General features: G+C 35.2%; 10 protein-coding genes and 1 pseudogene across 12 annotated transcripts; 2 read left to right on the forward strand and 9 right to left on the reverse strand.

Moving 5' to 3' along the window:
* The first annotated feature begins 4,058 nt into the window (after positions 1–4,058).
* On the forward strand, positions 4,059–4,832 carry LOC132612675 (F-box protein At5g07610-like; annotated as a pseudogene).
* A 15,630-nt stretch (positions 4,833–20,462) lies between these two features.
* LOC132615477 (large ribosomal subunit protein eL38-like) lies at positions 20,463–22,721 on the reverse strand. The gene is made up of 3 exons (XM_060330086.1): positions 22,568–22,721; positions 20,811–20,994; positions 20,463–20,699 (listed from the first exon to the last, which is right to left on the reverse strand). The coding sequence occupies exons 1-3, from the start codon at positions 22,568–22,570 to the stop codon at positions 20,677–20,679; spliced, it is 210 nt and encodes a 69-aa protein (XP_060186069.1). The 5' UTR covers positions 22,571–22,721; the 3' UTR covers positions 20,463–20,676.
* Positions 22,722–26,244: 3,523 nt separating this feature from the next.
* On the reverse strand, positions 26,245–34,286 carry LOC132614842 (actin-related protein 7). The gene is made up of 7 exons (XM_060329396.1): positions 34,110–34,286; positions 32,117–32,329; positions 31,140–31,281; positions 29,824–30,068; positions 28,991–29,174; positions 27,818–27,885; positions 26,245–26,575 (listed from the first exon to the last, which is right to left on the reverse strand). The coding sequence occupies exons 1-7, from the start codon at positions 34,185–34,187 to the stop codon at positions 26,423–26,425; spliced, it is 1,083 nt and encodes a 360-aa protein (XP_060185379.1). The 5' UTR covers positions 34,188–34,286; the 3' UTR covers positions 26,245–26,422.
* Positions 34,287–42,286: 8,000 nt separating this feature from the next.
* On the reverse strand, positions 42,287–46,139 carry LOC132612676 (calcium-binding protein CBP-like). Its single transcript, XM_060326789.1, has 4 exons — positions 46,089–46,139; positions 45,575–45,647; positions 45,329–45,434; positions 42,287–42,734 (listed from the first exon to the last, which is right to left on the reverse strand). The coding sequence occupies exons 1-4, from the start codon at positions 46,137–46,139 to the stop codon at positions 42,287–42,289; spliced, it is 678 nt and encodes a 225-aa protein (XP_060182772.1).
* Positions 46,140–46,457: 318 nt separating this feature from the next.
* LOC132614391 (pumilio homolog 4-like) lies at positions 46,458–53,446 on the reverse strand. The gene is made up of 11 exons (XM_060328840.1): positions 53,317–53,446; positions 52,120–52,803; positions 51,001–51,532; positions 50,442–50,910; positions 50,047–50,188; positions 49,815–49,922; positions 49,110–49,322; positions 48,910–49,020; positions 47,860–48,054; positions 47,081–47,255; positions 46,458–46,973 (listed from the first exon to the last, which is right to left on the reverse strand). The coding sequence occupies exons 2-11, from the start codon at positions 52,801–52,803 to the stop codon at positions 46,915–46,917; spliced, it is 2,688 nt and encodes an 895-aa protein (XP_060184823.1). The 5' UTR covers positions 53,317–53,446; the 3' UTR covers positions 46,458–46,914.
* Positions 53,447–55,710: 2,264 nt separating this feature from the next.
* Positions 55,711–59,019, reverse strand: LOC132614305 (psbP domain-containing protein 7, chloroplastic). 2 transcript variants are annotated; one of them, XM_060328715.1, is made up of 3 exons: positions 57,834–59,019; positions 56,759–56,969; positions 55,711–56,425 (listed from the first exon to the last, which is right to left on the reverse strand). In XM_060328715.1, exons 1-3 carry the CDS (start codon positions 58,183–58,185, stop codon positions 56,119–56,121), a joined length of 870 nt encoding a protein of 289 aa, XP_060184698.1. In that variant the 5' UTR covers positions 58,186–59,019; the 3' UTR covers positions 55,711–56,118. The 2 variants fall into 2 exon arrangements, with proteins under 2 accessions (XP_060184698.1, XP_060184699.1); XM_060328716.1 differs by having other exon boundaries at positions 57,830–57,966.
* A 143-nt stretch (positions 59,020–59,162) lies between these two features.
* LOC132614304 (SART-1 family protein DOT2) lies at positions 59,163–70,503 on the reverse strand. 2 transcript variants are annotated; one of them, XM_060328714.1, is made up of 13 exons: positions 70,349–70,503; positions 68,240–69,148; positions 65,131–65,272; positions 64,984–65,038; positions 64,393–64,506; positions 64,184–64,280; positions 64,037–64,103; positions 63,832–63,891; positions 63,128–63,743; positions 61,824–62,185; positions 61,062–61,282; positions 60,582–60,666; positions 59,163–59,553 (listed from the first exon to the last, which is right to left on the reverse strand). In XM_060328714.1, exons 2-13 carry the CDS (start codon positions 69,103–69,105, stop codon positions 59,479–59,481), a joined length of 2,760 nt encoding a protein of 919 aa, XP_060184697.1. In that variant the 5' UTR covers positions 69,106–69,148; positions 70,349–70,503; the 3' UTR covers positions 59,163–59,478. The 2 variants fall into 2 exon arrangements, with proteins under 2 accessions (XP_060184697.1, XP_060184696.1); XM_060328713.1 differs by having other exon boundaries at positions 70,344–70,500.
* Positions 70,504–72,369: 1,866 nt separating this feature from the next.
* On the reverse strand, positions 72,370–72,702 carry LOC132612677 (uncharacterized). Its single transcript, XM_060326790.1, has one exon. The coding sequence runs from the start codon at positions 72,700–72,702 to the stop codon at positions 72,370–72,372; it is 333 nt and encodes a 110-aa protein (XP_060182773.1).
* Positions 72,703–80,737: 8,035 nt separating this feature from the next.
* Positions 80,738–86,664, reverse strand: LOC132613917 (thioredoxin-like 3-2, chloroplastic). The gene is made up of 5 exons (XM_060328212.1): positions 86,337–86,664; positions 82,867–82,941; positions 82,696–82,762; positions 81,312–81,329; positions 80,738–81,194 (listed from the first exon to the last, which is right to left on the reverse strand). The coding sequence occupies exons 1-5, from the start codon at positions 86,633–86,635 to the stop codon at positions 81,090–81,092; spliced, it is 564 nt and encodes a 187-aa protein (XP_060184195.1). The 5' UTR covers positions 86,636–86,664; the 3' UTR covers positions 80,738–81,089.
* A 6,592-nt stretch (positions 86,665–93,256) lies between these two features.
* Positions 93,257–97,313, forward strand: LOC132616107 (putative UPF0481 protein At3g02645). Its single transcript, XM_060330706.1, has one exon. It carries the CDS (start codon positions 95,385–95,387, stop codon positions 96,936–96,938), a length of 1,554 nt encoding a protein of 517 aa, XP_060186689.1. The 5' UTR covers positions 93,257–95,384; the 3' UTR covers positions 96,939–97,313.
* An 860-nt stretch (positions 97,314–98,173) lies between these two features.
* Positions 98,174–105,820, reverse strand: LOC132615676 (amino acid transporter AVT1C-like). The gene is made up of 12 exons (XM_060330288.1): positions 105,612–105,820; positions 104,491–104,742; positions 102,728–103,044; positions 101,758–101,972; positions 101,042–101,065; positions 100,752–100,932; positions 100,029–100,248; positions 99,624–99,759; positions 99,373–99,538; positions 99,187–99,230; positions 99,025–99,087; positions 98,174–98,511 (listed from the first exon to the last, which is right to left on the reverse strand). The coding sequence occupies exons 2-12, from the start codon at positions 104,706–104,708 to the stop codon at positions 98,419–98,421; spliced, it is 1,677 nt and encodes a 558-aa protein (XP_060186271.1). The 5' UTR covers positions 104,709–104,742; positions 105,612–105,820; the 3' UTR covers positions 98,174–98,418.
* Positions 105,821–144,179: the final 38,359 nt, after the last annotated feature.

Here is a 144,179-nt window from a genome sequence, read left to right on the forward strand (position 1 = left end):
GACAAACAAAGAAGACATTCAAGTTAAGACAAAAAAGTACTCCCTCTTCATTTTTATTTGTCACGTTTTGACTTTTCACGCTATTTAAGAAACAATGATTAAGATAGATATTTTACCACAATATCCCTATTAAATGGTGTATAATTGCATTGGAGTTGGGAAAATGATATGAAATGAGTAATAAATGCTAAGGGTAAAACAGAAAAAAAAAATTGTCTTACCTTGATATCTGAAAATTGACAAGTAAAAATAAAAATTTATAAAGAGAATAGTGGACAAGTAAAAGTGAACGGAGGGAGTATCATGCATCACAAATTGAATACTCCCTCTGTTTACTTTTACTTATCCACTATTCCTAAAATAGATTTTCATTTTTACTTGTCATTTTTCACATATCAAGATAAGACAATTATTTTTTCTGTTTTATCCTTAGCATTAATTACTCATTTCAATCATTCTTCAAATTCAATACAATTACTCTAACAATTAATATGGGCATTATGGTAAAATATACACTTTATTTATTATTTCTTAAATAACGTGAAAAGTCAAAAGTGTACAAGTAAAAGCGAACGGAGGGAGTATTTAAAATTAAAGTAAAATTATACTCCCTCCGGATCAAAAAAAGAGTTCACTTAACCATTTACACATCCTTTAAGAAACTACTCACTCCAAGAAAAAAATATGTAAATTGACTAAACTAACCCTAATTAAATTGGTATTGAAATTTTAGGGGCAAATCTGAAAAGATAAGATTAATTGTTTTTTGATTTAATAAGTGAACACTTTTTTTTACACAAGAAAAAAAGGTTAAGTGGACACTTTTTTTATCCGGAGGGAGTAGTTATTTTAGGCCCTTTTCTGCAAATGAAATGGATCCGTTAAAAATAAGGGTATTTTAGGCCCTAAAGGTTAAAGTCAATGATATTTAGGTCCCAAAGATTAACGTCAAAGATATTTTAGGTCCTAAAAGTGAATGAAGGATATTTTTATACCAAATCTAATAATTGAGGATATTTTATGCCCTTTTCCAAAAAGAGAAAAAACGCAAACTGAAACATCTTTTATGTTTAGAACTTTTGACTCTTCTGCCTTTTCACACTTTTTGCTTACCCCTTGCAGTGCCCGCCGAATGATAAGGCAAATGAATCAATGGCTTGAGGCCCAAAATTTTGGGGCTCCCTTTTCACTAATTAGTAAGTTTGTGAATTGGTTTTTAATTGTACAATAAATTGAGTTTTTAAAGCAAAAAGTACAATTTTAAAATAAAAAGGAAAAAAACTCTTTTTTTTTTCTTTTAACAATTCTAAGCATATGAAAATATTTTTGATTTAGTGGTAAGAAATAATGATCACTAAATATTAAACAAATGGGTCACTCTAATTTTGATAGTTTAGACTTATTGTTTTAATTAAAATATTCGGGGAAATTGCACAATTAGCAAAAATTACTTTAGCACCCAATGAAATAAAAAAAAACTAGATTCTTTTTCAAAAAGAAGATATTACTTATAAAGTAATGTTAACAGTTCCTGTAACACTTGTATTCAAGGATGAAAGTTTTTCAAATTAGAACTGATAAAATCTTACCTAAGGTTTATCTAATTGGACAAATGTTTCTTTTCTTGTGCTTTCCTTGAATAAAATTCAAGCATGACTTAATTTCATTTCCTCCATGCCTCGTCTTATGCCACATGATCAATCAAAAATATCTTGTTGCTTCTATCCTATTTACACCATATATGAAAAATAAGAAATCACATGGTCCACTTAATAGCCAAATAGAGTATTTCAAAGATTTGTGCATTGCTGGAAACATCCGCAGCTTTGAATTTTTCCTAACCTCCGTCAAAAGAACTTTTCCTCCTATTACAGAAAGAGAATTAAGATATTAAACATTTATTAAACAATGAGTCATGACCGAATTCGTTCAACTCTAATCATATTTTATTTTATCTTAATTTGCTTAACTACTAAATAAAAGTAACAAAAAAATTTCTTTATTATGGCTATATCGAATAAAACTTTTAAAAGAATATATTTTGACAAAGTTTTCAATATATAAATATAGTTAAACTGAAAATGGCTGTAGAGAAGATGGTTGTATTTATGTTTGAGCTATGAGTTGGATAATAAAAGATAGCTTGGTAAATATAAATTTTTGTTTTGAAAAAACTAATTTTCTGCTTCTTGGCCGAAGCGAGAACTTGTAACTTCTTCCTAACAACAGAAAAGTTGCTTCTGCTACTCAAAAGCTATTTAATTTGATTTTTGGACAAACACCTCAAATTTTCAAAAAGTGTTTTTTAAGAACTCTTAAGCCAAGGGTCTATCAGAAACAATCTTTCTATTTCTCAAGGTAGGGGTAAGGTCTGCGTACATTCTACTCTCTCTAGACCCCATTTGTGGGATTACACTAAGTATGGTGTTGTTGTTGTTGTGTTTTTTCAAGAGCAAAAAAGACTTTTAACTTCAGAAAAGTTTGACCAAATAGACTATTAATTGACACATATGGTAAATGAAAGGAATGGAAGCGAACAAACAAATTATCTTTTTGATGAGTATCTTTTCGTGTATATGCTTGATCTGATGTAGAAACTGAAGTTGATTATTTACATGCGATAAATATTACTATGCTATATATAAGCATGAATGAGGAGTTTTTGTAGTCATCACAAGGTCATTTTTGTAAATTTTCTAAAGTTAGCTTCCTTTAAGAAATTGACATGTGTTATTAACTTGTTGTCCCTCTTTTATGTTGCCCTTAGTTTAGTCCAATATTACTTAGTTGCCATCACATAATTTGTAAATTAAGAAAAAAACACTTTTGAGATATTTTGCATGACCCTAATTAGGTCAAAAGTACTTAATTTTCCCCCAAAAATGCTTATTTTAAAAGAGTCTCCAACCCCTCCCCCACTCCCTCTTTTGCGTTGCATGATGTTTTGTCACTAATTTTTCACGTGGTTAACAAATATGTGTCGCTTATATTTATTTTATTTATAAGATTTTGGCCACAAAAATAATCTAAGAACATATGATGATTCACGTAGGAATGCAGTTATTCAAGAAATAATATAGCTAATAATTCATGTACTTTGGGTAATTTTTAAATATGTAAATTTTATGTTAATGATTCAAACGCACTACAAGTTGACATAGTTAATAATTCAAAATATTTAAAATAAATTGAATAACTATGGTAAATAAAAAAATGATTTGATTACCCAGATAATAATACATTCACATAAAATGAGGTGGAAGGAATACTTTTTATCCTTGACAAACGAATACTTTCAAGCGACATATTGCACTATGCCACAATAAATCTACTAAAGCACACTAGACATTGTATGATCTATCTTCTGAAAAGGATATCACTAACACAAATACTTACAAGTCTATTTATCGATATTATTCTTCTATCTTAAGCTAAAAATATAGATTCTATTGTCATTGTTTGTGGCGCTTCTCCAGATATTTTAGAGTATAACATTACCATGAATAATTTGTGGAGTTCTAATATTACGAGCTTGCTATTAAAAGTAATGACTTTAGGATAACTAATAAAATCAATGAATATAGTTTTGTTGTTTATTAATTGGAGCTTAAAATCGGCCTTTTTTGTGTGCTCTTTTTTTTATGTACTAGTTAAATAAATAAAAATATTATTTGCATTCCATCAAGTAATCCCATTTTGAGATCATAAAGTTAACATCAGAATTAAAAAGTGTACTCTCATCCAAATAATTACAACAATGTAACTCTACTAACAAGAAATGTCTCGATCTATTAATGCCACTGCACTTACCTTATAATCAAGGAGTATTAAAACAAAATTTAAAATGAACTAGCTAAATCAACTTCAGAGGATCGTGTATTAAACTATTGCATTGACTTTTTCATTGCATAATAAATTGCATTTGAGGAAGTAAATTAAAATCCAACAACCAAACAAAAGAAACAATGTCATAGGAAACGTTCTCTGCAAGCTCAATTTTTGCAGAAAAACAGCTATAAAATGGCCATTTCAATTCCAAATTTCTACACAGAATTAAAATGCCAAAGAGCAAAAAGAAGATAGTAGCAGCCAGTTCTTCAAAATTTTCTGCCAATGTAGTGTTCTCTAATGAAGGACTACTGACAGAAATCCTCCTTCGTCTGCCTGTAAACTCATTCGTCCGATGCAAATGTGTATCGAAAAAATGGCATTCTTTAATCTCTAGTCCTCAATTCACATGCCTCAAAATTCCCCGTTTCGGCCCTGCAAGTGGCATATTCTTGTCATTGTTCATTTTTAACCAATCCTTTTCACAAATTTGTGCCTTTTAGCCTGAAATATTCAATTCCAGCACCATTCCAAAAGTTCCCTTTTCTACATCATGACTCTCCTAAAATCCTCATCACGCAGTCTTGCAACGGTATTTTGCTGCGAAAACTACATATTCAACCCGACTACTCAACAATTCATAACACTTCCTAAGCAATCAGGGAATGTTATTGGGATGATTTTAGCCTTTGATCCCTGTAAATCGCCTCATTACAAAGTTATCTACCTCCAAATTTCTGAACAAGAACCTGCGAACCACCAGATTGAGATTTACTCATCAGAAACTAAGATATGGAGAGCCTCTGGTCCATCTTTTCCTAGACGTTCTAGTTTACTGGAATGGAGCCATTTATGTGTCATGTAAAGAACGTTTCAACGTGGAACAAGAGAAGTTTGAAGAAGTTCCCATGCTTGATTTTTCATCTCGTAAATGTTGTACTAAGATTTACGAGGCAGATCGAGCGGCCGAGGCAGGCTATCCCGCTCTGACTCGGCCGCAGTAAGTGCTGACCTGAGTTCTTTAACTTGCTCCACTGCCACCCGAAGCTGCTCTTTAAGAGCATCCCGCTCAGCAACAGCACTAATTGTCATTTCTTAGAGGGTTTTGAGCTCAGGTTTGATCCCATCAATCTCCCCCCAAGTTGATCAATCTAGCTAACATAAGCCCGGGCCTAAGGGGGAGTGGCATTATCATGGGCTATTAAAGGGTTATTATAAACTTCGAAAGCCCTTACCTTCTCTGCCAGTTAGTTATGTTCCCGCTTGGCCTCGATAGCCTCAGTTTGAGCTGCTGCCAAATTGATTTAAAGGTGGAGAGATCCGGGAGAGTCGAGATATATTCCAATTTCTGCCCGTAAAGATCCCTCAGCTCATCCGCCTCCTAATTTTTCTTCCTAAGCTCCTCCTTGAGACGATCCACTTTCGACCTAAGTCGATGGAAGCTTGCATGATGAAGCACGAAGGCCTATAAGAAAATGAGAAGCAGTTGTTAGGATAAGGCAGGAAAATAGAGCTAAGTGTAAAAACGACGGAACAAGACATACTCTATTCAAAGCCTGTTGAGCCTCATTGAAAAGGCAGGATTCACTGACTTTAGCCATCTTCTTTCGATCCTCTTGGGATACCAGAGGGTACAGATAGCTGGCCACCCTGAACGGCCCCGACAACATGTTCATATCGGTCGTCACCTCAAAAGAGATCAACCTCTTTCGATTCGGGTCGACACTGGAGGCAGGAAAAATTTTCTCCAATCTGAGACCGGAGTTAACCCCGAAGCGGGTGGCCATGGGGGTGGATAAGTGTTCGAATCCCAACATGACAGATGCAGGTATTTCGTAATTCCCAAAATTGGTTGTCTTTTCTGGCCCTGTTGGCCCCTCGATCATTTTGCCTTTAGCCTTAATATCGTTGGTGGGAGTATCCACTAATTGAGAGGGCGAGTCTTGCATGCAAATGATGGTCTCAGCTGAAGCCACAACTCGTATTGGGAGGACGGAACCAATAACATATAAAGGCGAAATGTAAAGTACCATTGAACCCGATACAGAGGGAGCTGCCTTCGATCCAGCGGCTAGGGTCGGGAATTGCCCCGAGCCTCGAGTGGGCGCAGGCTAGATAGTAGCATCTTTGGACACTCCGATTTTCAACCTGACGCTTCTCATATTCGTCGGTCTCAGGATATCCCTCGATCCCACCGGCATCGGATTTGAGCTTTCCACCAATGGTGAAGTAATCTCTATAGAGCCGGTCAACTCTTGATTGATGCTCTCGTCGGTAAGCGGGCGCCTAGCCAACACCTGGTCTTCATCATCGTAATGATTCGTTAGTTAACTAACAACATCGACGTCCAGGGCCCGGGCCGAGACATCTTCAGAAAAGGGCTCTCTGGTTGTGAGCCTCGATATTTTCCTGGTCCCGGAAGGAGCTCGATAAGCCTCAGAGGACCGACTTTTCCTCTTCTCGATTTTATCTCCTTGGTCAGGAGCTTCGATGTTTTGTTCATCGGCTGAGGCCTCTACAACCTCTTGCCCTCGGATTTTAGTGGCCTTTGAAAGACCTGTAAAGGAAAGAAAAATAGGTTAAACTTATCAAGCGCAGTATAGCACATAAAGAGGACGGAACAACGCTCTGGTGGAAGGACTTACCGTGATTATCGACCTCCCACCGGGACTGAGACAAATGCCGCCAGTTGCGGTCATCGTAGGTAAGTTGGGAACAAATCTTCTCGATCCATTCATGAATGTTTGGAACCGCACTGAGAGTTCAAACAAGTGCTATGAACATACAGTAAAATCAAAGAGTCAGTATAGGTTCAGACATATTACCATACCGTACCAAAGTAAGGCTACTTATGGGTTGGGTTCCATTTCTCGGGGAATGGCAACTTTTCAGCAGGAATTAGATCCTTTGTTTTGACTCAGACAAATCTGCCCTGCCAACCTCGGTCTCTATCTTCATCAAGACTGGAAAAGGGAGTTTTTTTGGCTCATTTGGTGAGTTTAATCATACCCCCTCGAAAAACTCAGGGACTGTACAATCGGAGGAGATGGCTAATCGTAAAGGGAATATTCATGTTTGTAGTAAAGTAACGGAGGAGTACAACGATTCTCCAAAATAACGGATGAATCTGACCAAGGCAAATATCACACCGTTTGTAAAAATCCACTATTGCAGTATCAAGTGTACTAAATGTAAAGGTTAGGTATAAAAGCTCAAATACCCTTTCACATGGGTCGCTACAGCTAATCGGGAATAACACCCTCCTTACCCTTCCACCCACAGTCTTCCTTGACCTGTTCAAGTTTACTCGGGGGTATTGTGCACAAATAATTCGATATATCGGCACCTTGATCCCCTTGTTGAAAAGGCTTCTAAACCTTGAAATCCCTGATGGTTGTGTAATCTTATGGGATAAAATCTATCAATATCAGCTCCGGTTTTGGGGCCGAGGAGGTCTCGCCAGTCTTATCTTTTGAAGATTTGCTCATTGTTACGGAAATAGCAAGGTATGAAGACTTGTATGAAAGTTTGAAGATGAGATAAAGAATAGATGTGAAGGTATGAAGATATGAAGGTTTTCGTATCCAAGTACACGAAGGTTAAAAAAAACGTTTTTGGTAAAAATCAGAAAAGTGAAAAAATGAAAGGGGAAGGCTTGCTTTTATAGAGTGGGGCCGAGACGATTTGCACTCCTAACTGTCTTCGCGTCCAATCGGGTCTCGACACATGCCGATGTCAGAACGATGTGACAGATTTGACCTTCATCTTATCTATCAGTGGCAAGCGTATAGGAGAAGGAACCGAATCGACCTTCTAGATCGTCAAGGAATACAAATCCGGTCATTTCCGATCTTGTTTACGAAATAAGTTCCTGAAGCCCCCCTTTTTTCTATATCAAAAACCTTGTAGCGGAAGCCCTTTCGAGGCCTAGGTCGAGCCTTGGCGCCGATATTACTATGATCAGGTAAAGCTGTCATTCGACCACAAAGTTTGCGGTTTCGAATCGATTACGGTCGAATACAAAGAGTAAAATATGCAAATGTGGCGGTCGGTATCGAGGCTTGTCAATTTTGGGTGTACTACATAACGAAATGACAATTGATCAAATATTGCAAAGACATGTACAAGAGCGCAAGTTCAAACAACGCAAATAGAGTACTCAATGAAATCCGATAAAAAATCGATCCGCAAAATTCTATTAATATTGTTCCATTTCACAATTTTTGCCCCCTATGTGGAACAGCTCTTTCTCTCTCCTCTGCACTTTCTCTCTCCTCTGCTCTCTCCCAGATCTGCCCACCCACCACTCCGTCCGGCGACCATAGGTCACCACTGTTCAGGTGACGCCGGCGACCAGGTAACGCCGGCGACCAGGTAACGCCGGCCACTTTTCCGGCTAGATTTACTTTTCTTCTCTCTTTCCTTTTCTTCTTCTTCTCTTCTCCTTTTTTTTTTTTCCTTTTTTAATCTGCTCCTGGCGCTGCCAGTACGCCGCTGCGCCATCGCCGACGAGTTTTTCCGACGACTTTTTCCGGCCAGCCCCTTCTTTCTCTCTCCTTTTCCCTTTTTCTTTTATTTTTCTTTTCTTCTTTTTCCCTCCTATTCTCTTCTCCCTTTCAGGTATTTGTGAACATTTTTCCGGCAGTGAACAGTACTCGACCGTGAACAGTGTTTTCCGGCGACAACCAGGCTTAGTTCAACTGGAGTTGGTACCTCCGGTTGCCATATTCACTATTTGTCTATACACTTGTAGTTATATTTTGCTGACTTTAGACCTTTGAATAATTTATTAGTTCATACTTATTTTCGTGGCTTTGGTTAGTGATGGTAGACTAGGGCCATGTTCTCGTTCGGGGACGGGGGCGAGGGTTAGGAGGGGTAAGTGGGTTAAAGGAGCCTCTAGGTTGAGAGTAGGGTCTTGGAACATTGGGACGTTAACGGGAAAGTCCATAGAGCTAGTTAAGATTCTTAAGAAGAGGAAGATTAATATAGCTTGTGTCCAAGAGACTAAATGGGTAGGTCCTAAAGCTAAAGAGGTAGACGGGTATAAGCTGTGGTTCTCTGGTAGGTCGAAGTATAGAAATGGGGTGGGCATTTTAGTAGATAGTGATTTAAGAGACCAGGTGGTAGAGGTTAGGAGAGCCACTGATAGGATGATGTCGATTAAAGTGGTCGTTGAAGGACTCACTTTGAACATTATTAGTGCTTATGCGCCGCAAGCGGGCTTAGGCGAGGAGGAGAAGAGGCGCTTTTGGGAGGATTTGGACGAATTAGTGGGAGGCATACCGCCTACTGAGAAGTTATTCGTGGGAGGTGATTTCAATGGGCACATCGGGCCTATTTCGAGAGGTTATGATGATGTGCATGGAGGCTTTGGCTTCGGGGACAGGAATGGAGGATGAGTCTCACTTTTGGATTTTGCAAGAGCTTTCGGGTTGGTGATAGCCAATTCGAGCTTCCCAAAGAAGGAGGAGCACTTGGTAACCTTCCGTAGTTCAGTGGCTAAGACCCAAATTGACTTTTTACTCCTTAGGAAGGACGATAAAGGTCTGTGCAAAGACTGTAAGGTCATTCCGAGCGACTATCTTACAACCCGACATAAGCTCTTGGTGATGGATCTAGGGATCAAGATGCCGAGGAAGAAGAGGGTCGTGGATGACCGACCTAGGATCAGATGGGGGAGTTTGACCACGACTAGTGCCGTGGAGATGGGAGAGAAATTGAAGGTTATGGGCGCCTGGGATAGCAGTGGGGATGCGACAAGTATGTGGGATAGGACGGCTAGTTGCATTAGGGCGGTAGCAAGGGAAGTGTTGGGGGTCTCGACAGGTAGTCGTGGCCAGCATCGAGGGGACTGGTGGTGGAATGGAGAAGTTCAAGGGAAGGTGGAAGCAAAGAAGGTGGCGTATGCGAAGTTGATAGAAAGCAAGGATGAGGTGGAGCAGTGGACGAATAGGGAACTTTATAAGATGGCGAGGAAGGAGGCGAAGTTGGCGGTTTCGACGGCAAAAACGGCAGCTTTTGAACGCCTTTATGCTGAACTAGAAGAGAAAGGAGGGGATCAAAAATTGTTCAAGCTAGCCAAGGCGAGGGAGAGAAAGGCACGTGATGTGGTTCAAGTGAAGTGCATCAAGGACGAGCATGGCAAAGTATTGGTAGAGGAGACTCTCATTAGACGGAGATGACAGTCATACTTCTCCAAACTCTTAAATGAAGAAGGGGACAGAGACATTGTGTTGGGAGATCTAGAACATACTGGAAGGCGTCAAGATTTTGGGTATTGCAGGAGTATTAAGGTTGAGGAGGTTAAGGGTGCTGTTCGTAGGATGCGCAGGGGAAGAGCGACCGGACCTGACGAGATTCCTGGGGAATTTTGGAAGAGTGCGGGCCCGACAGGTTTGGAGTGGCTGACTAGGTTGTTTAATGTCATCTTTAAGACGGCAATGATGCCTGAAGAATGGAGGTCGAGTGTAATGGTCCCTCTATACAAGAACAAGGGAGATATCCAGAGTTGCAACAACTATAGAGGTATCAAGCTACTAAGCCATACTATGAAAGTGTGGGAAAGGGTGGTGGAGATGAGGGTGAGGAAAGGCGTGTCTATTTCAGAGAATCAGTTCGGATTCATGCCGGGACGCTCAAATACAGAAGCCATCCATCTTGTGAGGAGACTGGTGGAGCAGTATAGGGAGAGGAAAAGGGACTTACACATGGTATTCATTGACCTAGAAAAGGCTTACGACAAAGTCCCAAGAGAAATCCTATGGAGATGCTTGGAGGCTAAAGGTGTACCTGTGGCGTACATTAGGGTGATCAAGGACATGTATGAGGGAGCCAAAACCAGGGTAAGGACAGTAGGAGGAGACTCAGAGCACTTTCCAGTTGTGATGGGGTTGCATCAAGGATCAGCTCTTAGTCCGTTCTTATTTGCCTTGGTGATGGATGGATTGACGCGGCAAATTCAAGGTGAGGTGCCATGGTGTATGCTTTTCGCGGATGACATAGTCCTGATCGATGAGACTCGTAGCGGAGTTAACGCTAAGCTGGAGGATTGGAGACAAACTCTGGAGTCTAAAGGGTTTAAGCTGAGTAGGACCAAGACAGAGTACTTAGAGTGTAAGTTTAGTGAAGCACCTCAGGAGGCCGGCTTGGAAGTGAGGCTTGGTACCCAAGTCATCCAGAAGAAAAGTAGTTTCAAGTATCTTGGGTCTATTATGCAAGGCAGCGGGGAGATTGACGATGATGTCACACATCGTATTGGGGCAGGGTGGATGAAATGGAGGCTTGCTTCCGGAGTGCTATGTGACAAGAAGGTGCCACCACAACTTAAGGGAAAGTTCTACAAAGCGGTGGTTAGACTGACTATGTTGTATGGGGCGGAGTGTTGGCCAGTTAAGGTTTCTCACGTTCAAAAGATGAAAGTTGCTGAGATGAGAATGTTGAGATGGATGTGTGGCCACACCAGGAGTGACAGGATTAGGAATGAGGATATTCGGGACAAGGTGGGAGTGGCCTCGGTGGAAGACAAGATGCGAGAAGCGAGATTGAGATGGTTTGGGCATGTGAAGAGGAGAGACACGGATGCCCCAGTGCGGAGGTGTGAGAGGTTGGCCATGGATGGTTTCAGACGAGGTAGGGGTAGGCCAAAGAAGTATTGGGGAGAGGTAATTAGACACGACATGGCGCAGTTACAGCTTACCGAGGACATGACCTTAGATAGGAGGGTTTGGAGGACCCATATTAGGGTAGAAGGCTAGTAGATAGTCTCATTACCCTGCCTTATTAATAGTCGCATTATCGTAGTATAATTTCTTGTGCTCTAATTTATGCTATTATGCTATTATCTGTTATTTCCTGTGCTTTGATTATTCTATGTTATCTGTGTCGCTTGCGTTACTTCATTTCCATATCGCTTTGAATCTCTTAGCCGTATCTGACCTCTTTTTATGTTTTTATTGAGTCGAGGGTCTCTCGGAAACAGCCATCCTACCTTGGTAGGAGTAAGGTCTGCGTACACTCTACCCTCCCCAGACCCCACGTTGTGGGATTTCACTGGGTTGTTGTTGTTGTTGTTGTATTGTTCCATTTCACAAAATCCCGACTTTCTCGAATACATTGGTCCATCAAAAAGCGTAAAAGGCCCTACTCTAAGACCATAAGTTGAAAAAGAAATGAAAGAAAAATAGTAACACCCCTAGCCGACGTATTAAGCCGAAGGTTGAGAACTCCGGCCTATCCTGTGGGATGCTGCGCTGGAACGTGACACCATCTAGATATCCAAGAACCTTCGCCAGAAGCAAATGAACCGAGGATACTCGGCTCTGGCAGATCCTCTTCATCAAGTACTATTGTCAATAAGGTTTCACCAATAAGCATCTCCCAACGATTCTCCATGATATGACGAGTTGGACCCGAGAGCCAACCCCCGAATGTCTAACCGGGAAGCTTCCAGTTTCTTGGTACCTAGGTACCCTCGAAGGCGCTGATATTTATCTGCCCCGGGCGACATCCTCAGCTACGGCTTTTCCTTTAGAAGATTTTCTCGTCGAAAGTCTTGAAAATCAAATACATTGGGTTGAAATACGATACCGAGAGATGGAAGTCCAGCGATCAAATTAAGAAATTACCATGGATTTTGCCTTTCCACCCTTCAGGTGCCATTTCCCTTCAGGAACGGCCTGAGTTACGGGAAGCTCGTAGAAGGGTAACCACTCATTCAAAGATAGTTGTATCGATCTCAGGTTCAATAGAATTTGGTGATAGGTTACATATCTCAGGAAAATCGGTGGACGATGGACCATGAAGTTGAGCTGTATGTATCATCACAAACCGATGAAGCCATCTCCCAGTCATTATCATCCTCGGGGTCAATCAAGCTTCAATTTTACCGAGGAAGTAGGTGAACAATCCCCTTTCGGATCGACCGAGGTATGTATATATGAAGTAAATGGTCAAGGGTGAAGGCAATCCCGACCATATTAGCCAACATCTCGATGCAGTACACAAGTTTCCAAATCTGTGGAGAGATCTGGCCGATACACACCCGATACCAATGACAAAAGTCCTCGATCATTCGAAGAACAGGGAGAGTAAACCCGATAGCGAAAGGATGAGTGTATGACAATGAGTAACATGGTAATTTATTTTTACCCCATTCCCGACAGGGCGAACATCGACATTTGCGCCTAAGTTGCAGTTTTCCCTCACTACGGTAATGGTGGCATCATCGATATAAGATTCAAAATTCTCCACTGATTCGATATGGGGAGAGATTTTGCAGTCGTTCGCGTATTTAAATCCCGGTGAAAGGATATCAGCAGCGAGAGATTCTAACTCCTTATCAGAACCGGCGGCCCCCATCGACGACAAAGACGAAGACTGATCTTCACCTTGGGTTAACAATGGAACATAAGCCATAACCGTGATAGGTATAACCTAACAATGGACGATCACACCTTGATGGAAGAAGGTTCAAAGCTCGAGGTAGCCTTTGAGCTTGGTATGGAAATCGCAGCAAGGTTTTGGGGAGTAGCAAAGTTTAGGTTTAAAGAACGCAGGTGCATGAAAAAAAATACATGGGCTTTATATAGAAGAGAAATCAAAGGGTCCTATAGCGTATCAAGGACTCTGACAAAGGACGGTTTCCCAAAAAAGATTTAGTAGCTGGAATAATGATGAGCCGACATCGGGCAGAGTGCAAAACCTTTGAGAGGACGTCTTGTTCTAGGCTAATAGGGACTGTTTATCTAGCTTCATCTGGATCCATTTCCCATAGTCAATACCTGACCTCGGCAAATGGGGGGACTATCTATATATGGGTGAAACGAAGGTAATTGATATCCCTAGCTTCTCGACTTGAAAACTATGCTCGGTCGCCATGAGATCGATCTTATCAGGGACCGAATTCCGAGATCGAGCATAATCAGGACATTGAGGCAGGTTGAAGAAGCGGTTAGTCACCATGATAAGAAAACCGAAATATCCGCCATCAGCCGAATATTTCGACACTGATCACGTTAATAGTTGTCAACAGATTTTATTAGATTTTATTCCTTATTTAGTATTGTACTAAGGTTGAGACTCCTCTACTATATAAAGAAGAGGACACCCCCCCCCCCCTCCTTTTATTTTGGCCATGTTTTTTCCCCACAAAGAGAGCAGCACATTCATATTTCAAGCAAGCAATAACATCATTAGCACTGTTCATCTTCTTTATTTCATTGTTCAGAGTTCGTCGTTCAGCCCCGTACATTAACCTCGACCCCTGGTATTCGAGGTCAATCGGTGCCCTCCATAATTAGATTTGTATTCTGATTCCATATTATTATTTGCTATAAAATTATAAATTTTATTAAGTTAAATCGCATATCCTTGGCTTCACCTATAAATTCAATTGTTATCCATTTTTAGGGTAAACAAATACATTAACGGGTCATTAAACCTTCCAAAAGATTAATTATGGGCGGACTCAAGATGGGTTAAACAATGAGTCATGGCACAACTTGTCTAACTCTAATCCAGTTTTAATTTCTTTGTTTAGTTTATAATAATCTTTTTAACTACTAAACAAAAGTAATAAAAAAAAACTTCTTATTATGGCTATATCTCACTCATTTAATAGTAAAACTTTGTTTTGACAAGGTTTTAATTTCTTATGAGTCAGTTTGAGCTATACACTTGAGCTATATATTTAGTTCAAAATCAGCCTAATTTTAAGATGAGCGGACTTGGACTATACATCCAAATTGACCTGCCATGAAAGTATCCGCAGAACAATTCACCCAAATTAGGGTGGGTAATAATTTTATGGATTATTTTTTGCTACCATTTGCTTCAACATGTCTGTACAACAATTAATGTGCAGAGTACAACACTATTAAGCAAAGGGCAAATGCATATTATATTCAATTTGTCCAACTCCCATTAATATATAGCAGAAAAGATGATTAAAAATCCATAATATGTCTCTATCCTCGTGACTACATTTCTAGGAGTAGTTGGACTATGCTTCTATGTATAACAGCTGATGTGTAGTGTACAACACTCTCAAAGCAAAGAGCTACAGTAAATAAGACATTCCATTATTCTTAAAATGACCTTTATCTAAACTCCCTATAAAACAAACGCTTATGTATCAAACTTGAACTTCAATTATCATGGAGTTGAACATCCACATTACTATAGCTCTCAAATTTTCCTTGATTTCTGCTATTGTAAGCATAGCATGGTGGTGCTTGCGTACTATCATACACCGGTGCCGGAACAACCGTATCAATATTGCCGATGCACATGAGCCACCACTAGCTGCACCTCAAGCTCCTCCATCACCGCCAACGGCCATAAACATCCAACTTCCTGTTTCATGCTCATTTGATGGCGTTTAAGGTTATTAGCTTTGAACTTATAGTACTTCTCGAATAATTGGTTCAAATCTTTTTGAATTTTCATGATTTTTCATATATAATATGTACAGAAGATATAAATTAAATTCAGTTGAACGTATAATTAGTTATGCACTTCATGCATCCTCTTCCAGCTTTTGTTTCGTCGAAAAAATATGTATGGATAGGTTTGGTTTTTTAACTTAAAAGGGAGGGGATCCGATCCAGTGAATTACCGTCCGGTAATGTTCGGTGCAGTCTTTTGATTCATGGGCAATTGGCCAAGACTGAATGAGGATTAATTTACGAAAAAGGGTCAAAATTATCCTTAAACTTTGGAAAATAGTTCATCCATACTATTCGTTATACTTTAGGATCAAATATACCCTTACCGTTATACTATAGGGTCAATTATACCCTTATGTCTAACAGCTGCCACGTGGCATCATCCTAGCCCTTCAAAATTATTTTCACCTCAAATAATTTTTTACCCATTAAAATAACCCAACCCGACCAGAATTTTTTTTTCTAGCCAAGGGGTAATGGGTTGGGTCCGTATCACTTTGTCTGGAAAAGAAAATTTGGGTCGGGTCGGGTTGGGATATTTTAGTGGGTAAAAAATTATTTGAGGGGAAAATAATTTTGAAGGGCTGGGATGATGTCACGTGGCAGCTGTTAGACATAAGGGTATAATTGACTCTATAGTATAACGGTAAGGGTATAATTGGCTCTAAAGTATAACGAAGAGTATGGATAAACTATTTCTGAAAGTTCAGGGGTAATTTTGACCCTTTTTCCGATTAATTTATTACTACAAATGACTAATGAGGATTAATTTATTAATAAAAATGACTGAACGAGGATTAATTTATTAATGGAAATTAAGAAGACACTAAAACAATTTTAATCATTTCACTGACGGCGACAACTACACAGTTTGCTTACCATTTCATTAGACTTGCAATTTCCAAAGCTCCATTCTGCAGCAAGTAGGACTCACCTGGAGGTTAAAAAATAAACTTCTAAAAGAGAAAAAAAAAATAAACGCTTAATATTTCTAATATTTTTATTCATCTTTAATAATATTAAAATATTAACATAATTTCAATATTGAAATTCAAAAAGGGAATCAAAAATAAAAAATACACCAAAGTTATATATGTACTAATTCTTTTACTCCCTCTGTCCCAATTTATGTGACACTTTTTGCTTTTCGAGATTCAAACTGTATGAACTTTGACCATCATTTTAAAGTGTATTTTTTTTTATCAAATTGATATGAGAAAACTTGCAATTTATAGTACTTTTTATGTAGTTTTCAAAAATATAAATTTTAATGTTAGAACATCGAGTTAATCTAATTCAATTTAGCTTCAAAATTTAATTTGACTTCAAAATTTAGTCAAATTGACTCTCGAAAAGCAAAAAGTGTCACATAAATTGCGATGGAGAAAGTACTATTTTCTACCCAACAAAAGAATAATCATTTAGATTATGCTTTTGATCTTTAGTCGTAATAATATTGAATAAAAAATATTAGAAATAATTATTTTAATTATCAAAAGGTTATCTTAAAAAATTTAAAAGAAAAGACAGTATACGTATTGAAATAGATGAAATATGAAACATTCCCCTCGTGGTTTTTTTCCTGTATTTGATTCATAAGCGTTTTTTTTTCCCTCTATTAAAAGTTTATTTTTTTATATAACCTCCAGGTGGGTCAACTTGCTGCAGAATGGAGCTTTGCAAGTCTAATGAAATGGTAAGCAAACTGTGCAGTTGTCACCGTCAGTGAAATGATTAAAATTGTTTTAGTATCTTTTTAATTTTGTAGTAATAAATTAATCCCAGCCGTGCATTCAATCTTGGCCAATTCCCATGAATCAAAGACTGCACCGAACATTACTGGACGGGTAATTCACCCCAGCCGTGCATTCAATCCTCTCCATCTGTCTTCTCTTCATTTTCTCAAAATTTTTGTTCGGATTTAATGACACATGTCAAGGTCTAAAATTAACGGTTTAGATTTAATTAACTAAGTGAAACTCTAACTACAATTAGAACAATTAATTTCTTTCATATATTTACTCCCAAAATATATTTCTACAATTCTACAATTCAATCTCATTATATTTTTCCTAAATATATTAAAACTTTTCTTTCTTGGCATGAATAAATTTTTGCCGTGAATCATTGTTATTTTTTTGCTACTTTTTTTCTATCCCTAGATATTGAAGCTTATCTCATAGGTATATACTCACCTTCTCATTCGAAGATGGAAAAATTAGAAGTAAACTCCAACCTATGAATTATGATGATATAATTAAAGAACTTTATAAAACAATATTTGCCAAATAAAAATAAAAAGTCTGTCCTAACATATTTTTAGTAGTACGAGCAAATTAAATTTAAGCACTCAACTTTCTATTACTCTATCGCCTTACAGGAGTTGTGGTCCTTTCAAATTCAATTAGAAAAATAAATATTATGAAGAGAAAAAAGGATAGACGTAAAACTATTTAAGGCACGGCAAAAGTTTACTCAAGGATATAAGGTAGATCTGAAATTATGGGATTGTAAAAATATATTTTGGGAGCAAATATATGGAAGTAATTAATTATTTTAACTATGGTTAGAGTTTTATTTTAGTTAATTAAATCTAGACCATGACATGTGTCATTAATCCAAACAGGAACTTGGAGAAAATAGAGAGAAGAGAAATGGAGAGAAGCCGAATTCGTCTATTACTCTCTTCAGTCCATTTTACTTGTCATGTTTTTTTTTACGCCCCTTAAGAAAGCATTAACTCAAAAGGTTATTTAACTAATTAACTATCCTTATTTATTCTTTGATCTCAATTTAACACTACTATTTTCTTTTTCACGACATTAATCTCTCTGCACGTTTATTGAGTAAGGATAAAAGTGAAAACTAATAGTTAATTATAATTTGATTTTCTAAAATGACAATTATTTTGGACCATCTATTTTTAGTAAGAACGATAAATAAAGAGTTCTGAAATGAGTATATACTATTGCCTAGAGGAGCTAGCTTCAATGTTTATTGACGAATGACGAGGCCCAAATAATTATAGCAATAGAAAGGGAACGGAAGAAAAATGAAAAAGGGAACAAAAGTAGGTGGATGGACGATTCTGTGTTTCTAGTTAGCTATTGTTCCATTAGTGCTTAGCTTCTTTTTTTTTTCTTTTTTAATGAATTAGATCAGGATGCAGAAAAGTATATATATATATATATATATATATATATATATATATATATGAAGTCTTAACTAATTAATTTTTTTCAGAAGAGTATACATCTTTCACTTGAAATCCTTATTATTTTTGCCATTTTTTGGCAATATTGGATTTGTTTATGAGTTAATGGCGTCATCGGATTTTTGTTTTCATAAAATGTTTACGGCAAGCCTTTTATAGGACGCCCAGTTGTTTTGTTACATGTTTTTGTTTTCTTATAGTAATAATTGGATTATATATCAAGACTTGGCTTCACTTTTACCCAAAAACATGCACATATATATTCTTTGGTGTGTAATACTAGTAATTCGTTTGTTGGGTAATACTTAGAATAATTTAGTTGTGTATAGACAAAAGTTACCCCCTTCTGAATTGATTCTCTTTTGTGGCACAGGGATTCGAAGCATCTATGAAGCTACGCACATAAAATAAAAAATAAAAAATTAAAGAAGTGAAATATAGTTCGTGTATCCTATTGTTGTACCATGTGTATTTTACTTTAGCAAGATTTGGGTTTTATGTAATAAAAACATTCTAAAAAGACAGTCTGATACACTAAGCTCTCGTTATGTGTAAACTTTGGTGAAACCGAATCACAAGGATTTATTGCACGCGGTCTATTGCAATAAAAACATTTGATTTCTTCAAATAATCAGGTGGTTCGAAATTTGTTATACATACTTTGTTTTAGTAATTCTTTTAATATATACAGAATCTAAACCCAAATTATTGAATTTTGGATGAACCAATAACGTATTCACCAAACCCACCCTGTGTCTTTTGGTAATTACATTTTGAGTGGTGTTCTATTATCATGTCAGAACAATTATTATTTCTAATCTTCACACTCCTCAAAATCTCCTGTTTCACCCCCGCAAGTGGCGTATTCCTGTACCATTCTTCATTTTTAACCAAACCTTTTCACCAATTTGTGCCTTATAACCTCGAAAATCCAATTCCAACTCCATTCCAAAATGTTCCCTTCTGCACAACATGACTCTCGTAAAATATTCATCTTGCCGTCTTGCAATAGACTTCTGCTTTGTTGCACGTTTCATTATCCTTTCACATTTAACGAATACAACAACACATTCAACTCTGACTACTCAACAAGTCATCACACTTCCTAGGCCATCCAGGGATGTTATCAGGATTAGCTTAGCCTTTGATCTGTGGAAATCGCCTCATTAGAAAGTTATTTGCCTCCGAATTTCTGAACTTAGAACCCGAGCACGACCAGATTAAGATCTGAAACTAAGAAATGGAGAGACTCCGGTCCGATCTTTTCTATACATCAAGTTATAAGTTTTAGACACGGACTAGTTTACTGAATGGAGCCATTATTTGTAATGTAAAGAACGTTTCAACGTGAAACAAGAATAGTTTGACAAATTCCCCATGCTCTAAAGTATCACAGGGTTGTCTATTCTGTAGTGTTATGGACATTTGCATTTGATCCAAGTGAGTCACTAGAAACTAGCTTTGTACAACATTTACGAGATGAAACATATTGTATAGGGTGCTCGTTGAAGTACGAGGTGAATGTTGAAGATGCATTGGATGATCCAATGTCACATTCAGTTTACAGATTTTCTTTACTATTGTAAGGCGAGAGAAAGAGGAGACTTGATCATCCTGTCTTCAAATAATTATTGGATCTCATCGAGGGAAACTGAATGAGCATTCTTGTACAAACAACTTACAAGCACTTTTTGAATTATCTAAAATCGATCCATACTTTTTGGTTGAAGTGTATAATGTAAACATGAAAATTTAGTCATTGAACACTAGTTTTTAACAAACGAAAAAATGGATTGAATAAGCACTTCTTCAGAATGCACTAAAATACTTATTTCTAAGAGATCATTCATTATTTCGAAGTTGTCAAAAGCGCAAGAATTTGTACCATGATCCAACGCACCTATTTTTCTGAAACAAAAAACACTGATGTTCATCTTGAGAGAATTCAAAGATAATAACCCAAGGAAACAGAATTCAGGCGAATTAACCAAATTTTTGACATCCAAACACCAAGAATTCCTTCTCAACACCATTCAAAATAAAGTCAAAGCGGATAATTGAATACCTAAAATGAACAAAACTTAAGATATTCAACAGGACAAGAAAAGGGTAAAGGAACACAAGTTCTTCGAATTCTCGAGTATCTAATCAATCTAAGGGGGGAAAAACACATTAACTCTTCCATCTTCAAAGGTCTTGCACGCTCAAACCTACACATCAAAATATACTCAAAAACATGAGATTCATGAACTACATAGATAATTAAGCAACAATAGAGCAAATAACTTAACTAAAATGTAAGCACCAAAAGATAAGTATACCTGGAGGAAGTGACTGTTTCAACTTGTCGGCCTTCTCAAAGTCAGACACACAGAGTGTGTAGAGGTACTTGGAGCAACGAACCTTGAACTTAACCATATCCTTGTTCTTCTTGATCTTCACAGATCGTGCATCCTTCCTCCTTGCTGTCAGAAGGAAATCCTTGATCTCGTGGATCTGCTTCGGCTGAAAACCCAAAAAAAAAAAAAATGGTTCAGTTAAACATCCACACTCTCAAATAAGGGCTAAAAAATGCACAAAGTAGTCCTAAGCAAGTTCATATACATAATCTCAGCAAATCAAATGGTAATGAACATGAAACATTTGCCTGCCTAACGAGTAAGAACTAATGTATTTAGGACAAAGGGAGGAAAAAGGAAATAGGTAATCTCATTTATCAAGTGATAGGGTGTGTTGGTATGGAGGAAAATTGAATGTTTTTCAATTTTCCCATGTTTGGTTGGTCAAAATATTCTGGAAAAAAAAATTCTCTAGGAAAACAAGGTCCTTAAGAATGGGGAAAGTGACATTCCAAGTTCATTGTCTCCTCCCCACCCACCCCCCTTGGACATCCCACCCCCTGCCACCCATAAACCCCCACTCCACACTCCATAGTGTTTTGCAAAATCACATATAAATGCTCTTGGGATAATAGTTTTTGCATACTTACCAAACACTAAGAAAATAAGTCACTTCATCAACATTCACATAACTACTCAACATATATCAAGATGTTATAACAAATGTAACCATACGCAGAGAAGTAAGAGTCAAGACAAGAACAGTCACTATGTTTGATGTCAGTGGCGGAGCCAGGTATTCAACTTTCATAAAATAGACTATATCAAGCTCTAGTGTTTCAAGTCAAGGGGATTCAACCCTTGTATTTATCATGCATTTTATTATTTTTGCCTTCTACTATACATGTACAATAAATAATTTTTTTGACCACGGGTATCATATCAACCCCCTTATACTCTGCCACTGCTTGATGGGGTACAAAAAAAGTAATCACGTAAAAATCTTGGATTAAATAACACTTCAAGTAGCGCTAAACAAATTCTAATATCTCCACATCAGGAAGTCAATCCATCAAGACTGTTTCTTTTTCATAACCGAAAAATCCCAAAGGGTCAGTAGCTCACAGTTCATAACTCGGTGGATAATGAGCTTACCGCTCTACCCCTTGCCACTTAGGATAACAAGTTTTTGTCCACCAACCAGTAACGAGCGACTAACACTACTAGAAAACATGGAATTAGCTACGGAACTTGTTGATAATCCCCAGCTAAATGGGTTAGCATGGAATTTTTCCTGTTTAGCTACGAAATTTTGTCCATCGCTAATTCCTTATTTTCTAGTAGTGTAATACACCCATCACTACCTAAGCTCTTACCACTAGACCAAAGCCATCTAGGCTCAAGATTAGCTTTTTATTCACATAAAAGTCCCAGACAAGTACTAATTTCAAAAGTAGCCACTTCCAAGATAATGGCCATACTTGTTATATCTGAAAAATCACACTTGAACATACCTAAAAACAGATAAAGGCATAACAACCTAATAGTTTATCAATTTCATCCCAAAAGCCTCAAGATTTACCTCAAACAACAAAACAAAAAGGAAAAAAAAAAAAAAACTACAACAAAGCATTTAATTATCAATACCACATTACCCAAAAAGTTAAAAAAAAAAATCACAATAAAAAGAGAAATAATTATAGTAAATTTAACAAAGAAAAAAAGAGAAAAAAAAATACCATGATTGGGTCTTCAAATTAGTTTTTTTTTTTTTTTTCGCTAAAAGAGATGACAAATGGAAAACAAAAGAGGCAGTAACGTTATAAATGGGATTGCTCAGAAAAACCCTAATTTGTTTAATTTACAACTTTATCCTTAGACGGGACCCGACCCGGAACCGGGACCGGCCCATCATAACTAAAAGCCCGTCAGGCCCGGCACAATAATCCACCACAAAATTTTCCTATTCAGGCCTATACTAGCCGTTGGGCAACGGCCCGAAACTAGTACATATTTTTATATAATTATACTTTACTCCCATACCCCCCAACTATATATAACCTCACTAACGTCATTTTTTTCACTCACTTTCTCTCTAAACTGTAAATTCTCTCTTAAATTGTTGCTATTAAGATTCTAAGTAGCAAATATACAGAGCTCTTGATTATTATTATTCTTTTTTGCCTCAGACCAAATTTTTCGATTATTGCGGGCTTTATAATAATTGGGGATGTTTTTATCTGCGTCTGATACGTCATTTTGGTAAACTCGTTCTAACTCTTATTTTACTACTTTAGAATATTAATTCTTGTGTTTATTTCATTATCCTTCCCAAGCCCCACTTTGTGAAATAATACCGAGTTTTTTTTTGTTTTTGTTTTTGTTGTTGTTGTTGTATTCATTTCATTATCTTTAAATTTGTTAGTTTTGTTATTTTATTTGCATATAATGTCTTCGAGTAAAGGTATGTTACGTATGGGAGGGCGTAAGAATAAAGGTAAGAGACAAGTTAGTAGTTCTATTAATCAACAATTACCTCGTAATTCTAAAGATGATTCTTCAGAATTTAGTGAAACACATGCACAACATTGTGCACATAAAAATAATCACGAAAGTGTATCGAGTGAGGATGATGAAGAATCTGATGGTCCTAATATGAAACAATCGATTGATCTAAGTAGTGAAAAATTATTTAACGATAATAATAAACATAGGAAAGAAAGGACAATATCGATAGCTAGTGTAACACCTTTTGACTTTACTACTCCTCAAAGTTTTACTACATATATAAATAGAGTATATAATAATCCTCGTTTTAGTGGCATTCCTAGAATTAATTGTACAAATGATGTTATGAATTTTTATACACAATATCAACAATACTTACGCTATTTATTTTCGCAGCTTAAATGTAGAGTGTCTCTTTCATTTGATATTGATTGTGATGTTCATAACTTAGATTATTTAATGGTTACATGTCATTGGATAGATTCTAATTGGGTAATGGAAAAACGTGTTATTGCTTATCGATATATTGAAGATAAACATAATGGTCCTTTTATTGCTGCATCTATTAGGGATGTTTTGACGTTGTATGGTCTTAATGACAAAATTATGTGTATTTCTTTTAATAATGCTTCTAATGATACTAATGTTATTTCAACTTTAGAAATACAGTCTGTACCACCTTTGAATGATAGTTTTCATGTCAAATGTATATATGATACTTTTAATTTAATTGTATGTGAGAGCCTTGATTTTTTTAATTCTTATATTACCAAAGTTAGAGGAGCTATTTCGTTTATTTTTCAAAGTAATTCAATAACAAGAATTAGGGAATATAGGAAAAATTGCAAAGATTATAACCTTAAACCAAAAAGAGTACCAATAGATATTGTCACAATGTGGGATTCTTTATACATCATGTTAGATGTTGCATATGAATATAGGGGGCCTATATCTGCTACATATAATAATTATATTGAAAATTCTGCCAATTTTTTAATTGATTCAGATTGGAAGATTATTGAAGATATTGTCGATTTTTTATCAAAATTTTATAAATTTACTCTAAAATTCTATGGTAATCCTAGTCCTATTGTTAGTACTATTTTACTTTATATAACTGACATTGCTTTTTTACTTTCTAAATTTAAGGATAATGAAAGTTATAAAGATGTTATTATTGTGATGAAGGAAAAATTCAAAAAATATTTTATTCCTTTGCCACCTATATTTCAAATTGGTTCTGTATTAAATCCTGGTATAAAAGAATTTTATGTAAAAGAAATGACAAGAGTATTGTATGAATTTTTAGAAATTAAAGAGGGAGAAAAACCAGATTTGGAAACTGCAAAATCTAGTATATTTTCAAATACTTCTGCATTATACGATTATTATAAACAATTAATTGATAGTGATAAATCAAACATTTCTACCTCTAGTTCTACTAAGCCTTCTAAAAAAGCAAAGGCTTTTAACTTTAATATTTGGGATGAAATTGAAGATTTACGTGAATACAAAAAAAACTTTAACGAGCTTAATTCGTATTTCATGCAGCCTAGGGGCAACCGACTTTCTAAAATTGATGTTTTGGAATGGTGGAAGGATAACTCAAAAGTATTTCCAATTCTTTCCAAAATGGCTCGAGATGTGCTAAATGTTTCAGTTTCAACAGTAGCATCAGAATACGCGTTTAGTCAAGAAAGGAAGCAGAACAAAGACAACAACCACTCATTGTCTGGGCAGAGATTGGAAATGCTAGTATGTTTCAAAGATTGGATTAAAACAGAGCGAAGAAAGCAAGACATAGAAGAAAATCAACCAGAGGATGAAGCACTTGAGGATGTCATGGCAATGTCGAGTGATGAAAGTGATGATCAAGATAATCCAATTTCAGTAATTTCAGTTAATCATTCTCACATTGAGATCAAGGAGTTGACTAATTTTTTTAAGAACTGTTGATCATCTTTTTAAGAACTCTTGACTCTTTTGTATAAAATTTGAATACTTTTTATTTCAAAGTTAATAAGATATAAGACTACTTGAGGCATTGAGTTTTTAAGTTCCACATTTGTGTTCAAATACAAAGTTATAAATTAAACACTCTTTTTTTGGAGGTTGTTTCAATGTTTATGATAAAACTCCGTGTTGTAGATTTTTCAAATTTATCCAGATCTCCAGCCTCATGCGGTTGGCACACAAGAATTGTCACACAGAAGTAGCACCCTCTGTTCCAATGTCTATGACTAAAACCCTGTGTAAGGATAATTGTCACATAGAAATTGGACTCCATTTTTTCAGAAAACAGTTCTTGATTTGCTACATGTGGAATGATGCAAATAAATCCAACTTTGTGGATTTATCTTTGGTGTTCTTTTTTATATAGCTGTCCACTGGCGTCCAAAAATAAAACAATTTAGTCTTTGAGATAAGTTGGAGAATGACTAAAGATTGTTATGCAAAGAACTGAGCCACTCATGAATATATATGCTTCCCAATGTTTGATAGAAAAAACAACATTTGACACTATTGGTTCATAGGTGCAACAACAACAACATACTCAGTGTAAAATCTCACAAGTGTAGTCTGGATAGGATGGAGTGTACGCAGACATTACCCCTGACTGATTCAGATATCCACAGATTAACTACACTAAAGAAGTAACACGATCTTAAAGAAAAAAAAATTATATCCTTTGGATTAAAATCTTAGACCTCTGGTTAACACTGAATGGATCCCAACCCTTTTTTTCTTGCAATTTTCAAGTAATCCATGGTAGAGATAAGTTTTGCATGCACTCTTTCCTCCTCAAACACCGCTTGTGGGATTACACTGGATATGTTGTTGCTTTTGTTGTTGCAATATTTAGTAACCAAGATATTATGCCAGTAGGCTATAATTGAGTCACTTGCAATGAGCACAAGGGTAGATATCCATTGAAGTAAGCCTCTTAGTTTAACTAACAAATCTGAAAACCAACTAGTTGGTGAATTGATGTACAGGACCGCATTCTCAATAAACAAGAAATCGCTCGAACTAACATTCTAGGGAAGCAACTACAAATTTAAAAAGTGCAAATGTATCTCCTAGTGTTAAAAGCATTTTCGATGAACAACAGAAGGTCCACTCTCGTCGTAATCAGCCTTAGTTATGTGCTGGTTTTGAGGGAAGACAACTTTGGCAAGTATAGCACCACCAATCCATGCTGAATATGAAGTCAAGTTCTCTGGCATATATTCTGGAGCCTGTAAGAATATCAGAAAAAGGAAATTTAGTAACTACAAAAGCAAGTGCAAACTTTCTGAACTTAACCGGAGCATTAATAAGAGAAACACGTATGCCATTACACATCAAACAAAAGAAACAGTTATTCCTTCCAATGATCTGCTCTCCGATTTTTAAAGTAAAGTGTAAGGAAAATGGTAGCTTATGATTCATAAACATAACAGTTTTTAATTACAGAAGCAAAGAGGTCGTTCCCGATTCAGTTCAACTCCATTAAAGGAACTTGAACAAAGGCTAAGGAAAAATCCCGCTAAAGATCATGTTAATCTTACACTACCTTCTCTTGTGTTCCTAAGCGCGCGATATTTTACTTAGCACCCTCTCTTTGGGGTTGTGGGGGGGTGGGGGAATGGGCGGAGTCAATAAATGAGTGCGTCATTGGTCAAAAGTTACTTGGGCTGAAATGGGCTAACAAACGGGTCATAACCCAACTCGCCTAATTCTTAATAAGTTTAAATTTCTTTGTTTTTTATAATTATTTAAGTACCTAGCAATTTTGTTTATATATTACGGCTATATATAACATATCAAACAAAAAACATATATCTTTTTAAAAATATTTTAACAAGATTTCTGATGTGCCAATTTGAGCTACATATCAGCCCAATTTTTAGATGGACTGGATTGGAAGGGTCAAAATAGGCAGGTCATGGACGGGTTAGGCGGATCATGTTTTCATGGGCTAATTTTGCCATCCCGAACCCTCTATTGGAACTTGTGGGAACAGATATAACCTTGTTTCAAACCTCAAGAAGCTCTAGTTTAAAACCTGGGTCACCACTAACCATGACAAAGTAAACAGAAGATAAAACTACCTGATATCCATCTTTTCCATCTAATTTAAGAATTTTATCTACAAACACCAACTACCATCCTTTTTCATATAATCAACTAATGGACTGTCTTGGAGTCCCGCAAGTTCAAACTTGAATCCACTTTGGCCCCTGAAGTTAGCTAAAATGGCGAAGGCTGAGGGACTTGTGTCTTAGGTTGTCATTAAAAGAAAATTGAATCCATTTCCCTCTCTTAGTTGGAGATTTTGCAATGCCTTAGGCTGACAATCCTAAGTTTGCCATAACGGACCGCTTTTATGATGTAAACATAAAAGCGGTATCATATAACAAGGGGAACAAATAAGACTGATCATTGCCAAGAGGCAAAAAGAACCTAAGTTGTCAACCAAGTATTAACAAGAAAGATACCTTTACTAGCGAGGGACGAACTGCTGATGAGCAAAATGTAGCTTCTCTTTGGAACCGTTCCTCAAATCCTACAACAAAAAGCAACACAAAGGTTAGCAGTTATAACGGCAGTTTCCAGCAATATAAGGAAATAGCAGAGCTTCTTTCAGACAAAGCTTCTTTACTCCTAATGGATTCTTTACATTCATTACCCAACATAAAAGATAAGAGAAATACCTAATCACATCATTATACGAACTTTTTACCTTCATTTGCAATATATGTTAGCCTATGTAGTGATGGCGAAGAGAAACAAATTCTATTTCTCTTCAATGTGATACTCCATAGTCCATACTGATCTGTCTGCCTACATCAAGTTATTATTATTGTTGTCGTCGTTATTGAGTTTTGTCAATACCAACTCTTTTTAATTTGTCAATCACCATGGTGTCTGGACAACCTTGCGGACTCCTTGACTGACCTAACAAGCAGTCTTTCACAGACCAAAACCATAAGTGTCGATGCAAACCTAGCCAGCAAGGCTGAAGCACAAAGGTTCGCACTGGGTGTTGGAGCTGGGATTAAAACCAGGACATTATAATACCAATACCAAGTTATTACTCCTGTGCCTCAATTACTAAGCCATCCCTTTGGGGACTTACTAATGCTAACTCATCAATAAGTCATCCTGCTTGTCGTTTGGGTCATTTAATGTGCAAGCTATAAATTTAAACCATTTGGTAAATAGTAAGATCTGTCAGCCGATAGCATTTCTTTCTATATCCCCAAACCAAAACAAGCATAGAAAGAAATGCTATTGGGGTGATCTTCATAAAAGAAAGCTAGGGCATCTATGAAATTTGAGGATGACTATCCCTACACTACGATTGGCAAAGGATTAAGTACGGAAAAGAAAAGGAAGCCAATCTCAAATGTATCCAGTACATAAATATTGAAAGCTTGCAAAACAAACTACCAATAACAGAACATAAAAAGGAATATTAATTCCAGCGAGAAAAGGACTATTTGTCATAGAAACAGCATTTCGAATACATCCATAAAATTGAACTATTTGAGATCAAACCAACAAAACAAGGAAAAAACTATAAAAGTTTACAGAAAGACATGATTAAATACAGGAAAATATGAGCATTCGTCATTCACATTCAACTAAACAAAGAGATGAAGCCTGACCGGTTATTGTAGTAGTGCCACCACAAAGTACTGTGTTCTCCAGCAGCTGGCGGTGATTTTCAGATGACACAGACGAAATACTATGAACAAGCTGCTCAACTATTCCATGAGTATCATTACCCAATATAGATGGTTGAAACAATGCCTCTCCAACAGTGTACCTTTCTTTTCCAATTGCGATTACCTGACATACAAAAAATGAAAAATGAGATCAATTAGGACATCAACAGTTCTACATGCAAGATAAGGATGATAGAATGACAACAAACAAAGGCCAGAGAGAAAAAGTTTCATCAAAACCAGTAAATTGGACACACAACGATCCTAAAATACAACTTCCTTATAGCCTGTTTGGCCAAGATTCTGTGAAACCAAAAATACTTACTTTTTTCAAGAACTGTATTTCAGAAAGTTGAAGTGTTTGGCCAAGCTTTTATGGAAAATATAAGTGTTTTTAGATAGTAGCAGAAGTTGTTTTCCATAAGCTAAAGAAAGTAGCTTTTCCCTAGAAGCATTGGATCATTTAGCACAAAGTACTGCTCCAATATTGATAAAAGTGATTTTCAAATAAGCACAGAAGGAGAGTTCAATGGTAAGTTTAATGTACTAGCTTGTTCTAACAAAGCAACACTAAAAGAGACTCTCTACACCACAATGTCCTTTAGAGAAAGTGAATGAACGATTTCTTTCAGCTGTTTGAGAACAAAAAACTTATCTTTACCTTAAGAAACTTGAAGAAGTTCTAGAAATTAGAGATGTATAATACAATGAACTGGTTTTCTATCAACTTAGTATAATGGTGCTTTATCAGATGAAAAGTCGTGCACAGAAACCTGGCCATCAGGCAGAGTATATTCCTTTTCCTCGCACGATTGTTGAATCTTTTCATAGGCAATATCATCATCAGCACAGCATGCACATAGCTCTTTCAATTTTTCAACGTCAGAAATATTGAGTTTCACTGTTGGATTTGATTTACTAAGCTCATCTGCTAGTAGCTTTGTCAAATCCAAGCCCCCAATTTCCAACCTTCTTGATGCTATGTGATGAACAGCACCCTCGATAACAGGTGCAATATCTAAAAGGTCATAAAAAAACAGCATGAAGAACTGTGAGAAATCAACACCGATAGACGGAAAAAAAAACAACATTCGTTATAGCAAATAAGCAAAAGTCAGTTCTCACAGTTCCTTGATCTGAGGCAGGAGAAGAAAACCTCATTATTTAGCTCATTCCATATGAATAGAGACTACGAGTTTTTTTTCTTTCTGTCAGTTTATTTGCATGAGGTAACATAAACCTTATACAATTTAAGCATCAGAAGGGTACCAACCCTTTTTGAAACTTGTGGTAGCGATGAGTGATAACGATATTCCTCCTACTGCTCAAATTTTCTCAAAAGCACAATTGAGTTACTATGAGCTCTCATATTACAATACTTTTTGAACTCAAATGACATGCACCGTAAAAGCAAGGTTGGAGGGGCCCATTTGTACAGGAAAAAAAATCCATAAATCAGCATTAACTGTAATCGGTACAGCTCAAAAAGGGTCAACTTAAATACACAAGGAATAGGCAGAATTTGGAGAGGCATCCACCACAGGCTGGATTATTACCACGACCGTTTGCACGAAACTAATAAAACCAACAGTATTACTAAGTTTTCCAACCAATGCTCAATAATAACCACATTCTCAAGCCTTTTAAGTCTCTTCTCAACTTATACTTTGCAACTAGAAGGAAATAGCAACAAAAGTAAGAAGACAACATTTATTTATTTTTAATGACAAGGGAACACGCAGCCGCTACCGTTCGGTGTGTGCACAGGGTAAACCCAGCTCCTGTGCATTGCCTGCAAACCACAAAAGAGAGATAACCGCTCTAGGCAAGCCCCGTGCGACGAGCTCGACCTAGAAGGCAAATCCCCTGTTGTCGTAGGCAAGGGGTTTCGAACCTGAGACCTCCATTATGGAGGCCCCATGCTCAACCAACTGAGCCACCCTTACGGGTAAAGTAAGAAGACAATATTGCTACATACTGACTACATAAATAGGCCAATCAGATAACGGAAAACTAAATGACAGTACAACAAAGAATCTTCAAATACACGGATATTTAAGGATGATAAGTTTTAAGGCAATGCAGATACCAATTTTCCCATGACCAACATCAACAGTGCAGCCAGATATGCGTCCAACAGCATAAAGCGACAATACTGCCTGCTCAGAGGCATAAAAGCCCGAGATATTAAATGTTTCAAACATCAATTGCACCAATTGTTCCCTAATAGCCTGTTAACAAAAAGGCAGTGATATATATTAAATTACATTTCCTTACCAATACACACAGTAAAGACATAAACTTGACGTCGCAGTTGAAAACAATAAACCAAATCTAGCATCCAGCCAATTACTAATCCCTGAGAATCCTGTTTACGCTTCATTACTAGATATGCTGAATTACAGGAAACAATGCCACCAGAAAATGTTTTCCAATTTTTCCATATTCGTTTGGTCAAAAATTTTGGAAAACATTTCTCAAGTAAAACAAGTTTCTTCAATTGAAAATGATTTTCCTAGTTGAAGTAGGGAAAACAAGTTCCACAAGTGGCATTCCCATTGATTGTGTCCCCTCCACCCCATTGCCCCCATCCCTACCACCCCACACAGCCACACTGCTACCCCCACCTTCCATAGTATTTGTCTAGATTATACACAAATGCTTTTAGGATAATACTTTTTGCTTACTAAAGAACACAAGAAAATAAGTAAGAAATACACTTATTTTCCTAGCAAACATTTCCCAATAAAACATCTTCCTTCACCGAACACACCCCAAAGATTGTGTGTTGTAACTAGGATTTTGAACTTCTCTCAGTTACTATTCACTAGCAAAGGAACTTAGAGCTGGCATTACAGCTCATCCAAAATGTAATTTTCAAGTCATTTTCTTGTCATGTGCATAGCTAACTAAAGTAGTTTTTACTATAGCAACTGAACTCCTTCCTAGCAGTTGTATACTCAAAAACCATTCACTAATTTCTAGAGAAAAAAAGGGTAATAGGCCCCCAAAAATAAATAAACTACAGAAACTCCAAAAGAATTTTTTAAAAATTCGACATCTCACCTTGGGAGTGCAGAGTGGGTCAGTGAACAAAATTTGACCTTCATTTCCAATTTCCCAACCGAGACCAGAATAAAGAACATGGTGCAACAAGTCCTCCATGGCATCCCAATCTTTAATAAAACCTCTCTCAATGGGATCCACAGTCACTTCTTCCTCCTCAACCATGGAACCTTCATCATCTTCAGGAATTCGTTTCATTTGTGTTGGTATTACCTAAAACATATATTCCGAAAGTAATTAAAAAAACAATAACTACATTATTGCATTTGCTCCCTCCGACCCATAATAGTTGTCACATTCGCTTCTCGAAAGTCAATTTAACTAATCTTCGAAGCTTATATTGATTAGATTAATTTAATATTTTAAAAGGAAAACTTAGATACTCAAAAACTATAGGAAAAGTACTACTCCCTCTGGATCAAAAAAAGAGTCCACTTAGCCTTTTTTTCTTGGATCAAAAAAGAAGTCCACTTAGCAAATCAAGAAAGAATTAACGTTGTTTTTCCATATTTGCCCCTATTAAGTGTTATATGATCAAATCCCAATGCCTATTTAATTAGGGGTAGTTTAGTCAAATTACCTATTTTTGCCTAGGAGTCAGTATTTTCTTAAAGGGTGTGCAAATGGCTAAGTGGACTCTTTTATTGATCCGGAGGTAGTATAAGTTGCAATTTTTCTCATATCAATATGGTGAAAAAATATTTCTTAAAATATTGGTCAAAGTTTATACAATTTGACCCGAGAAGCGAAATGTGACAAATATTTTGGGACGGAGGGAGTACCATTTTCAAAACCCAAAAATTCACACAAATAGGGGTGAAACAGCAAGTAAATAGCAAAAAGTTCCAAACTTGAAGCTTTATTCTTGTACTTTCGTACCATATATTACCAAAGCAAAAGAAGAGTAACAAATACAGAATTACAACCCTAAACCCCAAAAGTTCACACAAATTGGGGTAAAATAGCAAAAAGCTCCAATCTTGAAGCTCTATTTCTTATGGGTTTTTCTTATACTTTGGTATCATAATACAACAACAACAACATACCCAGTATAATCCCACCAGGTGGGGTCTGGGGAGGGTAGAGTGTACGCAGACCTTACCCCTACCTTTTGACCGGTACAGAGGTCGTTTCCAATAGACCCCCGGCTCAAGGAGAGATGAAAAAGCATCAGTAATAATAAACAGTAATAATAAGCAGTAATAGCTCAAGATAATAAGACGACGTAGTAAAAAAGAACAAGCAACCCAAAGCAGTATAGCAAGGCATGGCAAACTACTATCAAAGACAAGGACCTACAAGAGTAATACTACGACTACCAGTATGCAAGGATTTTAGTACCATAATACCTAAGCAAAAAAAAAAAAGAGTAACAAATACAGAATTACAATCTAACAACCCCAAATATTCACACAAATTGGGGTAAAATAACAGAAAGTTCCAATCTTGAAGCTCTTTCTTCCAGGTTTTACTTATATATTTGAAGAATTAGCACCAGAGATTACCAAAGTAAAAAAAAAAAAAAAAGTACTAAATGAAACCTTATCACCATTCTAAAACCCCAAAAGTCCACACAAATTGGAGTAACATAACAAGAAAACAGTAGAAAGTTCCAATCTTGAAGCTCTTTTTTTGTGGAATTTTTCTTATACTTTTAAAGAACTAGCACCAGAAATTACTAAAATAACAAAATAGTACAAATTGAAACCTTACTAGTTACTACCATTCTAAAACCCCAAAAATTTTCACACAAAATTGGGGTAAGATAACAAGTAAATAGCATAAAGTTCCAGTCTTGAAGCTCTTTTCTTATACTTTTAAAGAATTAGAACAGTACAAATAAAAACCTTACTACCATTCTAAAACTCTAAGATTTCACACAAATTAGGGGCAAAATAACAAGAAAACAGTACAAAAATCCAATCTTGAAGCTCTTTTGTTTGTGGGGTTTCTTTTTTTTTTCAGTTATAGAAAAGTAAATAAATAAATTTACCATAGAAGGAGTTTGATCTGGAATAGCAAAACCAGCTTTGAGTAATTTAGAACCAACGTCCACTACTACTGCCTCCATTCTCAATAAATTTCTCTATCACTCTGAGTAGTAAACAAAAAGGTGAAGGAAAAAAAGGGGTATTTGTTAAAGAGTGTGTATGGGAGAGCAGTGACTATATATGTGCCTGAAATTGAATTTCCTTATATTCCCACCTCTTTTCTTTTTATTTTATTTTTTGTCCCCAGGAACTTTTATCTTTTTTTTATTATTTTTTTAAGACAATTTTGGTCTTCTGGCTATGATTTTTTTTTTTTTTGTTTGATGCTCCCTCCATCTCTAATTATTTTACGTGTTTAATAAAAATAGTTATCTCAAATTATTGATCATTTTAGAAGTTAATACACAATAAGTTATTTTTTTTCACTTAATAGAATTTTATCATTAATGGAGATGACATAAATAGAGTAAATATTTAATCGAAAGAGATTATATTTTAGACATAAATAAGAGTAAAATTAGTCAAATAACTATCGTAATTAGTCAAATAATCATCCTAATAAATATTTTAAAGGGGCGTAACAAAAAATGGTAAATATTTTGAGACGGGGAGAGTATGATAGAAATTATAGTATTTTTAAAATTTCATTTGAATTAAAAGAGAAATCCTTTCTATGTTCACAAAAGTTATTTTTATTTATAAATATTACAACTTATATTACTTTCAATGAGCTCTAAAATCAGTTACTTAATACTTTCATGGATTTTTTTTGGATTCCACTTTTCTTCAGAAAAAAGGGCAGGAGAAGGATCTTCTTCGATGGATCCTTCATTAGAAAACACTACGATTGCAGAAAATGTTGAAGACCTGGCTACTACTACCTTCTTTTTGCTTTTTGGCATTTTGATTCTGTGTATAAATTTGGAATTGAAATGGCCATTTTATAGTAGCTATTTTTCTACAAAAGCTGAGAACGTTTCCTTTGACATTCTTTATTTTATTAGGTTGTTGGATTTTAATTTGATTCCTCAAATGCAGTTTAATATGCAATCAAAAAGTTAATGCAATAGTTAAATACACGATCCTCTGAAGTTGTGAGTTGATTTAGCTAGTTAATTTTAAATTTTCTTTTTAGTGTTCCTAGATTATAAGGGTAAGTGCAATGGCAATAGTAGATCGCTAGATTTATTGTTAGTAGAGTTACGTTTTTGTATTACTTGGATGAGAGTACATGCTTTGTGATTGTGATGTTAACTTTATGATCTCAAATTGGAATTACTGGACGGAAAGCAAATAATTTATTATGTACTAGTGAAACTAAGGCTTAATACATAATTTCTTAAACTTGTGAGGATATTCTATTTAGAAACTTGAACTAAGTCTTGCTCCAATTGAACATGTTAGTTAAGTTAACTACATAAAATATGTCATCTCCTTTAATTATATGCATTCGCCTTAGTAAGCCGTAAAACCTCTGGCATTGTGTAATTGTGTACATAAACACCCAGAGCGCCAATTAACAATTAGATAAAAGACATCATTTCACTCTTGAACTTGATACGAAAACTCACTTTAGCAACTAAACTTAAGTTGTATTTATATAACCCCCCCCCCCCCCCTAACAACTTTCATTTCAATTATTTTTTACCATAAAAAAATAATACCACTCTCACATTGTGAGGTGTATTACACTTGCGCCATGTCATTATCACTTCGTTGCCACGTCATTGCCACGTCAAAAATTACCAACCATTCATTTTTTATTTTTATTTTATTATTTTTTCTCTCTCTCTTTCTTCTTCTTCTCCTTTTTCTCTTTCTTCTTCCGACCACCGCCGCCGCCGCCACTACCACAAAATCCCATCTTTGTCATTGAAACCTCCATTATCATCAACAAAATATATATAAGAATTTCAAGTTGAACAGAGAAAAATTGAGGCTCAGATCTGTGTTAAGCTCGGGCAAAACAGATCATCTGCCATTTCCGTTTTTCATGTCATTTTCCATAAGAATTCCAACCTCCATTTTCCATATCAAAATATATATAAGTCCAACCTCCATTTTCCATGTCATTCTCCTTTTCTTTTCTGCCATTTTCACCCATCATCTGCCATTTTCATCAATATTGTTTCCCCTTCTCCGTGTCATTCTCCTTTTCCTTTCTAGCTCTTTGTAAACAAATTTGGTTAATGTGTTTTATTACATAATAAAAGAAATATGAAATTCATTTCTTAGATAGATTAATTAGTGTGAGTTTGGTTGGCCGGAAAGTAATCGACGACGCCATTTTCCCGATGAAATTGATCGACGACTATGTTTCAGTAATATATTCAACCCAGATGATGAAATTCAAATGCCTAATTAATCAGCTCATAACATTCTGGTAACTTTTTCCGAATTAAGAATTGGGATTAAATTTAAAAACTTTATGACTTTGATGGTGGTGGTTATGGAGGTGGGGTGGATTTGGTGGTGGTCGAATCAGTGGGTATGGTAGTAGTGGTGGTGGATACGATGGTGGTAGCCGTGGTGGAGGTGGATATACAGGAGGTGGTGGTGGTGGAGGTGGCAGTGGTGGGGAAGAGGAGCAGGTGGGGGTTGATTTAAGTGGGTGGGGGAAGACGACCCCGGGGGGAGGTGGTTTAGAAGAAAGAGAAAAAGCCTATTTTTATTTTATTTTATTGATTTTATAATATATATATATATATATTAGCGGGCTCACCTTTTTATGTCATTTACTTGTCTAAATTTCTTTTTCTTTTTTCTTTTTTCTTTTTTCTTTTTTGTCACATCAGTATTAGATGTGCAAAATAATTGAAATGAAAGTTGTTAAGGAGGTATATAAATACAACTTAAGTTTAGTTGCTAAAGTGAGTTTTTATGCCAAGTTCAAGAGTGAAATGTTGTCTTTTCTCTAACAATTATAACAAAAGTTTCAGCAAGGTTAATCTACTACAACAATTGCATTGTCTCGGTAAGTATTAGATTCCATTTGAAGAATCAGACCAAATAACGTTGTCCACAAGCTCTGTTTTAGGCAAAAATATGATCTAGCTGGCCCACTTATTTATTAACTAAGGCCTCATTTATTTTCATTAAGATTAAGACGTCTGAATCTGAATGCACATCTGAATCATTAAGATGTTGCCTCTAGGTCTGAACACTGAATGATTAAGACTGTTTGCTTTTCAATATCTGAATGTGCATAATGTGTTTATTTAAACATAATAAATATACAATTCAAATTAAAAAGTAACTAAATAGTAGAAAATAAATACAAAATTTAATTAAAAAAATATTATTTGATAAAAAAAATGAAACATTTATGTTCACTAGTAATGGTGGAGATGTTTTGTAGTCGTGGTGGGTGGTCAGTGGGGTCAGAGGGGGTGGACGGGTGAGTGGGTGGTTGGGGTGAGGGGTGGGAGGTTGTGGGGTTAGGGTTCGTTGGGAGTGGGGGTGGGGTTGGTGGTGGAGGTGACGGGTAATGGAGGAGTGGGGATGGGTGGTGTGGGGTAGGGGTTGTTGGTGGGGAGTGGAAGTGGGGTTGGTGGTGGGTGGTGTGGAGTAGGGATTGGTGGTGGGGAGTGGGAGTGGGAGTGGGGGTGGGCGGTGTGGGGTGGGGTTGGGGTTGGTGGTGGCGTGGGGGTGGTGGGGAGTGGGGGGTTGGAGTGGAGGGTGGGTGAGTGGTGGGGTGGGGTTGAGTTGGATGGGTGGGTTGGAGTGGAGAGTGGGTGGGGGTGGGGTTGAGGTGGAGGGTTGGGGTTGGGGTTGGAGCTGGTGATAAAAAAGTTCCATATTAAACACCAGCCAGTATTAAAAAAAAAAAGTGGAACCCATCATATCCAAACTCACGGGAAAAAAAAAGTGGACCCCATATTAACAAAATCAAACAATATTAAAAAAAAAAAAGAATCCCGTATTAAAAAAATAAACAATGTTTAAAAAAAATTGTGGGCCCCATATTAAACACCATGCGTATCCGTAGCAAACACTAATATAATAAAGTTTTAAATCCGGAGCACAAACTACAATGTTATATTAATCGTGTTTTGAACATAGTATCCCATATTGACAAAATCAAGCAATATATATATATAAAAAAAAAAAAGTTAATCCCATATTAAAAAAATAAACAGTGTCAAAAAAAAAAAAAGTTCAGACTTTGTATTCTTAGCAAACACTAATATAATAAAGTTTTAGATACGGAGCACAAATTACAATGTTATATCAATCGCGTTTTGAATATATATATATATATATATATATATATATATATATATATATATAGTGCAAACTAATAATGTTCAAAAGGGTGAGCCCCATACTAAACAACACCAAGCAATATAAAAAATAAAAATAAAAAAAAGAAGAAACTATATAAAGCAGGGGTTTAGACCCATGCTTCATCGTCTGTTGTTCCTTAAAAAAAAAAAAAGGGGTGGGCCCCATACTAAATAACATCGAGCAATAAAAAAAAAAAAGTGGAACTCACCACATCCAAACTCGCGGGAAAAAAAAGTGGATCCCATATTAATAGAATCAAGCAATATTAAAAAAAAAAGGTGAATCCAATAAAAAAAAAACTATATAAAGCATGGGTTTAGACCCATGCTTCATCGTCCGTTGTCCTTTAAAAAAAAAGGGTGGGCCCCATACTAAATAACATCGAGAAATAAAACAAAAAGGAAGAAAAAAAAGTGGAACTCACCACATCCAAACTCACGGGAAAAAAAAGTGGACCCCATATTAATAGAATTAAGCAATATTACAAAAAAAAAAAGGTGAATCCCATATTAATAAAACAAACAATGTTAAAAAGCAAATGCTTAGAAAATCAAACAATTAAATCAATAATGATGGACTCATTGCCACATGCATATCAACCCATTAGTGGGAGCAAATGAAATTATTGTACAACAATATACTTAAAATACTTATATATTAAAATAAGATAGAATTTAATTACTTTTTTATTTTTTCCTTACTCTAATAAACGTGAAAAGAGATTAATGTCATAAAAGAAAAAATAATATTAAATGGAGATCAAATAATTAATAAGCTAAATTAGTGAAATTATAATTCTAATTGACGTTTCCTTAAAAACCGTGTAAAAAATAACATGACAAGTAAAATGAGTTAAACAAAAAATATTTACTAAAAATTAAAAAATAGAAGTTCTTCATGGCCCCATATTAAACACCAACTAGTATTAAAAAAAAAAAAAGTGAAACCCACTACATCCAAACTCTTAGGAAAAAAAATGTGGGCCCCATATATATTAAACAACAACTAATATTAAAAAAAATGAATCCCATATTAAATAAACAAACAATGTTAAAAAAAAAAGTGTTTAGAAAATCAAACAATTAAATCAATAATGAGGGATTCATTGCCACATGCGTATCAACCCGTTAGTGGGAGCACATCAAATTATTGTACAACAACATACTTAAAATACTTATATATTAAAATAAGATAGAATTTAATTACTTTTTCATTTTTTCCTTACTCTAATAAATGTGAAAAGAGATTAATGTCATAAAAGAAAAAATAATATTAAATAGAGATCAAATAATTAATAAGGTAAATTAGTGAAATTATAATTCTAATTGACATTTCCTTAAAAAACATGTAAAAAACAACATGACAAGTAAAATGAGTTAAACAAAAAATATTTACTAAAAATTAAAAAATAGAAGTTCTTCATTTAAATAGAAAATCAAATTTCTACTTCGTTTCATCTTAAACAAATAAAATTAATATAATAATTTGAATTAGAATTATCCAAATCAAATTTTGATAAAAAAATTATATGTATTACTTTACTATTACTACTATATAGAAGAGTCAGTTTATAGAGGCAACATCGTCGTCCGTGTTCGGTCCTATTTTTTATTTAAGAGTAAAAAAATTTCTTTGTGGTCCCACCCACTTTTTTATTTAAGGCAAAAAAAATGAAGTTTTATACTTTATATTACCAACTCTTCTAAAAAGTAGATAGAAATACTTTATTATATTTCTATTTTTCTACTATATAGAAGCATCGGTTTACCCATGTTTCGTCAACAGTCACTCTTAAAAAAAAAAAAAAAAACTGGACCCACCCTCCCCAAACTCATGAAAAAAAGTGGACCCCACCCTCTTCAAACTCATGAAAAAAAAATGGACCCCATATTAAAAAAAAAAAAAGGCAACGTCAAAACAAAAAAAAACGTGCATCCTATATACTAAAAAATCAAACAATATTCATATAATTCCCAAAGTATCCCCATCAAGTCAATAATAGTGGATTCATTGCCACATGCATATTAACCCATTAGTGAGAACAAATGAAATTATTGCACAGCAAAAAACATGGACCTCATATTATTACTTTTCTTCAAAATATTTAATTGCTGTATTTTCTATTCCGCCATGTCATTTATTTATTATGTTTACTAAAATAAATATACTTAAAATATATATAAAAAAAAATAACATACAATTTAATTACTTTTTTATTTTTATTCTTACTCTAATAAATGTGAAAAGAGATTAATATCAAATGAAGATCAAATAATGAATAAGATAAATTAGTCAAATTATAATTCTAATTCGCGTTTCCTTAAAAAACCATGCAAAAGACAACACGACAAGTAAAATGAGTTAAACCGAGAATATTTACCAAAAATTAAAAAATAGCATTTCTTCGTTTAAATAGAAAATTAATTTCTACTTTGTTTCGTTTCAAACATGTAAAATTAATTTAATAATTTGAATTAGAATTATCCAAATCAAAATTTGATAAAAAATAATAAGTATTTTACACTTTTAAATTAATCGAATTAAAATTGAAAGTATCAACTGATGCTTAAATATTGCTATTATTTTATCTCAAAGAGAAGAAAATAGTTTTCTTTTAAACAAATCTTCTCTTTTAAAAAGTATTAATAAATTTTCGTAGCAAACACGAATAAAATAAAGTTTTAGATACGGAACACAAACTACAATGTTATATTAATCGTATTTTGAACATAGTATGTATATATATATATATTATTATCTAAACACAACTACATATACATAGATACACTATAATCCGAAATGTTGAGCCCGTGCGGCCATCTAGTAAAGGGAAGAACCAGGGGCAAAAAGAGAAAGTTCCTATATAGGGCCTCACAAGACAGCATAAGGGACCCACATCCGGTGGAATCCCGGTAGAGTAGGTAAAGGGTAGTTTAGATATTTAGGGGAAAAGGTCTACCTCCTAAAGCTTAAAGCACAGCAACATAACACTGAATTGAATTAGCAAAAAGTTGGAACAAAATGACATAAATAGCCGTGGGTGGCAACGTCGTGGATGTTACTGGGAAGACATAAAAAGCCGGGAATTGGACCTACCATACAATGGCATAAAGTCAATTATACAACAATTAGTGAGCAGAGTACAACACTCTTAACGCAAATGTGGGCAATTGTTTTTTTTTTTTTTTTTTTTTTTTAAAAAAAAAACTATCTTAAAGCTATAAGCTATGGCATGGACTTGAATATCCACACTACCAAAGTCCATGATATAGCAACCGCTTCCTCATCAAACTTTCACCATCACTAAGCTTTAAGCTATACCATGGACTTGAATATCCACATTACCATTAACATAGCTCTCAAATTTGCCTTAGTATCTGCAATAGTAAGCATAATATGGTGGTGCTTGCACACTATCATACGCCGGTGCCGTATCAATATTGGCGGTGCACATGAGCCACCACTAGCTGCAGCTCAAGCTCCGCCATCACCGCCACCACTAGCTCCAAATCAAGTTCCGCCACCAGTAGCTGCCAATCAAGCTCCGCCACCAGTAGCTGCCAATCAAGCTCAAGCTCCGCCATCACCGGCAGCGGCCATAAACTTGCAACTTCCTGAACTTCCTGCTTTATGCTCACTTGACGACGTGGTTTAAGGTTATTAGCTTTGAACTTATTCTAATTCTTCAATGGATTCAATTTTATGACTTTTCATATACGATATGTATAATAGATATAAATGATCAGTTGAACGTAAAAGTTATGCATGCACTCTATGCATCCACCTCTAACTTTTGTTTCGTCGAACAAATATGTATTACGTATATATGGGTTTGGGTGTTTAACTTAAAACAGCCCTGTTAACTTCTGGGTTTTTTCCGCAAAGAAAATTATTACTCAAAGAAGAAAACATTACCGATTTTTCTGATGTTGGTATTGGTGAAGAGATACATAAGAAGATGAACACTTCTTAATCCAAAGCTCAGATTATATGTAGATAGCGCTTTCTGCAGTTCCTTATCATCAATAAATCCACTACCATCCTGATCAGCCATTTGGAAGCAAGATATCACATTCGGGTCTGTTCCGGGTGGAAAAATAGACTGTGTCAAAGTCGAAAACGAGTTCGACCCGTAAGGACCCGAGTGTGATGGAGCTGAACTGTGGACTTGTGCTGGAACACCACCGTAGGGTGGAGCTGAAGGTGGTGGTCCACCACCGTACTGGGCGGAAGAGTACGGCTGAGATGGTGGCGGAGCATCACAATAGGGTGGAGCTGAAGACGGTGGTGCCCCGCCGTATGGGGCACCCCGTGTAGAAATAGAAATGTGTAGCTTCTCTCTAATAGTAGAAAAATTAATTCTGTATATGTATATGTATATATATATATATATATACGTATACGTACGTACGTACACGTATACGTATACGTATATATATTTTGCCTAGAGGAGCTAGCTGCAATATTGTTTATTGACGAGGCCGAAAAAATTGTGATAAAAAAAATGGAAGAGGAATGAAAAAAAGAATAAAAGTAGGTGGATAGATGATGCATTATCTGTTTTTCTAGTTAATTACTATTATTGTTCCATTAATGCTTAACGAATATTTGATGAATTACACTTTTTCGTATATATATTGTCTTATATATGAAGTCTCAATTAATTAATTATTTGAAATTACTCATGGCCAAACGTGTAAATATCTAAATGGAAAATTCGGACAACTTTAAAGGGTTGTGTATGTATTTAGCCTATTTTTTAAAGAAGGGTATACTTCTTTCACTTGACATCCATAATATTTGCAATTTTCCGACAATATTAGATTTGTTCAAGAGTTAATGACATTATTGATTTTTTTTTCCGACAAAAGTTACCCCCTTCTGAATTGAATTATTTTGTGGCACAGGGATAAGGAATTAAGCATCTATGAAGCTGCCTGCATCAACAAATTAAGTGAAAGATATGTCGTTTATTCTATTATTGTATCATGTATATTTAGTTTATGTGCCGAGAGTCAAATAAAATAGTCTTTCTATCTCTCAAGGTAGGAGTAAGATCTTTGTACATTCTGACCCCACTTTGTGGGATTTCAATGGGTATGTTGTTATCGTTGTTATTGTTGTTGTTGTTGTTGTTGTTTTTGTTGTTGTTGTTGCTGTTGTTGTTGTGATATATGGGTTTATGTAATAGAAACATTTGAATTTTCCAAATAAATGGTTCATATGTGGCTTGAGTGTGATATAGAATTTTCCATATGTATGTCTTCAATGGCTTGTCATGAATTTGAACTTTACGAGTTCAAATTAAAAATGTTACCACACCCCCGTCAAATTTACTTATGTAGTAAATAAATATATACATATTGAATTCAGTTGAACCTGTAACTTATTTAAGTGAGAAGATCATCAACAATATACTTTAAATTTATAATGTAATGGATAAATGTAATACCCCACATTAATTAAGGGTATATACGTAATTAGAAAATATATAAACAAAGAAAAATGGCGTACGTATGGTAGAGATACTTTGAAATCTCAAAGAAAGTGGATAGAAGAGGAACTGAGAAACAAAGTAGCCTAAAGAAAGAAAAAAAAGCTAAATTATTTTCTACAACTTTGCTGTGATTTTTGGTCTATGCAATTTACATTGGGTACTGAATTAAATACCAGAGACAAGTATTATGGGCAGTAATGTGTAGGCTTTTTTTTTTTTTTTTTTTTTTTTTTTGTTTTTGACAATGTAAGGTGTAGTTGTTGGGTATAACAAAATTAGTAGATTATGCACCAGTTAAATTACTCATAGCATGAGTAAAATATAATTCGGCAAATCAATAGTCAAACATGAAATCCTGAGGTTTTGTATTCTAAATTAGTTATGAATTAGCCTAAACAAGGGAGTTAGCTCGGAGACGTTTAGTATTTCCATAAGATTAATCGTAAGTAGCAACCATACAGTTATGTTTATCCATTTTTGTTTTGTTTAGTATGCGTTGTTTGAGGTAAATCTTGAGGCTTTTGAGATGAAATTGATAAACTATTAGGTTTCATCTGATTAAAGGTTATGCCTTTCTCTATTTTTTTGGGCTTGTTCAAGTGTTATTTTTCAGATAACTAGTATGGCTATTATCTTGGAATTAGTTAGTTTTGAAATAAGAAATTTTCTAGGATTTTTCTGTGAATGAAAAGCTAATCTTGAGGCTCCAGGTCTAATGGTAAGAGCTTAGATGATGATGGGTGGGTTAGACACGTGTTATGGGGTCGAACACTACAAAGATTAGAGGAGCGGGCTTATTATACCTGTTCGCCATTGATCCTTTTAGGTTATGAAAAGAAAAAGAATCTTGATAGATTGAGTTTGTGATGTGGAGACATTAGAATTTTGTTAGTGGTACGTGAATTGGGTTACCTACGCCAAGATTTAAGCCTTTTATTTTCTATTTTTCCTCTACGAGGTAGGAAATTACACTGGGTATTTTATTGTTGTTATAGTTTCTACTTTCTACTGACGTAAGTGGATTTCTTCAGGATTATTATTTTTGTACCCTATCAAGCATAGGGACTGTTCTTGTCTTGACTCTTACTTCTCTTCTTATATAAATATTTATTATAAAATCTTAGACATATTGTTGAGCAGTTTGGGGAATGTTGATGAAGTGACTTATCTTCTAGCTGTCAATAGAGCCCATATTAGTAAAAGAAAGAGTTTGATTATAGTTTATAACTCGATGAATGAGATTTCTTGTTTTCTTTTTCTTCATCTTGCTCTAGATACGCCAGCCTGTTAACTCTGCATCTGCAGCTATTTTGGCTCTTTCTGGAGAGCATCAAATTAACCGCTTTCATTTATTTTGAGATTGACCCTGTTTGGGCGAAAAGGGAAAGAAGTTCCCTCCAGTATATACTGGCAGTCCTTCACGAGTGCGGTGCACACCTTTTTGTTTGTTTCGAAGCCATTTGTTTTGGGAGAGTACTAAACCCACTACTACCATGCCTGAATGCCGAGTCTTTCTCTGCCGGCAGCTCGACGTTGTCATCACCTACAAAATAAAGCCAAAAACTTGACTTCACTAAACAAGGGAAAATGACTATTTCTATCTCATTTGTCAAGGGCGCTAGCTGCCATTAAAAAACCAAGCTAACTAGAAATAGAAAGTGTAGAATCTTGTCACCAACAAACCTTTAACTTTGACCGTGAAAAACTCCAAATAGGCACATAGTAGTTTAGAGTAGAAGGACCAAAAGCCACTTGCCTATTCAGAGAGGAACTCTAGGTTGGAATTCAATAGTGACTGAAATGGTCATCCGTACTCCACAACTATTTGTGTCATCCTTGCAAAAAGGTGGAACCAACCAATACTGAACGCTAGCCCCATTTTGTAGACAGGTTGGGTAGCTCTGCTTCTAGCCTTTCAGCTTCTTCATAGAGATGACGGATACAAAGCGGTTAGGACTTGCAGGCTCCTTCACCAACTAAGCTAGGCCATGACTTTAACGAGTGCACGAGCACAGGCTGAGACAGAGTTGACACCTCTTTTGATCATGTGCAGGCTCCTTCACCCACTAAGCTAGGCCATGACTTCAACGAGTGCAAGAGCACAGGCGGAGACAGAGTTGCCCCCCCCCCCCCCCCCCCCCCCCCTCTCCCTCTTTGGTCATGCCTGTCCAAATTCTCTCGATCCAGCCGAACTTACTTCGATGTAAGATGGAGTTGAAGCCTTCGGGTAAGCAGCTCCGTACGCCATTTGGATACCAGCAGTTTCTGTCCTAAGGCAAGCTCCTGCATCTCTAGGGATAAAGGAATCTTTTTTTTACTGCCTTCTCCTTTCGCTCAAGAGGCTTCCCTCTCGCATCAGAACTTTTTTATTTAGTACTAATTAAATTGACTAAATTGAATGTTGTTCCGATTATTCATTTAAAAGAACAGTAAGTTGGGAAAGCTCAATAATATTAGATGTAGAATTAGCAGGACTTTCGACCAAGTTGATCTCAGCACATGAAATGAGGCAATTCTAGTCCACAGATAACATGCATCAGTCAGATACCTATATAACTGAAAGTTGATTAAAAAAGGTGAGCGACATTTTTCATATGTAACCACCAAGAAATGTGGTGGGATGGATAAAATCTCTCCACACTTGACTAGAGATCTCAAGTTCGAGCCCTAAGAATGAGAAATCTCTGGTACGACGTGCTTCTCCGTCAAAAGGCCTTATGAGGTGCGAATCTTGATTAGTCAGGCCAATGAATTCCGTGTACCAGATGATTATACAAAAAATCATATGTAAAATATCCTCAAATTCTTATGCTTGAGAAGTATCAGCTTATTTACAGTAGTTCAAAAAAAACATGTATATAAGAAGTTGCCTCATTTCTCTACCCTAGCAGCTCATAGTGAAAAATAATTACAGGTTTCCATTTACATTTCAAGAAAGGAAATTAAAAGACTTATTTAGGCAGAAGCAAAACTGGATTGCTGCTTATTTACAATTATTTATCAGCTGTACAAAAAGAATGTCTTCAGTTCTTCAAAACTGGATTGCCTCGAGAAGAATTCAACGATAAAGCCACGTGTTTCTCTGGAAAAAAAAAATGATGCGAGGATCGTTAGAAGTTGGCTAACGAATAGTGTACCATGAAACATTGTACGTATATCCAGAGAATTTTACTAAACAAGGTTACTAACCTCCTGTAGCGATGAGCTTTTCAACACGAGATACAATGTGTTTTCCATAAGTGAATTTCTTGAGGGCAGTAAGATGTATCCTAATGCGAGAAAGAATGAGTTCACGGCTCTGATCATCACATGTCTCGAGAACCTTTTGCACTACATAGTTTCCAAAGGGATCCTTCATCATAGCCTACATTTTTAAAATTAAAGTGATCATGCATGGTTGAACTTTATTGAAAGACTCGGAAGGTAAGAGGCGGGGCGACGGAGAAGGAAGAGAAGGGACAACAACTGTGATTAACAAATTAAGAAATATCTTTTCAAACCTCGTTATGTGTTTCAATTACTAAGCTAAGGATGTTTCAATTACTAAGCTAAGGATTGAAGGCCAACATAGTCTTCCAAAAATACTTTTTAGTTTCACTACTAAGACTATAATGTCATTGTCATGATGACTAAGATTTCCCTCTATAAGAACAAATACATTACGACTTCTCCTGGAGGACCTGTGTTTGTAGCGATTCATATTGTTGCTAAGGCGATCTATTCAAGACTACATAATTATCAGGAGTTAAAGTGTTATATAGTCAACTAAGTGAATGTTCATCGCAGTAAGTGATCTTTAGTGTGCAAACGCAAAAGCAAGAATGCGACACACTGCTTTCCTAGATAAAATACATTACATGCACAAATAAGGGATAACACGTTCTTTTTTTTTTCGCTTTTCAGCATTTTCCTTTCAAATGCAGAATAAAATGGTGCAAAATCTGCGAAGATAAAGAATAGTCACAGACCTGTAGAGGTTCATTTTCTTCTGTCGAACCAAGCATCTCATTAACCAGAATTTGACGCTGCTCTGGAGTTGCAAAAATCAAGCACTTCTCAACGACATTAGAAGCGTACTTGTGCTGACTCATCTTCACAATTTGTCCAGTAAGCTTGTGTATTATATCAGACCTCTCATGTGGTTTACCATGTTGGAGTACATGCTAGAGAAGTAAGAAGAAGACCGAAATAAGGACCAAAAACAGAAGGGCAGCAACTTATAATACAAGAATCCAAGACTTCCACATCGTCTACTGCAGAGGTTTAACAGCACTCAAAAGTTCAAAAATGAAACATAAACTCCACATTGTCACTAAATATTCAGCCAATCGAAGGATATTGCTGAAGATTCCAGGACTCATACAATCAGCTAAAGTCGAGCATATCAGACGTTTTATCAAAGATGGACACAACTTACTCAGAATCTCTTGTGCCAATTGGAATCGACGAATTAATTTTTGTCTGAATTTTTATCAATAGGTCATTAAAGAGCTTTGTTCCTTTGATTTGGTGGTCCACACTGCCACCTCATCAAGAACGTACTTGATTTAAATCAGCATGCAAAAAAGGCGGTTAAAGGGCAAACGAGAAGTGCCTCGAGACTTTGCAAGAAGGCCTTAGTTTTTTCGGCTACGCCTCGCTGATGACTAAAAACTCAGTGCCATTGCCTCAAGCACTTGCTAGTCTTTGCAACTCAATTTTGTTAAACATATAAAGAAAATGAAAGTTGCAATTATACGAAAATCTATTTCTAAAAGGTTTTCTCATGTTATACTTTTGTATGAAAGAGGAGAAAGGATGAAATTGTAATGTCAATGTTGTGAGCAAGGTCACATGAAAGTGGAACTTATACTCTTCGAAATTGAAAAATAATAATTTATCAGTGTATTGATAAACTACAGGTACCAAGAAAGAAAGAAAAAATGGAACTAAAATTGTTGAAATCATCTAATTAGTGAAGCAGCAATGTCAAGTTATGATGAAATCAAGGTGAAAAATGTCCTAATTAAGTTGATTACCTGAATGACATAGTTTCCATACTGATCCAGCACTAGAGTACCCACAGCCTGCATTATTTCATCCATGATGATCTTTTGTGTCTCCGGGTTGTTGCAGTACTCAAGGACTCTCTGACAATGAACAGATCCAAAGTGATTGAGGGAACTCGACACATCAAAACAAAGAACCGAAAAAAAAAAAAAAAACAGATCACTACTACCTGAATGACACGGCAGCCATAAGGATGTGTTGATAGAGACACAACATGCCCGAAGAAGGAAGCTACAATAAAGTAAATTCGATCTTGAGGTACATATTCTATGCACTTCTGAATGACATGATTACCGTTCTGATCACGAACACATTTCATCACATAGCCATCTAGTTCTGTAGCCATTTGCTTCTGCAGTTCCACATCAAAGACCTCCAAAGCCTGTTATCATTATAATACGCTTCATTCCGTCATCAAGAAAGAAGGGACCAAACGATGACCTATTAAGCAAGGATATAGTACTCTCGTTCTTCTGCTGACTTTACTGTTATAGCGGGTAAAGTTCAATTACTTTAATGTGACAAAAAATAGTCACTACAGCAAAACTGAAATTAGCTATGAACTTCGCAGATAATCTGTCACTAAACCGCTCGTATTTGTTGTTTAGTTACTGAATTTGTCCGTCGTTGATTCCTGCTTTTTTTAGTGGTGAATTTTGTGACTACTGCGATAGTGAGTTAAGTTCAGTAACCATACATGAAATTAAACCCTTTTATTCCCTTTTTAAGCTTTTTAAAACAAAAAGTTGGCCATGGACCCATAGTATCTAGTAACAATATACAAGGAATACTCATGCGTTTATTTGTCATCAATCTAAACAAATATATAGGTACAAGACCAAGCTATTATATAGAATAAAGCACAAGGATCAACCTTCTGAATAACTCTGCAACCATACATTTGAAGACTCAGAGGCAGAACATGACCGATAAGTTGCCTTGCGAGTTCTTTTCTTTGGCTCTCCGTCCCATGCTCAAGGAACTGTTTACATTGATTGAAAAAATGACCATCACTACAAAGTTCATCTAGGATAGTGTACATTCAAAAAGGAAAAAGAAGAGGAGAAAAAAGAAAAGATGATGATAGTATAAATGACAGTACATACCTTTTGTATGACATAATTTCCAAAGACATCGGTCATTAAACTGTGAGCATGAGGAAGAATTTCTCGGAATATCTTCATCTTTTCTTCAACAGTGGCAGTTTCCAGCTTCTTTTGAATAAATCGACTTCCATACTGATCCTTACTAAGTAACATAAAAGGGCAGTTAAAGGAAAAAAGAGAGATGATTTAACACCTCTCTATAACAACCATCCTCTATAACAACATTTCACTATAACAGTCATGTCTGCCATGGAACGAATCTTTCATGTTATGATATGTTATATTATATATTCTCTATAACAACATTAGCTATAACAACCAAAAAATATTAGAACAAACAATGCTATTATAGAGAGGTTTGACTGTATATGGAAAAAGCAGCTTATTATGCGCACCTGAATTCTACAACATGATTGAGAACATCCAAAAGGCCCAAAGACCTTGGGTTGTTCTTGAGATCTTCCAGCAGAGATGGTGCAACACTTCCATCAGCGCCGTTCTCCAAATGCCATGAACTTGTAGATTCATCGGTAGAATCTCTCAAAGGACTTCTGGATCCTACTGTCACATGCAATGAATTTGCTATTTTTTTCTCTTGGCCTGAGCCAAGCACATGAGTCACATGATACCGATCCGTTAAACTACAAGGATTACGTATAAAGGATGAGCAATATTGTTGGTTCTGTTGCAGGGGCGGTGCCTCAACATACATTGTTCCTAGAACTTTTAAGTCTGTATTTCCATGAGAAGTTCCAATCAAATTTCTTCCTTTAGAAGAATTGTCTGGGAGAACAGTTGCATATTTCGGGTTACCAGAAGTTGGGTGTAGGCGTCCATTCCCACTGACACCATTTAGATGAGAACCTGACACATTTTTTAAAAATTGTGAGAACTAAAAGCTTTAGGATTCAAAATCTAATGCACAAGACATCACGATTGATCAATAAACCTTACCAAGATTGTTATTCAACACCATGTTCAGATTCTGATTATGTTTGTGTCCACCAGGTAAATATCCGGTAGTATCAACAGTATGATAATTATTGACCTGGTGCTGGACTTCAGATTTTTTACTCACAAACTCAGGACGCCTTCGGAAATCCGTATGTCCATCAAGGTAGAAGGTAGAATTATGGTCAGCAAATCCGGGAGCAGTACCTAAGTTTTCAGCTCCATAGTATTCAATTAATTGTTGTTGCACGCCCTGCCTATAACCATTTGATACACTATTTTGAAGCCAAGGCTGCTGCTGCATATTATCATCATAGTGAAGGCGAGATAAAGATTTAGTAAGATCAGATATGTCAGTCATCCCGGAGGAAACACCATTGAGACCTTTGGACCCCGTTATGTCAATTGAAAGCCGGGGACTAGGTGATCTTGAAAAGCCGGGGGGAGCATTTCCAGTATGTGATGCCTTTGTGTGTTCTGTGCTTTTGGGGTGTGAAAGATCAGCAGATGAGCGTCTAGGTTGGTCAAGTCCTTCCTGGAAAAAGAAAGTATCTCATGTTAATAAAATATTCAGAAGTATCACGAGAAGTGGAGGAAGATCAATAACCGTAAGACTAAAGAATGTCATCCTTAGTCATGGATTTAGCCATTTAGGTACCCTTAGCATCTAATTTATTTTCTCAGTGATTTGATATGATAAATCTTGTAAAGATGATAGTTTTCATATAAAGTCATGTTCCAATAACAGGTGTTAGCGGACATTGGAACTGCAATATGTTCGTCCTGGTTGATATTTCCTTCTAAAAGGACTCATTTCTTTGCATACTTTATCAGTAAATGGCTAGTCTATTTGATGGTATCACCACAATAGAAACAAGGGAAAAGGTCCAAATTTGCCCCTGAACTATACGATTTAGAGCAAATTTACCCTCCGTTAAAAAAGTGTCTCACTTTCACCCTTGCCGTTACTAAAATGGCTCACTTTTGCCCTTCTGAGCTAATGGCAGCAACATAAAGGGTAAATTTAGACCATTTGTAAGTTCAAGGGAAAATATGGATCATTCACAAAGTTCGATGGACAATTCATATAGGGTTTAAGCCAAGCTAGACAAGAGAAATCACCTGAACTATGTCCGCGAAACTCTTTTTCCTTCCGCCAATTCCAGTGCTCGATTCCAATGTTCCTCGTGAAAGATTCCTCGCAGCAGTTTTCCTCAGCTTTATCAATTCATCTTCTGCCCTCTGTATAGGGAAACCGGGCTGCATGGCGAACAAGGATGAACCGCCACCTTGTTCCATCAAATTCTTGTTCATAAATCCACATCCTCCTGCCTGAACTCTCTGAGCAATTCTCCAATCCTCTCGAGACAACAACGGTGGGGGCAATCTCGGATTAAGATTGACATTTGAGTAATAGTACGCTAAGTACGCGGGGTGTGATCTAATTTGTTCTTCTGTCAAAACATCACTGCTAGAATTACCACCACCACCACTGTTGTTGTTATTACCATTATTAGATTGTGCTAGATTGGAATTCCTAAACAAACTTCCGACAGCACTCAACGATCCTTCGACAGTAGGAGGAGCACTACCACTCCTTGATATATTCAAATCCCTTGCGCGTTCACCAACTAAATCGCGATTATGTTGCTGTTGCTGCTGCCTTAGAAGTATCGACTCAAGCTCACTCTCCAAACTGTTCTTGCCCTTTAAATTCCCATTTGAGTTTGGTGCCACCATCTTATCACCATTACTCACATTCATATTGGATAGAACAATATTATCTCCCACACTCCCTTTAGTCATCTAACACAATGATAATCACAAATTAGATAGTCAAATCAATACTAGTAAAGATTTAATACATCAATCAAGAATTACAGCAACAGCAAGATACTAGTACCAAATGAAAAGTAAACAACTTTACTGGACTAAATTAATTTCTAAAAATTCAAAGGAATAGAAAATCAATAACCAGAAAAAAGAAACATGTTATTTCGCAACCCCATAATGCTAAGAACAATTACCACACTATACAAATAGTAGTAGAGCCAGGAATTCTAACAAGGGAATTGTACGTTAGAACCTTAGCGGATTCAACAATTTATATATCCCTATTTTATTTTATTTCTAATTTTCATTCAATAGAACCCATAGCTCCTCTCCCCACCCTATGTACAAACATCAAAATCACACGAAATTCGATAACTTTTAACACATAACAAACGTGTACATTCACAATATAGAAGATTTCGGATGCAATTCAAGACAATGCAAAAAAATAAAAGAGGGTATGAAAATTAAAGCAAAAATACATACATTGATGGAAGAATCTTGGTGTTTTTCAAGTTTCCATACGACAATCTAGGAAAAGGGATTGTGTGAAAAGATAGAAGAAAAAAGGGAATATTGAAGAAGAGGAAATTCTTATAGGATAGAGACCTAATCAAACATTAATTTAGCAATGATTAAGGTTTGTATGATGTTAATTTGCTTGTGCTCCTATTGTTGAGGATGAGTTGTGGTTTAACGTGCATGGGGCTTTTCTTGGTTATATAGTACTTGTGATAAACGTGACAATAATTCATTATGTTAAAGTGATAAAGATGTATAAAAGCACGTGTCTTAACTAGGAGAGTTAGGACCTAGTTAGGAGAAAATATTGGAACTAAAATTCTCCTAAAAAGTTGTGGAATCTTGTTTTGGAAAAGTTATTAAAAAGTCATATACACTTATTATATGACTTATAAGGTAATTTTTCTTCAGTCACAAAAAGATACTGCTAGTATAATTTAGGCATAATATATAAACAGACCCTCAAACTTGACCTCAGTTAGCAAGTATGCCCTCCAACTTTTCACTACTAGAAATTAAGGTTTTTCTCACCGACTTTCAGTAGGCATTTGGCCATGCGTTTTCAAACCATGATTTGAAACCATGACCCCAAACCAGCGTTTGGACATGCGTTTTCACTCATGGTTTCAAATCATGGTTTCAAACCATGGTTTCAACTTTTTTAAATATAAAATTTAACCCAAAAGTTTATATTTTGTAAAAAAAGACCCATAAGTTGGTAGATATTTTTAATAATTACCCCTATCAATCATTTACCAATCTTATTAACTTCCACCAACCTTTATTTATGTCTACCGACCTTAAATTTATGTGGGAGGATTATATTAAAGAATAGTTACATTACTATTCATGTTAAATTTTCGTTTTTATTGAACTAAAATTTGATTAATTGATGTTGTATTTTTTTAGAAAAGCCTTCTAGTAGTGTACTAATTTTGTTATGAACTATGACTTGCTCATTTTGTAAGATTGTATAAGAATTGAGAATGTTTTGATAGTTTTCACAATTTGTGAGGTTTTTATGTCTATAAGAGAAAATACAACTTAAAATATCTAAATTGCAAGTCCAAACATGGTTTGAAACCATGGTTTCAAACCATGTCCAAACGGGGCCTCAGTGTGATATTTGTGCTACAAAACATGATTTTCCCACTTCATTCCCACCAAACTAGCTCACTGGGAAAATGTATGGTGGGAAACAGATTCTCATTGAAACGTTGGCAAATTTTCTTATTTTTCTATGTAAAAAAACTATTTTTTTAATTTTTTCTACCGACATTCAATGGGAAATAGCAACTGATTATTTTTCAGTGAGAAATTCAGTGGGGAAATAGAGATTTTCTAGTAGTGTTTGGTGTGCATAAGTAGATAGCTCAACTTGTATAAAGTTGAACATGTAAACAGAAATGCTGATGTGGCACTGACGTGGCAAATAAATTTCGGAGGTGTCTAGATGATCATTTTGTAAGTTGGAGTGTTCAACTGACTAAGTGGAGACAAGTTAAGGTGTCTACTTGTACACACCCAAGTTGGAGAGCGTACTTGCCAGCGGAGGCCAAGTTTAAGGGCATGTTTATGTCTTGTGCCTATAATTTATTTGTGACCCTCATCCATGTACACCTCCATTTGAGAAAGATATCTCAGGGTCGAAAACAAGTGAAGTCTTTCGGGGGCCTGCAATACTCAAGTCCATGCCATGGGCTCGATCTTGTCGCCAATTCTTCGAAAGTGTTTGAGCCTCGTTGGAGTCAGCTGAAGTGCAAGGTCAAGTGAAAAAAGCAGAAGAGATAAAGTTCGTCCCTTGGGCTACTCTATATCACAACCAACGCAACTCCGTATTATATTTAACTTGTTATAACAAGTTATTTACTTTACTTTTCGCATTATCGGATCATCTGATGATATAAAATTACTATACACCACATGGCCAAAATAGGGCATAACAAACGAAGTTTCTTATTATGTGTCACACAACTACATTAGTTGTATGAGCCTTCTTTTTATCTTATAACTTAGTGGATTCAAAAGTGTAAGAATTGGGTCCACTAAATTGTGAAACAAAAAGATGCCTCGTACAACTAGTATCAGTTGTTTGTCAATTGTGTGAGGTACATAATAAATTTTTTTCCAAACATATGTCGAGGAGAAAAATATTTATTTTTTATCGTTATGGTCGAGGAGAAATATTTGTTTTGTTTGTTCTTTTTCCACATTTGGCAAGTGTTCTAGCAGAAATTAATTTCTATTTTTGAATTTTTGATCTGTTGCATGGAGTTTTAATCACTATTCATGTTATTATTGATCAATAGTATATTTACCACTACTACTTGATTTGGAGAAAATAATACGACTTCAAAATTACGGTGTCAAAATCCACTTCTTTGTGAATATAGACATACTCCTACTACATGAAATTCTTCTTTGTTGTGAACTTCATTACACTGCTCTCATTTCTCCCTGAGGCTCAACAGTAAAAAATGTGGAAAATACACAAAATTAATAAGAGAATCTATTGGATGCAATCACAAACAACCTCCTACCCATCCTAGAATACGGACGGACATAAGATTTTTTATGAACACTCAAGACTCTTGTGATCCGTGAATACCTTGTAATGCTCTCAACATATAAGTAACGTCGCCATATTTTCATGGCATATATTACCGCGGCTAACTTTAGATCATGTGTGGGGTTAACCTTCCCATGATTTTTTAACTGCCTCGAAGCATAGGCAATGACTTCTCCATTCTGCCTTGGGATAAAGTGTCATGATATTAAGCTAAAAGAATCAGCTATTTTATAGAAATCTGCTTTCACCTTTGGCCAGATTGATTCTGGAGCCTGAGAATTCAAAGTGAATAACTTTCCTCCCCTAGCACAACAAACAGCAACATTGTGTCTCTGAAATGTTGGGCTCTCAACTTGGAATTCTAATGTGTAATACTTTTGATTTGAATGTTCTCTTAAATTTGCTTGAATCAGTGTCCCCTTCAAATCAGGGCGTTTGCCGGATCCTGTAATAGTCCGCACTATGGCTTCACCTACTTCCGTTGGTCCTCCAAATGTCTCTATCCTGCCAAAAATTAATACAAAATTTTCAAGATCAAATAACCAGGTGTCATTAGGAAGCTTAATAATTGCAAACCTTGAACGATGATAAATTAGATAACAAAAAAAGATTGTACTAAAGATGCATAATATCTTAATATGGTTTAGTCAATTAATCTACATATGAGAAAGCTAATATTGAAAAAGAAAACATAAAAACTATTGAGAGAATAATGTCCTCCTAAACAAGACTTATTAGTGACTACATTGTGAATGTTATTGTGTTGTTGTATGAAGGAAGATACTCAATTTATAGAAGCACAAAGTTTTTTCCCCAAGCTAAGATTAGGGAGCTTACATGAAATCAATAGGAACTTGTGCGACGATGACGCTAACATTGAGCTCCCCATTTGACCCCGGTGGACCAAATGCAACAACCGGCTCATTTACATTTTTCCGCCTACGATCACCATTGCTCAGTGGTGGTAGATCCAGTGATCGTTCTATTTTTCCCGCTGCTCGATACAATACAGTCTGATCTCCCACCCAAGTTGATGGATATACAAACTCTGTACAAAAACAAAAAACCGTCGCTTTTTCTTCATTGGCATGTTCAAAAGAAATTAACAACATTCGGTATGTATTTGATTGTTAACATTCTTTTTTTGATCCTTAATGTCATTATTATACCGCAACCAACTTTCGCTCTATAATCTACAAGATCTAAAGGATACTTTATATGGTTCCAGTCTTAAAATGGTTACAGTCTCATCCTCTTAGAGTTATTATTTAAGGTTGTAAGTATTTCCTGAACATCAATAAGCCTACTATTACGCATATTTGGAGGGAGACAAACAAATGTGCCAACTTTTTAGCAAGTGAAGAACACAAGCATGAAGAAGATATGATAATCTGAGAAGCCCTGCTCAAAGAACAAGAGTTCTTTCTCCTTGCCAATGGTGGAGCCAGGATTAATAGTAAGGGGTATCAAAAAATATAGATATGTTAAGCTAAACCTTCAACTTGTGTCAAGGGTATCAACACTGATAGACATACCTATAAAATTAAAATTTCATCTATCTATACAATGTAATTTTCTGGTGAAAGGGTGTTACACCCCTCGGGCAAGGGTAGCTCCGGCCCTACTCGTTGCTGACTCAAACCATGTTGCTTTTGAAATATTTTAAGTAATTTATTTAGTCTTTTTCACTGTACCAAAAAAAGAAAGCCTTAAAATAGGTGCATCAAAAGTTGTAATTCTTTCTAATTCACTACAAGAAATAAGGTTTTCAAGTCACGACAATGTGATAGTTTTAGTTGCAACCCAATGCATATACCTCGAAAAGTCCAATTTTTCTTGTAGTATAAAACTTCGTACTCAATTAAATACCAATCATATAAAACGATACCTATAATGGGATAGACTTACTGACCAAATCCTTCATTTGTATCAAGGCATCGGGTGTAACCTCCTATAGGATAAATTACATCAAGCCTAAGACTCCGAGCACCATCAGGCGATAGGCCTAGTAGGAAACTAGTGCTTCCAGCAAAATCTGCACCCAAGGCTACTAGAGAAGCTGTGCCAATCCCCGTAAGTAGCCGCCTCCTGAAAACTGATTCCAGTGCTGCAAATTGGATTCTGTCTTTCTGGTTTTCTGAGGGCGACTGAGTCATGTATATTCGGTTACAGGACATAGATGTTCCCGTACTAAGATAATGATGCATTGCCATTGTGGAACTACAGAGGCAGTAGGACTCTAGCGAGTAAGCTTTAAGTTTCATAGGTGAGACAAAAGAAGAAAGAAGATGAAGTAAGGTTGGGTTGTTGAAGTAGCCTATCCAAATCTGGTGGTCCTTATTCTTTCTTGCATCTCTTCCACTTTATTTAAGATCGAGTATGTTTTGCCAAGCTTCTAGAATCTAATTATTTTATAAAGCGTTTTTTTGTTAGAAATGTTTTTTTTTTTCAAAAGAAGTAACTTTGGAAATAAGCAATTATTGTCTGGCTAATTAATTTAAAAAATACTTTTACAATATTAGAACAACAATTTGTGCTTAATCAGGATTCCAATTTTTTTTTGATAAATAGTTTCTTCCTCTATTCAAAAACACTTATTTTTTGCTAGAAGCTTGACCAAATACATTACCTCCTTAAATAAGCAATTTTTTTAGTAAAAAAAATACGCACTTTTAACTTCCTAGAAGCATTGGTCAAACAGGCTAACATCACAAACCCCAGATGATTGATAACTTATATCGTCAAACTTACATATGACGGACAAAATCGTATCTACTGGGAAAAGACAAATAATTCATAAAAACCGAAATATAATGCTTTTTATGCAGATGAAAATCTTTTTTCCAAGAATTTAACTAGCACTTTTTGCAAGAGAAAAATCTCAGCTCTTGCTTCAATAAACAACTGATTCAACTGTGTTTTCTCACAAGCACTTTAAAATAAAAAAGAGTAGATTCGTTTAACAAGATGTGCAGAGAGCTGCCCCAAAACCAATCTGTTTCTGTGAGGCTCAAGAGATCAATTTTTGTGTTCATTTTATACGAGAGAATTCTGATTTAAACAAAGACATTTCATTTGATACTAAGTTATACTCAATTTCCCAAATTTGCAAAAAGAAAATATCTTGCGTTAAAACAAAAGACTTCTCCATCCTAGGCATTGTTCAGTCCATCACTTTAGCGGAAATGCGAGAACACGGATACAACGACAAAACAAGATAAAACAAAAAGACAAAACCAGGTAACACAAATAGTTAGACACCCCTTCAAAACCAAGAACCTCCTTGACACACTGCCAAATACAGAAGAATTGCCAAAATGCTCTACACAATTAAAACTGCGATCAATGGTATTCAAGTTTTAAAGGTCAAAAAGGGATCAAGGCAGCAGTAGTATTGTTCTACTACCTATTTAGCACTATTTTCAAAGGTTAATATGCCATTTAACAGAGGCATCACCAATCAAACCTTTTATGTCGGCCCGGACACTGTTTATGTACAATTACAAAGAGCTTACGCATAAAGCACAAGGATATCTTAAGCTGGGAAGTTCACACAATTAGGTTTTGGGCTTCTTTTGTGAGCTCCCTTCTCCTGGCTCATGCTTGCGTTTTATGCCCAAAAAGTGCTCAACCTGAAAGATGAAGCGATAAAAATTATAACCGGAGAACTAGATGATCAAACAAAGCATAAATGGCCAATGATCTGATGGCCATATGCAAGCACTTAAAAAAAAAATTAAAAAAAAATCAGATATAGGCCCATTACAGCTCCAGCAAAGCAATTGACATACAGATATAGGAACAAATATCAGACAATCAACTGATGCACTGCAAGGTCAAGGCAAAAACTAGAAGCATCTGACTTAATCAGGGGTTCAAGAAAGGTTTTTAAAAAGGGTGCTTTTTCATTTTGTCATTCGGAAATAACAGTTCAGTCCTAGGAGCATGTTTGAGAAAAAGTCTATGGATAAACATACCACCATCTATATTTGCACGTTGAGCATTGATTTAAGTGTCATAATAAACAGAATACCAATATCCACAATAGAACACAAGCAAATGAGCATGTGCCCACACACATGGCCAAGGACAGAGAGACTTTTAGTCTACTTAAGCCTGAAGGAAATTCATAACCTCAACAACTAATGAGCAGTATACAACAAGGCAATTTAGACACAAAAGTAAAACTAAATTCATCTGCCACTAACCAAATACTATAATTTAGGACTGTTCATAAGTAACAGTAAGACCTTACTTATTGAGGGCCAGGGTGAAGCAGGAGAGCGGAAGTAAAGACGACACATTCAAGGACCAACGACACAAAATCGTTAGGTGACATGATGTTACATCCAAGTCATGGAATTTTAGACAAGTACCATTTTCTCCAATGCTGTGAATGTGAATCATACAACGCAGCTATCAATACCACATCAATATGCTAAATCATGCTTCAAGCTTAATAAAAAGTAAAAGCACAATGGTTTGCATCATGCATAATAGGCACATTAGAACCCACTATTCAAGCAGGGTGACAAGCATAAAGCAGAGCATGAGAAGCAATCCACACTGCAAAAATATGTGTCAGGTGGACAGGCTAGTGTGCGCAAGTAAATTAGCATGTAGCCAGCTATGCAAGTATCATCAGCAAAAAACACCTGACCTTCTTATCACCAAGCATGGGGGTCAAACCTCCAGGCAAATCCTTCTCAACAGTAGCAAAACCACTTCTAGGATCACTAGTTTGCCTGAAAATGACAAAATACTTTGCGATTACAAACCAAAAAGAATGTCGGGAGATATATAAAAACTTTGTTGCAATAATTCACAAAGTTAATGTGATGGACTAATATTTAGATAAAACAAATGTGCACACCCATGAGATAAAACAAAAATCACCGTTAACAAAGACTAATACTCTCAAAACATCGAATATTTGTTCTGACTTGACGGCAAAGAATAAAGGAATGCATTGAAGAAATGAACCTCAAAGGTCAAATAAAAATTGACGGAAACCTCAACAGGGAAGAATTAAAAGAACCCTGCCCTAGGCAACTGACAAGTCAACTGATAGTTGATACTCCACAGGAAAAGACCTACTTTTTCAATATAAAGCACTTTAAATCAAGTAAGAAAAACAAACCCTGGTTTAACATTTCCGCTGAGAACAAGATATGGAGTTTTAAATTGAACTTGAGCTTCTTTCATCCTCTCCACAGACTGTGATGGAGTATCTGAATTGTTCATCTGTTTTATCTTCAGCTCCTCCTGGTATTGCCGCATACGCTTTTCTTGCTTCATCTTCCCAGGTCCCTTCCCATGAAATTTATGTGAAAGCAACCGAAAGGCCTCCTTTGGAGTCAGCTGAAGAAAAAAAAACCACATATCAATTGAAACTGAGGCTACACTAGCCAAAGCTCAAAGAACCAGAAGGAAATTCATCAAATAGGTCATTCGCAGCCCGCCACACACAAACCCTCCCCCCCCCCCCCCCACCCCTTTTATTTGGTCAGTTTTCGGTCAGTTTATTGAAATTAATAGATTTCTCTCTCAATCACCATATTTCCAATCTCAATAGGGCTAAATCAAATGACATATGGTGCACAAGTTTCATGCGATAATGGACACCGTAGTCGTAAAGGAGCAAGCTCACCATCCTAATCTGCTGCTACTTAGAAATCCCCTCCATTCCATTATATGTCTGCACGCTGATACTATAGAATTGGAGTTTTATAGTATTCAGAGAGAGAGCTACCTCAATTTATGAAAAAGTTCACTTCTAAAAAAATTCTGGGCATCATTTATCAAATGAATAAAAAAATAAATCTCATAATGTTATTGATAATAAGCTACTCAAACTATTGAATATTGTAGAGCAAAAATTTAATCAAGTAGTAGTACTTACGATTCGCCCATATTCATCAGTCCTTTCAATGTGTATTTCCTTTTTCCCGTCCTCACTACGGATGCCTACAAGCTTGCTCTTCTTCTTGTCCATGTTTCGACCACCCCAGTCAATATCTTCCTTGAGCGTACCTCGATCTTGCAAAAGTTTGAGAACCCCTGATAAACCCTTTCCAACTGGGACTTCACGTATCGTCTCATCTGGAGCTACTTCCATTTCCTCCTCCTTTACAGAGGGTTCCTCTTCCTTGGTTTCCTTCACCTCGGTCCAACCACCATCCTCATTCTTCATTTCTTCATCAGAGGGTTTTGGCAACACGTCTTCCTCCATGAAAACATCATCACTACCAGGTTTTTGTTCTTCTACAAAATCAAAGCAGGTAATATCAGATATATCACCCTTGAAAGCCTTAGCCAAGTTCCAGTAAAGACCAAAGTGTAAGTTGCAGGTAATGATAAAACACACAGCAAAAATGCAACATTAACACATGAAACATGATTGCTTAAAAGTGTTATGTCATTCCAATTCTACCAGATGTCCCTGGAGGGACTAAAAATATATGTAGGATAAGATATGTGTAACTCTCTTGTCTCAGAATCAATTCCAATGACAAACAAGTTTTTGGCTATTGAAAAGCTTTTCTTATATGACTTTCTGTTGAAGAACTTTTATAAAGTCTTTTGTTGAAGAACTTCTAACAAGGATAACTCAGAATGTTCGTCATCAGAAAAACACGCCCATACGCATGGACATGTAAGGAAAAAAAGAAAAAAGAAATTCTCATAAAAACAACACAGTTTCTATTCACAAAATCGTCAATAAACAGACAGAAGATTAATATACTATAACCTCCAAATTTTACTTCTTTTCTTAATCATCTAAAACAGGAGTAGGGGTGAAAGGAAGAGTGAATCAATTGTAAACCATTTCAAAATTCTGTTTCAACATATCTGGAGAGTCAACTGTAATAAGTTTCAGAATTTTGTGTCAATATATCTGGAGACTCAATTGCAATGCCCCCATATACCATTTCTCCCCACCCACTAGAGGAAGAAAGAGGGCACGTTAGATTGAATGAGTGATTACATTCTGTGATTTCCCGTCCTCACTATCCAGTGTTTACTTCCCAGTTAACGAAATACTCATAACTAGTAAAACTTAAATTGTGCAAGCATACAACCTATTCCAAAACATAGACTATCCACCACATGCAATTGGATAAACCTTACCCAATTACCTTGAGAAATAGCACATAATAAAATGGCTATTAGCACAATAAGTCAAGCAAAATTAAAAATTCTTACCTTCATCAAGCTGAAGACCCCAGACAAACTCTTCCATCTCTGTGAAGACAACCTTGTTCTCGTGCGACTCTCCAGATACAGAACTTGGATTATCCATGGTTGAGTCATTTGAACGGGAAGCGGCAAGTGAAGCAATTGACTCTGGAAAGGTTTTGGCAAGGCCCTCTTGCTTTCTCAAAGCAAGCTTTCTGGCTCTTTCTAAGGATTTTCTAAGCTCTTCATCATCATCATCAAATACTGCATCATCTTCCTCTCTCTGGTTCTTAGTAGATTTCTCGGGTCGAAGTGCTTTGGACGCCTCTTCAGCCTTGGCATAAGCAGCCTGGTAAGCGTTGCTCCTTGTCTCTGCCTCTGCCCTCTCCTTTTCCTCCTTGAGGACCTGCCTTGTCTTATCATTGCGAGAACCAAGATCACCAACACCCAAACCAGCGGATTTGGCCTCAGCTTCAAGGGCATCTAGATCCATCTTCTCTTTCTTCCTCAGTGATTTCTTCTTCTTGGGCTTCTTAAATTGAACCATTTCCTCTTGAGTATAGTAGTCGGACAATAATTTCCCAGAAGAATTGAGATCTTCCGCCAGATTTTTTGAGGAAGGCCCCTGAAGCCTTTTCCGGAGCTGGCAATCAAAAAAGGTATGTATTAACGACCATAACCTAACACACACTCTGGAACCCATTCATGATTAAATAGATAAAATGACTTACCTCCTCCAGTTTCTTCTCTGCATCAACACTGAAAGCTCCAGTTGCATCAAGAGTAACGCCCTAAAAGAAAATCTAGGGTAAGAAAGACAGATTGGATGAACAATTCCACGCTTCTCAAATTGAAAACAAAGTGCCTTTAAAAGAAATTTCCGCTAAAACAATATTTTCTAAGAAGTAATGAGAAAAGGGAAACAAACAATTCAACCTCCTCTTCAGCCGGGTCATCATATTTTGGTAATATTTTCCTTTCAGAACCAGGCTCATCATTGAACCTATATCCAATCAGAACGAGATAAATTGGTCATTCAAAAGTTTACAATGAAATGAAGTTTACAGCTATATTAAATCTTACTTGTCATCGTAGATCCCTGTTTTCTTTTTTGCAGCCTTGTAAGCGTCATTCCTCCGCTTCTGCTCTCCAATTTCCACATTTTCAAGCATATCAACCTCTGGGGTATACAATTCAAGTCACTACAAAATCCGAATCCACAAATACTGAAGGCTGAAAGAAGAAACAAAACAAGAAAGAGAAAACACGAAAACTATCACTTAGTTGGTTACCTTGATTAATATCATCACCAGCAAGTATGCTCTGATCTTTGAGTGTCAAGACAACTGCCCCACCTTCAACTACTTTGTCAAGCCCATGGAGTACTTTCATCCCACCTAGCTCTTCTGTTGAGAGAAATTAAAGACACATTTCAGAGCATTCTTCAACTATTTCAATTCAGATAATATAATATAGCCATTTAACATCTGTTCCCAAACCGCACAAAAGACATGTCATATTTCATGAACGAAATGATCTTGGCTACTTCCGTTTCCCCAATGATGACTTTAAAACTTTGGATTTCACATGCAACACCAGTTTGATTAGAGGGAACTCCACCAACAATTGTTGTATCATAGGTAGGACGACTAGAACTAGAAGTGAAATCAAAGAGACTAAGAATGAAGAGCTCATAGAAAGGAAGCTTTGCACCCAAGAAGAAGGGTAAATCCTTCGGACAAGACAAATGCACCAAGTATATTACTCATTTCTGTTCCAAAGACTAAACTATATATTACGACTTTGATTGGCTGTGCATGGTCTCCTAGAACAATTGATTAGAAAGATTAACCAACAAATATATTCAGAAAGAATAGGCATACTTGCAGCTAGCCGGGCATTCTCCTCCTCATCGCTTTCTTCTCCATTCATTTTGTCCTGCAAAAATGTATTATAATATGAAGACCTGAGGTCAAATCAATCCAATTCCTACAGATAAAGAATCACAGGCACATCAGCCAACAACCTACCTGCTCTTCAAAAATCTTTGAAAGCTGCAAGGCTCTCTCCTTCTCAGCGTTCCTTTTCTCCTCAATCTTACGGCTCTTGTTAACCCACGACAACACCTCAGAAGCACCTTCTGATTTTTTCTTCAACCTTTCTTCCTTCATCCTGCAGTCATAAGCATTCCTTCAGACTATAGCTATCAAGTACAACAAACATAACTTATCAAACCACATAAAGATTCTAATGTATCAAAACATCCGTCAAGAATTCTGTGCAGCTACCAACCAATTGTGCGTGTACATCCGACCTGGTTAAATTAATAAACCAGTACCATATAGAAGCTAGTACACATCATAGCTACAAACCACGTGCTAGCTATGGACAGATGAAAAAACAAACCTCTGAACAACATAAATACAAATGGATAACCACTAACAGATTGGTAACAATTACTGATTAAATTAGTAAACTGGCACCGTCACTGTCACCTTCTCTGGGTCTCGTCTTACATTGTTAATATTAGCAACATAATCACCATCAGAAGGGTGGATATCACCATTCTCTGTGAAGTCTTTTTATGAGAATCTTTTGGTTACGGAGGAGGTTGATTTCCCATGTAATGCAATATGGGTTCCAAGTGTGCCGAGAAAAGTGAGTTTTTTCACTTGGCTAGCCTCTAGAGAGGTGATTTTGACAGCGGCAAATCTTAGAAGGCGGAAGGTTGTCTGCGTCAGTTGGTGTTACATGTGCAAGGAGACGGGCGAGGACGTGAATCACCTTCTTCTACATTGCGGGCTTACCATGAGATTATGGTGGATATGTTTAGGTGGTTTCACACACTTTGGGTAATGCCAAGAACTGTGAAAGATTTGATGTTTAGTTGGAAGAGCCAGAGGAGGAGAAGACGAAGGGCTTGGAACGTGGTACCGCTTGCGTTAATGTGTGTAGTACGGAATGAGAGAAATAGGAGAGCTTTTGAAAGAGTAGAATTGAGTTTTCTCAGTTGAGGAGTAGTCTCCGCTCTCTTATTTACTTTTGGTGTAAACAGAAAGATCCTAGTTGCATAGAGGATTGAGTGGAGTTTGTAGAGAATCATAGTATCCTTTTTATGCGGCCGTTGTGGCAATGTTTATGAATGAAAATACTTTTGCTTGATCCAAAAAAAAAAAAATCATCGTTATCACTATTATTGAATGTGTGACCATCTCATATAAAAGCTTAAACTGTAGGGAGAGCACGCTTTTATTTATTTAATTTTGTCTTCTACACACCTCCTCACTTTTATTTAACTTAATTATGAGTAATGGTTGATTACTGGAAATAAGGTATTTTTCTGCAATTCAGACTCATGGATCCAGGAGAGTACCTCAATGCATGAAATATTCCTATTTGACAACTATGCTGCCGATACAGAATCAGATACCCTTCAAATGTACGGTAGACTCCTTTACTAAAAGGGTAAGATCAAACCAAACAGTATGATTTCTATCAACAAACCAAATTATGATGATAGAACCCTCTGACCAAATATAACCTACCTAACAAGAGTAGACTAAGACAAAACAAAGCTCTGTGATTCTTACATTCAAAATATCTGAAAACTGTAAATTAATGTTCATTTCTTAGACTTCTTGAGCACCACGCTTTTTCTTAATTTCCTAGCTAAGTAGCTTCTTGAATTACAATAGTTATCTCAACAAAGGGAGGCTGCTGCAGCCTATAATTTCAGAGGCTTTCTTCACCAGTCACTGTTTCTAACAGGGGTGGATGCAGCATGATGAAATGAACCCAGAACTTTTCGACACGGCGTACAAATTTATGTGCAAAATTTACTAAAATTACAATAAATAATAGGTCCAAACCCATGACTTTTAGAATACAATGGGTTTAATGCTAAGAACCTTAAAGATCGAACCCATCAAGTTTAAATCCTGGATCCGCCTCTGAAATCTAATGAAATTATCAGAAAAGGGGGCGATTTTTGGCAAGTCAACAAAATGAGAAAACATTGAGAAACGTCACAGTTAACAGCATGAGCATCCCTGAAAAGTTTAAAGAAGAATCAAGTAATATTCCATTACTTCTTGAGCTTCATGCTTTTCTTACCTCATGCTTGATAAACTAGGGAAAAGAAGGAAAGAGCAGGGAAAACAGAAAAATTTTGACCCTCCATTTCCTGACATAGCTCTGTTAGAATGGTGTGACCGGTGTGGATACTTCATGTTAATACCACAAAATACACCAAGAATCAGCCAAAAAGGATTTACATGTATTCAGTGTTATCAAAAGCGAAAAGCGCAAAAAAGCTCTAAGGTCAGCTGGGGCTTTAAGCGCAAAGGGCAAATAAAGCGTGGGCTTTAATGAAAAAAAGCGCAATGGTGCAAAAATACAAATATATATATGTTTAGTCCATGATTGATAATAATAAGCATGAATAACAAATATATGGACAAAGAAATTGAAAAAAATATTACGATAAAGTGAAATATCAATCATCTAGAGGTGAAGAGCCTTGATGATGACACTGAAGCGCACATAAAGCGAGGCGAAGCGCTGAACATGTTTTGAGCCTCGCTTCAGGGCTTGAACGAGCTTAAAGCGCGCCTTTGATAACACTGCATGTATTCGTATGGGCTTGTGTCTGATATGAACCATGTCTAAATCAAAGCAACATAGAATTTTTTCCCTTGCTTAATTTGACCCCAAAAAAAAAAAAAAAAGAGTTTCTTCCAGAGCTCGCCATTTCTCACACTTCTCTCCCATTTACCTCCTTTCACTTTATCTTCCCTTCCCCTTCCTTTTCGAAGGTGTCAAGCATTGTAATAACATTTTAGTCAGAAGTATAGGTAACTCAATAGAAGCATGCAGCAGCAGTCAAAAGTTTGAGATTTAAACTATCTTATCACTTGATTCACTTCCATCATTTCTAATAGAAAGCTTCTAACCCAAAAAAAAAAAAGGAAAGGAAATAGGAAAATAAATTGCCAATTCATTGATATAAAATCTTAAGTTGAAAATACACAAGACATACCATTAACAGCAAGGACACACCTAGAAAACCTAAGAAGCATCAACGCAATAAGAAGCATCAACGCACTTTAACATAGAGTCAATAAATAAAGGATTACTTACTTAAGAATGCGTTCCTCCAGCTCTGAACGTGATCCAGCTGTTTCAACTGCATTGTTTTGTGCCCTATCCTCATCCTCATGAGAAACTGTTTCTTGCTTGGCAGCATCCTGATAATCAGAATCAGAATCTTCTACTCTTTGCACATCATCCTTCCGCCTGTCCTTACTCCTATCATGACCCTCGTCTCGCTGCCTACGGCTGCCCCTATCTTTGTCTCTTGACCTCTCCTTATCCTCGTCCACTTCCTTCCCTTTCTCTTTAGTTCTCTCTCTCCCCTTTTCCTTCTCAACTGCATCTCTACCTCTTTCCCTGTCATACTCCCTTTCTTTTTCCTTTTCCTTATCTCTATGCTTCTCCCTTTCCTTGTCCTTGCTCCTCTCCTTTTCTTTTTCTTTATCCTTCTCCTTGTCCCTGCCTTTGTCCTTCCCTCTTTCCTTCTCTCGCACCCGCTCAGTATCCCTCTCTCTATCGCGGTCTCGCTCCTTTTCTTTTCCACGATCTCTACGATCTTTATCTCTTTCCCGTTCTTTATCTTTGTACTTGTCCCTATCACTATCTTTCTCCCTAATCTTCTCCCTTGTCTTATCCCTTTCACGCTCATCTCTATCCTCCTTCCTCCTATCTCGAGCTGATGACCTATCTTTCTCCAACTCTTTACTCTCCCGATCTCTTTTATACTCTTTCTCTTCTCTTCGGCCACTACTTTTCCTATCCTTGCTTCGATGCTTACTTGAATCTTTAGATTTATCATACCCGCTTTCTTCCAAATCATAGTGCCCATCTTCCCACCTCTCCTTAACAGGGGAGTCATCATGATCCCTCCTTTCAGCACTTCTTTCACGTCCATCTATCTCCATCATTCCCATCGCGAGAAAATGACACGCACGTACCACAAAGTCTTATATATGCCTGAGATGAAGTTAAGTAAACACCACATATAAGTATTACCCACATCAGGCGAAAAATTAGGAGAAAACATCAACATTTAGCATATAGTTTAAAAGAAGAAAAGACAACAAGATTTGATAGTTTAAAAGGAAACATATACTCCCTCTGTTTCAATTTGTTTGTCTTACTTTGCTTTTTAGTCCGTTTCAAAAAGAATGTCTCTTAGCTTTTTGGGCAACTCTTTAATTCAAACCTTTCACATGGCATGTTTAAGACCACCGGATTAAAGGATATTTTTGTACATCATACATATCCTTAATTTAGGACCACAAGATCCGAAAGTCTTCTTTATTTTCTTAACCAGACAAACAAATTGGAAGGGAAGGAGTAGTTTAAAAGAAAACAAGGAACAAGGCAAGTTGACAGCAAGTGAAAGGAACTTGGGATGGTGTATTCATCCCATCAAAAAATAGGTATACTATAGCACCCAACGGTGTGGCCTAATGGTCAATGAAGTGCAATGAGAACCATGAGGTCTCAAGTTCAAATCCCAACGAGGACAAAAACACTAGATGATTTCTTCCCACATGTCCTAGCCTTGGTGGACAGAGTTACCCAATACCTGTTGCTGGTGGGAGGTCATAGGTATCCCATGGAAAGTCAAGGTGCGCGTAAGCAAGGCCTGGACACCACAGTTATCAAAAAAGCCAAAAAAAGAAAAAAAAAAGTATACATACACCCTTTCTAATACGCCATAAGTCCCAATTTATGTAATACACTTTCCTTTTTAGTTTGTCCCAAAAAGAATGATACATTCCTATATTTAAAAATAATTTAACTCAAAACTATGAAATGATTTCCAACCACACAAATATCTATAACTTAGCTTTAAACCACAAGTTTCAAAAGTCTTTTTTTTCTCTTAAACTCCTTGCTTAGTCAAACTTTTATCACATAAATTGGGACGCAATTTTAAGTTTTTTATTAATGTAAGTTAGTAGTTTCATTGATGGCATCAAGCAAATACGAATGCAAATAACTCGAAAAATTAACAAATAAATATCTCAAAACTTGAATTTGAAGCTTATTATACAGACCAACTCACAATTAGTACTAAACCTAAAACAATTATTAGAAAATTAGGGTAATTGTTATTGTTAGGTTAATTTCATTCAGGTAAGGAATAAAAAGGAAACTGGATAAACAATAAAGGTACCTTACAGTTCAATTTCGAGGGTGAAGAAACCCTAACGGAGTTTTGATCGGACAAGCAACGGAGAGCGTTAAAGTTTAGTTGAATGGGAAAATTGTGGAGATATTTCAAAGTTTGAGGACCAAACCTTAATTTGGGCTGGAATTTGGGCTTTGTTACAATTCACGATGGGTTAAGTTCATATTGGGCCTTTGCAATGGGTAGTTTTGGAGTTAACCAAAACGTGCCAAGCATGTGACTTGCAGCCTAAATTTTTTTAAGTATTTTTCAGGGAATCAGAGACTTCAAAAACTTAAGTTTGCCTTTTATTAAAACAGGCTAGAACTTCTGGGAACAGAAATCATTGCTCCAACTCTTTTATACTATTTACCAACTTAGAAAGCTATGAATTTTTTGAGGAAATTTGAAGTCTACCTTGTTATTGCTCCTAACAAGATATGATAAAATTTCACAAGATTTTATTTTCTTTCTTGTTTCTACACTGCTTTAATTGATTAGTGTCCTTAACTTATGTTCTCGTCATCTTTATCAATTCTATAAAAATTATTGCTTGCTAAAAACTATTAGAAATTATCAAGATTTGATAATTTGGCATTAAGATGTCCCTTACCTGTTTGATGAAATGTTAGAAAGATTTGACAATTTTGTTTCTTTCTCATTTTGGTTTGGACCAGTGTTGTACTCGGTTTGCAATACATAAAGAAATATCTTGACATTAAATAGATTGAAATAAAATCAAAGTAGGTTAATCTTGATTTCTTCCAAGTTGAGTATCCTAGAGTAGAGAGATACAATCTTCATTGAGATTCTCAATTACATTGATATTCGTGATAAGTTCAATCAGTTGGTGAATTTGTTAAGTTTCCAATCACTTCCCACATTTGATTCTAATTCTAGAATGTGTTTTCATCATTTATTCTGCTCGTTTCAGCAGTCTATGGTATAGAACTGCACTAGTTTATATAATTATTCCCCTTCACAATTCTTTTTTGATCGAAAGTAAAAGTTTTAGTTCAACCAGCTGAAAATATTACACCCCTGCTCATTTGACCTTTAAGACAGGACTACAAAATTACACTATATGTAACTTCTTTATCTGTTGATTTCCTATTCTAGCATGGGTAATTGTTGTTTTTGTTGATGAAGTTGATAGTATGTTGGGACGAAGGGAAAATCCAGGAGAACATGAGGCGATGAGCAGAATGAAAAATGACTTCATGGTGAATTAGGATGGGTTGCACACAATGGATACTGAACGAGCTCTGGTACTTGCAGCAACAAACAGGCCATTCGACCTTGACGAGGCTGTTATAATGCGACTGCCACGCAGGTTGATGGTCAATTTACCAGATGCTCTAAACAGAGCAAAATTTCTAAAAGAGATACTCGCAAAAGAAGACTTGGCTCAGGATGTTGATCTGGATTCAGTTGCAAGTATGACAGATGGATATTTCAGAAGTGACCTTAAGAATCTCTGTGTAGCAGCTGCATACCGGCCCATTAGAGAGATCCTAGAAAAGGAAAAAAAAAAACATGTTGCCCTTCACATTTATGTATAGTGTGGTTATAGGGATAAAATGCAAATGGTGCGGTTATGTATTTAGAAGATACTTTTCTTTCTTTTGTTATTGCTGCAACAGGAAAAAAAATACAAATATTTTCGTTGGAGCAATGAAGAGCTAATTAATATACCTTCATATGATTCAAGAACTCTTGGAAAGTATTTTTTTCTCTAGTCGCTTCTCATTATTGTGATGATTTTTAAATTGTGCCTCACAATCAACCATTCTTTCCTTTTCTAGGACCTCGCGAGGCACAATTTAAAGGAAAGAGTCGTTGATCGCGAGGCACAATTTAAAGATCATTAAAATAATGAGAAGCAACTGGAGAAAGAATACTTTCCAAGAGTTCTTGAGTCATATGAAGGGATCTTAATTAGGCTCTTCATTGCTCCAACGAAAATATTTGAATTTTTTTCCCGTTGCAGCAATACCAAAAAAAAAAAATATCTTCTAAATACATAACCGCATCATTTGCATTTTGTCCCTATAACCATAAATGTGAAGGGCAACATGTTCCTTTTTTCCCTTTCTAGGATCTCTCTAACGGGCCCGTATGCAGCTGCCACACAGAGATTCTTAAGGTCACTTCTGAAATATCCATCTGTCATACTTGCAACTAAATCCAGATCAACATCTGGAGCCAAGTTTTCTTTTGCGAGTATCTCTTTTAGAAATTTTGTTCTGTTTAGAGCATCTGGTAAATTGACCATCAACCTGCGTGGCAGTCGCATTATAACAGCCTCGTCAAGGTCGAATGGCCTGTTTGTTGCTGCAAGTACCAGAGCTCGTTCAGTATCCATTGTGTGCAACCCATCCTAATTCACCATGAAGTCATTTTTCATTCTGCTCATCGCCTCATGTTCTCCTGGATTTTCCCTTCGTCCCAACATACTATCAACTTCATCAACAAAAACAACAATTACCCATGCTAGAATAGGTAATCAGTAGATAAAGAAGTTACATATAGTGTAATTTTGTAGTCCTGTCTTAAAGTTCAAATGAGCAGGGGTGTAATATTTTCAGCTGGTTGAATGAAAACTTTTACTTTCGACAAAAAAAGAACTATGAAGGGGAATAATTATATAAACCAGTGCAGTTCTATACCATAGACTGCTGAAACGAGCAGAATAAAAGATGAAACACATTCTAGAATTAGAATAAAATGTGGGAGTGATTGAAAACTTAACAAATTCACCAAGTGAGTGAACTCATCACGAATATCAATGAATTTGAGAATCTAAATGAAGACCGGTACCTCTCTACTCTAGGATACTCAACTTTGGAAGAAATCAAGATTAACCTACTTTGATTTTATTTCAATCTATTTAATGTCAAGATATTTCTTTATGTATTGCAAACCGAGTACAACATTGGTCCAAACCAAAATGAGAAAGAAACAAAATTGCCAAATCTTTCTAACATTTCATCAAACAGGTAAGGGACATCTTAATTCTAAATTATCAAATCTTGGTAATTTCTAATAGTTCTTAGCAAGCAATAATTTTTGTATAATCGACGAAGATGACGAGAACATAAGTTAAGGACGTTAATCAATTAAAACACTATAGGAACAAGAAAGAAAATAAAAGCTTGTGAACTTTTACCATATCTTGTGAGGAGCAATGACAAGGTAGACTACAAATTTCCTCAAAATTCATAGCTTTATGAGTTGGTAATAGTGTAGAAGAGCTGGAGCAATGATTTCTGTTCCCAGAAGTTCTAGGTTGTTTTAATAGAAGGAAAATTAAGTTTTTGAAGTCTCGCTTCAACTGATAGTGGAAGACGATCGGGCGGAGAAAACTTGGAAAATGTAGGTCATCTTTTAAAGACTTGTTAAGCGAGACAAAAATTAAAGACCAGACCACGCGTCATTTCATGAATCACAAATCACTAGGTTTCCTTCTAAAAACCGAATAAAATACAAATATTTCTTGGATTTGGGAAAACTAAGCACACCATTTTTAGGGCGCACACGTTTTTTTTTTTTTTTTTATGAATAAGGTAACATTAAGGGAGTATCCGATTTGGGACCGATATTCTAGTTGCAGTCGAAGTTAAAATTGTTTTGCAAATACAACCGCTTTGGAATCACTTTAGATATAGGGGATTGAATTTGCAAAAATCTGTGTCTAAAGTTTTGCAAACTTCTGGCATTATTTGTCTAAAGTGAAAGAAGATTAACTTCTATAGAAATTAGAGCATGATCTAATTGAAAATTAAGCGTATAGTTGATTATGTCATAAAGAATCTTATATACATGCCCCAATCATTCCTCAAGGAGTATGTGCATCAAAAAGATCTTTCATAGTGTGTCTAATTTTGAAATTGATTTCATGCATTAGACTAATAACGGAAATAAATAAATGCAATAGCTAAATGATGATGGAAAATATCAGTCACCATAAACTTTGCGTTTGTGGATGGAATTTCCCGAGAAGAATTAGAACGACAGATCCACCCTTCTGGCAGTACGAAATAAATGATTACTTGAATCGAGGTTTTAAGCATAAAGACTTCATACTAGAGAATCGACCACAATAAAATTACCTTTTGGGGAGGAGGTATGTTTGATATTCAAAAATTGTTCAACAATAGCTAGAAGAGTAGGAAATATTGAGGTGAACCAAAAAAAGTTTAGGCAGAGTTGGATTTAAGCATTGTCCAAGTAAATGGCACGTAATATGAGGAGTAGTTATGAATCCTTTAGACCATCCCCATGGGGGTGCTGAAGGAAGAGCCCCAAATGGTAGGAAAAATAATAATCCCTTGGGGTTATCCTATACTTGAAAGAAGAACTGGAAAAAAAAATCAATATAATGAAAATTTGATTCTTCGTTATCGTGATAAATAGGAGAGAAACCCGTATAATTTACTCCAAGTTTAAGCACTTAAAGGATGTGATAATGGCTTTTGTATGGTTCTTCTATTTCACCTATTATTCACCCAGACATTTCTAAACAACAAATTCAGTATTTATACCAAATTATATTATCTTATCATAATTAAGTAATACACTAAGTTGAAAATACATATTAATTAATTATAATTATGATATAAAATATACTTTCTCCGTTCCAAAAAGATTGTCTTAGTTTGGAGCATAATGACAACTAATGTTTGGTATGAATTTGAACATACAATTTTTTTTAAAATATATTTAGAAACTACATAAAAAGTATTATGAGTAGCAATATTTACAATTCAAAATATTTGAAAAGATTATGATAAAAAAAAATATTTTGTGACTGGTCAAATAGCAACTAAGATAATCTTTTTCACGACCAAGGGAGTATATAAAACTCATATGCCCTTTTTCTTTTAAACTATTACATTCTACCATCTTATATAACTGTGGATATATAAACATCACCATTTTAAGAAAAATTAATTACCAACTGTAGAACTCCATCTGGATTTTAAAAATAATATATCTAATAATCTTGAAATGTTTGAGACGAGTATTTGTTTTTAAAGAATACCAAATTAGTTTTAAGTATTCATATATGTAGGAAAAACCTATAACCTGTAATCTTTCCTAAAATATTTAAAAATCACAGATTCAAAACATATACATCTATATAGTACTTATTAAATAAAGGTTATTTAATACTATCAAGCCGAAATTTAAAAAAAAAGGTTAATCACCAATTTTAATATTTTTACTTATACCTAGTATTAACTTATAGGGAAAAGGGCCTGATTTACCGCTCTACTTTAGGAAAAGGTTTATATTTACCCCCGTTATACTATCAACTCATTTATACCCCTACCGTTACAATAGTTGAAACATTTACCCCTATTTTTAACCCCTTGTCCCTGATAGTATAACGGGAGGGTAAATATGAACCTTTTGCCAAAGTAGAGGGGTAAATCAGGCCCTTTTCCCTTTGATTGCCGATTCTTCTATTTTTAGATAACGTTGCAGGTTTCCTAACTAGTTTTGATTTGCTAAAAGAACAATATACACAATAATTTTATGCAAAAGTAAGACATTGCTTCATCCAAAAGAAGGTTTTACAATGAACATATTATAACAACAATTTATCCAAACGAGGGCATTACATTGCATTCATTCAAACAAAGGCATTTAAAACAACTTCATGATAATATTTTTCAAGTTACACCAAAAACATAAATACTAGTCTCATAAGGGCAATCACTTCATCATTGGAGCTGTAATGACAACCACGAAAAGTGTCAATGAAACTATAGTTACCATCCACATCTTTGTTACTTTGTCATCCAAAGTTGACCCATTTATGTTTTTGGTGTAACTTGAAAAATAATATCATGAAGTTGTTTTAAATGTCTTTGTTTGGATGAATATAATGTAATGCCCTCGTTTGGATAAATTGTTGTTATAATATTAATGCCCTCATTTGGATAAATTGTTGTTATAATATGTCCATTGTAAAACATTCTTTTGGATGAATCAATGTCTTACTTTTGCATAAAATTATTGTGTATATTGTTCTTTTAGCAAATCAGAACTAGTTAGGAAACCTGCAACGTTATCTAAAAATAGAAGAATCGGCAATCAAAGGGAAAAGGGCCTGATTTACCCCTCTACTTTGGGAAAAGGTTCATATTTACCCCCCGTTATACTATCAGGGACAGGGGGTTAAAAATAGGGGCAAATGTTTCAACTATTGTAACGGTAGGAGCAAATTTGTGCCGAAAGTATAACGGGGGATAAATGTAGACTATTTCCAATAGTAGAGGAGTAAATCAGGCCCTTTTCCCTAACTTATAAACACCGAATGGGATCAAGATGTTCTTAACTGAACTAACATCCCACCACTTTCTTCAGCAATTATCATTCTACAAAGTCACCTCCATTTTATATTTGTGCACATATTTTGACCAACTAACCTTATCCATCAAGTTTGATTCGTTCCAGTTTTATTAACCGCCAGCTAGACCGCACCATGAGCGTCGAATTGTACCAGTGGCCAATTTGCACGATTGTACTTCATACGGTTTAATTTTTGCCCTTCGCTTAAAAAGATAATCGAAAATATCTTAAAGTTCTGAGTTCAAAATTTAGTAGAATAAAAAATAATAATAATTTCGCAAGAAACCTATGCCTATTTTGACCAAGTTACATAGAACCTATGCCGGAGACGGCAGAATTTGCCTTAAGGCATAACTAAAAATTTGCCGGCTCCAGTAGACTTTGATTTATAAGGTAGACTCTTTGCAAAAGCCTTATCTTGCGATTTTTTTTTTGACTGAGCGGAGATTTGAACCCAAAACCTCGAAGTATTTTCAGCCACCTTTTTAAGCAACAAAAACAACAACATACCCAGTTGAATCCCACAATGTGGGGTCTGGGAAGGATAAGTGTACGCAGACCTTACCCCCACCTTGGAAGGTAGGGAGGCTGTCACCGAAACTCAAAAGAAAATAAGGGAAAACAAGGGGAAAAAGTCAGATACGGACAAGCACATCAAAGGAACGCGAAAATGAGAAATAACAAGAGCAAGGAATTCATGATAAAACAACATAGATAGACAAGACCCAACACATAGAAGCAGGGTAATAATACTCCTAAAACGGGAAAGAAATCCTCTCGGCTCCCCACTAGTCCTCTACCCAAATACTCAACCTCCACCCCCTCCTATCACCGGTCATGTCCTCGGTAAGTTGAAGTAGCGTCATATCCTGCCGAATCACCTCTTCCTAGGCCATTTTTAGCCTACCTCTTATTCTCTTCAGGCCCACCACTGTCATCCTCTCACACCTCCTCACTGACGCATCAACGCATTGCCGATGTATATGTCCGAACCATCTCAACCTCCCTTCCCGCATCTTATCCACCACCGGAGTCACACCCACCTTGTCCCGAATCACTTCATTCCGAATCCTACCTCTCCTGGTATACCCGCACATCCATCTCAGCATCCGCATCTCTGCTACCTTCATCTTCTGTACATGAGCTTTCTTAACTGGCCAGCATTCCGTCCCATACAACATAGTCGGTCTAACCACTGCTTTGTAGAACTTTCCCTTTAGTATAGGCGGCACCTTTTTATCACACAACACCCCCGATGCGAGCTTCCATTTCATCCATCCCGCTCCAATACGATGTGTGACATCATCGTCAATCTCGTCATTTCCTTGGATGATCAACCCTAGGTACTTGAAACTTTCTTTCTTCGAGATGACCTGAGTGTCTAGCTGCACGTCCTCGTTCTCGACCTGACTCCCAGCACTAAACTTGCACTCTAAGTAGGGGTGTTCAAATGAGACCGAAAAACCGATCCAAACCGGTAAACCGATTCAAACCGACTTAATGAACCGAAAACTAGCTTGGTTTGATTTGATTTGGTTTTAAATTTTAAAAAACCGATTAACATTTGGTTTGGTTTGGTGTTACACCTAAAAAAACCGAATCAAACCGAATCAAACCGAATATATATATATGTATATATATCTTGCATATTAATTAAAAAAATTATGTATCTTCTTTATAATTTTGGTTCATTTCAAGTCCAATACTAATTCAAATAATTAGAAAGAAAAGTGTAACAATTTTCTTGGGTGATGTTCTTACACTATTTCCACCACATTTTTAGGGGAATGAAGCTAAGAGTTTTTTTTTTCCCCTTTTTCTTTTTACAAAGAGATGATGAGACAAATTTGTGTAGTATTTGCTTACATTTTCGGTTATGTCTCTGCTGCTATGAGAGGGAATAAAAACAAAATCTTTGTGCGAAACTTGAAGTCCTTAAACAAACAAAGATGTCCTTAAACAAAAATGATAGGGAATGAATGTTTTAGCATTGATGTGAATGTGATACTGCTTTCACCATAATTGTTGTATCTTATTTTCATTTTTTCACCTTACTTATATCAATTTCTTTGCATTATAAAATACTTCCTTAAAAACCGCAAAATCCGAACCAACCCGATTAAACCGACAAAACCAAAACCGATTGAATTTATACTATAATGGTTTGGTTTGGTTTGTATATTTAAAAAACTCGATTTAATTGGCTTGGTTTGGTTTTAATAAAAAACTGAGTCAAACCTGACCATGAACACCCCTAACTCTAAGTACTCTGTCTTAGTCCTGCTCAACTTGAAACCCTTCGACTTCAGGGTCTGTCGCCAAATCTCCAGTCTCGCGTTAAGCTCCGCGACTCGTCAATAAGTACAATTTCATCTGCAAACAACATGTTCCACGACACCTCTCCTTGAATGTGACTTGTCAATGCGTCCATTGCCAAAGCAAACAACAACGAGCTAAGAGCAGACCCCTGGTGCAAGCCCATCGTGACTGGGAAGTGTTCACAGTCATCTTCAACCGTCCTCACCCGGGTCTTGGCTCCATCATACATGTCCTTAATCACTCTAATATAGACTTCAGGAAAGCAAAAATTAAAGACCAACAATTTGAGGGCCAAAAATTAAAGACCACCCCAAAAGAAGAACAATCCGAGCAAACAAATGGTTAAGGGGAGTCTTGTGTAATCAATTCGACACAACAGAGATCGGTATATTCTTCTTTTCTGTCCATTTTGTTGGACGTAGGGCTGTTCAAAACCGAACCGCTACCGATAACCCAACCGCAAAATTGGCTTATTGGCTTAATGGCAGTGCGTTATCGGATCAGCGGTTGGGGAATGGATTAAAATTTTATAGTTATCGGCTTATCGGTGCGGGGGCGGATTACTCAATTTTCTTTTTGGGTAAACCGTTAATTCGTTAAGAATTTGTCATATTTATATTCTTAGCCCTAACAAATAAAATATGTATTGTGATTGTAATTTGTAAACCTAAAGCTAAAGCCTCAACCTAAAATATGTATCTCTATTTCTGTTAATTGTGAAACCTGATTGTTTTCTATCAAGTAGTTCATTTCCCTGTTTCTTGTTTGCCTATATTGTAGTTTGCTAATTTTCTTGGAAAACTGTTGCTACTTGCTACGGCATTTTTACTAATATTGAATCTAACATTTCAATCTTCTTGGTTATATTCCTATCCCCCCCCCCCCCCCCCCCCCCCCTTTTTTTTTTGGAGGATATCAATATCTTCTTTATAACCTATAAGGTAAAAGTATTACATTTTGACTCAATTTAAAGGCAGGTAATTTTCTTGACTACATGTGATTTTATCATTCATTTTTCTCTTAGATTTAACCGATACACCGCCCGATAACCGTCCGATAATTGCTAATCCAATACCGAACCAACCGATATCTTATAGGTTGGCTAGCGGATTAGCACTTTTAAAAGTCGATAACCGTTAAGCCGAACCGTTAAGCGTAATTATCCGTCCAATCCGCCCGATAAGCAGCCCTAGTTGGACGCATTCTTTTTAGAAAATATTCTATTTGGACACTACTATTTTAACTATACCTAATTATTTAAAAAAATTACATGTTTAGTCACTACGAAATAACTTCAGATACAGCTGATCAAAGAGGAGCTGCTAAACAGAGATTAATAACAGCCGCAAATACAACTAGTCATAGTATGGCACTTAGTTCTATTAATAGTGTAGCACTTCATTCTGATGTAGTTTCTTCTTCGCCACTTTCTCATCTTTTGCGTACTGCTGACACACTGGGTTCAGGCCAGCCACCGGCCAAATATGGCAAACATGCCTGAACTTCAGCCATATATAACTTCAGACACTTTGTCAAAACTAACTTCAGAACTTCAAACGCCACATGTTTGAAGTTGTTCCAAAGTAGATATACCTGTTTCGGCCTTAACTTAGACAGTGGCACTAAATTTGGGTATCTCTGCTGTCTGCACTTCCCCCTGATGGACCTACCCAGTACGAATCGGGGTTAATCGAGCCCGCTAGATATCGGATACTAGACGGTTAAACATCTAAAATAAAACTTTCAATATCAAACAACTGTTCCAGTTTACAATCAAATTCAAAATGATGCTCACAGAATAATTAGTACAGAAACAGTTACAATATAATGGACATTTTGCACTTGACCAACTTCTTATATCCCCGGAGCTGTTTTCAAGAAATGTACAGGATACAGGAAAAGAAATAAACACCTTCCTCTTTGAATGTTTGGAAAAAAATAAATAAATCAATCTCTGTGTATAGTTACCCTTTCAAAAGTATATCTGAAGTGAAAGAATTTCTTGAATGGCATCTTCAGAACTTGTATAAAACTGGAAAAATGGATTCTCAAAGTATAGGATATGCCTTCAGGTCACAAATTATCTTGATTTTCAATCATATCGCGGACCTCACTAACAACTACATATGCTTTGTGGCCTCCAATTATTTCCGCCTGTTTCTTTCCATCCCTCCATAACTGCAGAAAAGTCACATTTTCACCATGTTTGACCATGAAAATAGTAAAAGCAATAGAAGCTAAAACGTATAAGACCAAAATTAGGTGTCGAGAAGCTAAACAGATAGAGTTTGTTACCTGTATAGTCGGCATTTTCTGTTTAGGTTTTGACGCCACACATATTTGGACACATGAAAAAGGTAGAATTTAACATCGTTAAATGGATACCAATAAAGTCGAACCACAATATTGCACTTAACTAATAAAATAACTCCAATGATTCAACAGTACTACTTTCTACGTATGGAAAGAAAAAAAAAGCATTTTATTAATGAAAAGGAGTGTTTCAAGAAGCACACTTATTTAGCAAGTAAAGGATGTGTGCATTGTATGGCTGCTGCATGCTAGCTGTACATATGAAATTTATGTTTATTGTGGGGGTGGAAAAATCATCTCTCCTGCTCCCTGCCAGATGGCCCGAAAGTAAAAGGCCTAGTTAAATGATCTAGGGGTAAACCTATCATCCATCTTATTTCTAACTTCAGAAATCATGTGCATGTCCAACATTTTCTAAACACACTTCATCAACTTTCAGATACAAACCACGCCCCATCATCCTATTTATGATTCTCTAGCCACTGTCTGCATACTACTGATTCACCAAAAAAATATTGCATCTACATAGTGCATGTTACCTATGTACCTCCACTGTAATTATAATCTACTTTCAGAAATGTGAGTTAGGTTAGGTATTAGACCTAACAGATAGCATTAGGGGTGTCGAATGGGCGAGTCAAAATGGGCTGAGTTAATAAATGGGAGGGTTAATGACCTGCTCAAAAGCTACTTGGACTAAAAAGTGGGTCATAACCCAACCTGCCCAATTCTTACTAAGTTTTAATTTCTTTGTTTGTTCTTTTATAATTGTTTAAGTACCTAATAAAACTATTATTTTCTTTATTATGGCTATATATTATATGAGTATAGACATATCAAACAAACAAACAAAAACCTTTTGAAAATATTCTTACAGGGTTTCTATGGGTCGATTTGGGCTACATATCAACCCAATTTTTAGATGGGTTGAAATGGGTTGGGCTAAAATAGACCGAGTTAATAAATGGGCGGGTCAAATGACTGCCCAAACTTAAGCGAGTTGGGCTAGTCATGTTTTCATGGGCTAACTTTGCCACCCCTAATTATAGCAATTACATCCAGCTTCGGCATCTAACTCAACCAAAAGTAGATCCTCCCCCCGCCCCCAAACACCAAAAAAAATAAAATGTAGCAAGTATCCGTTGGATTAAGGAAAAAGTACTATAGGATTGGTTTACCTACAATCATTGACAAGTTCAGAAATAAATAAGAATTGTTATGTTTTCATTAGAGAAAATGCTGCAAAGGCGCTAGTTACAAAGATGGTGTTTATAAGTTTTACAGGTTTTGCAGTTAATAATCAGTTAATCACATAGCAAAAAAGACATTAAGCATATGGAAGATGTTTGGAGTAAGAAACCCTTACAGTTATTCCTGCCCGAACCACAAGCTTGTGTGGAACATTATTGACATCAACAGAGTGAAAGCGTGTTCTGAGAACCAATAGAAGTGCAAAGAAAGTAGATACTTTAGGCCTAGATAAAGCTTTTTTTATTGCGAAGTGCTATATCTGAAGGAAAATGCAAGAGAGCACAACCTTGGGAAGTAGTCAGCAGCCAATTTTTCCAATTTTGGTTTCAAGTATATGCATTTGCGGCACCAGCTTGCCTTCCTGTAGATTCAAATATATTTATACATCAACTAAATACCAAATTCTTTCTCGATAATATTTCATATATAGTATATAAAATAACCTTTTCCAGCAGAATACGTAATACAGCAGCTATATGTGTTTATTTTTATTTCATAAGAAAACCCTATGCCACATACATATTTTAGACAATGGTTTTTCAATCTTTTGCAGGGCCATAAAAGTGACTCTTCAAGGTTTTCAAAGATGCATCAGTAGAAAAAGCTTATGTTTCTGTCTCCTATAAGTAAAAAAAGTATATTCATGGAAAAACACCTTCCAATTCTATGACTCCAAAGTTGTTTTACATGGGAAACGATAAGAGACTGAATATGACAATTTAAACTATTCACTTCTAACCGGCTATGCTCGCGGTAGACAGGGCATAATGAAAAAAGTAAGTAGGAATAGGATAAATCTGGAACATGGTACCAGCTTAAGCTTGCATATTTTGGTGTATCTGGTTAGAAAGGAACAGGAGATGTTTTCAGGGGGTGTCAACACCTTTAGATCTTTTGAAAGCAAGGTGTATTGCCAATTTGTTTAGTTGGACCAAATTGGTCCCTGTAGGTAATGCAGATCAACTTTTGGATTTTACTAGCTCATTAGTTCTGGCTTAGATATTTGTTGTACAGCCAGCCAGTCTTCTTTTTGTAAGCTCAAATGCTATATCTTGTAATTATTGCATCTTCTTGATGCCTTTGATTAATACCACTTCATCCAAAAAAAAAAAAAAAAAAGTAAGTAGGAAAACAACAACTTTCTTTCTCTCTTCCTTATGAGTATACATGAACATTATGCTTCATAATTATTGAAGGTGAAAGGTCAAAAAGGAGTTCTCCTTTGCCTCAATTTCATGGGCAAAAAATGCTAGAATAAAACATAAGGCTTTAGAATGTTAAGTGATCGTGTTAGAATGTTAGAGCTATATATTAGAACAGTGTTACTAAAAGCAAAAAGCGCAAAAAAGCTCTAAGGTCAGTTGGGGCTTTAGCGCTTAAAGCGTGGGCTTTAATGAAAAAAGGCGCAATGGTGAAAAAATACAAATATATATATGTTTAGTCCAAGACTAATGATAATAAGCATGAACAACAAATATATGGACAACGAAATTGTAAAAACATTACGATAAATTGAAATAGAGAGGCTCATTATCAAGGAAAAGTATGTCTTAGAGCCTTGTTGATGACACTAAAGCGCAAATAAAGCGAGGCGAAGCGCTCAACATGTTTTGAGCCGCGCTTCAGGGCTTAAGCACGCCTTTGACAACACTGTATTAGAAGCGTTGAAGTTTTTTAAGTTAGATACTTAGATATTGTTCTATATTGAGCAAATATCACATCTCTTGTATTTGATGACCATAGTGTATTTTGTATTCATCAAGTCATCACTATATCACATTTCTCTCTAATATCAATTTTTTTTTCTGTTATTATTCCAACCAGTATTTTGGTCATTCTTTCGGCTGTTGTTCATTTATCCAAAAACTTTTCCAGTGAGATTGCAGTGGTCATGACTTCTTCAGTGAGATGCTGGTGACCATAACGTTTTGAATAGGCTTCCAGGAACTGAGGTAATCACGCAATTTTCTGGTGATTGTTTATATTCGCGTGTTTTGAGAATAAGAAAACTCCCCAATCTTAAGTTTGAGGGTGCGTTTTAAATGTCAAGTGACTAGTATTAGGATGTTAGAGTGAGAACATAAGAAGTGCAACTTTTTAAGTTAGATATTGCCCTACATTGGAGAAGTATCATATGTATCTTCTTTTTAACACGTTCAATAGGTCTATCTTGTATTCATTAAATGACTAAACCATCAATATATCTCTTCTATTATTTTCTCAAAAGTTTCATCTTGGGCAAATGTTTATCTATGGCATTAAAGCACATCGAAGAAAGGTTTGATGACTTGGAGATGGATAGATAAGAGTAACAACATCTGTTGGAGAAAGAAGTTAATTTTCCATAGATCATAGCTAACATTGAATGTTATATACAGAAGCAAATCCAAAAGACTGTAAGCTCAACCACAAGATATCGACATGAACTTCAGCCTTTTCTATCTTTTAGGTCATGGGAAAAACGATCCACTAGGAAACAGGAGCCTTAATCCAAACAAATAAAAGAGTAAATGTTGTGCATCCAGATACAGGACGTCTAGATTAAAAATCAAATGACTTCCTAGGAAGGAACATCAGTATTAAATTTCAAGCATGTAACCTTTACAAGAAACTCTTTCATCTGCATAGGATAGCTAGCATATAAAACATTATACGAACTAAGACACCAACAAAATGCATAATTGAGCCCTGTCATTGCATGCCATCTCTCACTAATTGGTATTTTCCTATGTGCTTTCTAGATGTTAGCACTTTGGAGAGTATCAATTTGTGTTTGGCTAATCAATTTAAAAAGCACTTTTGCCAATCAGAATTTGTGCTTGGGCAAAGTCGCGAAAGCGCTTACGCGGGAAAAAGTTACTTTTTTCAGCTTCCGAAAGGCAACTTCTATTCTCAAAAACACTTATTTTTTTCCTAAACGCGTCAAATACTTAAATTTCTCTAAAATAAGCACTTTTGGCTTCCAAGAAGCTTGGCCAAACAGGCTATTAGCTGACTTATACTTGAGCCATTCAAAGTAACCACTCATTTTATCAATATAACATGGTAAAAAAACAAAATAAACACATCATTTCCACAGTGCCAGCACCAAATTAAAATTGCATCAAACCCAAAATAACCTGCAAGCAATTGCTTTGGTACAGAAGAATGAAGATAACTCAAAAATTATAAACAAGAAAAAAAAAATTTGCAAACCCCTTTTCTGTATATCCAATTTGAAGATGACCCTTTTGATTCTTTAATACATTCCAACAAGAAAAAAACATTCTTGATCTACTTTTTCTAATTGCTTTGGTACAAAAGGCAACTGAAAAATTAAAAACCAACAAAAAAAATTAAAATTAAAATTAAAAATTAAAAAAACACCCTTTTCTCTAAATCCAATTTCTTTAATCTATTCCAACAAGAAAAAAACATTCTTGATCTACTTTTTCTAATTGCTTTGGTACAAAAGGCAACTGAAAAATTAAAAACCAACAAAAAAAATTAAAATTAAAAATTAAAAAAACACCCTTTTCTCTAAATCCAATTTCTTTAATCTATTCCAACAAGAAAAAAACGTTCTTGACCTACTTTTTCTACACATTAATAGCAAAATAGGGAAACCAGAAAAAAAAAAAACTTTTGCAAAAACCCCTTTTCTCTAAATCCAATTTAAAAATGACCCTTTTGATTTTTTTAATATATTCCAACAAGGAAAAAAAAATCGGACCAACTTTTTTCATATACATGTATATCAAGGACGAATAAACGTACCATAAAATTACAACAGATTCATCAAGTTGTTGTGCATCAGCAATGACCCGATCAAATTCGGGTTCACTACAAACGGGTTGAAGTTGAACTGAAGCAGGTGAATCATCATTAAGATTTTCTTGATTTTCCAAAATCTCAGCTCTTACTCTAAAGTCCAAGTGAATTTTTGAACAATTTAAAGAAATTGGGGGTAAAAGTAGCAATCTTGGAACTTTGAGGGTTGAAATGGAAGATGGGTTTGATTTTCTTGGGTGTAATTGTTGTTGAATAACAGGAGAGAATTTTGTAGAGCTAGACATTACATTACAGTGTATAGAGGTGTGGTGGAATAATGGTGTAGCTGTAAAAAGGGTAGAAGAGTAAAGCACGTGATTTGCACGTGCAACGTTTGGCGGCTCTTGTATTAGTGGCTGTTGTATTAATTAGCAGGCATACGACAGCTAATAAGATATTTAAAAATAATATAAGAGAGATATTTACGATCACACAAATATCTAAGGCTTATTTTGCATCACATATTTTAATAGTTTTCTTTTATTTCTTAAACTTTGTATCAAGTCAAACTAAGATAATTTTTTTGGGACGAATAACATATGTCACTAAGGAGGTGTTTGATTCGAACAAGTTATGCTAGGATTAATCATTTTAGGATCAATTCTAGTTGTTTAGTTTGTTGTATGTCATTTTAAGAAGTTATTTATTTGCAAAATTACTAGAAAAAGAGTTTGAGGACCTCAAAGGTATTTTTATCATTATTATTATTTTATTCAGGAATTGTTAATCCTGGTGCTATTATTCCACCACATGGTAGTTTGGTAGATATATGTTATACCAGAAATTGGTGTTTAAATCATATCAGAAAAAGCATTACTAAATTTTTATCCCATGACTATTTATGTCATTACAACATATCAAACGTTCCCTTAAAGTTTCTCTAGGAACCAAGTCATGATGTTCAAGTCAAGGAACGATTTATAAGTTTCAAAAATGAACAATTTATAGGGTTTAAACAAGGGTGGCCTTTTGATAAAGCCGCTAAAGCTTGGGCTCTAGGCCCCTAACTTTTGAAGGCCTCATTTTATATCACAGTAGTCGTAGTATAAGCTTTGGTTTTAAAGAAAAGTATTACAGATTTTTACTAACAAAGGAATATATCTTGGGGAAAGGACATAAATAATCCCACCCTCAAGCTCAATTTTTCTCAAACCCAAATTATACCCACTAAACTAATCTCATCCATTAGTCAAAACTTAAATAAGATAATTTTTAAATAAAAGCTCAAACATAAAAATATTTAAGGAATTTATTATATATAATATGTGTCATTTGTGTATAAAATATGTATCAGTATCTATCTGTAATGTATAGAAACTGTATAAATTATGAATCACTAAGGCATGTATCATTTTTGTATATAATATGTATCATTTGTGTATATAATGTGTATCAACACACTGCAACTGCCCTGTATAGAATAGAAAATTGTATTATTTTTGTATATAATATGTATCATCTGTTGTATAGAAAGTGTATATATAATTCCAGTATGTGTATATAAACTATATCAGTCTTGTATAAAAAGTGTACCATACGTATAAAAAATGTATTATAGAAACCGTGTCATTATGGTATATAATATGTATCACTATTGTATATGTTAAAATAAATATCATATCATTATTGTATAATATGTGTATAATAAATATATAATTAACGTATAATTTATGTATAATAAATGTATGATTAATTCCAGCATATATATATATAAATTATATAATTCTTGGATATAAAGTGTATACATAATTACAACATATGTATATATGCTGTACAACCCTTTAGTGGCAACGTTTTTATGGCGACTTACAAAAAGTCTTTTTTTTTAAGCACCTGGGCTGTTGGGCCGACCAGCCTTGGCATTATTTTGGGCCGACCGGCCATTTTTTGGCATTAATTTGGGCCAACCGGACTCCTGGGGGTATTAGGCTCAAATGTTGGCTAAATGTGGCATTACTTTAGGCCATTGGACACACAATGTCCTTTTCCCATGTATCTTTTGTACTTTGATTTGATATAAAGGGGCCTCAAATAAAGCTTGTTACGTGTAAACAAAGAATTTATGAAATGGAAGTAAAAAATAATAATTAGTTTTTCTTTTTACCATTTCTGTGAAAGCAAGATTTTTCATTTTCTTTTTTGGGCTATGCAAAACTCACTCATTTTCCTAAACATCAATGAAGACGTTATCTCTTTTTATATTTTCTTTGTTCCTTCAAGCTTCAAAAGATGGGGTGGTTCTAGTTATAATCCCTAAACGATTCGTGTATATATTTCACAGAAACGTGAAATCAAAGTAGGCGATAAAGTAGCTGGAAGACACGAAAATAAAAGTATCATTTCCCAAATTTTGTGACTCGGTCTAGTTAGGACAGAGCCATCCTAAAGAGACTTTCTTCTGTTCTAGGTTTCCACCAATGCTTCTCCACGCTCAACGTCTCTTTAGCAATATTATTCTGGAATCAAGCAAGAGAAAAGTGTGTGCCAAAAAAAAAATATTGATCTGCAATTTTTTGATATCAAGTATTATTGAAAGTTTATGAAGCAAAGAGAATCACTTGAATCATGTATTGTTTCATCACTTTTTTTGGTATTATTTTTTCAATTAAAGTTATTGTGCTTGAGATTTCTATTACATAGGCATATATTGTTCTTTTATTATTATTAAAGTTTAAATATGTCAATTAGAAAATATGAATCGGGTTATTCGAAACTTAAAAGAAAAAGGAAAAATGATGCTTTGATACAATTTCAAAAAGGATCTCTAATTGAAATGATTGCAGAATTTGATCCAGTCATGCACGGACATACCCGACGAATTAAACATGATAAAATTCATGATCATTACCTTGGATGTTCTTTAAAATATAATAGTCACTTTGATATTAATGGTTTAGATTTATTTTCTGAATTAAAAGTGTTAAGGGAAATAGCATAAGTAGATGATATTACTTTAATCGATATACTCAATCAAATAAAAATACTTGTTTTTTTCCAGATGCCTATAGAATAATGTTAACCGTTCCTGTAAGTAGTCTTAGCTGAAAGAAGTTTTTCAAAACTAAAATTGATAAAATCTTACTTAAGATCATGTCTCAAGAGAGATTGAATGGATTAGGTATATCACCCATTGAAAAAGAAATATTAGAAGAAATTGATTATAAGACGATTATTCATAGCTTTGCATCTCAAAACGCTAGAAAAATAAATTTTAAATAAAAACTAGATATTATATAACTTTATCTTTAAATAAAAATATTAAGGCCTCTCATCGAAGTTTGGTTTTAGGCCAACAATACCGTTGAGCCGCCTCTGGGTTTAAACATTTATAAGTTTAAAACTGAGAATGATTCATGGAGTTAGTTCTTCCATGTTTTAAGTAGGGTATTTTTGTTCAAATTTTATTTCAGCATTAAAATGTGGTTATTTTGATGGAAATGGCAATCCAGAATCACAAGTAAATCATTAGACAGTGATATAAATTCTTAGAAGAATAGTAAGGACACTTACCTTGATCCATTGTAAGAATCAACAAAATGAAGTCATGATCTTCTAAGTCTTGTTACGTTCTTTATGATATTTCTCTTAATGGGACAAAGATGAAAGGAAAATTAGTAAGAGACTTAGCGACCACAACCACAATATAATAGTGAGGCACCTCTTCGGAAGAGATATAACTCTTCAAATGTAATCCTTCACAAGAGGTCTAACTCTTCAGTTATAAACCCATCAATTATAACTGAAAAGTTAACTAGGTTTCTACGCATTTATAATCCGTATCTTATATATAAACCATAAAAATAACACTTTATTAGATCAGAAAAATAGGCATCTTTAATTAATAACATAATCTTGTATTTATTAAATGAAATGTACAATAGATGTGAATAAAGAAAGTGATATTTTTAAGATCATAAATTGGTGAACTGTTTCACGGAATAAAAAGAGGTCTTTCGCAGTCCATTTTCCAATCAGTCTGAATCAAATTTATTTATATCCAATATACAATTATTTTTTTGTCTTAGTAGCTTATTGAGATAGTAGTAGACTGTGTGGGAGCACCAGTAAAGTAGAGATTGGCAATTACAAAGGAATTTGAGTGTGGACATAATGTGACTCATTCTTGTTCAGAAGAACTGAAGCAAATGAAACAGATCCTTTTAATGATCTTTCTAATTATTAGTACTGCCATTGATTTCGATACTTGATGGATTATAATGCTGCATTCATCTTGATTAGGCATAATACATAAACAAGCCCATAAACAGGCCCTCAAACTTGGCCTCAGCTGACAAGTATACCCTTCAACTTTGGGTGTGCACAAGCACAACTAGGCACCTTAATTTGTATAAAATTGAACATGTAAACACAAATGCGGACATGACACATAAATTTTCGAGGTGTACTTTATATAAGTTGAAGTGTCTAGATGATCATTTTGCAAGTTAGGAGTGTTCAACTGATAAAGTGGAGACACGTTCAGGTGCCTTCTTGTGCACACCCTAAGTTGAAGGACATACTTGCCAGCTGAGACCGAGTTTGAGGGCCTGTTTATGTATTATGCCACTCGATTATCACTGGTCTTTTCACTGCTAATGATCCTACCTTCTTCTCTAGTAAACACAGTTCCTTTAGCCGATTGTTTGTCCATTTTTTGTTAAACCTCCTCAAATTAATGACCCTGAATAAACCTCAGGATGAAAGGACAAAGAAGATCATATTCATATACTCCTTTTGACTGGCCCACTGTGATTCTGTGAGTATATCAGGAATACTAATTACTAGCAATTATGTATTATTCTTAATAGGCATTCAAAGTCCCAGTGATGAGCCATTAATACCATTAATGTGCTTCAAACTTGTAAAACTACATAAATAAAATATAAAGAATATACAAATTTCTTTATGAAATGAGTACAAAGATTGATCGCCATCAGGGTAGTAAGGTAGAAGAAATCATGAATTCAACATCTATGAAACTCATTATTTGAATCCTATCATTACTAGCTCTATTTCTGATGAACTGCATAATAGGTTTGGATGCCTGGTAGAACAGTGTCAGTCACTTGCAAACTGATGATAAAAATTGCTGCAATAAATGTAAAAAAAGTCCATGAGGTGATAAGGCACATGGATTAGGCACCAAATCTGTTGCTACTTCTTGATCAGTTCGAAGAAAGTTAAAAAGTATACCTTTTGATCTGAGCTCCTTCACATCTTCTAGATGATCAATAAGTGAATCCATGAAGCAAAGATCAGATGTAACACTACAGTCATCTGGGGTATCAAGGCATGCTTCATATGCAGCCATATTTAAAAGCTCCGACTTGGTTGAATCTTGTATGGTTATAAATGGAAGTGTTAAAAGAGCTGAGCAATGAAATGATTTGAACTTAATGTCAAATCATTTCATTGCACGATGAGGAGTTTGTACGAACATCATCAGTGCAAACTCCTCATCGTTGTAAACTTTAATTAAGTCCTCAGCATAACACTCCAAAGGCACGATGTTCTTGACCCTTATGTATAGCTCATCTTTGGACACTGAATTTTGTTAAAAGCCGTGACGAGACCCTCAACATATTTACTTTCTTGATCAGCAAACTGAAATGCCATTTTCACCTTGTACTTCTCCATAGGCTGAAGCTTTGGTTTTCCACGGTGAAATGGACCAATAGCAACAATAAGGGGCTCGCAACAGCTAATGTTTGATTCAATCTCGCGGAGCATTTCGGGGACCATCTGAATTTTTGGCTTCTGTGATGAGCCGTTGGCAAGGTACCCTCCACTCTTCTCCAAGGAATTTAGTCACTTTATCTCATTTTCATTGATTTCATGAGAATTTGAGTTTGTCCTTTGATGGATTGTAATGCTCCATTCATCTTGATTATCCCTAGTCTTTTCTTCTTTACCAAATTGTTTGACCATCTTTTGTGAAACCTCCTCAAATTAAGGATCCCAATCTTGATAGTAATTGAAATATTTTTAGCATGTTTATATTCATTTAAACTGAAACATTGGACTAGTACTTTAATATTCTCTTTTACTTTAGGTCAGGTGATTTCTCTTCATTGTCAAGTCCGGTAATTTCACACCAGATACATTTTCTGGCTCTCGGTATAAAACATATAGAATAGGATTAGACAAGAAAGAGAATTTAATTCTTTACTTGCTTCCTAGTAAGAAACATCAAACATGGATAAAGAGAAAAAGGGAAAGGATTCTCCATCTTTGATCAGTAAGTAAGCTTCCAGCTCTCACTTTAATTCCTGGCATTCTTGTAATTTTGTTTGCAGACCTAAAATAAAGTAAAAATGCCCCATCTCTAATTTCTCGTCCTGAGCATGTTAGGGAAACTAATTAGTACACCTCCATTTCGATTTATGTGTCATAATTTGATCCGTACTGAGTTTAATAAAAAAAAAGAACTTTTGAAACTTGTGATTTTAAACATGCCATAACATTTGCGTGACAATGCAGTGAAAGTATTGGAGGATGAAGCATCCATCCAGGAACATCATCTGTGCAAACTACTCGTCGCTGTAATCTTTGATCAATTCATCAGCATAACACTCCCTGACATTAGGCATAATGTTCATGACCCTTATGTAAAGCTCATCTTTAGACATTGGCTTTGTTAAAAGCCGTGCTGAGACCAATGTCAACAACTGTGGGGTACTCCAGCCCCATATCCCATGGTTTAAGGAAGAAAATTCTCCCTTTACCTTTGGCAAGATCTTGCAGCAACCTTTGAAATTGGCACCCGGCCAATTAACGCAAGGAAGAAAAAGGGGCACATTTCATCCCTATAAATAGAGAGCTTTCCATCAATTTAGATACACCAATCTTATAGAAAATATATCTGAGTGTTAGAGAGCAATGTGAGATATATCACATACTATAGTTTTTGAGGAAAAATATAGTGTGAGCAGTATTATCTTAAGGTGGAAAACTCAAAAGAGTGTTCTTTCTTTTGAGTGTGTAGTGGCCTCTTGAGTATTGTGCACGGGACTACCAGTGTAAAATTCCTTACTATAGTGGATTTCTTTGCTTCTCTTGGCCCGTGGTTTTTCCCCTTATTCAGAAGGGTTTCCAAGTAAAATTTTTGGTATCATTATTGCTCTTTTTGTTCTTGTTAATTAATAGTATTTATGTGTGCCGCTTATATCATATACCGTATATACCGTGAATATTATTTTTATGGACCCTGTTTATTCCCAACAACAACTAGGGGCTCGTAGCAGCTAAATGTTCGATTCAATCTCGCTAAGCATTAGGGGGGCCATCTGCATTTTTGGCTTCTGTGATGAGCCAATGGCAGGGTAGTCTCCACTCTTCTCCAAGGAACTTAGCCACTGTCTCTCATTTTCACTGATTTTATGAGTATTTGGGTTTGACTCTTGATGGATTGTAATGCTGAATTCATCTTGATTATCAGCAACTTTTGCATCGCCGATGCTCCTACCTTGTTCTCTAGTAATCATTGTTCCTTTAGCAGATTGTTTGTCCATCTAATTTTGTGAAACCTTCTCAAATCTATCTTGATAGTACTTGAAATTTCTTGAACGTGTTTATATTCGTTTAAACTAAAATTGCGAATTAGTATTTTAATATTTTCCAAATATTTTTTGGCGATTCTAATTTTTTAATATTATTTGTTTTATTAGGACTAATGTCTATTTCTGGAGTTACTTTCTTTTTCTCTTTTGTAATTCTTTCTATTTGATTTTTGATTGTACTTGTTCTATCAGTCAAATCCTTCATTTTGGTTTCTATCAGTGAAGAATCTGGCCAATTTCCAGATTCAATTTGACTTTAGGCCAGGTGATTTCTCTTCATTGTCAAGTCAGGTATTTTCACACCAGATACATTTTCTGGTGCTCAGTATTAAAAAATAAAACAGAATAGGATTACACATAAAGAAAGATAATTTAATTATATACCTACCTGCTAATAAGAAACATTAGACATGGATAAAGAGAAAAAGTGCAAGGTTCTCCATCTTTGATCATCCAAGTGATCAGCAAGTTTCGAGCTCTCACTTTAATTCCTGGAATCTGTTGCAGACCTAAAAATAAGTAAAGATGCACTATCTCTAATCATTATCACTAATCCCTGGATTACTAATCTCCAAATTATAATCCTTGCATAATTTATAATCCTTGCATAATTTTTTATGAATCAAATGACTACTAACCCTGCAAAGTCAAATTCTTCAATGTTAGTTCCAATTATCTATGCTTTTCTGATACTTAGAGTAAAATGATAGGTAACCTATAGGATCTTTTGAGTTTACTTACTATATTTCATCTGATATCAAGTCTTGTATATTCCTATATCTGCAATTTATGCTTTTGTTCTATAATAGGTTATAACTCATGATGCTTTTAGTGTAAGAACTAAAAAAACTCAGCATGACATTTTTGTGTTCCTTATTCTCGAAAATCCTGATATTACATAGACTGAAGTATCAGCCAATTTTCACTTAAACATTGGATTGAAAGAGCCACCCAGAAGTCTAATCTCCTTTAAATTAATAAGTTTCCACAGTCTGATTTGATATCAAATTTAGTTGTGTAAACTATCACATCTTAGAACTTAAGCAATTAGAGATGGGCCATCTTTATTTATTTATTGGTAACTTTGATGATCAAAGATGGATAATCCTTGCACTTATTCCCTTTTTTTCATGACTAATATTTCTTAGCAGGCAGGGAAAGAATTGAACTAAATGTTCTTTCTCTGTATCTAATCCTATATATATATATTTTTATTTTTATTTTACAAAAGAGAGCTGAAAAGTGTATCTGGTTAGTAATAAGAATGTGCAAAATACCTAACTTGACAATGAAGAAAAATCACCTGGGCCAAAGTAAAAGTAAATATTAAAATACTAGTCCAATGCTTCAGTTTAAACAAATATAAACATGCTCAAGAAATGTCAATTACTATCAAGATTGTGCTCCATAATTTGAGGAGGTTTCACAAAATTAGATGGACAAACAATCTGCTAAAGGAACAATGGTCACTAGAGAAGAAGGTAGGAGCATCGGCAGTGAAAAATTTGCTGATGAATGCAGCATCACAATTCATCGAGATTCAAACCCAAATTCTCATGAAATCAGTGAAAATGAGAGACAGTGGCTATGTTCCTTGGAGAAGAGCAGAGGGTACATTGGCTCATCGCAGAAGCCAAAAATTCAAATGGCCCCAAAAATGCATCGCGAGATTGAATCAAACATAAGGTGTTATGAGCCCCTTGTGGTTTCAATCGGTCCATTTCACCATGGTAAATTAAAGTTTCAGCCTATGGAGAAGTACAAGGAGCTACTCGCAATTCAGTTTGCTGATCAAGATAGTACCAAAGAAAGACCTGAAGGGGACTTGCCATGGCTTTCGACAAATTCAGTGTCCATTGTGGAGCTTTACAAAAAGGTCAAGAACATTATGCCTAATGTCAGGGAGTGTTATGCTGATGCATTGATTAAAGATTACAGCGATGAGGAGTTTTCACAGATGATGTTCCTGGATGGATGCTTTATCCTCCAATACTTTTACTGCATTGTCACTGGCAATTATAAAGAACTGAAAATGAAGAGCCACGATATAGCCTTCATTCGTCGTGATCTTTTCTTACTTGAAAATCAGTTACCATTTGAAGTCTTGCAGGTGTTAATGAGCTGTAAGTTCAAAGATAATGAAGGAATGGAGATGATTAAAACGTTCATCTCGAGTGCACATAAAAAGCCTCCTCAAGGTCACGGATTCATTCAAAGTATCAAGGATTTCTTTCTTGATTTCTTTGAGGGAATTCTCTTTTTTGGCAAGATTTGTGAAGGAGAAGGGCCTTCCCTTACCAAACAAAAAAGCATGAAAAACCCGCTTCCTGCTCATCTCCTCGAGCTACTAAGAACACATCACATAGATCCAAATGCTTTCTTAGAAGGTGGATGCTATCTAAGGGGTGACTGGTGCTCATATCGTTCTGCCAAGGAGCTGCGGAGAGCAGGAATCCGTTTCAGGCCTGGAAAGAGTAGTCGTCTTTCAGACATTAAGTTCAATTCATTTCACTGCTCAGCTCTTTTAACAATTCCTCCAATAACCATAGATGATTCAACCAAGTCAGAGTTTTTAAACTTGGTTGCATATGAGGCATGCCCTGATACACCAGATGACTTTGGCGTTACATCTTATCTTTGCTTCATGGATTCACTAATTGATCATGCTGAAGATGTGAAGATATTGAGATCCAAAGGTATACTTCTTAACTTTCTTGGTAGTGACCAAGAAGTTGCAGATCTCTTCAATGAGATAGCAAGAAATTTGGTGCCTAATCCACATGCCTATGTTGATGTGAAAGACAAAATTGAGAAACATCACATTAGCAAAGGGAAAATATGGATTGCTGAGTGGAAGAACACTCATTTCACTACCCCATGGACTGTTTTTGCACTTATTGCAGCAATTTTTGTCATTGGCTTGCAAGTCACCGATACATTTCTAGCAGGCATCCAAACCTATTATCAAGTCCACCAAAAACAAAGCTAGTATTGATAGGATTCAAAATCAACCAGTTGTTTTTTTTTTTTTTTTTTTTTTTTTTGCTGCAGGAATTCTCAAGTATCATGTTTGTTGCATTCATCTTCTTTTTCTTTGCCTTGTTTTATTATATGTTCTCTACAGCAGTCAAAATTTGATTGTACTACTATATTTTAAATGCCAAGTCAATGTAATTAATACTCGATTTATTATATTTGCTTTTCATTGTATGAGAAAAGTGTTGGATCTTTATAGATCATAAAAACCTGAGGCACTTAATGACACAAAATGCTAGTAGTTGTTATTCGATCTTGGGAAATCCAAAATCTCGTGGGCATCCTTTGGGCCGACTCCTAGTTGGATATGATTCGTTTTTAAAATGTGATTATTTGATTAGTAATGTCTTAAAAATATTATAGAACTCATGATGGATCATTCAATTTTTGCTTTCAGTAAGTAGGCAACGAGATTCTATGCTTTCCATCTTTCAATCTGATATTATTTGCTTGAACGCGTTCAAAATGCTCAAGATGATTAGTAGAATAAATTATTATTTAAAAAAAAAATGATGCATTATTGATAGGCAAACAATGGGTTGAATATGTGTGTGGTAGATTTACACCAATGTAAGTCCACACATTTTTAGTTTTCAACATTTAAAAAAACAAAATCACGATTTACAAAAAGATTAAATATAAAAATCTATAGAAGATATATTAAGTTGTGTAAAATTAAGAAAAGTGTAACAAATAATAAGTTATCTATTAGTTATGGATATAACATACATGATAATTCCTAACTCGCCAAATTCTTAATTTGGGGGAACACATAAGCCAATATTGAGAAGAAATTTAATACTAAAAAGTGTTCTGAGATATAGAGGTTGGACAATTCAAGGCATAAAGCGTGGACAAAACGTTTTTGATGTGTATAAGGTGTAAAACTCAAGGCGTTATTTAATACTATTGAGTGTTCTGAAATACAGAGATTGGACAATTCAAGGCGTAAAGTGTTGGCCAGACGCTTTTGATGTATATAAGGTGTAAGACCCAAGGAGTTTGTACGTTCATGAGATATGAACATCCTACATATCAAGGTGTTAGCCCCATAAGACTATTCTTTCGATGAGCTCTCGTTAAGCAATAGAGAAATATATATATTATCTCGATCATTTTTTATGAAACCACGAATAAAAAAATAGATTCTAAGACCCCAAGATTGAATTAGTGTGTAAGAAAAGAAAATTAAGCAGTCTTTGCTGCAGCAAAAACGTATTCTCTATAGATAGCCATATGCTTTGAGTAACATGCAATCAAATGACATAAAGTTTCTTCTCAACACAATAAAAGATTAAAGATTATGGGAACAAAGATTAAAAAAAATGATTGCATTGAAATTACAAGCCTGAAACCTCTGAGAAAATGGAATTTTGTTAAATCTTAGGCTTGAAAACATCTATGGCCATTGGTTGTATTGCCAGATTTTTCACTCATAAACTGTGGATGATGTTGGAGAGAGCTGAGTAGGACCCAATAACTGCTGATATGACGCCTATTGTGATAATAAGTATACATGCTGATACCTGCACAAAAAAAAAAAGAGACAAATTTAGGGCGCGTTCAGTAGTTCAACTGAACGCATTATTTCTGACTCAAACTACATATACATATGCAAAAGGATTCGGAATGTATATGTATAATATATAATAAGATCACATTCATTCTGAACCCAGTGACTTTAGATTTTAAATTTTCTGTAGCAAAAATGACTTGCACCTAATGCTTTTTGTGAAATGAATATAGAGTTTGATAGTTTTTGAAATTCATTCAAATTATGAATAGTTTCTCAATTCTTGATGGCATAAACATGTTTTTATTTACTAACTTGATAACGAACAATTGGGTAATAATGTCGATTTTAATACAATGTTACACATAATTTAATTCAAATTAATTCAACTACAGAAGTTGATGAGTCTGACAGTTTTGACTAAAACTTGATAATTACTATGTTTTTCACGTAAACTAACAATCAAAACAAGAAGTGGTTTGAGATAGTATTATGCAATCTGATAAGATAGAAACTTCTCTTGTACCTGAATGGGGCTCGTTTTTCCCTTCAAAATTCTCAAGAAGCAAGCACAAGGTAGAATCAATGTCTGGAATAGAAAGATCATATATTAGTACAATTCTATAAATCCAAAAAATAAAAAAAAATCTATTTAACAAAAACATAAAACTGGTACAAAAGGACTCACAACTAGCATCGTAAAGAATGATCCAATCAATGCCATCACAAATCCTGCATGACAATCAGTAGATAAGTTTGATATCAATTTTTTTTTATTTTTTTTTTTTGATCTTTTTGAGGGGAAGGCCGTTCCTAACGCCTTTAGGGGGATTCAGGCAATATTAGTAAGTACAATTATAGCAGCTTAACTTACCAAAAAAAGGAATTGTAAGAGCCACGAGTAATGTGGATAGCACTAGTGCTGTTCTAATGAGGATACTGTACATGTAGGATTTGGTGTTGTTCGATGGTATCAACTCCTCCAAACTCATAGCCACAGGGGCCATGGTTAAAGCATATTTTGTGAACGGATTAACAATCTGCAGAAAAAAGCAGAATAATTGTCATCACGTGTTCAAATGGTTGTAATTAAGGAGAGAACTCGTTCAATCAGGTTTCACTTACCGTGGTCCAAAATGCAATCTTGGAGGCAACTAAATCTGTGGGCAAATTTAGAGTAAACTGGGATTCAGCTGAATCCCCAAACATCATGTATCCCATCACAGCTGCTCCGGCATACAACGCAGTCACAATAACAAAACTGCATCCAAATTATATCCACATCCACCAAAATAAGGAAAGCAGTACAACACAATAAACATTTTTTAGAAAAGCAGGATTCTTTGTCTAAGGAAATCCATAATGTTGACGATGATCTCTCTCTCTCTCTCTCTCTATATATATATATATATATATATGTATATATATATGCACACATACATACAGTCCGACCACTCTATAACAACAATTTTCTATAACAACATTTTACTATAACAAACACAAGCATTTAGCATTCAGAAAATTAATTACCTGGTAAAGAGAACAGCAGGGAATTGACTACGTTTCTCCAATGATGTGTATATATTGGGAAACACTGCATGCCCGGAGTAACAATACCCATAAAGTCCAACAGCAACAGGAAGACTAGAAAGGTTCAGTACGGTTTGTTTGCTTTCAGTGCCAACGTGATCCACTAAGCCAAGCCAGTACAAGCAAATGACAACCATCACAGAAGCAATAACTCCTCCAGCTGAAAATTATAGGCTCCAAATTCAGAATTCTCATTGTCCAACACTTCTGTTTTGTTTTAATTCTCATCGTACAGCAGTTGAAACAGGAAAATGCCAAAACTTTAGAAGTATCAAAAGAGAAGTTTATAAGAACTAGAGAATTATTTCATCTCAAAAAAGGAGGTAAAATCTCCAAGAGTGCTAAATCCCTGGATAATCTCATAACTGAGAAGAAATATCTACACAAAATCACTTAATATCTTTATTATGCCAGTGGCCTTTATAGCGATAAAACAAATCAATTTGTTAATATCAGCAAAGGTGTTGCAAGCCAGATCATAGCAGTAAATGATCATTTCCTCCCTCTATCCAAGATTGAGAACCAAAATCTATTAGTTGTTTATATAAAACAGGATATTAGCGGTTATGCAGGACTACAAGAAACAAAATTTCACGCAAAAGATATAGCTATAGATATAAATTTTAAATTTTATGCTCTTCTAATAGAAAGTTAGCCTCTTACCTGAGATGTAACTAAGAACTGTGAGATCACGCAGCCAAACGGTTGGAAGAACAGCTAGAGTGGTTATGAGAGCAAAGAGATGCCGTGCATCTAATTGGTACCCTCCCAAATTTAAATGTGCATTTGGAAATAAAGCCGACAGATTATCTCCCTCCAAAATTATGTATTCGACGCAACAGGACTGCAAGTGAAGGACAACAGTAATGATTCATATCCAATGATGAGGCACACATATAGAAATTAATAAGACAAAGGATGTTATGGACAACGTGTAGGCAACATAAACTTACATATAACTCCACGTATAAAATTATCTGCATCCACAAATACACAGAACAAGCCAAGAATCAGTATCAGGAACAGGTGATGCTTGTATGCTTATGCTTAAACTGTCAAATATGTAGCTAGTCTAAGATTATTTATCTATCAGGCATGAGCTGATTGGCCAAAAAGTTAAAATATGGATAGTTCTTTTCTTTTGAAAGAAAAATTATTAACAAGTTATTGTGGGGAGTTTTCTCCTTATCTTAAGATTTAGTTTAAGCCATTTATAACACATAATATTCTACCCTCGGTCTGTAAGTAAGATGTTGAGTTTACACTAGCCTCATTAGTGGATACATGCACGTAGGGGTGGCAAAATCAGCCCATAAATATATGATCCGCCCAACCAGTTCAAGTTTGGGCGTGTCATTGACCCGCTCATTAGCTCGCCCCATTTTAGCCCAACCTATTTCAGCCCATCTAAATATTGGGCTGATATATTAGCCCAAATTGACCCATGACAAACTTAGTAAGAATTGTGCGAATTGGGTTATGACCCGCTTTTTGGCTCATTTCAGCCCAATTAACTTTTGATCCGCCCATTTATTAGCTCAACCCATTTTGATCTGCCCAAATAGATCCCAATCCGCCCATTTGACACACCTACATGCACCTCACACAATCTTATTTGAGAGTTACTATTATTGAAGTGCAAAGACAACTGAAAGTCAATAGAACATACTGATATGACAATTCTTCCCACTGTACCAAACGCTGCCTGACCAATATCCGGGTAAGTTGCAAGCCCTGGTTGACTGTCCAAGCATATTCTCAGGAGAATGCCGGTATAGTAAGAAAGGATACCGAAGATGAATAGTATAGAAAGCCCTGCCCATCCACCTTCCTTCACAGCATAAGGAGTAGAAAGTATTCCTACTCCACATAGGACATTAATACCTGTATGAAAACAAAAGCAGAATGTGTAAAATATTAGCTACTTGAGCCTGATATAACAGCATTGGAGATGTGGCGATACCGAAAAAAGAAAGTTTTGTAGCAATATCCTCACAGGAAGTTTCATGATTTCATTTTCTCTCCCTTTACAGTGGGTATGTTGTTGTTGTTGTAGTATTTTCTCTCCATTTGTTATTGCTCCTCCGCCCCAATTCATGTGAAGGTGTTTGATTGGGTACATGATTTAAGAGAAAAAGGAAAATTTTTGAAACTTATGGTCGAAAATAAGCCATAGAAATATTTGTGGCAATAGATCATTTTATTAGGGGTAAAAGGGTAAGTTTGAAGTTAAGCTGTTACTAAATAGAAAAAAATGTCACTCGTTTTTGGGACTAACTAAAAAGGAAAGAGCGTCGCATAAATTGGGACCGAGGGAGTATAAAGGAGCATGTTATTTTCTCTAGAGAAGAATTAACCCAAATAGCTGCCCACCCAACTACTTAAATTAAAAATAGCTGGCGAATGTATAGTATATGTATAATCCATGTATAATCAGTGTACAATCTATGCATGTTGACTAAGAAAAGTAAACAGTAAATCCGGTCAGCTATTTGTGTAAAGATCTCATTTTCTAGAGAAGATCCAATAAAACATTAAATTAATCACAACTCTTCTACACACCAAATTAAGCACTTAGACAGTGGGTGCATGAAACTGAAAAATTGATCAAGACATGAGACTCTGTTCAGAGAACTAACCGTTTAGCACGCCTTGGCCATAGGAACTTTGGCGGGAAACTGGAAATTCATGTGCAACCGATTTCTCATCAGGAAATTTCTTAATCGCAGATCTCCTTGATGGAAGAGGAGGCAATAAAGTATGAGAGCTACGCCTCTGTGGTGCTTGATCCTCTGCTTCCGGTATAAGAGGCTTATGAAGAGAGGGCAACACGTCAGGAGTATGTCTCCTCGAGAGTGATGAGGCAAGGAATGAACTGCCTAAACGTGTCAACGAAGGTGTCCCCAGGAAGGTAAGAGTTGGTGAGGGCACACTACTGTATATATCCATCGATTGCCTACAAGAAGGATTTCACAAACCAGATGAAACTCAGTAGAGATAAGATGCCAATGATTCATCGCTTGTTAACCGCAGAACAACAGGTGGGAAATATGAAATTGTAAACCAGATGAAACTCAGTAGAGATAAGATGCCAATGATTCATCGCTTGTTAACCACAGAACAACACACAAAACACTCATATTTTGTGAAGGAAAATCCAGCATTTAAAGCGACTCATCGGGAAAAAAGAAATCCAGCATAATAAAGTGATACATTAGCTTTCTTCTTTCAGTAATTTCCAAGAGAATGCCAGTGATAGGAACTGTGAAGTTCCAGCTCTGTTGGACATCATAGATCCAATTTTTCACTTTTTTGGATTCCTTGAAATTTCTTTTTCCTGTTCCTGGTGGTATGTCTGGATATCTTATCTGTCTCTCCAGGAAAATGGATATCTCCAGAAAGATTTTAAGTTCTTTTTTTTTTCTCTCCACCTTGACCAACCAACTGACTCGCCTTCTTAGATTTAAGGTGATTTGTGTATCTACCCACTTATTCTCACCCGTCTCCTTCCCTATTTCAAAACCCCAGACCGGTTGCTTTGATCAGAGACATGGTCATCAGTACCAAAACCATGTCTTGGTTGAAGACCATTGATGAGTAATATGTTGGATTTCCTAATTTCATTCGGGTTCACCAGGCAATGGAAACTCTTTAACTAAGAATGTTCTTGATGTTGGGCCAGAAACTCTTAGGTCCCATTGCAGTTGGATATCTTATCCAACAATTTCAGCGGCAAAACTTGATTCATCATGGATAATATTATAAAACCAGAACTATAATGGTTAGGATCAATCAGAAACAATTATCACGACAATTGAACATTCTCCTAACTGAGTTGAAAGATATCAGCCATCGACAAGCTGAAAATTACCTTACTTTACATGTAAGTCGGAACAAGGAGCAAAGTGAAATGTAACTAGTAATCACTGCAAAAAGAGCTGAAATCTGCTACGACCTTAGTCGCTAAGAACTTTTTGATAAGCCGTCGCTAATTTTGCTACGAATTTGCTGTTTAGCTACAGAGTTTATTCGTCGCTAATTCCTAACTTTTTTAGTAGTGAATCATTCAAGAAATGGAACCTTGAAGGAACCCTGATGAGCTTATGAGTCAAAAGATTTATCTTCCAACGCAGTTCATAATGGAAACAGAATCACTCAATGAACAGCGAAACCTCATTATGTTACCAAAAAACACCACCACGAATGATTCAACCTACGCAAAGTTGGGGTCGGCTATATGAATCCACACTGACCATGTTGCTCCATTGAGCTTAGGTCAGACTAATATTGTACGAAATAAAAAGTGCATGAAGTTAAACCCCATTATGCTACCAGAAAAGGAAAAAATTCAAAAGCCAAATGATTCAAATATCTATTCCAACTCAAGGAAAAATTTGAATACCTGTAACTCTGAGGCCAAGCAGGGTTGAAGGAACTAGGTTTGCTGTCGAGCTGATCATTATGATTATCATCATCATCATCATCATCATTAGAGTAATTAGATATATCAGATTCATTTCCATCTCCATTTTCAGCTTTATCTAATTGCTTCTCCTGTTGATTATCGTCCTCTTCGTCGCTCTCTATGTAAAAACTGTGTTCAGAGACAGAATTCTTCATCTTATTCTGTCTCCCTTCAATTCCCTCAAAAACTCTGCATACCACAAATTCCCATCCCTTAAAGATTCTTTTTTACCATTTATAGTACAGAATCTTAAATGTAAATGGAAACTAATGAATCACCAACTAATAATTAACACAATTCATCCCAAAAAATTTGGTATTTTTAAATCTTTACAAGAACAACGTCTCCTTAGATATGCATATTAAAGGCGCAGGTAGGTGGACGCAAGGGGGTTCAATTGAAACTCCTTCGTCGAAAAATTATACTGCGCAAATATGGTAAAATGGAATATTTTTGTTTTGAATTCTCTCGACATAAGGAAAGATTCTAATGTAATGACGAAGATGGTTCAAGAATTGCTTTAGATCACACGTTTAGATTCAAGGTGTTAAGTCTTTCATGTTATTAGTTATACACGTCAAATTTGTAATCAAGAAAATTAGTGGCACCCCATAAAAAAAAAAGTCCAAGATTTGAAAAGCAGAATATTTTTATATTCCAAAATAAAAGCTTCTACATTATACAAGGAAGATAAGATACAGCTCAAATCAGAAGCGGGAAAATGGGAACAAAATGCCTTGAAATTTGAAACCACAAGGAAAAAATACAAATCAAAAGAAAGAGAAAAAAAAAAAAAAAAAAAAAAACAGTATATCCCATCAATCATGGTATATATGACAAAGATATTTTGAAAAGTTTCAACTTACCAAAGAAAGTTCCCTATTATTTTTACAACCCAATTTGCATATTAAAAAATTAACAGTATTCAAAGCAACTGTCTTCCTTTTTTTTCGCTTTCACAAACTGAGAGAAAGTGACAAACAGAAACTACTTTCTAATCATAAAGAATATATAACCCAAAGTTACCATTATTATAAAAGAAGAAAAAAAGAACTTACTTTCAGCTATAAATCTCAAAAGGTTTGCTGTAACTCTTGCTCAAAAAGTACCAAAGACTTTGGCCTTTTCAACTGCAACTGGAAAAAGAGTTTTCAACAGACACTGAGATATTCTTGAAATTATATTGAGAGATAGAAGGTGTAATGATAAGAGAAGTAGGCAAATTATTGATGTGCTGTGGTATGGTGATTCTTGATTGTTAAATTAATGTTATTTCTGAGTTTGAATATATAATGTATTATGTGTTAAGATGATGACAAATTATAGATGGACCACTACTGCACATGACCAAGCTTTGTCCAGTTCAAGTTAATTAGGAAGAACAAGTCAATAACTAGGAAGAATGACCTTTTAGTTGTAAAATTAACCGCAGGTGACTTATGGGACTACTCAGAAATCAAAACCTAATTAAATATGAGATTAAAAAGATTGGATCCAATACGTATTTTTTTGAACTTTTTAATCTTTTATAAATATAAAAAGATCCCAATTTACTCTAAAACAAATCCATCAGCCCCCTTCTCCTCCTCCCACCCCCCACCCCTCCCCTCGCCCCATCCCCCTCCCTAAAACAAAATTGTTAAAAAATTTTGATATTTTTTATTTGCTTTTTTATCAGTCCCCCTCATCCGCCCCCACAACCACCATTTATTTTTTAAATTTTGATTTTTTTTATTTATTTTTTCACCCCCTCCTCCTCATCCCAACCCTCACCCCCTGTGCCCTCCTCCCTCTAAAAAAAAAAATTAAAAGTTTTGATTTTTTTTAACCAGTCCCCACACCTCCTCATCCCACCCTCACCCCCTCCCCCCCTCAATTTTTTTTTTTTTTTTTAAAAAAGTTTTTCTTTTTGTTTTTTTGCACCCCCCTACCCTTCCAAAAAAATTATTTTAAAAAAAAAAGTTTTGAAAAGTTTTTTTTTGCACCACACCCCCCCCCCCCACAAAACCCCCCCCCCCCCCCAAAAAAATGATTTTTCTTAAAAAGAAGTTTTGATTTTTTTTTTTTGGTTTCTTACTTCCCCCACCCACCCCAAAAAAATTAATTTTGTTTTTAAAAAAAAAATTGAAAAGTTTTTATTTTTGGTTTTTTGCAAACCTCACTCCCCCCCCCCCCCCCCCCCCAACACACACACACTCCAAAAAAAATCTTGAAAGGAAGTTTTATTTTTATTTTATTTTTGGTTTGGGAAAAGTTTGGATAAAATCTAGATTGTTGTTGTGTGTTTGTAGTAAAATAGATGATTTTTCTGTTGCTGTCCTGGTATGGTTTAGGGTTTAGGAAAATATATCCAACATATAGTTTTTTGTTCTTGTCCTGGTATTTCTATTAAATTGTTTGTAGAAGATAACCAACAAATTTGTAGTAATTGCAACAAGTTCTACACTTGTTGCAACAAGTAGACAATCTGTTGCAACAACTACAAATCTGTTGGACATAGCTTCAGTTATTTGGTTCTGTTTGTAGAAGATATCCAACAGATTTGTAGTTGTTGCAACAAGTGTAGAAGTTGTTGTAACAAGTTCTACATTTGTTGCAACAAGTAGACAATCTGTTGCAACGACTCACAAATCTGTTGGACATAACTTCAGTTATTTGGTTCTGTTTGTAGGAGATATCCTACAAATTTGTAGTTGTTGCAACAAGTAGACAATCTGTTGCAACAACTACAAATCTGTTAGACATAACTTCAGTTATTTGGTTCTGTTTGTAGGAGATATCCTACATATTTGTAGTTGTTGCAACAAGTAGACAATCTGTTGCAACAACTACAAATCTGTTAGACATAACTTCAGTAGTTGTTGCAACAAGTTCTACACTTGTTGCAACAAGTAGACAATCTATTTATGAATCAGCAAATATTGAGGAAAGATATAGTCAAATTGACAGCCAAACTAACAATCAATCCTCAGAAAGAGATGAAGAACAGAGCCAAGAAGCAGTAGATACAAATGAAGAAAGTGAAGAAGAACTAGAAGATGAAGAAACTGATGATGGAAATGAAAGAGATGGAGTAGATCAAGGAAATCTGCTACACCCCAAAAGGCAGTTGTTGAACAAATTATTACTTAAGTTGTGGTATTTGGAGCCAAGGTTGTTGTTGAACAATTTTTTTTTTTTGTGCTTTATGTTATTTGTGAATGATGTTTATGAACTTATTTATTTTGATTAGTTGTGGTATTTGGAGCCAAGGTGGCTGTTGAACTCTGTTTATGAATTTATTTATTTTGCTTACTAATTGTTGCAACAGATGCATACAGTTGTTGAAGAAGTTGCAACAAGTTACTAATCTTTTTAAACAAGTTGCTTAGTTGTTGCAACAAATTACTCACCTTGTTGGAAAAAGTCAAACAATTGCTTAAATTATTGCAAAAACTAAAAAATATGTCGCAACAAATGAGTTAATTGTTGCAACAGATCATACACTTGTTGAAGAAGTTGCAATAAGTAACTAATCTGTTTCAACAGATGGATCAGATGTTTAAGCAAGTTGTTTAGTTGCTGCAACAGATTAATTACCTTGTTTGAATTATTGCAACAACTTACTCATATGTTGCAACAAGTATCTCATATGTTGCAACAACTTACTCATATATTGCAGCAGGTATCTCATATGTTGCAACAACTCCTCAATTGTTGCAACATATTCACGATATTGACCACATTGAACTCCTTTGTTTATACTGAATAACATTGAATTCATTTGTTTATCACTAAATATGGTTGAATTAAGTATTTCACATCAAATCACTCTAGTAATCACTCGATTTAGCAAGAATACACTTAGAATTGCCCATCTAATCCATGAAATTACATGAAATTGTTATCTAATCCATTAAGGATGTTAGTAGATATATATATATATATATATATATATATATATATATATACATATATATATATTCATCACTAAATATCATTTATTTCCTCTGTTTAACACTAAATATGTGTGAATCAAGTAGTTCGCAACAAATTACTCTAATGATCACTCTATTTAGTGCATACTAATACTGACTTGGTAGACCATCTTTCCCGAATCAAAATACATCAAATTGATTAAGTATTATACATTGATCGCAAAAAATCGTTGATTTCCTTTGTTTATCACTAAATATGGGTGAATCAAGTAGTTCACATCAATTCACTCTAATGATCACTCGATTTAGTGCATACTGACTTAGTAGATCATCTTTCCTGACTCAAAATACATCAAATTGATTAAGTATTATACATTGATCACTAAATATCGTTGATTTCCTTTGTTTAACACTAAATATGGGTGAATCAAGTAGTTCGTATCAAATCACTCTAATAATCACTCGATTTAGTGCATACTGACTTAGTAGATCATCATTCCCGACTCAAAATACATCAAATTGATTAAGTATTATACATTGATCACTAAAAATTGTTGCTTTCCTTTGTTTAACACTAAATATGGGTGAATCAAGTAGTTCGCATCAAATCACTCTAATGATCACTTGATTTAGTGCAAACTGACTTAATAGATCATCTTTCCTGACTCAAAGTACTATCAAATTGATTAAGTATTATATATTGATCACTAAATATCGTTGATTTCATTTGTTTATCACTAAATATGGGTGAATAAAGTAGTTCACATCAATTCACTCTAATGATCATTGGATTTAGTGCATACTGACTTAGTAGATCATCTTTCCTGAATTAAAATACCATCAAATTGATTAAGTATTATATATTGATCACTACTTATCGTTGATTTTCTTTGTTTATCACTAAATATCATTGATTCCCTTTGTTGATCACTAAATATGGATGGATCAAGTAGTATCTGTTGCAACAACTGTAATATCTGTTGCAACAAATGTAGTATCTGTTGCAACAACTGTAGTATCTATTCCAACAAATGACATAGTTGTTGAACAGGTCCTTACTCTTGTTGGATAAAACACAACAAGTTACCCAGTTTCTGCAACAGTCACTCCACTTGTTGGAAAAACCCCAACATGTAACTTAGTTGCTGCAACAAGGCGTGTTAGTTGTTGCAACAGATTGCTTACTTGTTGGAAATCTTTTAGTAGTTGGATAAAACACAAGTTACTAGTTGTTGCAACAAGTCTTGTTACTTGTTGGATAAAACCCAACAAGTTACAGAGCTGTTGCAACTGATTCACTACTTGTTGGAAACTGTTCAGCAATTTATTAACAACAATACACACATTTATGATTGGACACGATCAACAATCATATGAACCAAGTTCACAAGCACCAAGAACAACAATTAACATTCTAAAAAAGAACAACATTAAAATGTCATAAAGTTCCAACAGATAACTATTATTACAACACAGTGAAATTAACAACTATGGAGCATTTTAGCTTGGACAACAACTACAAATCTGTTGGATATCTTCTACAAACAGAACCAAATAATTGAAGCTATGTCTAACAGATGAATGAGTCATTGCAACAGATTGTCTAATTGTTGCAAAAAATGTAGAACTTGTTGTAACAACTACAAATCTGTTGGTTATCTTCTACAAACAGAAACAGATAAATACCAGGACAAGAACAAAAAAAAACCATCAGTTGAATATATTTTCCTAAACCCTGAACCATACCAGGAAAATAACAGAAGAACCATCTATTTCACTACAAACACACAACAACAACCTGAATTTTATCCAAACTTTTCCTAAACCCCAAAAAAAAAATCAAAACTTCTTTTCAAGATTTTTTTTTGGAATGTGGTGGTGGGGGGGGAGGGGGGCAAAAAAACAAAAACAAAAACTTTTCAAAACTTTTTTTTTCAAACAAACATTTTTTTTGGAAGGGTGGGGGGTGGTAGGTGCAAAAAAACAAAAAGGAAAACTTTTTTTTAAAAAACAATTTGGGGGGGGGGGGGGGGTGGGAGGAGGAGGGGGCTAGTGAAAAAACAAAAACAAATATCAAAACTTTGTATTTTTTTTGGGGGCGAGGGGTGGGAGGAGGAGTGGAGGCTGATAAGAAAAAATCAAAACTTTTTCTTAAATTTTTTTTTTTGGGTGGGGGTTGGGGGAGGGTTGCAAGGAGGAGGGGGTGAAAAAACAAATAAAGAAAATTAAAAAAATTAACTTTTTTTTGGGGGGGGGGGGTGGGGGTGGGGGGAGTGGTTGTGAGGAGGAGAAGGAAGGGGGGGGGTGTAAAAACAAATAAAGAAAATCATTTTTTTGTGGGGGGTGGGGGTGAGGGGTGGGGGTGGGGGCGGAGGGGGGTGAAAAAATAAATAAAGAAAATATTTTTTTTTGGGGGGGGGGGGGGAGGGTGTCGGGGGGGCTTGGGGTCGGGGGGCGGGGGTGGGTCAAAATGTTAAAAATAAAACTTGAGGGCAAAGTGTTAAAAATAAAGTTGAGGGTCAAAGTTTCAAAATGAAAACTTTTGGGCAAGTTCAAAATCCCTTAATCACTAATAAAAAATTATCACCTCCACTCAATAATTAAAAGTTGAGTCACCTCCACTAAAAAAAAAAGACTTAAGTGTCACCTATAATTAAAAGCCCCAACTTCTAGTTCTAATCAGAGAGGGAGTACGAATTAAAGTTTATGAGTTCTTAACTTGCTATCGAATTGATCATTATTAGTAATTTTTTCCCCCAAATAATTATTAGTAGTTGATTTGTAAATAAATTGTATATCTCCGCCCCTAGTTCTAATTGGTCATAGTCAATTATTATAAACATTAATTTACCTAGAACTAGGAGCTTTGTGTTTTCAGATCTCTTATGTAATTAAATTGTATATCTTCGGCTCTAGTTTTAAATGATTTTTACAGATCTCTTATGTGTTTTTTTCCAGAAATATGTGTAAGTATTGAGTAGAATTTTAAATTTTAGGGAGGCAAAAAGTACTATAATATGATTTATGTTTATCTGTCCAAACAGTAGTGAACAAGTTATCCGGTACTTATATTAGTGAGAAATAATAGGTTGTAAAATTAATCGAATTGCGGCAGCAAGTTAGCTCGAATCCCATAATTATAGAAAAAAGAAGTCTTGTGACGAAATTTGTTGACACAAGTGGAAGTTTTTGACTTAATTTGGTTTGATTATCTCCTTCCCCATCTCCTTGCGTAATAGAATTCTTTTAGAAAGAATTAATTAGCATTTTGAACTATTTTTTTCTTTCATTACGTCCTATTTTTCTTGGTTTGTATAATACAAGCGACTTTATGTCTTTTGAAGTAATTTTTCTATGTAATTTTAAATTTGACATCGTCCCCTTTTAATATATTAGTGAACTTGATTACTCACGTTTTATCAAGAAAACAAACAGAAAATAATGTTACTTGTTACAAAACCTTAGCTCCGTTGATTACTTACGTGTTAAAGTAATGGTCCACAATCAACTGACAAGTTGCTATTTGCTAAGGGGTCGTTTGGTACGCGAACTAAGTTATTCCAGTATTATAGTCTTAAGATTATAATCTCAGGACTAATTTATCCCACCTAGGAGATGGGATAAAATAATATCAACTTGATAGGATAAGATGAATTATTCTAGACTAACTTTGGGATAAATTTTATACCTTATTTGGTTGAAGGTATAAATTTAGGGAAAAGGGCCTGATTTACCCCTCTACTTTGGGAAAAGGTTCATATTTACCCCTCGTTATACTATCAGGCCATTTATACCCCTACCGTTACAATAGTTGAAATATTTGCCCCTATTTTTAACGGAGGGGTAAATATGAACCTTTTCCAAAGTAGAGGGGTAAATCAGGCCCTAAAAAATAAAACACCCTAAAGTTTCCAAACAAAACTTACTTCGGGTACCTTTTCAACCCCTAAAATGATTATCCGAACGTCTACATATCCTTGATGTATTGAGCCTACATTATTGTACGCGGAAAAAATATCAGGTTCTATATAAAATATTGACGTTTCGGAGTCTTGACACACCACTAATCATTGGTCAAAGTATGAAAAAAAAAACTAAATTTTTTCAACCAAAACTTACTTCGGGTACCTTTTCAACCCCTAAAATGACGATCCGAACGTCTACGAATCCTTGATGTATTGAGCCTACATTATTGTACGCAGAAAAAAATATCAGGTACTATATAAAATATTGACGTTTCGGAGCCTTGACACACGACTAATTATTAGTCAAAGTATGGAAAATAACACTTAGTGTTGCAAAAAATAAAGTTGGCCAGTTTTTGTTTTTTATTCATACTTTGACCAATGATTAGTGGTGTGTCAAGACTCCGAAACGTCAATATTTTATATAGAACCTGATATTTTTTTCTGCGTACAATAATGTAGGCTCAATATATCAAGGATTCGTAGACGTTCGGATCGTCATTTTAGGGGTTGAAAAGGTACCCGAAGTAAGTTTTGGTTGAAAAAATTTAGTTTTTTTTTTCATACTTTGACCAATGATTAGTGGTGTGTCAAGACTCCGAAACGTCAATATTTTATATAGAACCTGATATTTTTTCTGCGTACAATAATGTAGGCTCAATACATCAAGGATTCGTAGACGTTCGGATCGTCATTTTAGGGGTTGAAAAGGTACCCGAAGTAAGTTTTGTTTGGAAACTTTAGGGTGTTTTATTTTTTAGGGCCTGATTTACCCCTCTACTTTGGAAAAGGTTCATATTTACCCCTCCGTTAAAAATAGGAGCAAATATTTCAACTATTGTAACGGTAGGGGTATAAATGGCCTGATAGTATAACGAGGGGTAAATATGAACCTTTTTCCAAAGTAGAGGGGTAAATCAGGTCCTTTTTCCATAAATTTATACCTTCAACCAAACAAGGTATAAAATTTATCCCAAAATTAATCCCGGAATATTGCACCTTATCCTGCTTACCAAACAGAGTCTAAGAATAACTTCCCTTTTGAAAGAATATTCGTATTTTTATTCTCTGTTTTATTTTTGGCTAAAAAAATCTTCATGGTTAGTTAAGTAGCTTAAAATTTTATAAAGGAATACACAAAGTTTCCATTATTAACAGGGAAAAAAAATTCTTGGAAAAAGTTGATATATTATATCTTATTAGTAAGCTTAGGTGGATTTTTTTTATTTGAACTAATCTCAAGTGTCTATATTATATCTTACTTAACACAAGTTGAATTATGAAGTAAAGTTCAGATATTGAAAATCCAAACTAAGGCCTTTGTTAGCCTTTAATTTGGATCTTTTGCACTTAACCAAGTTGCTTCAATACGTTAAAATTCTAAAAACTATTAGGAAAAATGTTGACGTACCAATGGTGGAATATACTAAGATATTCCAGTATAAAACTATATGTCTATAGATCCAGTTGAAAAGAACTATCATTGATCTATTGTCGACTGTTATTTTCTTTTTCTTTTTTAATTATCGTTGTAGTATTTAAATTTATTGAGTTGGCTGTTAGCAACCGACTTTGTTTCTTGCAAAAAATCAACACCGTTTACGAAAATCTCCAATCTGAAAATCGTCTAAGCATTATGTTATATACCTACTAAATAAATAAATAGAAATCCTTTTTTTTTTTTTCTTGTAACAGTAGTAGCTTTGTACCGTCCGTGACTTTTTTTCTATATAGTATAGTATTTCTCTGTTCCATTTTATGTAATGAAGTTCAAAGTAGGAGAATCGAACAACTTAATTTTCCGTATAAATCTAAATATAGAATTCTCAAGTCTTTGATAATAAAAAAAAATTACAACTTAAAAACTGCATAAAAGATACTACAAATTACAATTGTTAGTAGTTTAAAATATTTTAAAAATTCATAGTTAAGGAGTAAATACATTTTGTTCTTCAATAATAGTACTACGACATAAAATGTAAACAAGAAGCAATATAATTTTTGAAAAAAAAGCTTAGTTGAGATGTTTAGAAAGTGATGGAATACATGCATACATAGCGGAAGCAAATAGCCAGATGGAACTTGCATGTAATATAGACAACACATAATCAAACATAAAATCAATACTTATCTCTTGGAGCGTGACCGCGGTTGCAAATCGTACCTTCAAGCACGAGCAAAAGCTGTCCACATGTTCATCCTTCAGTTCCACAGTCTTCTGCTGTGTAACCCAAATAATACATAAATTTGCGAAATTCGTGTGGGCGAATTTTTATGGAAAAGTTGAAGAAACTTCTAAAACTCTTAGCTTCCTTATGGAATAAGACCCTATTTTATAACTACAGGTTTAGGGTTTTCACCATTTTTCAAAACTTGTTGAGTCTTTATTTTCCACCAAGAAATAATATTTCATTTAATTCTTTATTATTCAGACACAGCAGGACAATTTAATTAACGAGGCTTCCTATTATGGAATTAATTCAAAAAATCTGAATTAATCCTACCATAATAAATGGCGAATTATTCCACTAAAAATTCGTAATTGCACTCCTCGGTTCAATTTCGAAATCATACATTAAAACTTATTTAACTCCCCATGTTAAGATTACAAATACCAATCAATTAAATTAAATTAAATTATTGACAATTTAATTCATTGACTAATTGAATCCTTTATATTTCTGCTTAACTTAGATCATGTGACGGATACAAAATCCACATGCATGGTTTTCACATGAGACTTGTAAGCATCCATAAAGGGGTATCATCAATCTCAAAGTCAAGACATGGATTCTATCAACTAATTATTATTTCACAAATGTAATTTGCCATTATTCAATTTACCAGGAATACATAGACCCGCAATTGAGTCGTACCTTTTAATAAATCAAAATAATGAACAAATCACATTGATCATAATAATTATATCAAGATTAAGAGTATAAGTACATTTAATGAACTAGAGAATTTGTTTTATAAATTCAGTACAAAAACACTTATCTCTACTTGATCCGTTCAATACATACAAAATGTACTAGCACAAGAAGACAGAATTATACCGTTCCCATAATGAAGATACGTTATATTAATCTTGTGCTATAATCATACCGATGTCTTTGTCCAATTTCCATCTTAGATTGTGAACATAAATTTTATACTTATACGAAACGATGATTTAATCTTCTGTGTATAAGCTAAACTCTATACACTAAATCATCTATTATATAAGTAGAGGACACACATATTAGTACATGATCTATTTAACTCTTTATTAAATAATAAATAAATAATTATTTTATAATAAATACTCCATCTAAACATATGATTAATAGTATATATCTTAACAGAAAGGTCACTTAAAAAAAAGGTTTAATGAAAAAACTTGGGAAGATGACAACAACATATCACAAATCCCCCCTCCCCCCGGCCCACCTTTTTTTTTCTTTTTTCCACAAATCTTAGATATTAGATTTTAGCACAAAAAATTAGATTGACATCTTGCTATCATGGGGCCCAAGCTGACTTGGACATGATGCATTATAAGTCCTTCGTGCTATCCCTATGTCCTAACATGTGGGGAATATAGATTACGGTAAATATTTCTTTTATGAAATTGTATTCGAATAAATTATACGCACTTCAATTATTTTATTTAGTATTAGTATTACCTTTTACAAGTGTGTGTGTATATATATCAATTAATTTCATTTACCAAAACTAAACATATACAAAAAATGTTGGGATTTTTACACTCTATGTTGATTTGAGAAATTAATTACCCGATTTAGCCAATATTTCAACAATTATCCGAGTTAGCCTCTTTCTTCTTCATCCATTCACGCCCCATCAACCCTGCTAGGAGCTTTGAAGCTTCTGTCATTTGTGGAAAATACTGCAGCGGTTCTTCTAGGTTGGACAAATAAGGGAACAAATTGAAAAATAACAACTGGAAAGATGCAGTAATGATGGAATTTTGAACTAATGACCAAACCCCTCAATCTTATCAGTCATCCAAGAATTTTGAGCGCAAAGTTCTTTGCAATAGACACTCCCTTTGATGAAATATGAATCGAAAATTTCACCCCAAACATATACAACTTGAGTTAAATAGACCACTGGTGTTCAGTGTTAACAGTTTTGGTTGTCTTTCCGCAGCAACCCTCTAATACATTATGTATTGAGGGCTGGAGCAGTATTGAGAGCTGTAACAGTTATTATACACTATTATACGGTACGCCTCTTATACATTATGTATAAACATCTCTTGTATAAATCTGTATAATATTGTATACTAGTGTAAAAGTGCTTTACACCTCTTTTATAAATTTGTATAATCTTGTATACCAGTATAAAAGTGTGTATAAACACCTCTTATACATTATTATACACTTTTATACAAGATTGATACATTGTCTATTCCGGTGTATAAAATTGTATATTGTTGTATAATGTTGTATACCATCAAAAAATGTCTATTCGGGTGTAATTTAAAAAATATGGCTACATAAATGTAATTTTGTATGTTAGATTGTACATTATTGAAATTTTCCCCAAAAATGTTATGCAGTATTCCTTTTTATATACTATATTTTAGCTTAACATAATTAGAGCATTTTAAAAATCCGTTGGAGACGGATCTTACCGCTAAATTAATTAGGCATACGATAAAAGTAAAGTCTTCTTAGCAAGTCTAATACTTTACCCACAATAATAAGTTAATAACCTATTTTATCTCGTATTTGTAATCTTATATTTATAATGTAAAGTAATTTATACTGGCAGTAGACGAGGGCAGTGTTACTTTCAGATACGGTCGATTTGGTGAACCTAGAAGCTTTTGCTTAAATATATATATATTATAGTAAATACAGACATTATATTTAAAACTCAAGTATTAACACTTAAATTTGTTTTAAGATTCAAAAACTCATGAAATTAAATCAAGCTCCACCCCTACTATAAGTGCATATAACTTAAGTTCATTATAACATTGCTTAAATTGATTGATGAAGCTGTAATAGTAAGCTATTACTCGGGTTGATATATGATTGTGTATAACTGGTTTTTGGTCAAAATTGTGTATAACTTAGAGCTCGTTTGGATTGGCTTATAAGTTGCTTATAGGTTGCTTATAAGCTGTTTTTAACTTTTTTGAGTGTTTGACTGGCCAGCTTAAAGTCATTTTGTACTTAAAATAAGCACAAAAAAATAATTGGATCCATTTGACTTAGCTTATCTAAAACAGCTTATAAGCTGAAAACAACTTATAAGCCAAAAAAAATAAGTTAGACTACCTTAATTTTTTTTTTTTAGCTTATAAGAAACAGCTTATAGGCATAAGTTCATCCAAACATACTCTTAAATGTAATGTAATACAATGTGATGTTGCCTGTCATAGCAGACAACACTGACATGTCATAAATGAGTTTGAGATCTGAAAATCAATAATTAATATATTCAGAGCCGTGCATTATTTAAAAATTAAAAATATTTCCCAATTTTGTTAGTCTATTTTAGCAGATACGCAAATCCAATACGTCAGAAATTGGACAATTTGAATGATTATTATTCGTTATCGACTCTCCGCGTCTATTTACAATTATTATTATTATGTGTCCAGATTCATTTTTTTATATATTTTTTTTTTGGTAAATATGTCTAGATTCATTTACTGTCGTGTTAGAAAGGAAGTTCCACGTATTGTTCCCCACGTTGTTTTCTGTCCAAATTCATTTTTTTCTTCTTTGTAAGCAGACATAAAAATCAACTAGATCTTGACCCAATAATTTAAAAAATAAACATGAAGAAAGACAAATTAATTATGTTTTTGGGCTGTGGGATGACAATGGTCTATGGGTAGGCCGTAGGTGGAACCAGTTCATAGTCACACCATTAGCCATGTTTTACCATGTTCGATCGATTCTGAGTTTTGAAACTCTCCAGAGAAGAAAGGCCCTAAATTTAATTTCTTTTATTTTCCCCTAACGTTTTGGGTAAAATTAGTCACAGTTTAGTTTTATTAAATCCTCTAACGAGATAAGTTTAATAATTCACCACCAAGAGACGTGTGAGATAGACGATATTTCTTCATTTAAAGATGTGTCGACCTTTGAGAATAGAAAAAACTCTTTGTAAGAAGTGTTTTTCCGTTTAATTGATATTAAACAATGATAGTACATACGTATAAGCGAATACCGGATGTTTAGATGAGCATAAATAAATTAATATTGATTCTCTTTTCTCTCTCTCTCTATTATATAGAGGGATTAAAACAAGAGAAAGGGGAAGAAGGACATCTACATAAAAGTATTAAATATTTTAAGGAGTCTTTATACTTCATTATATGTCATATGTGCTTAACTTTTGGCACCCAAAAAGAAAAAGATGAAGTAATACAGTTGACAGTTTAGAAGATTTCAATGATGCTGACATTAGATAGTAGATTGATTTTTCATTTTAAATACTTGCATTCTTATTCATACTAGTTTAGCATACGCGTTTTGCGTGTGATCAAAGCGTGTACCTTATTTGACAGTAGATATTACAAAATGAAATTGCATTTAACTACGAACTTCGTTGATAAAAAGGCATACATAAAGTGCGAGTTTTAGTTGTTGATGGCTAAATTTGTTTTTCATTAGATATTTTTTCGAGTTACATTTATCAAATTGGTAAAAAGACATCAAATTTAAGTATTGTGGTGAGCATTGTATTGTTCCTTTTTTAACAAACGTGATTGTTCTCAAATTATCATCATCCCATTGTTCAAAACATAAATTGAAAATGCAAATTTGAATACGCATCAATTGTCACAACAATCTTAACTATAAAGTCTTCTGTTTCGAATTAACTTGATGAGTAGATCAAATTAACTTATTCCTTGTGGCTTTGCCATTTTTGGTTTCCTTATTGTTTTGCAAAATTGTTTACCTTACTTAATTCAAATATGAAAAAAAATTGAAAAAGATATTTAATAATACTTTTTTAATATATCTCAAATAAAAAAGGACTTAATGCACAAAATTTAATTAATTAAAAAGTCCTAAACATTAGGTGAAGAGTCAATAAACGTATTGAACATAGGTGGTACATTGTAAGAAACTAAAAAAAGAGAACGTCAACACATCTTAGGTCCAATAAAATTGACTTCGAGGTCAAGGTATTCAATTTTAGTTGTAAATTCAAACATCAAAACTCAAGTGAAATCCAGGGGACAGAAGTTGAATGTGATGAGCAAGTTGGTGAGGCAATCTTATTATCGCAAGAAGTTTTTCTTTTCCCATATTGCTTAAATTATTTTATATATAGATTACTTTTTAAAAAGGGAAAAGGGCCAAAATTACCCCTGAACTTTGAAAAATAGTTTATCCATACCCTTCGTTATACTTTAGGGCCAATTATACCCTTACAGTTATACTATGGGGTCAATTATACCCTTATGTCTAACTGCTGCCACGTGGCATCATCCTAACCCTTCAAAATTATTGTACCCTCAAATAATTTTTTTCCCACTAAAATAACTCAATCCAACCCGAATTTTTTTTCCAGCAAAAATAATACGGAATTATTTTTATTTTATTTTGCTGGAAAAATTATCCGTATTATTTTTGCTGGAAAAAAAAATTTCGGGTTGAGTTGAGTTATTTTAGTGGGTAAAAAATTATTTGAGGGTAAAATAATTTTGAAGGGCTGGGATGATGCCACGTGGCAGCAGTTAGACATAAGGGTATAATTGACCCCATAGTATAACTGTAAGGGTATAATTGACCCTAAAGTATAACGAAGGGTATGGATGAACTATTTTTCAAAGTTCAGGGGTAATTTTAGCCCTTTTCCGTTTTAAAAACCCTAATAGGATTTCATTTATTAGGTGAGTTTTTTAATGTGCTATTCTAACCCAAGTAGGTAATTAGTAGCCGATCCATGTTTAGGCACCAAAATCAGAAGTAGTATTTACTTGAAATTCTATCTCTATTCTATTTTACTGGCCAAATAACATCAAAATAAATGTTAAGAATAATCATGTGTCCTCCCTTCGTCCAAACTATCTAAAATCAAATTAAATAAATTCTAAGACTCTAGACTATTTACATTCATTCATTGCACATTCACATTACGCACAATAATTGAAAACATGACAAAAGTATTCATCAAGGTTTATGGTGTGAAAAATTAAAGTTAATTTTTTGGAAGAACAAAAATATCATAGATATTTAGAAAAGTTTCTAGAAAGTTATAATGTAATATCTTTGATATATATTGTACTTAGGAAATATCTAGAAATTCTAGACACTTAGATATTTATAGTAGAAGATAGAAATATCTAGATATTCTAAGTAGTGCTAGAAGATAGAAAGATAACTAGATTTGTCTTATGGATGTATCTAGAAGTATTTCTAGAATCATCCCTACACAAGTATAAATAGGGGTGGCCTTAGTCATTTGTAACCAAACCAAGTTAACCCATACAAACCCCAATTGTAAGTAATTCAAGTAATTCAAGAAAGTCTTTCTTCCATAACCAAGTTCTCCTATCTAAAATTTTCTTTCTCCTTTCCAAAGCTTCCTCTTCTTTAGTTGAATCTTTCAATCTTAGTAACGATCTTGGGCTAGCAGAAGGTTTCTCCGATTTACTTTTCTTCTGCTATATTTCTCTACCTGGTATAAGAGCCATAGCCGTAGTTGGCTTCTGGATTTTATTTCAAGATCGGGTTAGTGGTAAATTCAACTGGTTTCTCTTAATGGATTTGAGCGGCCGTGTTAATGGACTGGGGATGGAGTTGTTGAATCAGTCCAATTACAAGGTATGGAAGACATGTATGGAGTCATACCTTGTGGGAGAGGATTTGTGGGATGTTGTTAATGGTAGCTACACAAGTCCTCCTACTGACGGACTGAAAAATAGCAGCGCATACAAGAAGTGGAAGCAGATTAATGCGAAGGCGGAGTTCATCCTAAAGAGGTCCATTTCGCACAACTTGTTTGATCATATTATAAGGTGCAAATCAGCTCATGAAATTTGAAGGACTCTTGATCGTTTGTTCAACAAGAAGGATGAAGCCCGGCTACAAATATTGGAGAATGAATTGGCGAACAACACTCAAGGTAATCTTTCTATTGCCGAGTACTTTTTGAGGATTAAGAACTTATGTTTAGAGATCCCTTTATTAAATTCGGACGAGGCTATCTCCGAAGCACGAATGAGAAGAACTATCATTCGTGGTTTGAAGTCAGAATATATTCCTTTTGTTACATCAATTCAAGGATGGGCTCAACAACCATCCTTGGAGGAGTTTGAGAATTTGTTGTCATCACAGGAGCTACTAGCCAAACAAATGGCTAGTGTATGTTTTAAAGAAGGGGAAGGAAATGCTCTTGTAGCTAACAAGAGGAATTTTAAAGGAATACAAAAGCGAAGTGGCTCAAGAGAGATGACACATTCTCAATTCCATGAGGGGTCAATCTCGCCAAGACAGAAGGAAGAGTCTTATAATAATGGTAAGAAGACTATTAAATGTTATCGATGTGGTGAAGTAGGACACATAAAAAGATTTTGCCGAGCCAAGGAAAGCAGCATGGCTCAAACTGAGAGAGCTCCTGAAGAAGAAGACTGGGGAAGATGCTTTGTAGCTGAGACTCGAGTAGTAGATGCCTTTGGCTTCTCTCAATTTTGAAAGAGGCTGGATCGTGGATTCAAGATGTGGACACCATCTCACTGAAAATGAATCTAAATTTTTCAACTTCCAAGAAAACAGTGTGTTATGCCCCGCACTTTCAGAGCATGAACATGCCACGTACTTCACCGTAGTAATGGAGTATCAGAGACGTCCTATAAAGTTTTGGAAGGTACAAGCCATGGGAAGTACTTAACAACGAAGTAAAGGATGAATTACGATTTCGTAAGTCATAATCGGGAAAGACAATTTTGAAACACAAGAACATGACGATTATCAAGTTTAATAAATTATAAATATCATATAGGGGGAGTTTTGGAAGATTCCAGGACCAAGCAAATCAATAAAAATAAGTTTGTCGAAAATTTGGAACAAGTTGGCAGAAATTAAGGACAGAATTTTGGGTCAATTTTGGAGGGGTATATCTCCAGGTATATGGGGAGTTTTAAGGTGTTTCAAAAGCCTAAAATGAAGTTCGTCGAGTCTAGTTTTCAACTCAATAAACCGCTCATCGATACGACGTCGGAATAGAGAATTATGGACGTTACAAGCTAGGCTGACAGAGTAGAAACATCACTGTTACAGTGCTGCTACAGTGCTACAGTACTGCCGACTTTAGCACCCTATATAAGGGGAAAAACCCCATTTTTTTGGTCATAAAATCTCCCAAATATTCCAGAAAAATCAGCAACAAAATAGAGCATATTACCTCATAAAAGTGAGGATTTTGAGTAATTTCGAGTGACGGAATATTAATCGAGGTCCAGGCAACGTGTAGTCGCGATTATAGTTTTGTCTTGCGTTGGAATTGGCTGGATTCAAAGTGAATATTGAAGATATTGCTGCTCTAGCAAGAATAAGGTATGAATCTCTTTTTATTAATATTAATTTCAGTTTATTTACGGAGATAGAGTTATGAAATGATCGTATAATGAACTGTTGATGGAGAAATTGAATAAACATCATGTGGGGGGTTTATGGAGAATCTTGGTGTTGATATTATTGTTGTTGATGTTGGTATTGTTGTTATTGTTGTTGGTTACTGGATTGTGATTTCGGGCTAGACATATAAACGGGAGAGATGCTGCCCGAATTTCGGCAGATTATAAGTGGATTTGTTTGAAGGACTAAGACAAGCGTATAACGATGAGCCTAACGATTGTGTGAACCCTCTTAAATGTAGACTTGCGAGCTCGGATGAATAAGTGTAGATAATTCGAGGCTGAACAGGTATGTTAAGGCTATTCCTGTTTCTTCTAAAGGCATGATTCCTTTCTTATGAATCCAATAGGTGTTTTCCAAATGTCCTATGATCCCTCTATGTGAATCCATAAATATTTTCCAAGAATATTCTTATTCTCAAAAGCTAGAGATTCATGATTCATGGAGTTCTTATGATGCTAAAGATAAACATGTTTTGTGATGACGATGGTCCTACTTCTAGAAACTCCTATGTTATAGTTCCCTACATATGTTTCATAACCTCCTTGCTTCCAAAAGTTAGAGTTCATGATTCAAAGGTATGAATTCTTTCTTGACAATCCATAAATGTTTTCCAAAATGTCCCTATTTTTCGAGTCAAAGATTTATGATTCTATAAGCTTTTATGACAACAACAACAGACATGTTTTTACAATGTTAATGACGATGCTAAAGATGAGAATGTTTCTATGATGATTACAACGATGATGATGATTTCATATTTAAAAGTCCCAAGCTTATGATTTCAATGTAAATATGAGAATGTTGAGTTATTTTCGTGATTTTCTTGATTTTTATTCATTGTTGTTGATCTTGCCTTATAATAATTGTTCCTTTAAGGTGACATAGAACGATGATTATTATTCCATAATATAATCGGAGGTTACCGACCTTACGTCACTCCGATGTATTTATAGCTCTTATTTGGCTCTCATGCATGCTTTATATATATGTATGTATTTTCTCACACTGCGCTATAGTCGGCCGGGCATGGCACGTAGATGTGCACACCACTGCAGTGGGCATGTTATGATATTGTCCCGGACGCGGGCTAATAATGATAACACCGAGCCTTAATGGCCGGGAATGATACTATATATATGACACCGAGCCTTAATGGCCGGGCATGGTACTATGTATATGTATAAAAATACTTTTTTTTAAAGGCTAAGCATGCATGACATCCGCCTTATGAGGTATCCAGATGTACAGGTTATCTCTCTTATTCCATGTTACCTTCCATATCTATATTATGTTGTTATTCATGCCTTACATACTCAGTACATTATCCGTATTGACGTCCCTTCTTGTGGACGCTGCGCTCATGCCCGCAGGTAGGCAGGGAGACGGATCAGACCCGTAGGTCTTCTATCAGCGGATTCTCAGGAGCACTCCACTTTCTTCGGAGCTGCAGTCTATTTGGTATTGTCCTTATGATTATTTGTATTCCGTATAGAGGCTCGTAGATGTGTGTGTACAGTTAGATGTGTTGTAGCTCCACCGGTTCATATTATGGTATAATATATTGCTGGCCTTGTCGGCCTTATTTTGAGCTCTTGATACTTTACTGTTAGCCTTGCCGGCTTTATGATATACCCTGTGTTGTGACGACCTTGTCGGTCCGCATATGTACATATGTGCTGAATGATCGGATATTCCTATGTTGGGCCTTTTCTGCGTGCAGGTGTTTTTTTTTAGTTATGGTCTATAATGTTCAAAGTAACGGATAAGTCAGGTGGTTCCCGGCCTACGGGTCAGAGCCCGTCATACTCCTGGTAGGGGTGTGACACAATAGTTGTGATGTCATTGTGAAAGCAAATAAATACGGTCCATCACGTGGAGAAGGAAGGCACTGGTGTCATCAACAAAAAGTGAGAAAATTCTGAAGACGTTCAGACTGGTGATATGGTAGCTGCTACTGAGGAAATCAATGAAGCAGATCCTGAAACTAGTAATAAAAGTCTGGACGTGAAGGATGTTGAAGTAGAACATGAGCCGACAGTGTTTGAAACTATACATGTCAATGGCGATAATTTCAGACAAAGCATTGAGGGAGATATAGTGAAAGTTGAAGTCTCTGGTCAATCATCTGATATATCAAGGTCAATTACTGGCTCAGAGGAAATACTAGAAGCAAATGGAGAAGAAAAAGATCAACTAAATGAAGAGACTGACCTTGAAGGCTCAATTTCATATGGAGAGACAGATAATATGGTACTCGGATGCTCTGAAGCTGACAAACAGTTCATTGAGGAGCTGAAAAAGGAATCTGGTGGTGGATCCTACGGTAGTGCTGAGTCTTCGCAGGAAATTAAGGGTCAGATCGTCACCGACTCAGGTGTCTCTCCGGATAACACAATTGTCAAGGAGCTAAGAAAAAAGGGGAGTCTGGAAACTCAAGAATGTAAAACTCAGCATGGAGATGATTCACGTGGTCCACAAAGGCCAAAAAGAAATATTGTTAAGCCAGCTCGCTACAAAGATGAAAAGTTTGCCGGTACGTATTCATGCTTCTTTGCAGGCCAAATTAATGGCGGACAACTTTCGTCATTTGAAGAAGCAAGAGGAGACAGGAAAGTATGTCTGAGATTTTCACCAAGGCATGCCCAAAAGCTTCGTCTGAGTTCTTCCGTGACAAGTTCAGGATAGATTCCAAAAAATTACTTTAAGGGGGAGTGTGAAAAATTAAAGTTAATTTTTTGGAAGAACAAAAGTATCATAGATATTTCGAAGAGTTTCTAGAAAGTTATAATGTAATATCTTTGATATATATTATATTTAAGAAATGTATAGAAATTCTAGACACTTAGATATTTATAGTAGAAGATAGAAATATCTAGATATTCTAAGTAGTGCTAGAAGATAGAAAGATAACTAGATTTGTCTTATGGATATATCTAGAAGTATTTCTAGAACCATTCCTACACAAGTATAAATAGGGGTGGCCTTAGTCATTTGTAACCAGACCAAGTTAACCCACACAAACCCAATTGTAAGTAATTCAAGAAAGCCTTTCTTCCATAACCAAGTTCTCCTATCTAAAATTTTCTTTCTCCTTTCCAAAGCTTCCTCTTCTTTAGTTGAATCTTCCAATCTTAATAACGATCTTGGGCTAGCAGAAGGTTTCTCCGATTTACTTTTCTTCTGCTATATTTAAAACCAAATTAAACAAATTCTAAGACTCTAGACTATTTACATTCATGCACTGCACATTCACATTACGCACAATAATTGAAAACATGACAAAAGTATTCATCAAGGTTTATGGAACAGAGAGCACTAATACCAAATTAAAGAACAGACAATGTGAGAGATACGAGCCACTATAAAAGAATTACATTCGTGATGTCTTTTATGCGTTGATCGTGTTTGTCAGCTAAAATGTGTGTTCCAAAATTTAAAAGGGAAAAAGAAAACCAAAGAGAACTAATAATATTTGTCGAAAACTTCGCCTAGTTCTATTATCGCAATTTATGTCCAATAATCCCTAAATAATGTATCATGAATAATGTGGGATAGAAGTATTAGGCTTATTCTTTTTCGACATGGATTCTTAAAACAAATTTAAATCCCATAGATACTGAAAAATAGTTTTTGTGCAAAAATAATTGGGAAAATCTCACTTATAAACAATTTATGGGTCAAAATTACATATTCATAGCTCATATTTTAAATTACAAACCTACAGCCCAACATTTCATGGCCCAACTTGAATATTCACCTTTATACAACAATGTACAACTTTATACATCTACTGTAGACAATGTATACACTTTGTATAAAAGTGTATGATAATGTATAAGACTAGTATATAATATTATACAACTATATATAATGTTATACATCTACTGTAGACAATGTATAAACCTTGTATAAAAGTGTATAATAATGTATAAGACTAGTAAAAAACTGAAGAGGAAAAAAATGGCTATGGCGGGTAATTAAAAAAAGATGGGCTAAAACGGGTAAATATTTTGCCATAATTGGCATACAGTGTAAAATTCCCTTAATAATTAGGATAGCAAAAGTGTTCAAAAATCCTGTCCTTGAATTGGGATAAAAACGAATGCTAAGTAAAAAGAGTTATACCTAAAATCAACTTTCCGGAAATTAATGGTGCTGGCATATGCGTGTAGTGTTAATTGAAAAGAATTCCATCCTAGGCAAGTCTTACATATTTAGGACTTCGACATAATTCAAATAAAAAAAGATGTAATAACCGAAAATTTTGGCTAATTTTAATAGCACAAATTAAAAAATTAATCTGATCATCTAAATATTTGGGACCGAAGATGTTGGCTCTATATGGCCTCAAATAATTAATAAGTGACTATACAAAGTCTAAAATTGAGGAAAAAAGATGTCTGCATTACTCAAAGCAACTTGCAATATATAATTCAGAGGCATGTTGAGAAGAAGTCATAGAAAAAGATCTTTTTTTTTTTTGCCTTTAAATATAGATGTGAGTTGATGAATTTGAACAGGTTATTAGTGCTTAAAATATCCTTACAATATTGACAAAGGTTTTTCCCTTTAAAAACTAATTATTATCCCTTTAACACTAATGTGCGAAAGTATAATTTAAAGAGTTGTTCTTAAAGATTTCAAAGAGCAAATATACAGAGAAAAAACACGCACATACAGAAATAGATATAGAGACATTGTTTTTGGTAACTATCAATTTTATTACCTGATATGTAACTGTTCAGCTCAACGAACAACCTAGCTGATGGACACAAGCGGCCCACTGCAGCCAACAATCTACCACTATCTACCTACTACAAGCTACTGACTAAGGATAAAAATTTAAAGAGTCTAGTGTTTTTATCAGCTTCACATTGCCACTAGCCCTATGGAAAACATCCTGAATGATCAGTCGTACTATTGCTTCGGGTTGCCTCTGTTTGTTTTTGAACACCCTTTGATTCCTTTCAAGCCAAATGTTGTAGACTCCACCAGCAAGAACCATTCGATAAACTTCTGCTCTGGGTCCCTTGCCTTTCATCACAGTGCTAGCCAGATTACTTCATCCTTTCACCCCATAGGAGCTCTTAGCAGTCCCTGCCATTTTAGCAGTTGAGACCATATTTGATAAGGCACTCTACATTGGAAAAAGATATGCTCCACAGTTTCATCTCCATCTCTGTAAATTGGACAGGTCATATGATCAATAATCCCCCATCCGAATAGTCTATCTCTAGTATATAATCTACCCAGGATTGTCAGGTACAATATAAATGTCCATTTAGGTGGTCCACTGTTATTGCAAGTGAGTCTCCTCCAACTGACTTTCTGATGGTCTCATCTGAGTTTGACATACAGTTTCCTTATAGAAAACTCATCCATATTCTCCAGATCGTCAATAGTCAGACCGACTTCTAAGATGTACTTCCAACCCTTCAGCACTTTTTGTAGCATCCATGATGCTTGCTTTGGAATATCTTCCCACAGTGGCCTGGTCCTTCTTCTCCCATAGTATTCGTGTACCCATTTAACCCACAACTTCTCATTTTTCATACATAGATTCCATAGGATTTTGCAAATTGCAGCTTTGTTCCAGTCCTCTATATGCGTAACATTCTGCCCTCCTGCTGGTTTTGGGTTGCATAAGACGTCCCAAGAAACCAAAGCTTTATTTGATGTTTCGGCTGCCCCTGTCCACAAAAACTGCCTGCAAGCTTTCTCAATCAATTTAGTCACCTTTTTTGGTAAAACAAAAATTTGGGACCAAAACGTTTGGATGGAGAATAAGACAATCTTCAGCAATTGCATCCTTCTTGCGTAGGAAAGGAACCTATTTGTCCAAGTGTTAATTCTACCGAGCAGCTTGTCTAGGAGAGGGTGGCATTGGGTGATGGACATTCTTTTAGTGCTAAGTGGTACTCCCAAATACCTAATAGGCAATCCCCCTTTGCTTATCCCCAACAGCTCCTGGATCCTCATCTGAGTGACCCCACTGATACCTCCAAAATAGGCAGAACTCTTCTCCATGTTGGCAACCAATCCCGAAGCTTTGGAGAAGCTTTGAAAGCATTGAAAGACACTCTTAACTGATTGTATATCACCTCTACAAAATAATAAGAGGTCATCTGCAAATCCCAACTGTACAATGTTAAGCCGTGAACATTTCGGATGGAATCTGAACTCTGGGCTGGATTTTAAGGTCTATAGCAATCTACTAAAATATTCCATGACCAGCACAAATAGGTAGGGGGAAAGTGGGTCCCCTTGCCGTAGCCCTTTCTTCTTTGGAAAAGGATATGAAGGACAACCATTTATCAACACAGAGTAGGACACTGTAGAAATACATGTCATGATCCACTTAATGAACTGATCTAGGAAGTTCAAGCAATGAAGAATTTGCTCCAAAAAACACCATTCAACCGAATCATATGTTTTATGCATATCAAGCTTAATCATACATCTTGGTGAAATGGATTTCCTACCATATGCCTTAACTAACTCGTGGCTTAGGATTATATTATCTGATATAATTCTCCCTGGCGCGAAAGCTGCCTGACTACGACATACCAACTCGTCCATGACTGGTTGCAACCTGCTGGTCAATATCTTGGAGATAATTTTGTAGATGATAGTATAACAAGATATTGGCCTGAACTCCTTAATGGTCGTTGGTCTTTGCACCTTTGGAATCAACGTAACGGTGGTAACATTAATTGGCTTAAATAATTCACCTGTCTAAAAAAACTGCAGAACTGCTCCAGTAACTTCCTCTCCAATCATGCTCCAAGCTTTCTTAAAGAAATAGGAGTTGAACCCATCACACCCTGGCGCTTTATGATTATCAATACTACCGAGAGCTTGGTAAACATCTTCCTTTGTTACCCCATCAAGCAGCTTCAGTTGCTCGTCCCTATTAAGCACGGGTCCTTGGTTCATAATGGTAGGATTGATAGTAGGTATATTTGTTGCATTTGTGCCGAGCAAGCCTTTATAAAAGCCAAGAATTTCAGCTTCAATGTCATCCTTATTTCTCAAGTCTCTACCATCAAGTGACGTCAAAGTGGTGATCCTATTTTGAGCTTGTCTATTTTTTAGACTAGCAAATAAGTAGGCAGTATTGTTGTCCCCAAGCTTGAGCCACTGAACTCTAGCTTTCTGCTTCATTATACCCTCCTCGACCATTATCCATTTCTCCAAGTTATTTTGAATATCCTTCTCTCTTTCACACAGTTCCGGATGCACTCCCGTTTCCCGGAGCACTTGCACTTCTGATAACTGATTTCTGGTATCTACAATCTTTTGTTTAATCCCAGCAAACTCCACCTGATTTAGTGTCTTCATTGCACCCTTTACTTTCTTCAGTTTGATCCAAACTCTTTCCATGCCTACTCCGTGCACTGGCCTATTCCAGCAGTCTTGTATTAATGGGCCAAAGTTTGCATGATTTGCCAGATGATTGAGAAATTTAAAAGGCTTAGGACTTTTTTTTTCTTGAACCTCTATAGTGACTGATAAAGGGGAATGATCAGAGAACTGCTTGACCATGACATTTACCTCCATATGTGGCCACTGAAGCATCCATTCCGGGTTGAAAATAGCTCTATCAATAATGCTCTCAATATGCCCATTAGTCTATGTGAAATGACAACCTGTCATCCTTAGCTCACTGAAATGGATATCCCTCAAAAACTCTCTAAAATCCCTTATCTCTGCTTCTTGCACAGGATTCCTATTAATTCTGTCCTCCAATTCTAGCATGGTATTAAAGTCTCCCATGATGAGCCATGGGTTGCTTTGGCTTGCAACAATAGCACGCAAATCATTCCACAGTGCTCTTCTAGTTTCTATGGTGTGGAGCCCATAGACAGAAGTCATAGTGAAGCCACTATTAGTAGAATAAATGTATACCTCACCATGAATGTATTGCTCATGTGTGGCTAACATTGTGAATCTCACTTTGTTATGATCCCATAGTACCCAAATTCTTCCCCTGCCAGTTGCATTGTAATTAGCACACCAGCTCCATCCTCTAGTTACTTTATCTACAATTTTTTGAGCATTTGTTTCTGTTACTTTATGCTCTACAATATGCTCCCTTATAAAGAGTCCAAGTTCTTTTTGCTTGTAGAACTTGTTGAGTCCTCGAACATTCCATGTGATCACTTGCATAGAGGAATGCCAGGCTCAAGACCTTCACCCGCCGTACCTCCATCGCTACATTGCCCATGCTCTGTCGATGCCCTTCCCCTTGGATCTTGCCCACTGTTTTCCAGTGGACTAAACCCATTAGCAGTGACCACTTTATCTGTTGCTACTGGAGGAGATCCCTTTGTAGCTGATTTACCCTTCGCTGCCGTCCAACCCTGCTCATGATCGTGTATACTAGTGCCACCCACTGTTTGCCCAGTAGTGGCTACTTGTGTTTTGTTAGCTACTTCATTCCTCTCTTGAAAAACCCCTTTGGATTGCCAATTTTTCTGCACTGTCTTAGCTTTTCAGCTACTGGTTTCCTCCTCTCCTGCTGTTGTCTTTTGTCATAATCACAATCATGGCCCAATATCAAACAAGTTTTGCAGTATATAGGCTTCCACTTATAGATGCCTTGCTGCTCAAAACACTTGCCCTTTGGATCCTGCACAACAATAGTTTCGGGCAAGGTACATGTGACATCTATCTCAATTAGGAGCCGCACATAGGATACTCTAGTTGTTGCAGTCGTACATTCATCGGCATAGACCGGCACCCCCAGACTGCTTCCAATCCTGCTTAAGGACTTGCTCCCCAACAATCCAAGGGAAGGTTGGGAAGTTTCACCCACAGTGGTATGGTCTTCAGAATTTCAGCATCGAAATCAAAATTCGCAGTCCATGGCTTAGTAATGACGGGTTTGTTGCTGAGCATATGAGGCCCAGAGTACAATACCTCATTTTTTTCATCTAAGTTACTGAATCGTATGATGAAAAACCCTGCATTATGATAGTAAATTTGGGGCTTAATAGGGAATCTCCATTTAGTGGCAAAGAACCTCTCCAGTGCACCAATTGTACGTGTGTTCCCTACAATATACAAAATAATCGCTGTTTTCCACTTCTCACTTTCAGTTTCAACATCCTCCTTTTGTAGTTCCACGATTTTGACACCATCTCTAATCGTAGGAGCAACAAATTTAAGATCCATGCCCTTTCCAGCTGGGTTGTGCCCAGAGAAGAGACCGGTCCACGGTGCTTTTCCTTTCTCCGACACCAGATCCAATTTGCGTTGTGCTCTACCCTGGCCTTCAGTGGCATCACTCCTAATCGCATCGACTCCTGACGCACTAGCAGCATTCACACCACATTTGCCCAAACTAGTCACTCGTTGTGGAGTCGAGGTCAAGCTCAAAGATGGATTTACTGTTCCAGTCCTTTTCCTAGACAGCATTTGCCATTGTTCTCCTTCAGCGTGCATACCCGTCGGCGTATCTTCAATTCCGCTTGTCACTGTCCCATTAGGGGGAGATCTGATCGCCGGTAGCCGATTTTCCCCTTGCGTTTGCTTACCCTCATCGCTGGTTTCCACCACGTCCGGCATGAATGGTCCCCGGACTGGCTTAGATCTTTTCACCTCAGATAACTGTACCGTAGATTGGTTCTTCTTTCCTCGTCTCTTGGCCATGTCGGCGAGTGCGCACGTTAGTATTCACACTATCGTGCGCTAGGAGAGAGAAGAGAGATTGTTGATATAGAGAGATATATTACAAATAATGAAAGAAGCAAAATGGCCAACCATTAGATAATAAATTTAATAATTATCATGTAAGAAATTACAATCCGCAAATCGCACTCCATATTATCATAAATGAGAAACATTTGAATGATCATACAGGCATACCTGGCCGACTGACCCTTTAGATTACCAATAAAAGCAAGGAAAGCATAAGCAAGAAGTTTAGCCAAAATTATTGCTGGATATTAATTCATGAAAATATACTTATACTACAAAGAATGAAGCAAAAATAAAAAGCTAAACCTAAATGAAACCAAAACAAGCTATGAAATAAATTGGAACATACGTTTCATACGTTTATACAGGCTACATCTTCAAGTCTCCAACTTTATTTGGGAGATAGCTTGTACAGGGACTTTGGAGATAGCTTATACAGGGACTTCAAGTCTCGAAATATGGAAAGAAATCAAACGGTATAAGGAATTTCTTTATAATAAACCTTTGCGTAATTATTATACAGTTGTGGCGAGAGAATTTAATATGTATATTAATTTGATAAAAATAGTAAATGACAATTTTGTCAATTGCGGAGTCTTTTAATGAAAGGCAAAAAGTTCAATCAACATTTCTAAGGCCCTTCATGCTTTTTAATATAGTATAGATAGATTAAGGGTATAGTTGAAAACAATTGTCAACTTTAGTCTTGAATTCCTAAAGTGACAATATTTTGGAATAATTTTTTTGAGTTAATGTGACTGTTAATTTAGGGGTAATAATTAATAGCAAAAGATAAAAGGATCACTACAACTACTGATCACTATTATGACAACATGATATATATATATTGAAAATTGTCTGAATGATTAGGCATGTCTTAACAATATAATATATATACAATTTGGCTTAAGCACACATCATTATCTAACTTAAGCCCCTTTTAACTATTTCGTCCTGTTTGACTTAACAACTAAATAAAGTCAAGGAACAACTAGCGCTAAAATTTGAAAAATCTCACGTGCTTATCCTCAACATCACATACCATGACCTTGACACCAACAATAGACTTGGAGCTAACTCATTAGGCAAATAATAGAGAATATTAAACACTATGATTGTTTGTGAAGAATCGTTTTAGGAATAATACTTATTGATTGGCAATGGTCCAAAATTAAGGACTATTATTGTTCAAGAGAGAGTTTTAAAAACGTTTTTAATATTTCAAATCTTGTATTAAGGATAGCCACGACAGCAAACATGGAAATTCTGCATCCGGTGTTTAAACTAAATTAAGATATTTATTCTCAATATTCACAAATTAAAGCAAGAATACATGCCACTTAACAACTGTTTTTATGCAAAAAGAGTCATAGAAATCAGTGAAAAAAGAAGGAAAATAATTGAAACAGAGAAATGAAAAAAATAAATAATAACAACTATGAAATCTTACCTTTATACGATCTCTTTTTTTAAAAAGGAATAAATTGAGAGAATCCACAGTTGTGGAATCTTGTTGTAATTCAAAAGTCTTTGACACTTGTTTTTTCGTTGATGAAAATATTTACCGAGATTCACTTGCTTTTCTCAACACAACATTTAGTTTTTTTTTTTTTTTCCACAAACATAAATCACATTTCATCTAGTTTATGTGATCAATGAACCCCATATCTTAATGGTTTTTTACAGTAATAACTGGCCGAAACATTTATTTTTTTCTAGCCGATATACATAAATATACACTGATTATACATAATTATATACATATAATATATGAATTATATATATTTTATGTATAAGCAACTATTCTTTTCAAATAAGTTAAAGGAGTAAAATGATGTCATAAAGATGTCATCGGGATAGAGTTTATAAAATGATAATTTGGATAAGATGAAATTCCAAGTCATCTATAGCATTATTGCACATGTTCGACTTCTGAAGGGATATGTTAGTTCCTGTTGTGGATCTTATCTCTATTCCCAATTATTTTGACGAATGATCCAAGTTTAACCCCACTAAACATTTCTAATTGGCTCTACATTCTTGATTATTAAATATGTAAAAATTGTCGTCGTGTGATCAAGAATTCACAAGTTCATATCAAGAAAACAATGTTTTACAGAAATGTATATAAGACCCTATATGATTCGGTAGGCGGCGATCCGGTATTTTCTGAATCCTTATGTAAGGAATTACAAAAGAAATTCTTTCAACAAAGATGTGAATTAGGAAGGATTGGTCGACGAAATATGAACCGAAGACTTAACCTTGATATACCCCAGAACAATACATTTTTGTTACCACGAGATATATTGGCATCCGCCGATCATTTGATTGGGTTTGCAGAAATGTATATAAGACCCTATATGATTCGGCCCTTCCTCGGACTCTACGTATAGAGAGAGCTCAATACAACCGGCTGATATTTTTAATAAACTTTGGTCTGATACCAATAAGATTATAATTTTGTTACTAACGATGCAAGTTGTCCAAAATTTTCATAATCAATGAAGTGATCAGCAACAGAAATGTACTAAAGTTCAAGAAACTATTAGACATAATGTAATTTTCATAATAACTATTCGACAATTTTGACGGAAAATAACATAACAAGACTTACGGTTCTCTTGGATTCTTGATCTGAAGCTTCATGAAAATGAACATGGTGACGTAACAAACGAAGCACACTACGGGAAATACTCGTAATTTGGGAATTGATAGGAATTATGTAGTTCCATTGGCTTTTTCAGATGAAAAAAGTTTGAGAAATTTGAAGTTTCAAAACCATATGGTCCAACTTGTTTCTGTTGAGTATTGACTCTTGCAACTAATTGGGCCTCTGGAATTGTCCTTACAGATTCATGGACCCTTGCCCAAATTTAATTAGCATCTTTGGGCCTCTATCAGGAAATGGTATTTACACTGTACAGCAGCCCGACAAAATTCATAACAAAAAATATAATCCTAATTTTTATTATATGCTGATTATACAGTTGATATACACTTGGTACAAGCTTCTACTAAATAAAAAAGTTTGTATATCCAACCAAGTATTGTTGCTCCTTGCATTTATTGTTACGTTGATAGAAGCTGGAGACCAATTATCTCTAGTATGAAGTTATTTCATTGACGAATAGTCAATAGAGAGGGAGAATTATCCTCTATCATTAAGAGTTATTTCATTGATAAGTTAATGATCAATAGAGTAATTCCTTATCTCGTTAGAGATTTCACGTGTATTCTGACGTTTTAATATGCGAGTATTGAACTACTCAAACTTTTCGATATATACCATAAAACAGTACAATAGAATACTAATATTAATTCAAACGTATGGTGTACACTAAGATCGGCAATTGAGTCACTTTAAAAGGAATTTTAAACTATTATGACAACTGTACCTTTTAAGGAGAGATTTCACAAGTATTTTTGATGTTATTTGAGGCAATAGAGGATTCAAAATTAGCACCTAAGCCACCATTTAGGCACTTAAGTGGTCAGCTAATAAGGTTGACAACTATAAACAGTTTTTGTGTCACGTCCTCCATTGCAAAATAAATTCGGACTAGGGTCTTTACAGGCTCCACAAGCTAACGACATTAACTAGTGGATAACCAATTCACTTAAGATGCGAGCTTTGGAGTTGGATTAGTCTCCAAATTCGAAAAAGGCTTAATTAACTTAATAATTAAGCTTATAAAGTACAAATTAATTAAAGGGATTACTTTGTAGATAAGATGCTTAGGGGATTACTTTATGCTAATTAAGATGCTTAATCTACTTTCCCAAGGTTGAATCACGCAAGTGTATCATATATGTATGTTAAAGTTGAAGAGTTACAAAAGATGAGCGATGATCAACAAATACTACGAAATCGATGGTGTTGATTCACTCCACTAGTATAATAAGGGAGCAACAATATTTTCTAGTACGATAGTGTCGTTAACAAATGATTTACACATCGACTTTGCATAAGAAATAGCAGATTCTAGTAAGATATTATTTCTGAGTCAAATCACAACTAACAGAATATCGTAATCCGTCAATTAATTATTAACTAAGTATACATGAACGTTGCTTTGTGATAATGCTCCATCTCAAAATCGGTTGTGGGGTCCAAATAGAGAAAAAAAAAAGGTTAAAGAAAGATGGGGTAACTAAGGAAAAATGAGAGGAATGGGGACATTTACCCAGAAAAAAGAAGAAAAGAGAATCCTGCAACACTTTGTTGTGATTGTTCATGCTGAGATGGCATGACTCGAAATACAATTTGCAAATTTTCCTTCAAATTTATTAAAGATCTTGAACTAGTTCAACTAATACAAATTTGAATTAGCACACATAAAAATGATAGTGCTAGTTATGTAGATATAAAGCTTTAAAGCACATTAATGAACTTCAGTTGATCCTTTCAATGGAATCAAGTCTTATATAGTACAAGTATATACAACTATATAGTTATACTAGCAAAAATTTGGCCTTTCCATTACCAAATTTAATTAATTTTACTTATAGGAATTGAAGATTGAACACGACAGATAAATCCAAAGGGGGTACTAGGTTGTCTGCCATGATTATAGATTCTAAGCCCCATTTCTGCTCATTTGTTGGAGTAATTATTCCTGACTTTCCCTAATCTGTTTTGTTGGTTGGAGCTGTATATAAAAACCCACTTGTATAATTTGACAAATGAATGAGAATTTCAAGAAAAACCTAGCACAATGTACCGGAATTTTGTTGAGGTTAGAATTCTTTTTACTAGAGTTGAGCCCTCGTAGCCAAAAGAAAAAACCACTTCTTTCCAAGATATTAATCGGGAAATAGTAGTCATATAACATATCCTTTCAAAACTTTAATGCTTATCGGGGAATAAGAGAGGGTTGCTCAGATAGTAAGTACCTTCCATCTTTAACCCGAAGGTTGTAAGTTTCGAGTCACCAAAGAAACAAAAAGGGAAACTCCTCGAGAGAGGGGTAAAAAAAAAAAATTGCTAATCAAGGCAAATAAAATTTGAATAAGTAGAAGATCAGATTCCTTTAAAATAATCACCAGCCATCTGTCTTTCATCGATGGTTACTAAACTTACCAACCACCTTTATCACCCCCACCCACCATTACAGTACAACTGCTACTACCAACAACTACCAAGCTCCACCGTTAACCATCCCTACTGCATAACTAGCCATCACCTCTGGCCATCATATCATAATTAGCACAATCAGTCAAAACTGCAAATTAAATCCCCCGCCAACCACTTTTAGCAATCACAATCATCATCAACCATCACATCACGCCGCGGCCACCGCCATTATATATTAACTGTCATTATCTCGTTAGCTTTTAGAGTGTGCTTCAACAAACATATCATTTTTACAACACAAATACACAAGAATAACAATAAGAGTAAGTTATACTCATTCAGATGCTATGAAAACAATCAATCTTAATTAGTTAACTAGCGTTCGAATTTAGTAACAATAACTTGATAATAAGACGTGCATTCAGATTCAGACATCTTATTATATATATAACATTAAATGAGACCTTAATTATCCTATAATTTTGACATAATAAAAGATGAAAACTAAAGACTAATATTTCATCCGGAGACTGGCTATCACTTAAGTATTGCATAACCACACTTAATTCATCAAAAGAATTTCTGTTTCATGAAAATTCATTAATTATTTTATTAGTGTGTGTATCTCATCAATTTCCACTACAGAGGAATAGATAGACTTGGCCCAACTAGCGTCCCTCCAAGAACCAACGAAGAGCACCTAAACATATGATCGTTCGTAGTAATTGGATGTCCAACTATTATACTGAAGGCAAACTTCAATTCAGAAACAAATACTCATCTTGTATTAGTTACCACCGTGAACTCGTATACAAAAATATTAAGTAGGCAATTAAAATATTAGACTCGATTATATCTTTTAATTTGTATTTGCATTCCCATCAATGTTACAATTGATTATATGTGTATATGTGTCGGATTTATGAAGAAAAATCTTTGATACTTCAAACTTACTTACTCATGGTAATCTTTCAGCAAACAAGAAATAAGCCCTATAACAAAACCTTGAAAGCTGGTAAATTACAGAAAAACATATTATTAGTCGAATTCTTTAAATTTTCTTTAGAACATTCTAATATGAGAAGTTTCATTAATAGGCAAAAGAAAATTATTCATTATTTAAAAGTAGACCACGTCCATTATGTCCTAAGAACATGGGGCAGTGCACATCATTTCCTTCAATTCTAGTGAAAATTTATTCAGAATTCCACATCAGAAATCACTTGCATAAAGCCAAAAACGAAAAAACTTAAAAAGGAAAATGGTATCCACATCATTTATTGTACGGATTGTTCCCCATTTTCAAGTGGTTTACGTAAGAAAGCTCGTTTACTCATTTTACAGATTTGATACAACAGTAAAAAAATCTTATCCCCACAAAGATTCTTCTGACCTACATGAAAAAACTGGCTGTTAAGTGAAAAAGCTGCCTAAAAAGAAAGGGGCTATCATAAACTAGGGCTCAAACAAAGTTCTCTGAGTTTAAGCGATATGATGCGATGAATGAGATTCCTTCGTTTTTAATCAGAGATCTCGGGTTCGAGTTCTTTGAATGAAAAATTTTCTGGAAGGAAGCGTCTTCACCTTAAATGAATCTACACAAAACAAATTTGAATTATTCTCACTGGATTTGGAATACTAGATGAAGAAATTTGAACATGTATAAGTTGAAAGGAAGAAATCCAAGTATACTCATAAACTTTGTGAAATGATCCAAATTTATCCTGTATAAATAGTTGGGTTCAAATACATTATACCGTTACAAGATTGGTCCAAACATTTCTTTATGTACTGACTGCAAAAGTTTTCCAAAGCATGAGACTTTCTTACAAGAGAAAATGGTTAAATTTATCCTTGAACTATGTGAAATGATTTAAATTTACCCCTGAAATACTGAGTGGGTATATATTGGGGGTTCTTCTTTACCTGTTTGTATCTTTTTGCTTATTGTCTTTCTCACAATTCTCCATTTTGTGAGCTGATGTCTTTTTGTTGGCGTTTAAGTTTCAAGTAACGAATAGAAGAAGAACCGTTAGTTTTCTTCAATTGAGAGAAAAGTCAAGATTGATTCCACCATACAGTAATGATGACACTAACAATTGTGATCCTTTAACCATAGTAACAAATTATTAAAACTAATGGCGTACACAAACAAAATTAATGATGAACGATTATTCATAGTTTGTCTGCTTCTGATCATAATGACGTCAAATCAAGGAAAAGATTGTTCCCGTCTTTATAGTCTAACTAATTATCATAACTGGATTGAACCTGAAACGTCATCCGTAATTTTTTACCAAGAGTATTACTTCGAATTGCTTTTTAAGTCGATGGTTTATCGGAAATAACATTTTTATCGTTTTAAGGTACGTATAGTCTATCCTTCCCAAACTCACATGTAGAATTACACTGCGTATGTTGTTGTAGTAGTATTACTTAGGACAGTAGCGGAGCCAGAATTTCCGTCCAGAGAGTTCAAAATATAAAAAAGTAAACATATGAAGAAGTTTAAGGGGGTTCAATATCTACTATATATATATATATATAAAATAATTCTTATCTTATAAAAACAGTGTTTTTTTTCTCCAAAGGGGTTCGAATAAACACCCTCGGTACAGTATGGCTCTGCCACTGACTTAGGACTTGTTATCAGTTAAACAACGAATTAACGAAAAAAAAAAATACTAACTATTTAAGTACGGCTAGGAAAAAAGAAGCTCTTAATCAATTATTTGATGTTCGAGGAAACTTGTTGAGAGAGAACAGTAGAGCAAGTACATACAATTTCCAACATATATAGCCCATAAGTGAGAAAAGAAGGATTTATCGTGTAAAAAAAAAAAATTACATAGTCAAGTCGCCTAATATGACTATGTTATACTAGTAGATAACGTATCTTATTTTTGAGTTATTAGCTTCAGTTTTAATTTATGGCCACTTTTCTAGTTATTTTTTAGGTGATCAAAATCACTATAAGAAGTTAAACGGTAAAACTTACTCACACCTAATGTTTAACTACACTAAATCAAGCAATTTAATCTTAGCGGGTAAAAATTGAATTAAGAATACACACATCTTAAATTTATTGACTTAGTGTAAACACTCAATGCAAATATACTATTGTCAAAGTTAAATTCAAGAAAAAGACCACAAGTTGACATGGTACTGTGCAAAGTAACGGATGAAAAATTTCATAAAAGGGCACAACATCTACTATATATATGTAATATAGTATTTCCACAAAAAGATTTAGATGAACTCCTTCCACCCTGCTAGCCCGAGTGTTACTGTGTATATGTATAACTATCATAGACCTCTTGTTTTCGTCAAACTTATGTTTCTTCCAATTTCCTTCTTTCCTTTCCCTTATCTCCACCAAATCCCTCCTTCTCCTTCACTAGTTTAATCCAATCTCTTCCCTAAGCTTTCTTCTACTTATGGCTTATGCATCTATTAATTCTTTTCTTAAGTCTTTCGAACCGTCAGTTTTTTTTTGGACATATTTGATTTCCAAGCTTTTTTTCTATGGCGTTCAAGAGGATTAATTTGAACTTATTTTCAAAAAGGTCTCAGGTCTGATTAACTCAATATCTTGGTGTTAACTAATTTAGTTTTGTTTATTTCTGTCACTAGTTCTCTTAAATCTTGGATCCATTTAGTTATAAATCGATACCATCTTCAAACCTTTCTATGAGTATATTAATCCTTACCCTCTTTTTGTTATTCTCTTGTGTTCTCTTCGTTGATCTATTTTTTTTTTCTCCTAAATATATGCAGATCATGATCTTGCTAAATATTTTTTTTGCTTCTTATTGTTTGGGCGTTTCTTTTTCCAACCCTATGCTTTCATCATTCTTATATTGGCTGGCGAATCAAGGATTAGAACTTAACGTGTTAAATTTTTAGGTTATTAATAGCACATGGTTCTCATTATACTTTTGAAGTTATGGATCTAAAATTTAATATTTATTAAGATTATTAATTTTTCACATGTACATCTATGTTTCGTGTCGGAAATGCTGATTCAATATTGTTTCCGTCGACAGATTCTACCTCTCTCTCTCTCTCTCTTTTTTTTTTTTTTTTTTTAAATTATTTTTTGGGAAACTGTCACCCAGGCTATTCTGATCTTTGTTGATGGGGACTCTACCTCTTTGTTGTATAAAAAATCTCAAAAGTTTCAACTTTTTTTCCTTTTGAATTCCAGCAATTCTTACGGATCCAGGTTATATTACTCACTCTTATGATTAAGCTTATAGCATGTTATGTCATCCAATTCCAAAGAATTTGGCTATTGTCCTTAATTGGATGGTGCAGGAATTGATGGTGCAGTGATATACAGTTGTTAGTTGCAGCTGCAGCATTATCAAGATTCACATACAAATTATGTGGAGCAGAAAAAAAATTGCTTCTAATAAAATCTGCCCCCAAATTTTGAACATGAGAATCTTGATGATGCTGCATCAGCAAGTGATGACTTCTCTTTTCCTCAAAGAAGCAGCCCAAGAAAATCATCCCAACTTTGTTTGTTGGAATTAGGAAACTAATGAAAGAAATTGTATATTTGTTGGGTGAAAATCAACACGGACGGGAGTAGATTGGAGGATGGGAGCAGGAGGAATAGTTCGAGATCATAAGGGAGACCTCATAATGGCCTTTGTGCAAGGACTGGGACAGGGCTCTAATAACTTGGCCGAGGCAACTGCGGTCCTTGTTGGTTTAAAATGGTCTTATAACAATGGTTATCATGCTAGAAAGTGACTCTAAATTAGTGACTGACATGATTAACGGCAAAAACAAACCACCATGGCACTTAGAAGAGATCATAAGGGAGATTAAATATTTGAATCATCTTCAACTATGCATTTTCCAACACTGTTACCAAGAAGTGAACCAAATAGCGGATGCTCTATCCAAATGGAGCCACACAGTTCTTGACGCAATTATCTACCAATCTAGCAACCTTCCAAGGATAGCTGCAGGTATCCTCATCAAGACGAAAGGTCAATAAATTTTCTTTATTCACTAAAACTTTCTTTACTCGTAACCTTTGCTCTCCACAACATATTACTAACTGTATCAATCTATGTTATAAGGCCTAAACTTATACATATATGTTGTTTGAATGCATGTCATTGGGCTGAACTTTCTTCTTTGCTATATGGGGAGTACATGAGTTTAGTTTCAGATTCAGATCTTGGCACAAGAAGAGTGCCTTTGGCTTCCATAGTTTCCTTCTATGTACCCGGTTTTTCGTTGTTTGGTGCAATTTTCTCGGAGGTCTTAGTTTTATGTCCCCCTCTTTTGTTTGTACTTATTTCTTTTATGTTATATAACAAGGTAGGGGTCTACGTCAAAACCCCCACCACCACGCCGTGGTGGTGAAAGGATGGTTTAACCAAAAAAAAAATAAAAAAACCTACAGAATTCAGTAACTTTCTTGCCTTACTTTTAAGATTTGGTCTAATTTTCTCATTACTCTTCATTGAGGCTGTAATCTGCTTCAAGTTAAAAGCCTCAGTAAAGAAATAATTTTTGTCTTATTCACTAAGTTGACCAGGATTCACTCAGCTAATCACGTTCCATTCCAGTTTGGGGGCTTGACAATTCTGTCAACCAGTCACAGATATTTTGGAAAGGGAGGAGAAATTTGGAGAGGGGAATTGAGTGAAGAGTAACGATTGCATCAAGTATGCGATTTGTTCAATAATTATGCTAAAAGAGCATCTAATGCCTTCATATTATGTGATTTGTTCAATAATTATGATGCCTTCATATTATGTGATTTGTTCAATAATTATGCTAAAAGAGCATCTAATGCCTTCATATTTGTGCACATCTATATTTCGAAATCTTCCAGCAAATAAACAGTTGGAAGGTATTGCATGACTAGCTCACAAACCTTCTTTTGCGGTTTGATAAGCCACCACCTAATGATGCTTTTCCAACTACTTGTCCTTCGCAAAACAAATGATTTTATTTTTAATTTGCTCTACTTTGGAAATAACAATAGCATTTGGATGGACCATGAACATCAAATTTTGTCGGGGAAACATATGTAATGTACCCAGTGTGTCATTCATTAGAGAAGCTTTGAATGGAAGTTTACTGTGCCAGATCTTGGTCAGCGTGAGATCGACGAGCCTCTAGATTTTCTAATACGAGTTTTCCAGGCATATTTACTAGGAGTTTCATGATCATATGAACCATAATTATGTTGAAAATTGAGTTTTTATTGAATTATTGTCGTGTGTTAGTCATATCGATAGTGCTAGAAAAAGATGTGATGATTAAATTTGTAGTATAGCCTATGTACTTTTTGTCTTTATAAGTCTCAAGTTTGTGC

The sequence above is a fragment of the Lycium barbarum genome, chromosome 10 (assembly GCF_019175385.1).
Source record: "Lycium barbarum isolate Lr01 chromosome 10, ASM1917538v2, whole genome shotgun sequence".
NCBI lineage: Eukaryota > Viridiplantae > Streptophyta > Magnoliopsida > Solanales > Solanaceae > Lycium > Lycium barbarum.

Bases quoted from the DNA above. Each gene is read 5' to 3' on its own strand.
- LOC132615477 (XM_060330086.1), bottom strand. The intron at 20,700-20,810 runs GTATACTTATCT...TTTGATGTGTAG, and splicing joins GAAACAGTCACTTCCTCCAG to GTTTGAGCGTGCAAGACCTT.
- LOC132614842 (XM_060329396.1), bottom strand. From the start codon at position 34,187: ATGGAGGCAGTAGTAGTGGACGTTGGTTCTAAATTACTCAAAGCTGGT. The intron at 31,282-32,116 runs GTGAGATGTCGA...TTTTGTTAACAG, and splicing joins ACCCACTCTGCACTCCCAAG to GCTATTAGGGAACAATTGGT. The intron at 26,576-27,817 runs GTATCTTTCTTG...ATATTCTTACAG, and splicing joins TTCGTCCCTCGCTAGTAAAG to GCTCCAGAATATATGCCAGA.
- LOC132612676 (XM_060326789.1), bottom strand. From the start codon at position 46,139: ATGGCGTACGGAGCTGCTTACCCGAAGGCTTCAACTCCATCTTACATC. The intron at 45,435-45,574 runs GTTTGTTGGTGA...TTTATTTTGTAG, and splicing joins TTTCACGGTCAAAGTTAAAG to GTGATGACAACGTCGAGCTG. The intron at 42,735-45,328 runs GTGTGCACCGCA...TTCTACTATTAG, and splicing joins GCTTCGAAACAAACAAAAAG to AGAGAAGCTACACATTTCTA.
- LOC132614391 (XM_060328840.1), bottom strand. From the start codon at position 52,803: ATGACTAAAGGGAGTGTGGGAGATAATATTGTTCTATCCAATATGAAT. The intron at 49,021-49,109 runs GTAGTAGTGATC...GTTCATTGTCAG, and splicing joins ATGGCTGCCGTGTCATTCAG to AGAGTCCTTGAGTACTGCAA. The intron at 46,974-47,080 runs GTTAGTAACCTT...TTTTTTTTCCAG, and splicing joins AAAGCTCATCGCTACAGGAG to AGAAACACGTGGCTTTATCG.
- LOC132614305 (XM_060328715.1), bottom strand. From the start codon at position 58,185: ATGAAACTTAAAGCTTACTCGCTAGAGTCCTACTGCCTCTGTAGTTCC. The intron at 56,970-57,833 runs GTCAGTAAGTCT...GTTTTTGTACAG, and splicing joins TGATACAAATGAAGGATTTG to AGTTTGTATATCCATCAACT. The intron at 56,426-56,758 runs GTAAGCTCCCTA...AATTTTTGGCAG, and splicing joins CAAGTTCCTATTGATTTCAT to GATAGAGACATTTGGAGGAC.
- LOC132614304 (XM_060328714.1), bottom strand. From the start codon at position 69,105: ATGGGAATGATGGAGATAGATGGACGTGAAAGAAGTGCTGAAAGGAGG. The intron at 64,104-64,183 runs GTAAGATTTAAT...GATTGGATATAG, and splicing joins ACAGGGATCTACGATGACAA to GTTCAATGATGAGCCTGGTT. The intron at 63,744-63,831 runs GTAAGTCATTTT...TTTGATTGCCAG, and splicing joins CAGAGAAGAAACTGGAGGAG to CTCCGGAAAAGGCTTCAGGG.
- LOC132612677 (XM_060326790.1), bottom strand. From the start codon at position 72,702: ATGGATACTGAACGAGCTCTGGTACTTGCAGCAACAAACAGGCCATTC.
- LOC132613917 (XM_060328212.1), bottom strand. From the start codon at position 86,635: ATGTCTAGCTCTACAAAATTCTCTCCTGTTATTCAACAACAATTACAC. The intron at 82,942-86,336 runs GTACGTTTATTC...TTGAATCTACAG, and splicing joins GAATCTGTTGTAATTTTATG to GAAGGCAAGCTGGTGCCGCA. The intron at 82,763-82,866 runs GTTGTGCTCTCT...ATTGGTTCTCAG, and splicing joins GCTGCTGACTACTTCCCAAG to AACACGCTTTCACTCTGTTG.
- LOC132616107 (XM_060330706.1), top strand. From the start codon at position 95,385: ATGGACAAACAATCTGCTAAAGGAACAATGGTCACTAGAGAAGAAGGT.
- LOC132615676 (XM_060330288.1), bottom strand. From the start codon at position 104,708: ATGAAGAATTCTGTCTCTGAACACAGTTTTTACATAGAGAGCGACGAA. The intron at 103,045-104,490 runs GTATTCAAATTT...TCCTTCTTGTAG, and splicing joins GCTTGGCCTCAGAGTTACAG to GCAATCGATGGATATATACA. The intron at 100,249-100,751 runs GTAAGAGGCTAA...TATAATTTTCAG, and splicing joins AGTTCTTAGTTACATCTCAG to CTGGAGGAGTTATTGCTTCT.